Below are 103,653 nucleotides of genomic sequence, written 5' to 3' on the forward strand. Positions count from 1 at the left end.
AACATTATATTTACAAAGTCACAAATTACAATATTTCACTTAGTTGTTCAGTTCAAATGGAGAAGATGGGATGCTGCGTCAGAGTAGTCTACAACGTTGATTAGTCCTTGTTGGTATCTGTCTTTCAGTAGTTGGCCTGGTGTCTATTACTCTGTATCTTCGTCTTTTTGGTGGGCGGGCTCCTCCTGCTACATACTGTATAATATTACATTCTGTTAGTGCCTGGGTCTTCTTCAGTAACTCAATGATCTCGTAGATGTTGGGGTGGGCATGTTGGAGGCTCTTCTTAAGTTTGTTGTGCCATCCTTCCAGGTGATTGGTGGTGCATGGTCCTTCTGTGTAGTAGTGGTTCCATAGAAAGCGGTATCCTTCAACCCAGAACTCTGTCACGGAATCAGTAAATGATGTTGTAGTGGGTATGTTGTCAGCTTCACCAATGTCTTCTAAAGTTGTTAGCCTAACATCCTCAACAAGGTTGGATGGAACAAGAGGTAATACTGCGGCTCGTCGTATAAGTCGAGTGATGTCTTCATTTTCTTTATAATACGACTGTAGTCCACAACTCTATGCCTTTCGCCAAATACACTGGGTGAAGTGGAAGAAGCAGCCTTTCACTGTTACCCCTGGGAACACTGTCCGTGCTGCGTTGTTGGTTGCTGTCTCGTAATCAATAAATCCTGTTTCTGGTTGAAGTTGTAACTGGTGTTGTTGATCGATGTATCGTATGTGGCTGAAGAAGCGTGAATAGATGACCTGGTATTTTCCTGGTAGTAGAGCATACACTAGTGGGAACATAGAACCATCATTGCATGAACTGTGTACAGCTGGTGGAAGAGAGTTGGACATGAGTAGAATGTGCCGTCGCAGAAGATCGTGCTGGCAGCATCAAGGTGAGTCAAGTTGTTTGTTGTTGAGAAGATCAGCATTGGTGGGTAGATGTTGTCTGACGGTAAAGGGAACTGTTGTCTTGTAGTAGTAAGGCACCATTCATCCAGGTCGATGTCGATAGTTGTACATGTCTTGGGTAGGACGGTCTGTTGAGTGACCTTTGGTGGTAGAGTGATGTCTTGCAGGAGTAATAGGTTGGTAGTTGCTCAACAATCTGTTTAGTATCGTCTTTCCATTCTGGAGTGCGTAGCTTGACAAATTCATCCTCATAGATTGATTGTATAGGAGTAACTTCTTTCTTGACCCGTTGTTTCATAGTCTGCATTATTTTGATCACCTCTATCTTAGATTGGTTGGCTTGATGGTTGTGTGGTGGACCTAATTTGACTTAATGAATGTAAACTGTTGAAGGACAGGCTGGAATTTTTGGATTAAATTTTTGTTGGAAATTCTTTCATTAAACACTTCAGTAAAATATATGTCAAAGTTAGCAGTAAAACGCGATAATATTTACTGATAAAAACTTTTCCGTTTACTTTACATGAGAATTTTATGATTTTCAAGCCTAACTTGTATATAACAGTTACGCGTGTTTAGCCAACGGCACTCTCATGAATAAATCTTACTATTTTAAAATTGATTGTAACTTAAACTGAAATGTTTATAACTTGTGAGTATTTTTACTCTTCAGTTTTTTTTTTTTTTTTGTCTTTTTAATCGGTGAAAACAGTCGCGGGGATTTCGTTTCGTTTCTTTTCTTTTTATTTGTTTTTAAGCAGCAAAACCCGTAAAAACTGACATTATATTTGTCATTCACATGGTCGGTAAATGTCATTTCCTTGACAATTAAGTACACATCTGGTTATTTCGGTATGTTCCGAAATTACGATCATTCACGAGGTTCCAAAAATTTTATCGGAACCCATGCATCCATAAGACAGTCGAGTTAATTAACAGATACTTAACGATTTTGCGGCATCGCACTATAAACGTTTGAAGTCCGCTTGTTGGAGTTCCTGTCAATATAATACTTCCATGGTTTGAATGATTCGAATGTAAGACAATTTCATATTTATGATACAATAATTTGTGACAACCGCCCACAAAAGTGTCAGAAATTATTAACAGTTTGGGTGTTTTTTTTTTTAAGAAGAAAATGCTAGCATGGATGCAGATTACTGTTCAAATTGTGTCATATTTAAAGCTTGGCTACCGAACAGTTGCATCTATATTCTATTTGTTAGATTTCAGAACACTGTATTTATTAAAAATTTGAAAAAAATAAGTTGAATAAATAAAAAGAAATTCAAATGATATTTATTCTAATCTTTAGTTTCATTATTTTACTTTTTACTTTTTTTTTTAAATGTACCAATAATTAAAACTATTTGTTGATAAATTGTAAAAATAATAAACATTTTTGTACACATTTTTTCCTATTTTTTTTTCTATTTGTCAAATTCAATACATTTCCTGCTAAAAACTATATCAAATATAGAATATTTTTGCACATTTTCCTTGATTTAATAGCAGAATATAATATCTTTTATAAAATTTTACAGGTAAAATAAAAGGTAAAAAATATGACTATAATTCAGAAATAAACTATAATTGTTAAAACAACAATTCCCCCTATGTTTACATATGCATGTAATTAAAAGTGGGCAAACCAGGATGACACCCTTTGGTCATATATCTCCAAACGTTTCTACGTATTTATACATCCCTGGGCCCGTATGCATAAAGCTTCTTAAGTTAAGATATCCAATCGTAATACTAATTTATCGTAGGACATGTAGAAAAATCCGTCCGTTCGGAACAAATCTTAACTTAAGTAGCTTTATGCATACGGGCCCAGACTTTCAAATGTTCGAGTTTGAGTGTTCCTGAGGAAGGTAAATCCAGAAAAGTGCTTCGGACGTACCCAATTTATAAAGTGTTATTTTTAAAGTCATACCGTTATGTAAGAACAGGATCCTTGGTAGATGTTACCTACGACGACTGATAGGCCAACAGCTGTTGTGAAAAACGTATCAGCAATGTCCGTTCGTATGACATGTGCATCTGCAAATTTTTCGTAGGTTATTGGCTTATCTAGAGTAGTTTTGTTACACACACAAATAACGCTAATCATCATGAAAATATAGTATTGTTGTTTATCATATTACGAATATTAGTCTGTCCTTCAAAGGGCACCTTGATTGTTCAATAAAATTATCTGTATCTGTCCAGAGAGTGGTATTAAATTCCATAATACAAGCCTTGTAGGAAAAAGCAAAATAGAACAGAAATTTATATATGTAAGAAGAATTACGCTTTTTCTCTTCTTTTTCTTGTTATTTGATTAATTATTACTAGAAGTTTTATGGACATTATATCGACGTCAGAAAGTATTTAAATTCTTCTGCATAATCCCCTCAGATGACCATAAGCTTACCTCCAAATTGAACATTAATACAATCAGGCAAAAGATATTGGTTCTATGTTTGAGCTTTTGTTTTTTCCATTTGATAAGGGACTTTCCGTTTAGACTTTTTCAGTTCGATATTTTTTTTATTTTACTTTTTTTCTATCTTTGCATGTCCTGTTAGTGTATTGTTATACTTCCCGCTACTTATAGTTTTTGATTCGTCCGTGATTTGCTTATGGCTTTTGTTCGATATGCGCGTGTTTGCATTAATGTAGCTAATTTCAGTGCATGTTCTTGTACGTATCTTTTGTTAGTCTTCTGGTCGAGATTTAAATGAGGAGGGCTGAGATAACAAACAAAAAAAAACAGTTAAACCACGTCATCTATTTTCCTTTACAGAGTTCTCGAAATAAATACACATGAAATTTAATGACACGTTGATTATGTACTCGTATGCTAAAGGCAAAGGAGAGGCGAAGGATACCAAAGGACATTTAAACTCATAAGTCAAAAATATAGTGGCAACGCCATGTCTAAAAAAGAAAAAGACAAACAGTACACAAAAGACAACATGGAAAACCAAAGACAAAGACTTAACATAAAAAAAAAGAATGTGGTTAATAAGACTTAGCATTCTGTCTTCTTCTGCAATGGAATAAAACATATAATTATTCTTCTATGAATAGTTGGATTATTTTAGTAAGAATGATTAAAATAACGATAATAAAAATAAAACTATACAAATAAGAGGAAAACTAATGAAAAGTTATTCATCATGAAAATGTCGTTTAAAAGACATTTGTGTAGTTGTATATGTATATGATTCGATGTTTGAAGTCTTTTGTTGCAGTTTTGTGCAACATTGAAGAGTTATTTTTATACTGATATCGAGGCTTGATTGAGGTGTTGCCTCCTGTGTTTGTTTTGCCCACAGCGTCAAAATCTAAAAGTTGTCAAGTCCTACTGGAAATTGGATATTAGAAGGAATTTTTCAACCAATGGTATTGCTACATGTTGCTGTATGTGGTAGTTTGATACAAAATTGCCAATTTTACATGTTTTTTTCTTCAAAATTTCAACGAAGGACGTCGCTGACCAGAATAAATTGTTTGTATTCGAAAGACAATTTATAGCTTTTCTTCCAACATAATCTTGGTTTTTGTTAAGGAAGGGTCCTTCTTATACAATTTTTGGGTAAATATGCTAAATTTTACAAAATCTGTTAAAATTTACCTTTTGGTGTATATTTAAGTATTTTTGATTTGTGATGTGTTTAGACAGCAGCCATAACATTGCTAGAACATGAAAATGAAGCTATGGTACGTACTATGAATGAAAGTAAAGATTAAAAAATGGCTCTGCTTAGAAATAAATTCAGGGGAAATTAGCCATATCTCTATAAGGACGACCGATTTGTACTTTGTATATGTGAAAGCAAAAAATCCTTCCACTTGTTGTTTTCGTGGCAATCAATAGTAACATTCTATGCTGGTTTTTTTTACATGCATTTAACATTTATCATGAACCATTAAATCAATTCAGTTGGACATGTTTTTACATATACGCCTTACAGGATACTCTCATGGGAATACATTTAACGGACAATACATATTTCATAAGTTGTCGTTGACAGGTCTAAAGGTCTTATTTTTTATAACAATATCTAGAGTAATAACACCTTAAAAGCATGGAAAAGTTAAGTGGTTCAAACTAAATGTTTTATGTATATGATTGTTATTGGAAATAATTTGTAATGGTCGATTATTGTCTAGGGCGTAGATTTTTTTTTCATTAAACAAAGACCTCTCTGTTTAAGAGCTTTTGAACTCAATTCAATTTGGAAATTTTACATAATTTACGCACTGGATCTCTATTTTTTAGCAAAAGTGTTCATGTTTCAGCCAATCAAAATTAATCTCTGATCAAATAACCTTCAAGTTTTTTTCATAAAATACTACTAGACAATCGTGAAATCTTAAAGTACACATATTGACCTATGCTACTATGAATTAAAGTTGATATTGGAAGAAGTTTTTAAAAATGGCTCTGGTGTTAAATATATTCAGGGGAAATTGGCCATATTTCTATAAGAACAACCTGTTCGTGCCTTGTACATAAGACGGCCTATGTGTCCGTTGTACATGTGAAAGTACAAGTTATTCCACCTGCTGCTTTCATGGGAATCAATACTATAACATGTAATTCAGTCGTGCATGTTTTATATATACACCTTACACAATGTTTCATGGGATACATTTAACGGGCAATACATATTTTATAAGTTATCGTTCACAGGTTTAAAAGTCATTTTTTCATTACAATATCTTGTGTAAAAAGTAAAATTACAAAATACCGAACTCCAAGGAAAATTCAAAACGGAAAGTCATTCATCAAATGGCAAACTCAAAAGCTCAAACACATCAAACGAATGGAAAACAACTGTCATATAACACCTTAAATGCACAAAAATCTAAGTGGTTCAAAATAAATGTTTTATATATATAAATGTAAAGGAAATAATTTGTAATGGTCAAATTATTATCTTGCAAGACAATAATATATCAACTATGTTTAGGCGTATTTTTACAAAACGAAGCTAACTGACTGCTAATGGTCAATTATTACTTCAATTATCTGCTTTTATCAATGTTTGATTTAACTTTATTTTTTGTTTTAATAGTAGATAATTCCCCTTTAATCCACTCTTAAAAGCCATTGGGACTCAAATATATCCTAAGACCATCTAAGGACATGTCTTAGACTTATGATACATACAAAGATTCATAGCCTCGGTTGTTATTTCACAAATCATGGGCGAAGAAATATTGCTACATCAATATTATAGCTTACATTTGTACTAGTCATTGATAATCTATAAATTTACGACGGAGGATGTTCCATATTTGATAACTATCAAAATTGTTCCAATCCATTCGTCAACATTTACAAAACAATGCTCAAAGATCTTGATTAGTGTTGATTTTGTGTTCACTTAAATTAGACACCGTCAATAGGACACGCTCAATGATATTGTATTGTTATATGGTTATAAAAGCTTATGGACTTACATACTGTCGTGTCGTTATTATGTGGGTATCTTTTGGCATTGCATAAGGCCATACTTTTTTCGGACTGTTTTTACCGAAGTGGGTTTCCAAGATTTTTCGAAAATAAATTGTAATAAAAAGACCTTTAAATAAAACTGAAAACAATGGTACAAGAATAAAAGCATGGATGAATACAACGAATTTCCAATTAAAATAAATTATACAAGTTATATATGTTACAAGCTTTTTCTAAATTTAGGCAGTTTGTAAAATGTCTGAAAACTTATGTCAGTTTCAGGAAATTCTATATTGACTAAAATTGAGAATGGAAATGGGGAATATGTCAAAGAGACAACAACCCGACCAAAGAGCAGACAACAACCGAAGGCCACCAATGGGTCTTCAATGCAGCGAGAAAATCCCGCACCCGGAGATGGTCCTCAGCTGGCCCCTAAAATAAAATTGTGTGCTAGTTCAGTAAAAATGGACGTCACACTAAACTCCAAAACATATAAATGAACTAAAATTAAAAAAACATACTAGACTAACAAAGGCCAGAGGCTCCTGACTTGGGACAGGCGCAAAAATGAGGCGGGGTTAAACATGTTTTGTGAGATCTCAACCCTCCCCCTATATCTCTAGCCAATGTAGAATAAAGAAACACATAGCAATACTAATCTTATTTTTCATTTTTCTTAGAAAATGCCTTGAAAAATTGAAAAACCTTCTACAAAATGCCTGAAATTATTTTATACAATGAATTAAAAAAAAAAAATGAGCCACTGCAAGCATTAAACAATAAAGCATGTTTATCTATGATAAGCACTGAATTTTAACGCTTGCATTTAACGAGTCTAAATAATTGAAAATACATTCTTCTGAATTATTTAGAATTCCAAGCACTGAACTCTACAATTATTTGCTATTTCATATAATGTTTGAATGGCAGGATCTGTTGTGAAATCTGTCTTGATTTTTTTGCAAATAGTTTACATTGTTTGGTTTCAGCACTACAATCATATTTGGTGATACCCGGACCATGACACATTAAGCTCTGTCAATATTTTGTTTACAATAAAACACGGAATGTTCAAAATATCTTCTTTCTCATGTGTTCCCAAAAGATTCAAAGACACATTGTTCACATTAGGTTGACTTGATCAGAGCATTTAAGAGACAGAAGCAGATCTTCGCATGGCTTGTGATGCATGCATAGCATGAGACGTTTATCCTGTCGACGCACCGGGTCTCGCTTCTTATGGAGTTCATGCAATTTCCTCAGTTTTAAAAAAAAAATTTTTACCTATATTTATCTCTTCTTGGTTGATTAACGAGATTATGACACCGGTGAACTACTGTCGCCTTAATTCATCAGATTGTATAAAGATCCAAGAATCACCTTGAGGCAGTCAAGATGAAAATACTCATAACATTGCATCGCAACCAAACACGGCCATTCGTGGTGAAACCCGTGCTATAAAGGGGAATCCCTATACACGGCCTTTCATGGTGAAACCCATGCTATAAAGGGGAATCCCTATACACGGCCTTTCATGGTGAAACCCATGCTATAAAAGGGAATCCCTTTGGCTGAGCAGGATATATTAATTCGCATTCTTTCTGAATATGGACATTAACTCTGATGCCTCGTGGAACACCCTTTTTTTCTTTGCTTCATATAACAAACTTCGGTTTGAATTTAGATTTTCTAAAATTCGTTTTTAAATTTTGTACTATTGTAAGATCAATTTTTCCAAAAATGTTTCACCAAAAAAATGATTATAGATCTGCAATCCTTCCCAGCTTTATTTGAAGAATAAACTTAATTTTAATGAACCATTTGTTATTTTCTTTACAAAATTATGTTGTGGTCATATGTATCTTAATGATATCCTTCTTCTTCAAATAACCTGAAACTTAACAGGCGATTTGTTTTAAAAAATGTCTTGTTATTTTGAGTCATTTTATATAATGCCTGTCAAGTTTAAGCATTTTACGAATTGTCTGAAAATTCAGTCATTTTTCAACATGACTTTAGAAAATGCCTGTAACATATATAAACCTTTTCTCTACTTTTTATTCTAACAAAAATTTTCTAATGTTATCTAACTTTCCCTAACTTGCAATATCTGACTTGGTCTATTGGAGATTCCATCTTGCAGAAAATGTCCGGAAGTACTGAGTTCCAGTCCCTTATGGTATTGGCACTGGCTACGATTACCCAGTAACAATAAGAAATAATTATTATTACTTCCGAGACTAATTGCCGAAAATTATTTCCGGACAGGGACCAGATTTCATACGGAAATTGCAGGTAACAATAATATCTTTTTTATTGTTACCTGCACTTATTGTTATCCGCAAAATATATTCAGGCGGGCACTGATCTAAAAATGTTTGATTTAATTGGCTATTTGCGAACAATCCGTGAAATTAATTTAAACACATGGTTAAACTTCCAGATGTATTGATCAATATGACGCTCACTATTCTTAAGTATATATATTTATATACGAATGAACAAGATGTCCAATTTGTTGTCAATGAAAAGTTTATATCCTTTCAGGATTTAATGATAAAATTCAACGGTTCCAAGATGCAAATTTTGTGCAGTTATATAGAAGAAGTATTTGTAAAACCAAGATATCGCTGAAGAAGGCATACAGCAGAATGGAGCTGTTTCGTGTGCGTTATAGACGTGCATATTTGTGGGATAATATAGTTTTCGACAGGTGTCTGGAGTGGTTCCACATCACCTGAAATGTGTTGGACTCAAAATGCTACCTAAGGTTACACATTGAATTAGCAGAAAGTGCCTCCAAATTAAATAGCTAGAAATTCTAAATAATTATGCATAAATGTGCTTTCAATTTATGATTGCTATGTTCAATAAATAATTTTCTGTTCATATGTTCAAATACGCGAAGACAGTACAAAATATCGAGATGCTATACACAAAAAAAGACATAATTTGCTAATAATGTAAAATTTATAATTATTTCTTATTGTAACTTTTTGCGGGATATCGTAGCCAGTGCCAATGGTATTCGGGTTATCGTAGCCAGTGCCAATGGTATTCGGGACATCGTAGCCAGTGCCAATGGTATTCGGGATACAGCTGTATTTGAGTGAGTCTGTTGAGTGAGGAAATGATGTTTATAAATGCATTTGGTAATTCTTCCGGTTGTTTTCAATTGCTTTGTTGGTATATGGGCTTTATTGTTTATTCCTTTGTGCATGAGTACTATAATTATAAAAAGAAGATGTGGTATGATTGCCAATGAGACAACTCTCCACAATAGACCAACTGACACATAAATTAACAACTATAGGTCACCGTACGGCCTTCAACAATAAGCAAAGACCATACCGCATATTCAGCTATAAAAGGCCCTGAAACGACAAATGTAAAAAAATTCAAACGAGAAAACTAAAGGCCTAATTTATGTAGAAATAGAAATACATCCAACAGAAACAGAAAGTGGACGTGGACGGGTACTTGTACATCCCAACAACAAAAAGACACTTAACACAGATCTGAGAGTACTCGCAGTTACTGACAGCTAGTTCAAAGCCAATAGCAACTAATAAAAAAAATCATGCATCTAAGACTAAATTATCAATCAGTACACATCCAACATCCAATGGATTTAGTTGTTAGTACTAGCCTACTCTTTGTTCTTCTATCTTTTAATGATGGTAAATTGAGCTGTTTCAGAATCGCTGTCATTGATCCGGGTTCATAATCTCTGTAATTTGATGAAATAAAGCGGGTCGCTCTTTTTTTTTGGCGTTCTCTAACCTCTCCTGGAGAAACGTTTGATGAGGATCCTAGGCAGCACTTGAATATTCAAAGGCGGTACAGTGGCGGATTCAGAGGGGGCGTAGAGGGCGGGAGCGTAGAGGGCATATGGCCCCGCTTTGACCGCCATCACTAAATTATATCATGTTTTTCACGAGTTATATGATTTTTAGCATAAAAGTCGGCAAACATTTTTTTTATAAATCCGTTTTATGGAACTACGCCTTCTTTCAAAACTCCTTGGACCGGTCGCATAAGTCCTTTGTTCACTTGTAAATTTACTTCCCGGGGATGTGGGGGGTGGGGGTGATAAGTTGCGCTTTAATAATCCCAGTGTTCTGTGTGATGTATTACAGATTTCTTCAATGTGTTTTCCCTCGTGTAGGTTACTTGTGATATTTACGCCAAGATATTTGATTGATTGGAGAAATACCTTTGAAGTTTGGTGTTTTTCAAGGTATAATCAGATTTTCCATTATTTTTGCTCCTGCTAAGTGTCATCATAATATTACATTTAAACGGTTGAAATCTCATACCCCATGTTAATTGTTGCCCAATTTCCTAGTCGGTCTATGTCTTCATATTCTGATACTATAAGTACGTTTTGCGCACACTCGCTCAATTAATCAAAAGGGAAATCTTAAATTTCAGGTGATACGAATTTGCAGCCTTATTTTTGGTGCATGTCGGTTCGGAAGTTGAGACGGTTGAGTGTGTGAAAAATGGGAAAAACGAATATTAAAGACTCGTATTCCTGGTAGGCAAGTCATGATTTACTAAACTAGTTTTTATCATCGGTGGTACAAGTTATTTTTCAGTGGAATTGAATGTTTGCATACTCATACGGCATATTGTATATCATGTCATAGGTTGGACGATCCGTTCGTTGGTCTAGTTACAACGAGAATGAACTTCTTTTTCATTAGTCGTGCGAGAGGTCGCAAGTCATTTCGACAGTTGGGGCGAGTGGGGGGGATAGGGCGAGTTGTCTTACGTTTGTCTTGATTCCCGCCATAATTACTTCCCCTACAGGAAATCGGTTTTCCTTCCCAACCATGTCAACAACGTCAAAGTGCAGGTGCTTTATGTGTGTCTGACGAACCGACTGAAAATAACTCCCCACATGTTTTAACTTTATAAGCAATAAAAATATCAGAAAAGATGACATCCAAAGAAACCAAAGAGAACGTTAAGGTAACAATAAGTCAACAGTATTGCTGGTATAATTTATACATGAAAAGAATACCTTTTCCACATATATTTTGTTTTGAATATGGTCAACTGACCAATCTGTTCATCTGAGAGATACATTATAAATGGGTTAACAATACCCCAAACAGCTCATGCCAATTATTCTCTAAGAATTTCAAATACTAGTCTTGGTTCTTGGGAAATTGTTGCAACGGTGATTATACAACAGAATCCAGAATAACATGTTTTATACCAGCCTCCACCATATATATCAATTGCACAAATAAAAATACAAGAATGCACATACAGCAAATGTATATATGTACATGTAATCCTCACAGTATTTCTAAATTTATGTTTGTATTATTCAAAGCAAACATAAGCTTAATTGATATATGATTTCTTCTTTCTGTAATTTTATAGGGGGTGTAAAAGCATTGTCCAAGCACATTTTGTATGAAGAAGAGCGTGTCATTTTTGCTTATAAATAAATTGATGACAATAGGCACAGGTGTCTCCCTTGGAACACTCAACAACTTTTGTTCCATTAGTTTTAATACAAATTAATATTTACATTGTTCTGTGTATGAAAGGAGATGTCAAACACACATCAATAAGATAACCACCTTACAACCCAAGAAACTAAAACACAAAAAGATGTCAACAAAATGGTTTTCAATACTGCTGTAGAGTTATACTCCTTGATTATGTGAAAAAGCCTACACTGGATAATTTCTATATGGTTTATAATACATGTACATGTTGTATTTACTGTTCAAACTGTTCTTAAGAGTTTTTTAAAACTCTCACATACATCTATTTCTGGCCTCCCAACGGTAATAACAATAAGGAGATGTGGTATTGTTGCCAAGAAGACAAATATCCATTAGAGTACAAATGATGAGGATTATAAACAGCTTTAGGTCATATAACACCTTTAAAAGGCCATAACATGAACAATTGAGAAACAGTTAAAGAAGAATACCAACAGCTTAAATTACCTTAAGTGTGGGGTAAATTAGAATCATTTTTCAGATTTTTCATAAAGAAAAAAGGAAGAAAAATTTGATCTACCAAATCCTTGTTTTAGGGCAAGAAGTAAGAAAAAGAAAGAAAATTTTGTTTGCCTAAATGTAAAAAGTCCGTGTCCACACTTTTATAAAGAAGCAACAGATTTACTCAAGTCTACATTATCATAAAGTATGGATACATTCTGTTTTTTTTTTTTTATATAAGTAGATACTTATGTATATATCCAGTCATATAAACAAGACTTACATATTTTTATGAGATTTTCCAAGGAAAACATTAAGCTACATGTACATTTTTTGTTGTACATGTACTAGAAAATTAAAACAAGAATTTCATCTGTCTTTTCTAAGGTTATTCAAAATTATTTATATGACGCAACACAAAAGTGCTAATTCTAATACCATGGGAATTTCAATAATTAGAAAAATGTTTTGTATCAACACATCTTTTATGTGACTAATAAACTACTTAAAATTCTAGTATTCTTTAGTTGATGGTATTGCAGTGCAATAAACAATGTAGCTGAAAAATGGTGATGTTATTTTTAGGTTAACATGATTTTATTGAAATTTTGTAAGTTTTATCATGCAATGTTAAAGTGAGCATAGATCGTGACATGAGAGAATTATTTCTTAAATGTTGTTGATAAAACTAGTATATTTTATCATGATTATAGCAAGGTTATACATGTATTATCAAGGAACATCTATGTAAAGCAGTATGAATGAGAAAAAATATGAAACCAATATTATAATGATCCTAATTCAAAATGTCATTTGAAGTATAAAAAAAGAAGGAAATCTGGCATTGGTACATTGTAGGTATATATAAGGGGGAGGAAAAATTGGAGAGAAAAGAAAGACCTGGGGAAAAGTTTGTAAGAACATATAAAATACAAATTGGGAAAGTAGTGGCCAAAAGGTTTGAAATACAAATGTAGGAAACAAACAGAAAATAATAAGCTTGAAAAGTAGTCAGAGAAAAATTAAAAAGAGGAAATTGGAGGGAAAGAATTCTAAAGAAAAACAGAGAAAGTGTGAGAGAGCGTCTCTTAAAGAATATAGAAACTATGTTTAACTGAATTTACTGTAGTAAGAGAATATAAGAAAGGGAGAATATAAGGTATTAGGGTGAAAAACTGACAGATTGAAAAGTCAAAGAACTACAAGCTCTAAGAGTGAGCAAATGGTCAAATGAGGAGACAGTAGTGGTATAGTGAGTTGAGAAAATGAGTTAAACCAAAAATCAAGAGAAAATTGATTATTAATTACTAATTTTTTATACATATCATATAATTCTTTCATTATTTCTTGAACTTTTGTTTAAAGTTTCTTTTTAAATCATTTTGCCAACAAGGATGATGTTGAAGTTGATGTAAGTATGAAGTATGGTGCTTGTACATTTGTTGACAATCTCATTGTACAGTGGGCTTTGTATCATTCATACCAATCAAGAATGTACTCAATGTAGTGGATTTATTTAAAACTGTCTTTATATAAAAAAAATATCACATTGCACAGTCATACCATAAACCTGTTATCACATTGCACAGTCATACCATAAACTTGTTATCACATTACACAGTCATACCACTAACTTGTTATTACATTACACAGTCATATCATAAACTTGTTATCATATTACACAGTCATACCATAAACTTGTTATCATGTTACACAGTCATACCATATACTTGTTATCACATAACACAGTCATACATTGTACCATGTACTTGTTATCACACCACACAGTCATACCATTTACCTGTTATCACATCACACAGTCAGACCATAAACTTGTTATCACATTACACAGTCATACCATTTAATTTTGATTACAATACACATTCACACCATATACTTGTTATCACATCACACAGTCATACCATAAATGTTTTCACATTACACAATATAACATTACAGTCATACCATATATATAAATAAGAAGATGTGGTATGAGTGCCAATGAGACAACTATCCATCCAAGTCACAATGTGTAAAAAGTAAACAATTATAGGTACAGCCTTCAACACGGAGCCTTGGCTCAAACCAAATAGCAAGCTATAAAGGGCCCCAAAATGACTAGTGTAAAACAATTCAAACAGGAAAACCAACGGTCTAATCTATATAAAAAACGAGAAACACTTTTATCCACATCAACAAACGACAACCACTGAACAACAGGCTCCTGACTTAGGACAGGTACATATAAATGCAGCGGGTTTAAACGTTTTAACCGGCCAACTTTCACCCTAACCTGAAACAGTAGTGTAACATTACATCATAAAAAGACATATACATGTTATCACATTACACAATTATACCATAAACTTGTTATTGCATCACACAGTCATATACTTGTTATCACATGGCACTGTCTTACCATAAACTTGTTATCACATCACACAGTCATAAACTTGTTATCACATGGCACCGTCATACACTAAACCTGTGATCACACCACACAGCTTATATCTGATGGAATGGTATCACATCACAGTATATACTTGAAAAATATGTGTTATAATATAAAGTCTATACATGATGGAATTGTTATCACATCATTCAATATAGTATCTCATCACAATATCACAATACCATCAACTTGAAACATCACAAAATTCATTATACTGTAAATCAAGTGCAAGTTCACTTAATGTGATATGAATATAAATGGAAAGAAAGGGGTTTATTGTATGGGTATGGCATTTTATGCCTGAAAATATTTGAGATTACACTTTGACAACAAGTTTGAATTGATATACAACATGGGTACTTATTAATCAGTGAAGGAACTATGTAGCTTGAAATTTATAAAACTATCACCTTTTATATATAATACTGATGGATGTTGAGTATGCATCAATAAGACAGCAATCCACTGACACAAGTAGAAAAAAAGACATTGAGAATTGTATGTTAAAAATCATATTTGACCTGCTTGATCTTGAAATTTTTTGTTCAATATAATTTTCTTTATTCAGTATTATAATAAATACGAAATGTCTGCATGAAGGAATCATTTACAAAAAAAGTTTGCCTTCAAAACACATTTTTTCTCTCTTGAAAACACATATGTACAGGTGTTTCTAATAGAGCAGAAACTTTGTGGAGTTAATATGGCCCAGTCTTTAGTTTTCTGTGTTGTGGAGTTAATATGGCCCAGTCTTTAGTTTTCCGTGTTGTGGAGTTAATATGGCCCAGTCTTAAGTTTTCTGTGTTGAGTATTGTGGAGTTAATATGGCCCAGTCTTTAGTTTTCTGTGTCGAGTATTGTGGAGTTAATATGGCCCAGTCTTTTTGGTTTTTCTGTGTTGTGGAGTTAATATGGCCCAGTCTTTAGTTTTCTCTGTTGAGTATTGTGGACTCTTATTTGTCTTTTCATCTTTTTTTCCCCCCATTGTTTAGTTTGTTTTTGTCGAGCCTGCGACTTTTGTCGCAAAAGCGAGACATAGCGATCCTGCATTCTGTCGGCAGCAGCGTCCACAAATATTCACTCTACGGTTAAATTAAGTTTTTGAAATTTTAATAACTTTCTTAAACTATCCTGGATTTCTACCAAACTTGGACAGAAGCTTGTTTATGATCATAAGATAGTATCCAGAAGTAAATTTTGTAAAAAAAAAATCCTGTTTATCCGTATTTTACTTATAAATAGACTTAGTTTTTCTGCCAGTTAACATTACATTCACTCTGTGGTTTTATATATAAAGCTTTTTAAATTTTAATAACTTTATTAAACTATCCTGGATTTCTACCAAACTTGGACAGAAGCTTGTTTATGATCATAAGATAGTATCCAGAAGTAAATTTTGTAAAAAAAAAAAAAATCCTGTTTTTCCGTATTTTACTTATAAATGGACTTAGTTTTTCTGCCAGTTAACATTACATTCACTCTGTGGTTAAAGTTTTAAAAATTTTAATAACTTTCTTAAACTATCCTGGATTTCTACCATTTTTGGACAGAAGCTTGTTTATGATCATAAGATAATATCCAGAAGTAAATTTTGTAAAAAAAAATCCTTTTTATCCGTATTTTACTTATAAATGGACTTAGTTTTTCTGCCAGTTAACATTACATTCACTCTAGATCTGTGGTTAAAATTTTTTTTTAAATTTAAAAACTTTCTTAAACTATCCTGGATTTGTACCAAACTTGGACAGAAGCTTGTTTATGATCAAAAGCTAGTATCTAGAAGGAAATTTTGTAAAAATTTATTTCCTGTTTTTCCATATATTACTTATAAATGGACTTAGTTTTTCTTCCAGTTAACATTACATACAGTCGACTGCAGTTAAAGTTTTTAAAACATTTATTAGTTTCATAAACCATCCTGGATTTTTACCAAACTTGGACAGAAGCTTCTTACAATCAAAAGATATTATCTAGAGGAAAATTTTTAATAATTTTTTCCCCATTTTTGTTGAGCCTGCGAATTTTGTCTTCCAGACAATCTATAGATTTGATTGCATACAGTATTCATTTTTTTACAAGCATAACTTTTTTCATACATTTCAAACGTTTTATTTCATTAACTGTAAATCTATTATGTGCATTCCCCTATCACACTGAAAACATAGACAACAGCAAAAGTAAGCAAGACACTGTGTTCCGCGGAACCCTTTCAAATTTTTTTACTTATTATTCCAATTGTACCAAATAAATGCTCAAGTGGTTCATTTTCAGAGATAATAATTCAATCTTTTTTATAATTTTTTGAGAGAAATTAGATGCTGAACGTTAGTAACTGATATAATACTTCAAGTTCAAGTACAGACAAGTATTTTCTTTTAAAATATTCAAGACAAAGTTTTAATGAGGTTTTTGCAAAAAATTCCAGACCAACCTTTTTATGAGGTTTTCTGCTATGCGACTTACATAATTTACAGATTTATTGTTAAGGCTTGCCAATGTTCCCATTTAACCAAAGTTTTTATAGCTTTCTTTGCGCCATAAGTCCACCTATAAAAGCTGTTATTGGTAAAAAAAAAAATCATTTTTAAAATTTGGACCATGATTTAACAAATTGTGTCATTGGCTGATAATATTTAAAAAACAACTGTTTCTTTCCTTCAAGGAGTCTTTCACTGAAGTAAGTATAAATGTGCATGTTTTAAAGTTGATTCACAATATATTTGTTGTACAATTTTAAGCACATCTGAAAAATATTGAGATTTGTTTAAAGAAGCATCTTTTTTTCATGACACATATTGTGTGATGTACAGTTTTAAACACTTAGTTATCAGTTGAAATGATGCATTTATGTTTGTTGTGTTTGGCAATGAATCGTACTTACTTTACCATTTGTTATGCACTACATGTATTACTATAGTAAATGTTTTAAGTTTGTGTCTCAGACAGGGTTTATCTCAGTTATGTTATATAGTGTTATGAAGTTTGTTTCTTAGCTACACACTTGTCTCAAGGTCAATAACATTTAGGAACTAGAAATAATGTAACAAGTACATGTCTGTCTGACAGGGTCAACCTCACCTTGACATTATTTTTATGGTTCATTCAACAACATTAAGTTTTCATGATGACATGATCTTTTTAATTACTATCAGTAAAAGATCAACTATTATATATCTTTAGGATGAATATATGTTATCTTGTACATGTTAATCTGATCATGACCTTGGCTTTGCCCTTTCTAAAATACTTTAAACCCACTTAATTTCCCAGATACCTTATTACGCGTTTAACCCTTTCTAGCCCATTTTGCGTTGATTAAATTTCGCGATTTTCAAATTTATTTGATGTATTTAAATAAGGATGATGATAAAAGTTTTACATATTTGCAAAGATTTATATTCGTGTTATTTTTCTACTCACAAAAGTCACGAAAAAAAAACGCTCGCAAAACATGAGTTGGTTTACAGTAGTAGAGGGGCATTATGTTTTTCCTATGTTCATGTGTCTGTCCGTCTGTCTGTATCAGGTCAAAGTTTGGGTTTAAGTTGTTTACTATGAAGTCATGGTCATATCAACTTGAAACTTTGTACATCTGTTCATTATTACGTGTACTTTTAAACAGTTATGCCAAATAAGGATTCTAACTCAGATTTTTTAGTTCTCTGAATATGAAAATGGGATAATGTGAATTGGGCTTGTTGTTCTATGGACACATGTTCTGGTTTGGATCCATGATAAGATTTACAAGTATGTCACAGTCTATATGAATGTGTTTCCCTGAACACCATTCTCATGTTTCATTGATTCACATTAAGTTTAATGATTAGGTCAGTTTCTGAAGTACTTTCTTCTACTATTTACTAGCATTTACAAAGCCCACTTGGTATATTTATACATACAGTTAGACTTTAATTGGTCTTAAAGATATAGACTTCCAATGTAATATTCAGTCATAATCATTACTCACTCAGGCATTTCAACATGTTTCACCCTTGTTTTTTTATAATGTTTAATAATGGAACTACAAATAATTTAGATGTTGTTAAATTATTTACAAGATGCATGGATGAAATAACAAGTCAATTATAATTTTACAAAAATGTTTGGTTTTATATGTCTACTATGCTACTGTTTTAAAATACAACATTTAATAGTATATTGTTTTCTCATGGATAAATGATCTTAAACCCCTTTATAAACACCTAGATGTATTGTTAAAATAAATGTGTAGACATCAAATCAGAAAGCATTAACATTTTTAAATAGTTTATTGTTGAAAGTCAGAATAGTAAATCCAGGTATTTAATTAAGAAAGGGTAGGTGAGGTAAAGAATAATACAATAGTGTCATTGTACTGTACAAAGTACTGTTGTTTATATGTAAAAATGTCTTCATCATTTCACTAACTCGAGGGTAGATGAAGGTTATTTATGACAACTTTTTCTTGTTTTTATTTAAAAAGTGTACATTTATGCAAATATGAATATCATTTTTGTAAAAATAGATAAATATAGATGGGAGGTTCCATCTTTTGGACAAATACAAGTGTATAATAATTAATTATATAATTGATACATCCCTCTTTATCCTTTCATTACTCCATCATTTTGATGTTAATCTATTGAATTTTGTATACTGTTGTTGATAGGGACATATTAAACACCTCGCCAACATCATCTTAAGTTAAGGCATTTTGCTTCAGAGGTAGGTCCAACAGTAGCTTTTATATTTAGTGCCTATCAAGATACTACTTTGTAAATAGAATTAATTTTTCAAAGGTTTCCTGAAGTCATATTTTCTTCAGTCACCAAAGAAGAATGGGAACAATTTTTTGCGAGCTACTTCAAATTTACTCATAATATTGGATCATGCATAAAATCAAGTAATATAAATGAATAAGACAAGATTTAGAAAGTTATGATATCATTATTATATTGTAATATTCAGATATTTCATGAACATGAAGTAAAATGTTGATTTTATGTATTTTTTCATCAAAGTATCTTTGTAAAAACATTGTCTACAGCCAAGTTACATCATTTTTTTTAGAGAATCTATTACAGCTATTTACATTATTCAGCTATATATAAAGTTGTTATTTTGGAGGTCACATACTTTTTGTCTTGACTGCGACTTTTGTCGCAAAAGTGAGACATAGCGATCCTACATTCCTTTGGCAGCGGCGGCCACAAATATTCACTCTGTAGTTAAAGTTTTTGAAATTTTAAAAAATTTCTTAAACTATCCTGCATTTCAACTAAATTTGGACAGAAGCTTGTTTATGATCATAAGATAGTATCCAGAAATAAATTTTGTAAAAAAAAAAAATCCTGTTTATCCGTATTTTACTCATAAATGGACATAGTTTTTCTGCCAGTTAACATTACATTCACTCTGTGGTTAAAGTTTTTCAAATTTTAATAACTTTCTTAAACTATCCTAGATTTGTACCAAACTTGGACAGAAGCTTGTTTATAATCATAAGATAGTATCCAGAAGAAAATTTTGTAAAAAAAAAATCCTGTTTATACGTATTTTACTCATATATGGACTTAGTTTTTCTGCCAGTTAACACAACATTCACTCTGTGGTTAAAGTTTTTCAAATTTTAATAACTTTCTTAAACTATCCTGGATTTGTACCACACTTGGACAGAAGTTTGTTTATGATCAAAAGCTAGTATCTAGAACGAAATTTTGTAAAAATTTATTTCCTGTTTTTCCGTATATTACTTATAAATGGACTTAGTTTTATTCCAGTTAACATTACGTACAGTCTGCAGTTAAAGTTTTTAAAACATTTATTAGGTTCATAAACCTTCTTGGATTTTTACCAAACTTGAACAGAACTTCCTACAATCATAAGATAGTATCTAGAGGAAAATTTTTAATAATTTTTTCCCCATTTTTGTTGAGCCTGCGACTAACAGCAAAAGTAGGCGAGACACTGGGTTCCGCAGAACCCTTACAAATTTTTTCAATCCATAATATACCAAAAAAAAGATTCAAAGGTAAAATAAAGAAATTTTATAAAATATACTGATATTTCATCATGGTTTGATGCTATGGTAACTCATGGTTTGATGCTATGGTAACTCATCAGAGAAGCATCTATAGCTTATGTCATGTAAGGGCAAATCTATGTTCATGTAATTATTAGTAAATTTAAATTATCATAGTTTTGTGCAAAATATTGGCCTTATTGCCCACAGGCACTTGTTTCTATCCATAGGAAGGTCCACTATCCCTTCTTTTATAAAAATAAGAAGATATGGTATGAGTGCCAATGAGACAACCCTCCATCCAAGTCACAATGTGTAAAAAGTAAACAATTATAGGTCAAAGACTGGCCTTCAACATGGAGCCTTGGCTCACACTGAACAGAAAGCTTATAATAAAGGGCCCCATAATGACTAGTTTAAAACAATTCAAACAGGAAAACCAACGGTCTAATCTATATAAAAAAGAGGAACACTTAAGAACCACATCAACAAAGGACAACCATAGAACAGGATATATGAATAGTCGACCTTTCCATGGATAGAAACAAGTGCCTGTGTTATTGCCCCTACTCTTTAAAGTGAAAAGCTGTTTTTGAATCCAACATCATTACATTATATGTACTCTGAAATTGACTGACATATGTTTATGTTATTTTATCGGACCAAAAATTCACATCTGAGTCATCACAATAAATATATTTATACATTAAGTAAAAAAAATAATGTGTTTTTAGTTGTAATTTTGTTGTATAGATTTATCGGTACTTGTATTTTTTTTATTTTTAGCAGCACCTAGTCTACAAAGTCAGAATGACTTGTTAACCCTTTTTTGCCTCTGACAAGGCAACAGAGATATATAGATTCCACCACTGCATCAAGTGTGTTATGATATTTCTCCACTTTCAACAGTTAAATTTTAATGTTTAAAGCGTGAGGCTTGCCAAGCTTTTTTAAATAACTAGAATTTAACTGTTGAGAGTGGAGAAATATCGTAATACACAAGTTATAGTGGTGGAATCTCTAATGATTTTTAGAACAAACTTTATCTTTCCTTTTCAAAGATTTCCAGAAAGTTGTCTTCTTTATATGTGACGTCATCAGGCATGGTCGCCTTTTGTCATGACATCACAATAGGAAATTCAGAAGAAACCAAGAAAATTTTATGCAGAATTTTTGACCAATTATTTGCTGAGAACAAACTTTTCTCTAGAAATGAGAAACACTTTTCTCACACCGATCAACAAATGTGAAAAAAGCATGAAAATAAGAGAAATCAGCTACCATTGTCCCTTATTTCTGTCCTTTCCATTCAGTTATTAGAGTTAGCCATAACCAAATGATTTTAATTTTAAAATGTTGATAGCATGGCCAGACCCACAGTTTGGGGAAATGGGGGGGGTGTAATTATCCATAATGATAAAAATATTGCTAAATGTATCGAGGTGAAAAACAATTTCTACAACTTTATGAGAAAAAAATTACAACAATGGGGTGTGGGGATGTACATCCTTTAATCGCCCTGAATCTGGTTAGATACCACAGATTTAATTTCAAATATCACAGCTGAAAGGCTATCCTTTGTAGTGTTTCATGCATATACCAATAATTCACTATTCTTTCCTTAAATCTAGTACTACAGGAGCACCTTAGATCACTCCCGGTATTGGTTGGTTACGTGTTGCTCAGTCTTAAGTTTTTTGTGAAACATATATTGAAAATTTATTTTTTTTATAGTATAGATATGGGTAACTATTTATTTGTTATTAGTACCCAGAATTTAAAGCCAAATATATCGGCATAATATATATATATGAAAGCAAGAAAAATTGTTGGGATCTTTTTGTCGAGCCTGCAACTTTTGTCGCAAAAGCGAAACATAGCGATCCTACATTCCATCGGCAACGGCAGCATCCACAAATATTCACTCTGTGGTTAAAGTTTTTGAAATTTTAATAACTTTCTTAAACTATCCTGGATTTCTACCAAACTTGGACAGAAGCTTGTTTATGATCATAAGATAGTATCCAGAAGTAAATTTTGTAAAAAAAAAAAATCCTGTTTATCGGTATTTTACTTATAAATGGACTTAGTTTTTCTGCCAGTTAACATTACATTCACTCTGTGGTTAAAGTTTTTAAAATTTTAATAACTTTCTTAAACTATCCTGGATTTCTACCAAACTTGGACAGAAGCTTGTTTATGATCATAAGATAGTATCCAGAAGTAAATTTAAAAAAAAATATCTTGTTTATCCGTATTTTACTTATAAATGGACTTAGTTTTTCTGCCAGTTAACATTACATTCACTCTGTGGTTAAAGTTTTTGAAATTTTAATAACTTTCTTAAACTATCCTGGATTTCTACCAAACTTGAACAGAAGCTTGTTTATGATCATAAGATAGTATCCAGAAGTAAATTTTGTAAAAACTTATTTCCTGTTTTTCCGTATATTACTTACAAATTGACTCAGTTTTTCTTCCAGTTAACATTACATACAGTCTGAGGTTAAAGTTTTAAAAACATTTATTAGATTCATAAACCATCCTGGATTTTTACCAAACTTATTTAAAAATTATCTTCTTTATCATTTGTTCATTCAATAAATTTATGTTTCAACTCTTTTATAAATCTATAGATTTGATTGCATACTGTATTCATTATTTACAAGCATAATTTTTTTCATACATTTCAAATGTTTAATTTCATTAACTGTAAATCTATTATGTGCATTCCCCTATCACACTGAAAACATAACAGCAAAAGTAGGCGAGACACTGTGTTCCGCGGAACCCTTACAAATTTTTTCTAACAATGAAGTGAAGTATGAAGGCTTACTGAACTATAAGTGATAACAAATATTACTTTCATTTAGTCTTTCTTAGACAGTGTTTGTTCTAGAGGTTTTCTACATTGGGATGCCCCCATGCATTAATTTGGTCCCCATCCTTTAAAATTTGAAATTATCTATTAATTTATATAAGTCCCCATCAAAAATTTCTAGAGAAAACATTGTTAGATGTATAAAAAATGTTATTATTTTATTTTTGTATGAAGATCGGATAACAAAACCTACCTGTGTTCATCTTCTCATTTTCTATATTCCTCACATTAATATAGCACTCACAAATAGGAATTAGGATTATACCCGTAGAAAGTGTAAAGGTGTTTAACCCTATAATTATATACATATAATAATATCGTTAACGTCTTAATTTTGTTGATCCAATATATATTAGTTTGTGCCAAAACAATAGATCCCTTCAGTAAACCAGATTAATATTTCATATTAATATTTCATTCAAATGTATAATATTTTCGCTACATCACGGGGTTTCTATTGAATTTCGCTGAAATTTTCGTAAATTGAAGAAGTGGTTACAAAGCTACAAAAAGATACAGCACAATGTCTAGAAAAGGTAAGATGTATTAACTATTACATCAAGTTTTTAGATGTTTTTGTCTTTATTAAGTACAATGTACACTGGTAATAATGATATTTAAATTTAAATGGATGTAACAATAATAAAAATTAAAAAAAAACACCATTTTTACAGCAAAAAGTTGACATTTTCACTTTGATAAACATTTGATTTCACTCATTATCTGAACTAACGTGTTGCTATATATAGTTACCATTCTGTTTGTTGTTCTGTCCAGAAGTCTATTTCTGAAAACCTATGATAGCTTATCAATGTTATTTCATGACTACAATTCTCTTTTATACTACAAACAATTTAATCACCTGTTGGTACATATCAATGTGACTGAAATTGTTCTGTTTTAATCACCTGTTGGTACATATCAATGTGACTGAAATTGTTGTGCTTGAAGTATTATCCTCAAGATCAATGTTTTTTATTAAACATAACAACATTACTGAAAAATGTGGTCACATTGACCTACATTCACACTAAATGTGATTTTGATAGAATCCATTTCTTTGGCCTGTCTGCAGTATATCAATGATTAAAACTGCCTCTTAACTCTTAAGAACAGCACAGTCCAAAACACTTGGATCACATAACCTATTTGGGAATTAGCTAAGTGACTGATAAAGTATAATTAGATGTCAGAATATCTTTAGAATCAAACAATGGCATATTTTTGTCATTTAAGTACTTCAATTCTTCTACTTTTCACCCTAATACCAACCTTCAAATATTGCATTAGTGTTTTCTTGACCAATCTAGTGCAGTATATGGTAAAATGAAATTTTCCAATATGTTTAGCCACCTTAAGCTTGGCAGGTTTCCTTTATGATTCACATTTTTGTCCTAGTCGATGAATTGTAAAATATATTTTTAGAAGTAGGGATCAGTATTTCTCCGACATACACCAGCTACTTGTACTTTTTAATTAGTTTTATTTACAACTCAAATATTTTTTCTTCATATTTTGATCCCTAGGTAAATGATATTTCATTCAAAACTCATTTGCTTTATTTGGTACTTAATTTACTTTTTTCTAATGGTATTATCCTCTTTTGAAAAGCCCAAATTTATAATAAGAAACACAGATTCAGGGTTTGTGACAATTTTCTAAAAAATATATTTGGGCAAACATAAAATATGTAGTGTTTCTGGCTCAATAAGTTTGTAAAAATAGTTTGCATTGCAGATTATCCATGGTTTATGTGTTTTCTTTCTCAATTTTCTTCCTGAATTGGATAATCAAGATCAGCAAGCGTTATTATTAATTATACAGATTTATTTAAAATGTGTAAGATGACGTAAAATAAGTAATTAAAATAAAATCCTTTTTATTACCGTTACATGAATCGAGGGACAGGTTCATTTCTATAATCTAAAGTTTTATTTTCTAATAAGCTGTTTTAAATCATTAAATATGGAAAGATTTCAAATTTCCTAAGCTTTACAGTTAATATTTTATTTGTAGGTTGTTTTCCATGCATATTTAAAATCACTTATAAATGACAGATTAAAATTTTTAAAATTGTAAAACATGCCAAATGATCTTTTTCTAATCCACAGTTATGATAGTAAAACAATGAAAATGACAAAATGGAAAATTATATCACCTCATGAAATTATTACTTCGTAATCCTTTCCTCCTTATTTTATGAAGTATATAACTCTTGTTGTCCAGCCTGCGACTTTTGTCGCAGAAAGCTCAACATAGGGATAGTGATCACTGATCCGGCGGCGGCGGCGTTAACTTACTTCTTAAAAGCTTTATATTTTAGAAGCTAAAAGACCTGGATGCTTCATAATTTGTATATAGATGCCTTGTGTTACAAAGTTTCCGTCTGTCAAATGTCCATTGTCCTTGACCTCATTTTCATGGTTCAGTGACTACTTGAAAAAAAGTCAACATTTTTTGTAATGTTAATTTCTTTCTTGTTATGAGTAATAGGATAACTATATTTGATATGTGCGTACCTTGCAAGGTCCTCATGCCCGTCAGACAATTTTCATTTGACCTCGACCTCATTTCATGGATCAGTGAACTTTGTTAAGTTTTCGTGGTCAAGTCCATATATCAGATACTATAAGCAGTAGGTCTACTATATTTGGTATTTGGAATGATTGTAAGGTGTACATGTCCATCTGGTAGGTGTCATCTGACCTTGACCTCATTTTCATGGTTCAGTGGTCAAAGTTAAGTTTTTGAGTTTTGGTCTTTTTTTCTAATATTATATGCAATAGGTCAACTATATTTGGTGTATAGAAATATTTTATGATGTACATGTCAGTCTGGCAGGTTTTATTTGACCTTGACCTCATTTTCACAGTTCATTTCTCAGTGTTAAGTTTTTGTGTTTTGGTGTGTTTTTTTTCAACTATAAGCAATAGATCAACTATATTTGTTGTATGAAAGAATTGTAAGGTGTATATGTCTGTTTGGCAGGTATCATCTGACCTTGACCTCATTTTCATGGTTCATTGGTCAATGTAAAGTTTTCATGGTTAAGTTTGTTTCTTAGATACTATAAGCAATAGGTCAACTATATTTAATCCATAAATTGATTGTAAGGTGTACATGTCTGTCTGGCATGGTTCATCTGACCTTGACCTCATTTTCATGGTTCATTGGTCAATGTAAAGTTTTCTTGGTTAAGACTGTTTCTTAGAAACTATAAGCAATAGGTCAATTATGTTTTGTTTATTGAATGATTGTAAGGTGTACATGTATTTCTCGTTTGGTTTATCTGACCTTGACCTCATTTTCTTTGATCATGTTAAGTTTATGTGTTACTTGTAGTAAAGCTTTATATTTAGGACTATCAACATGAAATCAATGGTTAGCAAAGAAGGCGAGACATACAGCGTGTGCATCCTTGTTTTAAAGAAACACGCTTTTTTATCAAGGACATTGAAAACATTATTGTTTTATATATGTAGGACTCTAAAGTGCGATGGGGACGCTAAAGTACGATGGTCACGCTAAAGTGCGATGGTCTGCGCTAAAGTGCGATGCCTCCATACGCTTAAGTCCAATGGTCCGCGAAAGCATAGACGTAAGAAACGTAGTTGGATTATGACGTTAACAGTCGTTTATACAAACCAAAAATGTACATGCTGGAAGATAAATTAAAATATTTGATTATCTTCTTTTAAACCAAATGTCCATGACTTTATTTCAAACCTAACTTTGTCCGCTGAAACAAATGTGGTTTTTTTTTTGGGTGCTGGAAGAAGGACTTGACAATGTGTCCTGCAGTCGACCATTTTACTATATAGATACAAAATAGTATACGCATAGGTATCCTGTATCCTGCTTCTATTGGAAGCGAACGGATACATTTGATTAAATCATTGTTTAAGTTAGTGTTTACTTTGCGGTCCCCGTTACAATATTGTCGATTTTATAGGTAACATCGGTAAAATAAAGGTACACGTAAATTATAACATAGTTTGTACATTGTAGGAAAATATAACATTTATTTGTACTCGCTACGAAAAAGGAGGAAGCTCGGCAAACTTCGCCCTTGCATTTACATTAAAGCTTGTACAAAAAAATGTTACTTATATTCCGACAATGAACGAATTTTGCATTTGTAATTTACAATGACGACTGTAAGGGAAGGTGTTCAGATTATTGATAGACTGTGTGAACGGCAAGCTACACCCATTATCCAAATATTTAATACGCCCGAATTGTTAAAAAAAACATTTACAGGAAATATAGTATTTTGTGACATCTTAATGACTTTTTTGCAATTATTACCTGGTAGGTCTTCTAAATTTAGAAACAATCATGTAAGCCTATCGGTAAATTATAAAGCCTGTCACATATATATGTTATACCTGAGCATACTAGCTTTTGAAAAAAATACTATTTATTAACATCCATGTACTCAAATGTTTTAATCCCTCGAACCTTACCCTATTGGTCCATTGCACTTTAGCGTGATATACCATCGTACTTCAGCAAACAAACAACCATCGCACTTTAGCGTGAGACACCATCGTACTTCAGCGTAGACCATCGCACTTTAGCGTGACCATCGCACTTTAGAGTACCATCGCACTTTAGAGTCCTACATATATAACAAATACTATTGACTATTTGATGAGTTGTCCTTCTTACAAATAGGGAATACATTTGTTCCTACTCCTAGATTGTAACAGATACTATTGGCTCAACAAATTCTCATGTGACTTTTTTCTAAAATTGACATTAAGATAAGGTAAGATACTGTAGTCTATAAAATAAAAATGGATTAGAAGATTGAGTGGTTTACACAATATTTTGATTGATTGATTGATCAATTGTTGGTGTTCAATGCTATTTTAAGCACTCTTGTTTTAGACCAGTTTTAATTTGTGGAGGATGCCATAGTAACCAATGTGAACCACATGACAATCATAGGCAGTTTCATATGATTTATGAATGCATCAAAAAAATTGTTTCTTTTTAAGATGTCAAAACAAAAGTGTGGTTCCATTGTGTTTTAACTTCTACCTAAAATTTTCTATTACCAAAATTAAAGATGGCACGACAGAAAATCAGATACCAGGAGACTTTTATATAGATTAACACAAAGAAATAAGACTTCCATTTCTGTAACATGTTATAGAAATAAGTATGCTTGCAAAGTTTCCTCCATTGTTGAAGCATTAATTTTTATGTAGGCATCAATATTTTCTAAATTAATGTAAATAAGTCTTTCTAATAATTTTTAAAAGTATTTTTTTCTGTTTTTTTATGACAGGACATAATAGAAATGGGAGTGAGACCCCCAGTCTTCCACATGTCCATCAGCCTAAATATAAATGTCACCATTGCAATAAATCTCTTGATGGCTTGTCCATATACGGTGTGGAGAATTCTGAAACAGTCAGCATGCAATCTTCAGCATCCAAACCAAAAAAGTCGATCGATATCAAGATGCCACCAGTGAAAAAGATGAATGAAGATCCGGAGGCATTGCCACATGCACATACCACTTCTGGTCCTTGTTATTTCTGTAGTGAGCATAAAGAAGATTATGAAAAGTTAGAGAGGTACCAGCCAACTTGGAGGGCAAAGGTCAGCTTTATTAAGTCTCCCAAATGAAGTTTGGGAAGACTTATTGGTTTTGCTCAGTTCTTATTATTATTATGGCACCCTCAACGGAGTTGGGGTGACATACTGTTACTGTAAATTCAGAAATTATTGCGTGCATTTATTATTGCGATTTTGTCATTTTAGACTTAAATGCGATTTTAATTTTTACGATTTTCAGAAAAATCCTGTTTAGTTCATATAAAATATTTCAAAATGCGAGTTTAAATTATTGCGTTTACAACTCTGTCGCATTTGTTGCAATAATAAAAACCTCGCAATAATTTCTGAATTTACAGTATTCTACGTTTCTTTTTTTTCTTATTTTTCTTCCACACATTTTGTCCGCGCGAGTTCTTGGAATCCAATGGACCAATGTTGATGGAACTCTACTATAATGAGGACCCCATGTAAAGTTGTGCACCTTGCTATGGAATGGTAAAAAATGGCCGCCTTTTCCATGGAAACATCAAAAATGCGAAAAAAATCAAAGTGTTCCAAACTGGAAGAAACTCCACAGGAATGGTAACTGGCATGTGCTGATTTGCAGTTTGATTTCGGAATTTTCAAAATGGCTGCCGTGACCATGGAAACAGCTAAAATATAAAAAATTCCAACTCTTTCGTTATAAGACCCAACTAGATGAAACTTTATGAAAATGTTATCCGTTATGCTAAGATGTCAAGACAATATTTGGACAGTCTTAAATGGCCACCGTTGTCATGGAAACTGGGGGCAAGTTTTACATTGACCCTATGGGAATATGCATAAAATCTGAATTTCTTAAAGAGTATTTCACCAAAGTAAATGAAACTTTATTGATATATAACATGACATGTGGCAATGAGATGTCTGCTTTTAGAATTTTGGAATTATCCACTGTAACCATGGAAACATTAAAAATGTCAAAAATTTCAAAATAATCAAAATGCTGCAAACTGGATGAAACTTTACAGAAATGGTAACTGACATGGGCAGAGTTGCATTTTGAAGTTGGAATTTTCAAAACGGCAGCCGTTACCATGGAAACTGCAAAAATGTCAAAATTTCAAAATGCTCCAAAATTTATTGAAACTTTACAAAAATATTAATCAGCATGTGTAGATGCACTCTTTGACTTTGGAATTTTCAAAATGGCTGCCGTTACCCTGGCAATGGGGGAAGGGTGCCATCCGTTATTGCTAGTAATTACAAATCTAGTTATTATTCTTGCTCTTCCGCCACTTTTTTTAATGAACTTGTCGCTGCATTTCTCCAAAACCGCTTGTCAGATTTACTTAAGGTTTCACAATATGTTAGATTAACATGTCTAGTGGTGCAATCAGGGTTTCCTTTGTGCATTGGGGTCTAAAAAGGGGTACTTTGAGAGGCCAAAAGAAGGGAGGGGTTTACTATAGAACCCTATGGGATTTTTTTTTCTTTTTTTTTTCAAATGATTATAACTTGAAAACCGTTAGTGATAGACACAATCTTTATAACTGAAAATGTTCTACATGATAAAGCACATCTAATGAAACAAAGGGTTTCGTCCCCAGGAGTCACCCCCACCCCCTGCCATTTGACAAAGTTGTAATATCTTGTAAGTGGTCAAGATCCCCACCCCTAAACCATATATATTCTAGTTTGTCATGATAAAGCACATCAAATGAAATAAAGGGTAAGTCCCCAGGGGTCACCCCCAACCCCTGCCATTTGAGAAAGTTCTAATATCTTGTAAGTTGTCGAGATCCCCACCCTTAAACCATATAAATTCTTGTTTGTCATGATACAGTCCATCAAATGAAAAAAAGGATTAGTCCCCAGGGTTCACCCCAACCCCCTGCCATTTGAGAAAGTTGTAATATCTTTTAAATGGTCGAGATCCCCACCCCTAAACCTTATATATTCCGGTTAGTCATGATACTGCACATTAAATGAAGTAAAGTATTAGTCCCCAGGGGTCACCCCCACCCCCTGCCATTTGAGAAAGTTCTTATATCTTGTAAATAGTTGAGATCCCCTCCCCTAAACCATATATATTCCTGTTCGTCATGATAAAGCACATCAAATGAAATAAAGGGTAAGTCCCCAGGGGTCACCCCCACCCCCTGCCATTTGAGAAAGTTCTAATATCTTGTAAATGGTTGAGATCCCCTCCCCTAAACCATATATATTCCTGTTCGTCATGTCACAAAGATTCGAATGATATATAGGGTCAGTCCCCAGGGGTCCCCCCACCCCCAATGACCTAATATCTTGTAAATGGTAGAGATCCCCGCCCCTAAACCATATATATTCTTATTCGTCATGCCAAGAAGATTTGAATGATATATAGGATCAGTCCCTAGGGATCACCCCCATCCCCTGCCATTTGATAAAGTTCTAATATCTTGCAAATGGTTGAGATCCCCACTCCTAAACCATATATATTCCTGTTCGTTATGTCACAAAGATTCGAATGATATATAGGGTCAGTCCCCAGGGGTCCCCCCATCCCCAATGATCTAATATCTTGTAAATGGTCGAGATCCCCACCCGTAAACCATATATATTCTGGTTTGTCATGCCAAGATGATTTGAATGATATACAGGGTCAGTCCCCAGGCATTACTAATGCATACAACTTTACTGGACTTTGCCCAATGTCAGGCGAACCTGGGAATGACGAATTATGGGAGCTTCGTTTGGGAGACTTCGTAACAGCATCCTGTTACAATCATTTCTTGTTTTGTTCATGTTTGATTGCTCATACTCTGTATTGATATATTATAATGACAATAAAATATTGGACTTATTTATTTTTTTCATATATAGAAAAATGTCAATGATTCAATTATTTCATGACAGCATTGTTGATTTGGAAAAATAATTGAATTTAGAAGATCCGTCAGTCCTTTTCAGCAGATTTTTTTCAGATTCCATGATTATCGTATGTTCATTTCTCAATACTATAATTAAGCAAAAGGTCAATTACAAGTATATTTTGTGTATGGAATGATCTTTAGGTGTACATATGTTCTTTCCCACAAAAACATTAGATATTGTTATTTGTATGGACATTTGTAGTTTTATCTGTAAGAATTATATAACCACTTCTGTAAACATATCATGTGTGTCATCATACAAAGTTTGACAGATTGCCAATTTTATTCATTTCAGCTGATTTTTAAATGTTCCCCATATTTTAGTTTTACACTTAGCTCTCAGAGTGATGATTTTAGTGTCTTGAATTCAGTGCAGATTGACAGGATGTGACAAACAATTAATTATTACTTAGTTTTCCAAGTCTTAACAGTTCCTTACATAGATAAATTCTAATCGCTATCTGTATACAATGCAGCTGATACGGAATGAATGTTTTTCCGTTGTTTCCTTGTTTTTGTTAATGATGAGCAGATTGTGAAGCAGAAACATTATGAAGAACATTACATATTTCTTATACATAGTATATAATTTAGAATGTTCATTATGGGTGTTTTGTGAATTGATACTACAATCTTTACCAAAGATAATTATTACAGAACTTAACAGTTAAACTGCATTTTTGTAAGATAATTATGTATAGATAGATCTCTCAACAAGTCTTTTCCATCCCACAGATGAAAAACAGTATAAATTCTTTTTTAAATAGACTGTGATCTTAACAAAAGATAAGTACAAAAAAATGTCTTTTAGATTTTTAAAATAAATGGCATTTTTATAAGAGAATATATATATATTACAGTAACAGGTCTTTCCCTCATCCCACAGTTTATTTATAGTACAAACTCTTTATTGTGATCATAACTCAAGATAGTATTACTGCAAGAAATAGGCAAACACTATATTTTTTTTTGGGTATTTATATTGAACATTTTTTTTCAATCTAACATTTGAATTAACAGTAAGATTAATTTTGTATTTCACCTAAATGTAGTACACATGTTTTAAGGATATATGAAATACTTGATGTATCTACTATAAACAATATGTTTGTGATGTAGTACACATGTTTTAAGGATATATGAAATACTTGATGTACCTACTATAAACAATATGTTTTATATTTGCTAAGAGTGATCAAAGTGATGAAAGTCATCAGAGTAATGATAGTGACGAAGAATTTGACAGAGCTGATACGTTGGTATGGTGTGACACCTAGTTGTTTTAAATGCTATTATGATTATTTATTTTGGCTTGGTTATTATAGGAGTCACTAGTAGTACATGTATATTAGTTGTACAAGTTGCAGTGAAGAATATATATACATTTCATTTTATAGCAGTAGTATCATATCATACCAACCTCATAGCAAAACTTTTGATATATACATTTTATAAGTAAAAAATTTATTCACAACTCATCATGCACCACATAGCAAAACATACCAGTATTTATTACTTTGTTAACATATCCCTATTCTAAACCCTCTTAGATTTGGATTTACAAAGAAATTCTTACAACTTGTTTGTTCAGTTTGATATTTATGTAAAGTTGTTGAAGCAGTAGTTAGATATTGAAATCAATAATGTTCTTTTTAAATAGCTTTCTTCGGGTGATATTACTTTTTTATTTTCAGGTGATCCATCTGATTTCAATGCCTCAAGTTTTTAGGAACAACAAAATTAAATAAAACAATAAAATTAGAGCTATTTTCCTAATGCTTGTAGTTTAAAGGTTTGGTGGGCTTGCTTGCTTTGTTTGCATACATGATTGCTCAAGCATTGTAATTAAGATTGACATCTGCAATCAATAGATAAGCGGGGCTTCAGCTTGTATACATTATACTTATAAATGTTATTGGATGTTAAGTATAACACAGAGTATAATGTGTACAAGCTGAAGCCCCGCCTAACTATTGATTGCAGATGTCAATCTTAATTACAATGTTTGAGCAAACATGTATACAAACAAAGCAAGCAAGCCAATCAAACCTTTAAACTACAAGCATTAGGAAAATAGCTCTAAAATAAAATTAAAATTACATGAATCAGGCAGTTAGTTTTCTCGTTTGGATTGTTTTACATTTGTTATTTCGGGGCCTTTTATAGCTGACTATGTGGTATGGGTTTTACCTGTTGTTGAAGTCTGTACGGTGACCTATGGTTGTTAATTTCTGTGTCTTTTTGGTCTGGTGGAGAGTTGTCTCATTGGCAATTATACCATATCTTCTTATTTCTAAATAAAATTCAAATTTAATGGGACATGTGCATCAAATCAAATTTATACTATACCAGGACTAAAAATATTTTCCAAAAAAAATATCTATGGGGCCTCAGATATTTAAGTTTCACCTCATCAATTTTATTTAAATATTTGCACTATATGATGAAAACTTGCTTGTGATTAGTACAGTATTCATTATATTTTTGTTTCATTTAATCTTTCATCTTCCATAATTGTATGGCACAAGGGGAGTGGATTCCTCCAAAGTACTTTTTGTATCATGTGTATTAGAAGGTTTTTTTTCAAATACTTAATTGTTATCAAGAGTTTAATTTTCTGCTAGTGTGGTTTTTATGTGAGAGATTTTATTATGAAACAGAATACTCAACAAGTTTTCAAAATAGATGAAAATTCTAAATTTACAAATTAAAATTAAATGCAGCAGAGTGTTTTTCAAAAACAAAGGTGTTTACATCATTTTGATAAATAATTAAAAAGTTTTCTTTGTGATCAATAAACCTTAGCCCATTATCTAAAAGAACATTTTCCCCAGTAGACATGGACTCAATGACATTACTTGATAACAGTTTGATACTATTCTTTCTTAACAATCTACTGGGATTATAAAATTAGCTGTATTTGAAACTTGAGCTTTAATATTTATGATGTTACTTTGTTTATCATAATTTCTTATTCAGAAATATCCAATTTTAGATCAACTGGCCCAAAGTATGATCTTTTTCAATCACTTAGCATTAAAGTTCTGTCTTTCAACTTTTCATTTTTGTTTCGCCAGTCACAAATGTTGCAAATATTAGTCTCAGGGTGCAGACATATAGATATGTTACCAACTTTACTTGTTAACTGCTAAATAATTTAAATACTTTAGCTAGTAACAAGTGGAGTTGGTATCCTTTACTATATAAAGCTTAATATTTTAGAAGTGATATGAGTGAAACATATCCTATTCCAGATGCCTTTTGGTTGGAAGTTTCACTCTGACACATGAGCTTTCTTGACTTCATTTTCATTGATAATTGACTGTATAAAAAGACTAATGCTTTTTATCATTCCAAGATCTGGTATCAATAATAGGTCAACTATGTTCCTATTAGTCTGAAATTGGCTTAATTTTTTGGACCATTTATCAATATTGAGTTTTCATGATTAGGTGAGTTTCTCAGTTACTTAGTAGTAGTTGTTCTCAGGAACTTAATAGGAGTTGTTCTCAGTTACTTAGTAGGAGTTGTTCTCAGTTACTTAGTAGGAATTGTTCTCGGTTATTTAGTAGGAGTTGTTCTCAGTTACTTAGTAGGAGTTGTTCTCAGTTACTTAGTAGGAGTTGTTCTCAGTTACTTACTAGTTGTTCTCAGTTATTTAGTAGGAGTTGTTCTCAGTTACTTACTAGTTGTTCTCAGTTATTTAGTAGGACTTGTTCTCAGTTATTTAGTAGGAGTTGTTCTCAGTTACTTAGTAGTTGTTCTCAGTTATTTAGAAGGAGTTGTTCTCTAGGAGTTGTTCTCAGTTACTTAGTAGGAGTTGTTCTCAGTTATTTAGTAGGACTTGTTCTCAGTTACTTAGTAGGAGTTGTTCTCAGTTACTTACTAGTTGTTCTCAGTTATTTAGTAGGAGTTGTTCTCAGTTACTTAGTAGGAATTGTTCTCAGTTATTTAGTAGGAGTTGTTCTCAGTTACTTAGTAGGACTTGTTCTCAGTTATTTAGTAGGAGTTGTTCTCATTTACTTAGTAGGAGTTGTTTTTTTTTCATTCCAAGATCTGGTATCAATAATAGGTCAACTATGTTCCTATTAGTCTGAAATTGGCTTAATTTTTTGGACCATTTATCAATATTGAGTTTTCATGATTAGGTGAGTTTCTCAGTTACTTAGTAGTAGTTGTTCTCAGGAACTTAATAGGAGTTGTTCTCAGTTACTTAGTAGGAGTTGTTCTCAGTTACTTACTAGTTGTTCTCAGTTACTTAGTAGGAGTTGTTCTCAGTTACTTACTAGTTGTTCTCAGTTACTTAGTAGGAGTTGTTCTCAGGAACTTAATAGGAGTTGTTCTCAGTTACTTAGTAGGAGTTGTTCTCAGTTACTTACTAGTTGTTCTCAGTTACTTAGTAGGAGTTGTTCTCAGTTACTTACTAGTTGTTCTCAGTTATTTAGTAGGAGTTGTTCTCAGTTACTTAGTAGGAGTTCTCAGTTACTTACTAGTTGTTCTCAGTTACTTAGTAGGAGTTGTTCTCAGTTACTTACTAGTTGTTCTCAGTTATTTAGTAGGAGTTGTTCTCAGTTACTTAGTAGGAGTTGTTCTCAGTTACTTACTAGTTGTTCTCAGTTATTTAGTAGTAGTTGTTCTCAGTTACTTACTAAGTTAGTAGGAAATGTTCTCAGTTTCTAAGTAGGAGTTGTTCTCAGTTACTTAGTAGGAGTTGTTCTCAGTTATTTAGTAGGACTTGTTCTCAGTTACTTAGTAGGAGTTGTTCTCAGTTACTTACTAGTTGTTCTCAGTTATTTAGTAGGAGTTGTTCTCAGTTACTTAGTAGGAATTGTTCTCAGTTATTTAGTAGGAGTTGTTCTCAGTTACTTAGTAGGACTTGTTCTCAGTTATTTAGTAGGAGTTGTTCTCAGTTACTTAGTAGGAGTTGTTCTCAGTTACTTACTAGTTGTTCTCAGTTATTTAGTAGTAGTTGTTCTCAGTTACTTAGTAGGAGTTGTTCTTAGTTATTTAGTAGGAGTTGTTCTTAGTTATTTAGTAGGAGTTGTTCTCAGTTACTTAGTAGGAGTATTTTCAGTTACTTAGTAAGAGTTGTTCTCAGTAACTTAGTAAGAGTTGAACTATCTTTGGTCTGTAGAGTTATTGTAAGGGGTGTTCATTACTGCCTGTTTTAGTTTTTGTAAATGGTGTTCATTTCTGCCGGTTATAGTTATTGTAAAGGGTGGTCATTTCTGCCCGTTAGGGTTGACCTGACCTTGAACTCAATAAAAACCAAATTGAAACTAGAAGACTTATTCATTTCTAAGTTATAAGATTGGTGATTTTGCATTTTTTATTATAATTTGTCATTTTTGTCGAGCCTGCGAATTCTGTTGCAGAAAGCGAGACATAGGGATAGTGATCCAGCGGCAGCGTTAACCAACTACTTAAAAGCTTAATATTTCAGAGGGTAGAAGACTTGGATCCTTCATACTTTGTATATAGATGCTTTATGTTCTGAAGTTTCCGTCTGTCATATGTCCATTGTCCTCGTCCCCATTTTCATGGTTCAGTGACTACTTGAAAAAAAAATAAGATTTTTAGTATTCTTAATTTCTCTCTTATTATGAGTAATAGGATAACTATATTTGGTATGTACATACCTAGCAAGGTCCTCATGTCTGTCAGACAGTTTTCACTTGACCTTGACCTCATATCATGGATCAGTGAACAAGGTCAAGTCCATATCTCAGATACTTTAAGCCATAGGTCTACTATATTTGGTGTATGGTATGATTGTAAGGTATACATGTCCAACTGGCAGGTGTCATCTGACCATGACCTCATTTTCATGGTTTAGTGGTTAAAGTTAAGTTTTTGTGTTTTTGGTCTGTTCTAATACTGTATGCAATAAGTCAACTATATTTGGTGTATGAAAATATTTTACGATGTACATGTCAGTTTTGTGTTTTGGTCTGTTTTTCTTAAACTATGAGCAATAGCTCAACTATATTTGGTGTATGGAATGGATGTAAGGTGTATTATACTATATGTCTGTCTGGCAGTTATCATCTGACCTTGACCTCATTTTCATGGTTCATTGGTCAATGTTAAGTTTTCCTGGTTAAGTTTGTTTCTTAGATACTATTACAATAGGTCAACTATAATAAAAGCATGTAATGATTGTAAGGTGTACATGTCTGTCTGGCAGGGTTCATCTGACCTTGACCTCATTTTCATGGTTTATTGATCAATGTTAAGTTTTCCTGGTTAAGTTTGTTTCTTAGATACTATGTGCAATAGGTCAACTATATTTAAAGCATAGAATGATTGTTAGGTGTACTTGTCAGTCTGACAGAGTTCATCTGACCTTGACCGCATTTTCATTATTCTTTGCTCTATATAAAGTTTTCTTGGTTTGGTCTGTTTCTTGTATACTATAGCAATAGGTCAACTACATTTGGTGTATGGAATGATTTTAAGGTGTACATGTATTTCTGGCTTGATTTATCTAAACTTGACCTCGTTTTCTATGATCATGTTATGTGATACTTGTAGTAAAGCTTTATATTTAGGACTATCAGCATAAAATCAATGGTCAGTAAAGCAGGTGAGACATTTCAGCATGTGCACTCTTGTTTTGTCAAGCCTTCGAATTTTGTCGCAGAAAGCTCTACATAGGGATAGTGAACCTGCGGCGGCAGCAGCTGATTTAACTAACGTCTTAAAAGCTTAATATTTCAGAAGGTAGAAGACCTGGATGCTTCATACTTTGTATATAGATATCTTACGATATGAAGTTTCCGTTTGTCATATGTCCATTGTCCTTGACCTCATTTTTATGGTTCAGTGACTACTTGAAAAAAAAAGTTAAGATTTTTTGTAATGTTAATTTCTGTCTTATTATGAGTAAAAGGATAACTATATTTGGTATGTGCGTACCTTGCAGGGTCCTCATGCCAGTCAGACAGTTTTCACTTGACCTTGACCTCATTTCATGGATCAGTGAACAAGGTTAAGTTTTCGTGGTCAATATGAATAAGAAGATGTGGTATGAGTGCCAATGAGACAACTATCCATCCAAGTCACAATGTGTAAAAAGTAAACAATTATAGGTCAAAGTACGGCCTTCAAGTCCATATCTCATTAGCACTCTCACTGGTACAATTTTTTATAAAACTAATAGTATACTATAAGTAATGCCCTTGAAGGTCTGTTTGAAATATTTAGTATACAATAAAAAAAACTTTTTTGTCCCCCACGCAAGCTTTTTGACGAGACTTCAACTTTTGTCGAAAAATCAAGACATAGCGATCCTACATTCCGTCGGCGTAGTCGTCGGCGGCGTCCACAAATATTCACTCTGTGGTTAAAGTAATTGAAATTTTAATAACTTTCTTAAACTATCTTGGATTTCTACCAAACTAGGACAGAAGCTAGTTTATGATCATAAGATAGTATCCAGAAGTAAATTTTGTAAAAAAAAAATTCCATTTTTTCCGTAATTTACCTCTAAATGGACTTAGTTTTTCTGCCAGGAAACATTACATTCACTCTGTGGTTAAAGTTTTTAAAATTTTAATAACTTTCTTAAACTATCCTGGATTTCTACCAAACTAGGACAGAAGCTTGTTTATGATCATAAGATAGTATCCAGAAGTAAATTTTGTAAAAAAAAAAATCCATTTTTTCCGTATTTTACTTATAAATGGACTTAGTTTTTCTGCCTGAAAACATTACATTCACTCTGTGGTTAAAGTTTTAAAAATTTTAATAACTTTCTTAAACTATCCTGGATTTGTACCAAACTTGGACAGAAGCTTGTTTATGATCAAAAGTTAGTATCTAGAAGGAAATTTTGTTCCTGTTAATCCGTATTTTACTTATAAATGACTTAGTTTTTCTTCGTTAACATTACATACAGTCTGCAGTTAAAGTTATTTAAAAATATTTATAAGGTTCATAAACTATCCTGGATTTTTACTAAACTTGGACAGAAGCTTCTTACAATCAAAAGATAGTATCGAGAGGAATATTTTTATTTTTTTTTTTCCTCATTTTTGTTGAGCCTGCGATTAACAGCAAAAATAGGCGAGACACTGGGTTCCGCGGAACCCTTACGAATTTTTATTTATAAGTTGTTGTGAAGAACAACAAAAAAAGTGTTTTTTTAAGTTATTGACCCCGGATAGATAAAATGTATGCAAGGCGGTGGTTAACTTTGTTTCTTGTATACTATAAGCAATAGGTCAACAATATTTGATGCATGGAATGATTTTAAGGTGTACTTGTCTGTCTGCAGGGTTCATCTGACCTTGACCTCATTTTTATTAAGTCTCCCAAACGAAGTTTGGGAAGACTTATTGTTTTTGCTCAGTTCTTATTATTATTATTCTTCTTCTTCTTCCTCTTCCGCCGCTTTTAAATTTGAACTTGTCCGCACCCGTTCTCCAAAACCGCTTGTCAGATTAACTTAGGGTTTCACAATATGTTAGACTAACATGTCTAGTGGTGCAATCAGGGTTTTGTTTTTGCAATGGGGTTTATAAAGGGGTACTTTAAGGGGCAAAAAGAAAGGAGGGTTTTACTATAGAACCCTATGGGATTTTATTTTTTAAAATTTTCAAATGATTATTAATTGAAAACCGTTTGTGATAGACACAATCTTTTTAATTAAAAATGTTCTAAATGATAAAGCACATTAAATGAAATACAGGGTTGTCCCCAGGGGTCACCCCCACCCCCTGCAATTTAAGAAAGTTCTAATATCTTGTAAATGGTCGAGATCCCCACCCCTAAACCATATATATTCTGGTTTGTCATGCTAAGATGGTTTGAATGATATACAGGGTTAGTCCCCAGGGGTCATCCCGACCCCCTGCCATTTGAGAAAGTTCTAATATCTTGTAAATGGTCGAGATCCCCACCCCTAAACCATATATATTCTGGTTTGTCATGGTAAAGCACATCAAATAAAATACAGGGTTAGTCCCCAGGGGTCACCCCGACCCCTCCCATTTAAGAAAATTCTAATATCTTGTAAGTGGTCGAGATCCCCACCCCTAAACCATATATATTCAGGTTTTTCATGCTAAGATGGTTTGAATGATGTACAGGGTTAGTCCCCAGGGGTCATCCCGACCCCCTGCCATTTGAGAAAGTTCTAATATCTTGTAAATGGTCGAGATCCCCACCCCTAAACCATGTATATTTTGGTTTGTCATGATAAAGCACATCAAATGAAATACAGGGTTAGTCCCCAGGGGTCACCCCCACCCCCTCCCATTTAAGAAAGTTCTAATATCTTGTAAATGGTCGAGATCCCCACCCCTAAACCATACATATTCTAGTTTGTCATGCTAAGATGGTTTGAATGATATACAGGGTTAGTCCCCAGGGGTCTTCCCTACCCCCTGCCATTTGAGAAAGTTCTAATATCTTGTAAATGGTCGAGATCCCCACCCCTAAACCATATATATTCTGGTTTGTCATGATAAAGCACATCAAATGAAATACAGGGTTAGTCCCAAGAGGTCACCCCACCCCCTGCCATTTAAGAAAGTTCTAATATCTTGTAAGTGGTCAAAATCCCCACCCCTAAACCATATATATTCTGGTTTGTCATGCAAAGATGGTTTGAATGATATACAGGGTTAGTCCCCAAGGGTCACCCCCACCCCCTGCTATTTAAGAAAGTTCTAATATCTTGTAAATGGTCAAGATCCCCACCCCTAAACCATATATACTCTGGTTTGTCATGCCAAGATGGTTTGAATGATATACAGGGTTAGTCCCCAGGGGTCATCTCTACCCCCTGCCATTTGAGAAAGTTCTAATATCTTGTAAATGGTCGAGATCCCCACCCCTAAACCATATATATTCCTGTTCGTCATGTCTCAAACATTTGAATGACGTATAGGGTCAGTCCCCAGGGGTTCCCCCCACCCCCAATGTTCTAGTATCTTGTAAATGGTCGAGATCCCCACCCCTAAACCATATATATTCTGGTTTGTCATGCCAAGATGATTTGAATGATATACAGGGTTAGTCCCCAGGCATCACTAATGCATATAACTTTACTGGACCAAACCAATTTTCACTGGACTTTGTCCAATGTCAGGCGACCCTGGGAATTATGAATTATGGGAGCTTCGTTTGGGAGACTTCGTAACAGCATCCTGTTACAATCATTTCTTGTTGTTCATTGGTCAATATAGAATTTCCATCGTTTGGTCTGTTTCTTTTATACTATAAGCTATAAGTCATCTATATTAGGTGTATGGAATGATTGTATTAAAGGTGTACATGTATTTCCGGCTTGGTTTATCTGACCTTGACCTCATTTTCTTGGATCATAAATTTAAATGTGATACTTGTAGAACTTTATATTTAGGACTATCAACATCAAATCAATGGTCAGTATAGTAGGCAAGACATTTCAGCATGTGCACTCTTGTTTTTCATATTTCCCTGAAACCAAATATCTAAATCTTTTGAAAATAGACATGTCTTCTCTCTCCAGTATTTTTATTACTGATATGCTTTTATAAGGTGATTGATTGATTGATTTGTTGGTTGCTGAACATCCAGGGGCTAATATTTCAAGAACGAGAACAAATGAACAATAAAGACAATAGGTAGGTCCTGTAATAGAGGCAGTCCGGGTAGAAGGACTGGGAAATTTGGACTGCCATTGAAAAATGAAGTAATATTGGATAAGAACAGAAATTTTGCAACAGGCCACCTCAAAAAGAGTTATTGCAGGGGTTCTAAACATGCAGAGAGCGTGGCACTCTCTCTACAAGAGGCATCAAATTTAACGTCCCTATTTTGACAGGACATGGTTGGTTACTTGTACATCCTGAACTGCCAAATGGGTGCCCCACTTTGTCAATGGTTTTACTGCGGGTCAGTAGAAAACCCAAGTCACCATTGGGGGTTTTTATAGGGTTTAAGAGTAACTATTATTAGCATTAGACAAAGATACCAGGTGAGCAATACAGATTATTGGAGCCACTAGATTTATTTTGGTTTGAAAGTAAACAGGATTAAATTGTTTTGAATTTTTCTATAAAGACAGTAAATTAAATATTCCCAGAATGTCAGTTGTTTTGCAATTTTTCATGTAGAAATTTATGTAATGGTATAAAATGTTGTTTTTTATTCATCTTGTATTTTTAAACAAATAAACTCTTGGCATTTAGAGCATGTATGATTTCAGCTTAATTCTAGAAGTTTCTAGATTGAAAAGTCTCTCCTCTAGTCATAAGATTATCAATGATGACCTTGCGGAGTACTATAGCATCAATAATATTCACTTTTGACTTGACACTCTCATGCAAAGTTTCTCCAGAAATTAGGTTTAAATATAAACATTGAATTGAGTAGGTTTTTGTCTCATCTTGACGGAGTCAAAAAGCGAGACATAGGTATACTGTTTCCAGTGTCGTCGTCGGCAGCGGCAGCATCAATAATGTATTAGTTTGTGATTAGGTCTAGTTTATGGTGAACCACTGGTGATAGGTCAGTGATATTTGGTATGCAGTTGTATAAGCATTGGCACATCACATTTCCATAGAGACTATTTGGCCCCGCCCCCTCAGTCATGGTTCATTGACTTTGAATATTTTTCATAACTTACATGTTAAAGTACTGGTATTGCTATTTTAATTTCAACACTTTCATTTTATTATCAAAATAACAAAAAGGCGAGACATATCTCTGTGCTAACTGTTTATTATTTAAAAGAATTGGTATATAAATTTTATAGAAAAGAATTGGTACGTAAATGGCTATTGATAGTTGAGATGTATTTAAAAAAAAATTCTGAATACATATTGAATTCATGTAGTTTTTATAATTTTATATAAAAAAAGGACCTGTTTTTATTATTCATCCAAGTAATGGTCAAATGTGCCCTTAATGAACAGGAAGGTACCCTTTGTGCAAAATTCTTGATATATGTTTCATTTATGAAAGGTATATTTTTACAATGCCCTTTAAAGGCAAAGATTTTCTATATAGAAATGCCTTCTAAGGCAATATGACTTTAAAACATTGACACTCTTGTCTAAGATATATCTACTGTTGAATAATCCATTGTCTAGATACCTGAATAGTGAATTTGGGTTTTATTTAATGAAGTATTTTAATTAAAAAAAAAACCTACATTTGTTACTTTTTTTACCTTTTATTTTTCAAAATATTTTAAATTAGTTGATTTTGTTCTATTGTCATAGAATGTAGAGTCCCTGATTAAGTTTGAGTTTCATACCAATTTAATGGTTTGTAGCAGAGTTAACTCCCATGGACTTTCAAAATATAGATTATATATTTCTGCATGTTTAAAAAAATTACTGTTTTAGTATTTAATAATGAGAAGTTAATAGCTTGGTTTGAACTTTTTTTTCGATTCTATAACTCTATTTACCAAAAGTGATGTATTTTAAGTAACTTTCACTAACTTTCTAAGCATGAAAATTGTATGAGAATGGGATCTTCATCATAACTGTGTTTCTAGCACTTGAATTATAATTAATACACATTATAACTTTAAATTAACATTATAACTTTAAACTATAAAAATATTTAATTACAGAGATTGCAAGCTGTTATTGAGGAAACAGAGAAGAAAAACTTGGAAATAAAAGCAGACTTAAAAAAATTAGAGGGAACAAAGAAAGAAAAAGATGCCAAAGTTCTTATGGATACCATCTACAACCAGCTGGATGATCATTTAAAGATGCACCAACAGGTCAGTTTATACTCTATACCAGTAACAATTGACGGCTTCGGTGGCCCAGTGGTCTTAATAGATTATACTCTATACCAGTAACAATTGACGGCTTTGATGGCTGAGTGGTCTTAATAGTTTATACTCTATACCAGTAACAATTGATGGCTTTGGTGGCTGAGTGGTCTTAATAGATTATACTCTATACCAGTAGCAATTGACGGCTTCGGTGGCCGAGTGGTCTTAATAGATTATACTCTATACCAGTAACAATTGATGGTTTTGGTGGCCCAGTGGTCTTAATAGATTATACTCTATACCAGTAACAATTGATGGTTTCGGTGGCCCAGTGGTCTTAATAGATTATACTCTATACCAGTAACAATTGATGGTTTCGGTGGCCCAGTGGTCTTAATAGATTATACTCTATACCAGTAACAATTGATGGTTTCGGTGGCCCAGTGGTCTTAATAGATTATACTCTATACCAGTAACAATTGATGGTTTCGGTGGCCCAGTGGCCTTAATAGATTATACTCTATACCAGTAACAATTGATGGCGTGGTTGGCCGAGTGGTCTTAACAGTTTATACTCTATACCAGTAACAATTGACGGCTTTGGTGGCCGAGTAATCTTAATAGATTATTCTCTATACCAGTAACAATTGATGGCGTCGTTGGCCGAGTGGTCTTAATAGTTTATGTTCAGTCAACACTGATGTTGTGAGTTTGAACCCTGCTTGTGTCAAGGTGTGTTCAACTCCAATCTCAGTTGACTATAATTACCAGTTTTCCTGCCTAAGATTGTGAAACTTAAACCATAAGGATGTGCATGTAAAAATAGTAACATATATTTTGTGTACAATATTTAAAAGGAATGAAATGGGCTTCGGTTTACTGGGGATCGAGGACAGTTCCTTTACTTATTGAATAAGCAAATTTTGAAAATTGCATGCTGTCGAGTTATCTAGATTTTTTCAATTAATGATCCATTATATTTCATTACATACATTTCCAATCAGTCAGTAGATAAACTGATTTAAAGTTTTCAAAATTTTATAGACTGAAAAGGAGATAGATGACTTAAAAGATGAATTGAGGAAAAAACTAGGAAAACCTACACCAAAGAAAACTGGTGAGGACGACAAATCTATGTAAGTATATAACATAGAGATCTATGTAAGTTATAAAACATATCACTTTATAATGTTGTTGGCAAAATCTTCAATATTCAAGTAATCTTTCTACCCTTAAGTGTCCAGAGTATATTTTAAAGTTGTTCATTTAACATAATTTTGAAAAGCTTAAGAAATTTTACTATTTGAACTTTAATCTTAAATTTATTTATTTTTGTGGTTTGAGGGAAAATTGTGGTTCTTTTCATACCTTCTAGTACTGTCTCAACCATTTTAATATGTCAGAGAGAGTGAAATACTCATACTTTTTAAATTTATATACATGTGTACTGGTACATGTTGGGAGACATATTTGTCCTGTTTGTCATTATATATTTAACTACACTTTATGTCATAGACAGGTGGAAGGTGGAAGATTTGTGTTATTTGGGTCAAAGATATGTTAGTTCTATGTATTTACTCATTATTGATTTAAATTTGTTTTTGTTTCACCCATTTTTTTAAACCCTTAGTGACAAACATGACAGAAGAGCATTCAATTTACCTCCCATGTTTAGGTAGGATTGTCTCCCTTGTAATTGTATGGTGGTATTTACTGTTGCTTTATGAAGGGAAACTCATTGCTTGGTGATATGATTTGCCTTTTGTTTTCTGTATTCTTTACTTTAATTGCTGATTTTTTTCTCACTTTTGTTTGTGGCATCATATATACGTATGTACATGCAGCGTGATGATGCTGTATATATTTTTGTGCTGTTATACTTCAGGGTTTTGTGGTACGTTTTTTAAGGGACAGCTTTATTTTAAAACTCTTATTTTTAAATTGTTTAGATAAATCGCATTAAAGAGACAAAAAATTGCTACTTTTACAGTATTCTTTTTTTAGCTCACCTGGCCTTGTCCGTCGTCGTTAGCTTTTTACAAAAATCTTCTCCTCTGAAACCACTGGGCCAAATTTAACCAAACTTGGCCACAATCATCATTAGGGTATCTTGTTTAAAAAATGTGTCCGATGACCCCACCAACCAACCAAGATGGCTGCCATGGCTAAAAATAGAACATAGGGGTAAAATGTAGATTTTGGCTTATATCTCTGAAACCAAAGCATTTAGAGTAAATCTGACAGGGAGAAAACTGATTATCAGGTCAAGATCTATCTGCCCTGAAATTTTCAGACAAATCTGACAACCTGTTGTTGGGTTGCTGCCCCTGAATTGGTAATTTTAAGGAAATTTTGCAGTTTTTGGTTATTATCTTGAATATTATTATAGATAGAGATAAACTGTAAACAGCAATAATGTTCAGCAAAGTAAGATCTACAAATAAGTTGTCATGACCAAAATTGTCAGTCGACCCCTTTAGGAGTTATTGCCCTTAATAGTCAATTTTTAACAATTTTTTGTAAATTTTTGTAATCTTTTACAAAAATCTTCTTCTCTGAAATTACTGAGACAAATTTAACCATACTTGGCCATAATCATTATTAGTGTATCTAGTTTAAAAAATATGTACGATGACCCCGCCTTCCAACCATCATGGCCGACTTGGTTAAAAATAGAACATAGGGGTAAAATGCAGTTTTTGGTTTATATCTCTGAAACTAAAGCATTTAGAGCAAATCTGACAGGTGGCAAAAATGTTCATCAGATTTAGATTTATCTGCCCTGAAATTTTCAGACAAATACGACAACCCGTTGTTGGGTTGCTGCCCCTGAGTTAGTAATTTTACAAAAATTTTGCAGTTTTTTGTTATTATCTTAGATATCATTATAATATCTAATATCTAATACTATTAATTATGATTTTAACCTTATTTTACATGATTTCCAAAGCATCAGTAAATACAGGTGAGCGACACCGGCTCTTGAGAGCCTCTAGTTTAAATAATTTTATTCCTCACTTAACAGTAGAATTATTCTTTTTATAGGACAAAATATATGTAATTGGACAGTATTTCAGGTTTGAATAAAAATATATTTATACAAAAATGATGTATGTTGTATTTAAAATTCTAGAGATACAATAAGTGAAAAAATGTCAAATAAGTGTATAAAGTATATTAGCTAGCAAGAATGAATGTAGACCAGCAAAAACATATTGTTCGATTTCAATTAAAATTTCTTAACAAAAATATGTCCAAAGAATTTAGTTTTAAAATGTGTGTGACATAAAAAATAAAAGAGTTCAATAAAACCAGCAGTGAAAATGGGATAGAGCCATTACCATTACCAAAACAAATGCAGGAAAGCCAATTTTTATCTGCAAAGTATCCAAACGATAGTCTAAAGAATAAATTGTAGTTCAGTGATTTTACTCAAGCCTGTCTACTTAAAAGGATCAGCGACTCTTTTCACAAAAAATCTTACGATTAAAATTGATCGTAAGTTATACTGAAATGTGTATGACTTACGAGTATTTTTACTCTTAAGTTTTTTTGTGAAAAGAGCCGCTGTTGCATAAAAATGGTGTCATAAAATACATTTGAAAAATTATTTTGACTTTCTTTATTATATAAAAAAAATTCAAATGACTTTCATTATTTCATTAAAAGTATAACCATCATGAAAGAAAGAGCTCTTGTCCAAAATGTTCTCAGGTATAGGATGGTGATGTTATGTATTAAATGAGGATGATATGTACAAAAGATTAGAAAAGTTAGGTTAATTGTTTTAATATAATGTATATTGCATATAAAACAATATATTTCAGCAAAATATCTTTGAGTCAATCATTTTATTATGATAAAACCTATTTTCAGACAAAGTAGAAGGCCTATGGCATCACCAGAGGAACAAGTATTAACATATGAACTAAAATCACAGTTACTTAGGAATGTTGAAATGCAAAATCATCGACTGAAAACAGAGCTGACACTCCATGAGAAAATGACAGAAGCCAAACTGTTAAACCAGCAAAACAAACGACTAACAGACGACAACACAATGTCCAAAACAAACACACTCAGACTTATGAAAATGTTTGAAAAAAAAGCTAAAGATGGTAAGTGCTGAAAATTTTTTTTTATCAGTTCTTCAGAAAAAGCAAAGTGGCAAGTTTCTTTGTCTTACTTTTTTTACAGTTTTTCTTTGTTTGGAGTTCATGTGATTCCTGCAGTGTTTTTTACCTATGTGGCCAGAGGTCAGAGCAGGTCTTAAGAAACCTGGCCACTCCACCTGTCAGTCAACAGAAACACTGAGATGGTACCTAGTAGGTGTCATGTGTATCTCCAACACTTTTCCTTCAATGTTATTTAAAACTTTTCAAACATATTGAAATGTGCACCTCATATTAGGAGTGGAGGGGGTATTTTGCAATTACCTAGCTTGTTTGTCCATTTAGAGAGGAGAACAGCTGTTAAAATTATCTTTATTTTTATTATAGCTGATGCAAAATTAAAGGAAATGCAACTAGAATTGAATAAAGCACAACAACTTGCCAGGAAATACCATCAGATGTATGACATGGAACGACGTAGGAATGGGCTACCTGAGGGTACATACAGCACACCAGAACCTGAATCAGGTACACCAAGACAGAACAACAATTCATCAAGCTTCCTTGGACAGAATGTCAGAGTTAATGATGTTATTAGAAAAAATGAGGTATGAATTAGCAATAACCTTAATTTAAAAAAAAAATTGAGGGGATTTGTCAAACAAGTCATATATTTTGCTCATTTGGATTTAAATATATAAAAAAAATAATGTTACAAAAGCTTTAAGAAAACCTGCAGCTGTTGAAAATCATTATTGAATCTATTGAAAACTAAAGTAAAATCAGTCAAACTGTAATCTGAACAGATTTCAACAGTTAAGAGTATTTAATCTCATACTCCCATTTAGCTGTCAGAAATTTTAGTGCTTGTATAGCTGGTTTTATTGTTAAGAGTATTGGCTTTTGAAAAAATCTTTAATCATCAAAAATTTATGGGAAAGAGTCCTGATAGTTTTGCACATTTCGGGCAAAATTTATAGTATCTGTTTGTTCCTCATTTTTGTCTCGCCTGCGATGAAATTTGAAGAAAGCGAGACATGTATCGCTTTTCTGGCGGCGGCTCAGGTTGTGTCAACAATTGTTAAGTTTTCTGCTTAGTTTGATAGGAACTACTTGTGATAGATCAAAGATATATTCTATTAAGTTGCATTACTTTCAGTACATATCAGTTTGACGACTATTTCGAGGCCCTGCCCCCTATGTCATGGTCCAGTGACTTCGAGTAATTAGCCATTTTCAATGTTATCTTCTCTGCTTAAGTCAGTTTGATAGGAACTTCTTGTGATACATCAGTGATATTTGCTATAAAGATGCATAAGTATCAGTACAAATCAGTTTGATGACTATTTCGAGGCCCTGTTCCCTAGGTAATGGTCTTGTTGCAATGTTGCTGTCCATCAGATTGTCTTTTTTTTTAATTTTCTGTTGACATGCAAGATATATCTCTGTGTCAACAGTTTATGTTGTTAACAAAAGTTTCTATATTTGAGGAAATGGATAATAACAAAAATAAAAAGTTCAATTACCACATAAATAAACAGCTGCGCCACGAACGCATGATACGCCCGTCGTCTTGTGTGTGAGGTTTTATGCAATAATCATAAATCGTTTCTGAGATACGGAGCGACATGTGAAAACCCCCCTTTATGTCTCACCTTGACGGAGTCAAAAAGCAAGACATAGGTATGCTGTTTTTGGCGTCGGCAACGGCAGCGGCGTCAACAATGTATTAGTTTGTGATTTGGTCTAGTTAATGGTGAACCACTAGTGGTAGGTCAATGATATTTGGTATGCAGTTGTATTAGCATTGGCACATCTCATTACCATGGAGTATATTTTGCCCCACCCCCTCAGTCAAGGTCTATTGGCTTTGAAACTTTTCATAGTTTACATGTATTAGTTTGTGATTAGGTCAATTTATGGGGAACCACTAGTGGTAGGTCAATGATATTTGGTATGCAGTTGTATAAGCATTGGCATATCTCATTTCCATGGAGATTATTTGGCTCCGCCCCCTTAGTCATGGTCTATAGACTTTGAAAATTTTGCTAAGTTAACATGTATTAGTTTGTGATTAGGTCAGTTCAAGGGGAACCATAAGTGGTAGGCCAATGTTAATTGGTGTTCAGTTGTATAAGCATTAGCACATCTCATTTCCATGGAGAATATTTGGCCATGCCCCCTCAGTCATGGTCTATTTACTTTGAAACTTTTGCTTAGTTTACATGTATTAGTTTGTGATTAGATCAGTATAAGATGAACTGCTAATGTTAAGTCAATGATATTTGGTATGCAAATTTATTGGCATTTGCAAGTATCGTTTCCATGGAGATTATATAGCCCCACCCCTGATCATGGTTCATTGACTTTGAAACTTTTACATAGTTTACAAGTTAATGTTTGTGTTTAGGTTTGTTTAAAGGGAACGACTTAAAATAAGTCAATGGTATTTGGTATGCAGTTGTATTAGCATTGGCACATCTCATTCCATGGAGATTGTTTAGCCATGTACCTTCAGTCATGGTTCATCAACTTTGAATATTTGCATTACTTACATGTTAAAATATTGCTATTTTAATTTCAACATTTGCATTATCAAAATTACAAAAAGGCGAGACATATCTCTGTGATAACAGTTTATTTATAAAAAAATCAACAACTCTAAAATAAAATTTTGAATCATCACCAAAAAGTATACAGATCTTTAGATTAATATAACTTAGAAGTGTGTAAAGTTTTAAGCAATAATCATAAATCGTTTTTGAGATACGGCGCGACATGTGAAAAAAAACACACACCTGTTTTAGTTACAAAGTCCGGTAACTCAGAAAGTTTTAATCTTATTTTCACCAAAAAGTATACAGATCGTTTGACCATCATTCAAAACAACTATATTAAGTTTCAGACAGACGGATGCCGGACATTTGTATACCATAATACGTCCCGTCAAAATTTTGACGGGCCTATAAAAATTGAACAATAAAGAAAATAGTTTTCCAAATTTTATAAAGAATGTTATTATTGGATCATAATGGATTTACACACTATTTAGATTTATTGGATCACAAAGAAGATAATGTCAAAGATTTATATACTTATACTCAGAGTTTTATAACCAAGTTATTTACGTTTTAAAGCTGTATATATAATATACATGATAAACAAAATTAAGAAACAGGATTTGCCTTTGCAGCCCATCTGCCAATTGAGACCTTTATAAATAGTCAAGGTTGTTAAACATGCCCTAGTAGTTGTTTTATATAGCTCATATGACAAATATCTGAATAGATATGATGTGGGTTTATGGTATAAATGAACTGTTTAGCAATGTGGGTATCAGAAATAAATTATTTACTGGACTGTGGGAAAGGTTGATATATGTTGGTGGAAAAATGATACAAACATATAAATGAGAGATTAAAACATAAAAAACAAGTACTAAAAGTTCAATGATTACGCAAAGGTATTTCCCTTGTGAACAATTTTCATAAATTTAATGAGCAATACTATAAAACACCTTCACAGTTCTAACCATTAACCTGTCAGCTTGATGAATCTCTAAGAAATACTTTGAAACTCAGGGATTTTATTTTGTTTTTTACGCATTGACCATTTTTTATGTTATGTAGTGTAAGTTGAACTAAGTACATTACATGAACCAATTACAGAAGTATGTATTTGTTCTGCAAATGGAATTCTTTTATACCATTCTTCAAAGTATTCTTTACAGAACATCTTACATTTAAAATTTGATGCAATAATGTCAGAATGAAATATGAAAAACATATGTCTGTAAACATGAATGAGACGACAGACAATGGCAGGCAGAAATTTAAACCTGCCATCACTAATTTTTTTATTTGCTCAACCTTGTTACAAATATCAGATGTCTTCCAAAGATACAAATGATGTGGTATGAAATATGGAAATTTTCTGGGATTGGTATAGATTACTGGTACTTTTATAGCTTCTAGACTGGATTTTCAATAAAAAAACACAATTATAATTTGTTAAGTGCTTCCTAACTTGTACTTTATATATGAAAATTTATTGTTTAGAGCCTGAAGCTTAGGTTTCTGATTTTAATTTAGCAATATTTCAATTATTTTTTTTCTACTGTTGTTTGCTCCTACTATAACAGTATATAACTGCTTAATTCATTACTACTAAATTTGACTCAAACCCTCAAATTTGATTTATAACATACTATATCAGAATTACAAAAGTTCTATAGGAAACATCATCAATGCATGGAATTGGTATATAGTATCACATTTCATACATATTTTAGGACTAGACGCAATCTGAATAACCATTGTCATGACCTGCAAAGATTGCAAATAGTCATGTAGCCAATGTGTAAATATGATTATAAATAGTCAAACATAAGCATTTTGATGAAAGCACATGAAAAAGTATCCTTATGATTTTCCTAGGTCTGTCTGATTTCATGTCATAGGTGAACAATAATGTAAATCATTGTTTTACCTGTATACCTGTTACATTCTGTTCTTTCAATAACTAAACATGCCAAGAACATGCACAATGAATCTCCAATATGTCCAATGCATATACACCCAAATATATTTGTCTTGCAAGACAACAATGTATCAGCAATATTTTTTTAGGTCATTCCGTAAAAATTAACCATACTGACAGCTTATGGCGAATTATTGTTCATTATATTGTTCTTATAAATGTAGGTGAAGCTGTTCTAATCAGATGATTGGTTGGTTTGACCAATTTACCTTTAGACACTTCCAGGATTATGTGTTAATGTATTGCATTTTTTTGTCTTCTAAGAAAAATTCTGAAAAATAGTTTTTACACAATGATTAAATTAAATTTTGTAATGATTTAGACCACATCTTCCTCAATTAATAAACAGCTATTTAAAATTATATTTACATTATTTACATTTTGTTTGACAGGTGCTTGTGGAGGAAAATGAGAAATTGCACAGGGAAATAGCAAGGCTCAAACAGGACAATGCAGGACTGATAAAGAAATGTAAACATGCCATGTCTGATAAAGAAAGTGTTGTAGTAAGTTTATTAAAACGTTTAATCCTGCTGCAAATGTTTGCACCTGTCCTAAGTCAGGAATCTGATGTACAGTAGTTGTCGTCTGTTTATGTAGTTCATACATGTTTCTCGTTTCTCGTTTTTATATAGATTAGACCGTTGGTTTTCCTGTTTGAATGGTTTTACACTAGTAATTTTTTGGGGTCCTTTATAGCTTGCTGTTAGGTGTGAGCCAATGCTCCGTGTTGAAGGCCGTACCTTGACCTATAATGGTTTACTTTTATAAATTGTTACTTGGATGGAGAGTTGTCTCATTGGCACTCATACCACATCTTCTTATATCTATTATGTTATAGTTTTCATAATATATTCAGTAGACTGATGGTTAGATTGACTATTGTTTAATGTTACGTGTCATTGGATAGCTATCGCTCCAATATTCATTTGTTAAATACATGAGTGTTTCAGTGGCCTGTTTCCTTTAAATGTGCCAGTGTGGTAAATATTTATTCTGTAATGTTATGGGTGTAAATTTAAATGTGGTCAATTGATGATGGATATCAGTTGTTCCTTATAATGATAATGTTTGTATTGTAATACTTGATATCTCTGTTAACAGCATCGCCTAGATACAAGTGAAGCTAATAGGAGAGACCTAACAAAGAGATTAGACAGAGAAAAAACACAGGTATGTCAAGAGTATGAAAATAAATCTACAACCGAACTTCATAAAATTTGGCGGATACAAATTTTGGGAAATATTTTGCATGAATAAGCACAAAAAAGGTTAAGATTTGTATATACGCTATTTTTTCTAACTGTTATTAAAAAAATCATGGTAAAAATAAGTCTCAAAGTTCAAATTTGCTCTTAAAGTCCAGCTGAAAGTATTGGCTTTGGCATTATGACGTCGTAGATATAAAAAAGAAGATGTGGTATGATTGCCAATGAGACAACTCTCCACAAGAGACCAAATGACACAGAAATTAACAACTATGGGTCACCGTACGGCCTTCAACAATGAGCAAAGCCCATACCGCACAGTCAGCTATAAGAGGCCCCGAAATGACAATGTAAAACAATTCAAACGAGAAAACTAACGGCCTAATTTATGTACAAAAGATGAACGAAAAACAAATATGTAACACATAAACAACGCAACCACTGAATTATAGGCTCCTGACTTGGGACAGGCACATACATACAGAATGTGGCGGGATTAAACATGTTAGCGGGATCCTAACCCTCCCCCTAACCTGGGACAGTGGTGTAACGGAACAACATAAGAACAAACTATAAAAATCAGTTGAAAGAGGCTTAACTCATCAGATGGATAAAAATGCAAATAATACAAATACAAGTGGACGTGGCCGGGTACTTGTACATCCAAACAACAAAAAGACACTAAGTACAGATCCGAGAGTACTTAGTATTTTAGGAAGACATCACAGCAAAAAACAGATGGGATTGAGGGCATAAAAAAGAATGTGGTCAATTGTTTGAAGAGTATATGATTACCTCTTGATGTCTACTTTCTTATCTTGATATGTTGGGTAGCTGTCAAATTTATTTTTACAACTTTAGGTCATTGTTTGATTGTTTTTTAGTACTGTTAGGAGTTATTTGAATAGTTGACTAAGTTTTCTTGTAAACGATCTTGATTAATAAAGTGCCTCAGCTATAAAAGCTCTAATCAGTGCATTGTGTATAAAGTAAATACAGAATTTTTAAAAAGAGGCTTGAATTATGGAAAATGATGTTGAGTATAAATTCATGACACATGCAAAAACAAAAGCAATGGAATTGTGCTGTTATTGCTGTTCTTAATCTCAAAATAACAGGGAGGCCTTCCAGGCTGAGTGAAAATTATCACCTCACTGCAAGTTCGAGACACCCCTAGCACCAGTCTGAGCCGAATTCTTTACTAGATGTTAATCCCACTAAATCTGTGCATTTAAGTACACAGCTGCAGGGAAATATCAACATATTTTAATTAGTCTGGTAAAGAAATCTAACAAATACTGAATCTTGTCTCTCAGGAATAAGTAAATATGACCTTGATTTTACCTGATACTGCATGTAAAGTTTTTAATGTTTGTCAATGTCCATTTTAGCACAATAACTTATCTAGAAGTTTGACTAGACAAGCCTCAGACTGGATTCTTCTGAAGAAACAGTTAGCTCAATTTGATGAAGAATACAGATGGAGCCAGGTAGGTTACCATGACAACCATCTGTGTGTTTATTAACTCACAGGTGATCACAATATTTTCACTAAACACACTTTTCTTTTGCTGATGCAGTTGTTTTGAGAATGGTTGTTTGAGATGATTACTGTTTAATAAAAAGTAAAGATTTTGATGAAAGCTTTATTTGATATTTTTATGAATGGCAGCATTTCATTTTGACAGAATTTTACAAACGTCTTTATATTCATGTTTATATAACTTTCTTTCTGAAATGCATTGAGTCTAACATGACTTCTTGTTATACATACTCCACTATTGAATTAAAACACCATGATAGGCAAATGTTAGTAAGGTTGTTCTTATTGAGATAAACTTACTTAATTTGTATATTTTCAAAATGTATTCACATTTCCCAATTATCATTCCTGTCCATTCTGTAAATAGACTAAGTGAATTAGATAAAGTAGTCCTCTACTCAATGACAATGGGCAAAACACAATTTTCCATACTATACTATTGTTTTATTATAATCAGAAACATGAATTTTGAACAAATCCTTTTCATTCTAGGAAGTTTTAAACCACTAAGGAAATAATGTTTTTGTTTTCTTGGAGTTTCTTGATTACATCTGTAGAAAAAATATACTGTGTTTATCATTAAACTCAATGGTTTATATTGTATTATATTTATGGAGTGTAAAATCTACTTTATGCATTAAGAGCACATCTTTGCTCATAAACTTTTAAGAAATATCTATTATAAAAATATTTTAGGGTTAAAAACTATCAAGATGAAACCTTTTAGACTTTTTCATGTCAGTTTTTTTAATACAGAATATTACATCTTTTTGCATTTATATTTCTGTTTTTGAACATGAATGATGTGTTTTTCCAACAATCCAGAGCCTTTAAAAGCAAGCAATCAGCATTTAGAAGCCTTGTACAAATAAGCCTTGAGAAGTTAATTAAAGCTCACTGTTTCAGAGCTTTGAAAAGCTGTTTCAAGGCCTAAAAAAGCAATTTTAGTATTTCCATAAAAAGCAGGCTGAGTGTTTCCGGGCCTTAAAAAGTAGGCTCACTGTTTACAAGTCTGTAAGGTCAATATATAGTTAACATCTAGTAAATAATTTTGCTATAGACATCGCTTAGAAACACTAAATATATGACAGTATAACAAAAATAGGAAAACTTATATGGCTGCAACCTTGAGAACATTACATTTTAAAATATTTTGTAAATTGAATTTTTCTTTACTTCTCTATTAGACACTTCAGGGGTGGTAGGGGAAAGCTGCTGGAATGGGTCACTAATTCAAGTTTCATAATATAAGATATGAAACTACTGAATCCCATGTTAGTATTTTTAAAGATGTGATTAAAACCAGACATAATTACATAATACATATGCCATATCTATTTAACTTTCCATAAAAAAAGGTAATACAGCTAAGCTATAGGACTATTTTTTGTCAAAAAATATACGATTGGGTACATATTCTTTGATATTCAAAATATATGAAAATGATGGGGCATTGGTTGTTGTCAGCTGCTCACTCCTACCACAAAAGGATCAAAGTGGAACCTTGAGTTAGACATATGATTGCTGTATGTGCTTGTTTGATTTGTGAGTGATACCACATTCAATACTTGCTGCATTTGTTAATATTAAGCCAAATAAGTGAGAGTTTAAAGCATGCAGTATAAGATGAACTACTAACATCATCTAAACCAATAAAATACTTTGTATAAAATCAGTTTGTAATTTATTTCCCATATAAGATGAAACAACAGTGTGAAGAAGAAAAACAAAGATTTGGATTACTTCCACCGATATATTACTATATGCCTACGGGAAATACTGATTTCACATATAATGATGATAGTGAGGAATACTCTCTGCCACCAGAGGGCACCACAGAACCATGTCTTACCCCAATAACAGAGGTTGACTCATGCTTCAGCAATGACCTTGAATAGTGGTGGTATTGAAAATAAAATGTAAACTCACCGCTTTAAATAAGACATCACTTACCATACATAGGGGCATGAAAAATATAAAGAATCACAATTTGTCCTAACTCAACTGTAGTTATGTAAGGCAGCTTGCATGTTTCACAGCTTATATAATAGTATGGGTTATAAAGAAGATATTTTATATTAGGATTTTTTATTAGTAGATTTAAAATGAGCATGAAAATAAGATATCTGTAGCAATACACAATTATTGTTAAATAATAATCACTTCAAAGGTAGATAGGAATGGGAGCAATGGTGGTATACAGTGTCTAAAATATAAAGATTATTACCGGTAGATAATTTCTGTATTGAAAAAGTTTACCTTTATTTAGATAACAAGGAAAAGACCACAAACAAGACAGAGCATTGGTTTGTCTCGCAATACAACTTGCCTTTAGTACAGGTCATAATCAGTTAGATGTCCATGCACAGTTCAATGTATTTTCCATCAGCCAGATATGATAATATTTTTTACTGCTACTGTTATGTATTTTGCTTGTTCTTAATCTCAGAAGCATGATATGTACTGCTATACTTTATTACTGTTAGTATTTACCTATATCATTATGATATGAAGTAGGGGGGAATGTAGTAGATGTAATAGACTGATAATGTCCCTTTGCAAGTTACATGTTACAGCTTTCAGTTTTTGTATCTGTTCCCATGAATTAAAATGTCAATACATTATAACCATAAAAATAACTTTTCACTATCACACTACCCAATTATTAACCTTCCAGAACTTATGTTCTTTTACTGGGACATTTGAGGGAGAATTTTTCATTTTTTATATTAATTTTTTTTTACAATTTTGTTTCTATAATCTGATATGTTAGGTTGAGTGAAATTAAAATATCATTAATCAAATTTTTGTAGTGTATTTATTTATAAATGTAAAATGTATAAGCAAAAGTTATAAAAGGGGTTAATTTAGTTAATTATGCTTATTGTACTTGCTTTACTAAAAGATAAAGTTTTTCATGGGTCTTTAATTTGTGTTTGCACATTTGGAAGAATTCAACTCATTGGAAAAAATAATATTGTGTTCATATCATTTCATTATCAAGATCATATCAAGAGCAACACGACAAGGTACTCGAAAGGGTAAAAAGACTCCTGCAAACCATCCACCACCGACAGGGAGTCAAATGAAACGTGAAAAATCTATCCTCGGCTCAGAGTGGACATCCTTGTATAAACATAATAGAGCTGAATCAATAGCAAACTGGAGTCGAACCTCAAAACCAACCAGAGAGCATTCCCTTATTTCTGAATACATTGGGATCACTAAACCAAAACGAGAAAAATCCAAACTTTTCCCTCCAATTTAAACAGGTGACCTATATGTCAGCATGGAGTGAATTAATTCACCAATCACATATTTTTAACAAATAACTTACAAATATTGAGAGTCACGTATGAAGTTTAGTTTTGTCACATCCCAATAAAATCCTGTTACCTCCCTTGAAAACTTTTAATATCATGACTTGGATGCGTGTTTAAAAGATTATGCCTTAAAGGCTAGACTTTTGTAGATTTTGAAAACAGAGTGAATTATTATGAATTGGAAATCACTGCAACAGTGTGGCATTTTGAACTCATAGCAAAGACTGTCAAATAACAGGATGGGCGAAACATAAGTCTACATAAAATAAAATTCCAAGCATGCACTCGATCATTGCATAAATTTTATTTTGAATTCTTGTTGCACAATTTTCATCAAAATCCTGTTCTATTGTCACATCATTCTCACTTATTTGTCAGAAACACTGAGGCCTAACTTCAAGACCAGTTGAACACTGCACAGAATAAATAGTTCTTTATTTCAGATTATCAAATTATGAATCTTTGCTACTATCGTAGCATGTGAAAGAATGTTGCATACTTATATATATAGCTGCTTTGTATATTTCTATTATATTTGATATTAACATACAGACATCTTTATGCCATTGAAATTTTTGCAATATTTAAAGAAGTTTTATTGTAGATTTGCTGTTGCTTAGATATATATTTAAAATATTTTAGAGATGACCACCAGCTAAGTACTTTGATCAATTTTGTATAAAATAGAAGTATTTATGTTTTGATTGGTTCATTGTACAACAGGTATAGAAAGCTTATATGTATAGTAGAAAATTCACATACAGTAAAATCTGAAGTTCTGAAAGCTTTGCATGTTTGTGCATGGTGTGCATGAAAAATGTACAAGCTATTTTGCTTAATGAATAGTTATAATTACATATTGAGAACATTTTATTGAATTTTCAAATCCAAATGTTAATGGAGATCCATTTTTAAGTGTTTTCTATTTTAAAGAAAATATGTGAAATTTTAAAAGTAATATATATATATATATATTTAACAGGTTATTTTCAAGTTACCCTTTTTCAGCTATGGATTAAAATCATTATTTTGTTTAAAGTATTAGAAAACACCACAAATGGTAGAAAATGTAAAAGTTGTGTTGAAAAATTTCATACTCCACTGAAATTATTTTGAAATATTTTACGCACAATTGTCATTTGTACAGCATAAAAGTAAAGCATTTCTTTTAAACAAATATTGTATTGAATAAAGATTTATATTCTTATATATGTATAATTGTATTTTGACAGGTTGGTCCAGTAAATCCTCACGGCGCTGACCAAAGAACTTACTCTCATCCTGTACCTAGAAATGTTTACCAACCAAGAAGAATGTTTTCTCCAGAAAACTATGCCAACCAAAGCTCGACAGCATAAAAATTAATGTGTTCAAATAATTGTGTGATGTGAAAATCTGTTTAGTTTTTTTAAAGCATTAAACAATAGTATTATAAAAAAGTAATCATGTATTTCAAATTTTGAACATTATACTTAAACAAATAAGTAATTGTAAAACAAATCATGCTGTAACTATGTTTGACCCTACTATTTTTAATGGGAGATAACGGCGTTTTGCATTTGCACCTATCTGCATTTCATTTGCGCCAATTTTTTCTTTCACTTGCGCCAATTTTTTCTTTCATTTGCGCCGATTGTGTACAGGTAAATTACAGGTGAGTTTTATTTTCTATTTATTTTTATAAACCTCTTTCGTTAACCATTTGTACATATGTTATGAATTGTCAATTATAACATGTATATAACTGTTGTCCCCTGCACACCGTGATGAGGTGGAATTAGGATTTCGAGCAGGATAAGTCAATTCAAAAGACAAAAGCACTGTGTGGCTAACGGAAGAGGTTTTTAATGATAATGATAATGAAAAATAACATTCACCTGTACACAATCGGCGCAAATGAAAGATCGAAAATTTAAAAAATCGGCGCAAATGTCATGCGCACGGAGATAACTTAAAATTTTTATTTATTGCAGGAAATTTTGTTACTTACAATTAAGTGCTAGCATTTTTACTGTTAGTCTATTAGATTATGAAAATTAATTTTAAATATTGTTATTGTAAAGTGTGAGCAGTTTCAGAACTTAAATTAGCTATATTTTGGATATCTTTGTTAAAAAAAAATCATCATTCTTTTTTGAATGTTGACTACCTATAATGAGGAGTAAGAGGAGTAAAGATTGTGATAAATAGTTTTTGTAAAGGTTTAAAATCTGTCCATGTTTATGTGTTTTTTTTTTTATGTATACATGTATTCTTGCTAATTTATAATTATTACACAGGGTAGGTACTTGGTGATTTTAAGGCTACTAATTTAATTGCTCAACTTAAAGGTGAATATTGAATTGATTTTTCTTTGATTATAAATACCCACAGGATTTGTTACTTTTCTGCCACACAGTATTAGATGAAAGTTGTACTGTCTATTAACTCAAGTTATTTTTAATGTCTATTAGACATTCAACTTAACTTTACCACTGCAGTAATTTTTTTTAATTTTTGTAATGAACATTTTTTCACTCCATTATTTTTTATGTCTTGGGAGTTTGTAGAGACTGATAACAAAATGAAATGTCAAATTTTACATTACAGCTTGTCTTTAAAGTTTTTGTTTGATTGTGATCATAGTTTTGACATCATTAGTCAGTTAATTTAAATTAAAAAATGTTTTCAATGACAAATGTTGTGAAAAATTGAAAGCTAAAAACCCATGATTTTTTTTTTTTTAAGTTGCAATATCATTTTTGTTACAGTATATGATAAATGTCAATATACTCTGACCAATACAGCTGACAATAAATGACCTTTCATTAAATGTTTTTGTCCATATCTTTGCTTTGAGAATACTTGATGAAAACAAGTGATGTGGATCAATTCCATTGACATTTGCTAGATGGCATACTTTTTTTCCCCGCAGATATGACTAAAGATGTTCAGATAAACTGTGAATGTCAATGAAACAGCAAACCAACAACACAAGTACACAAAAAAACCCACATATTCAGAGGTTATGATATGGTTTTCAAAGATGGATAAGTGTCCATACTGTCTTACAAGGCCTAAATCTTCTTGATCTAAAGAATTATGAATGATTTCAATTGTCTACCTCTTTAGCGCCATTTAGATAAAGTTAACAAAAATACAACCTATTTGAAATAGGTAAGTGTAAATAGATAGTAGTATAACAAAACATTTGTTAGGATAGGAATTTGGTTTTCAGGTATTCATGTCAATATGTGTAGAATGTACAAGTTGCTTGAAATAAAGTTACTTTAGGATTACTCATAATTATGTTTTAACAATTTACTAATAAGACATTGACATGGTGTCACAGTGAATTTGTTAACAACTTTAATCCAAATAAGCTAATGAAGTTTTATCTAACTAACCTATTTTGTTCAGTTAAATGTGCAATTAGCATGTACAAATGTCATACTTACATCATAAAATTTCCACCCACCTAATTGTAATTCTGGGAAATTCAGGTTAGCTAGCTTTAAAAATGTAAAAAAAAGTTTGAAATTTAAAGAAATAGGAGTCAAGAGATGAATCACATTAAAGGAGTAATTGATATAGAATTTTAATGACTAATGTTCTACAGTTATAATATTGGATTTTTTTTTAAAAAATAAATATACATATACAATGTTATAAAAAACGAATGTTTGACAGAAAAGTTTATTTTCTTGTATCAAAATGTAATTTTGTGCCATTTAATCCAGCGGTTTTGAAGGAAAATTTTGGTGCGGACCATTTGTTTTAAGATGTAAAGTTCAGAACATTGTTTGAACACACCCTCTATTTTAATTACCCTTTCAGTTTTATAATGGTCACAGTTGTAATCTTCTTCAGATAATTTTGAAAATTTTTACTTTTATAAGTTGATTCACTATGATTGTTTATATGAAATAAAAACACTAAGTCAATGACTTTATAATCTGACTAGTTTTTTCGACAGTTTTGGATGCTATTTAGAATTGTTAAATATAGTTTTCTGTATAATCTTATATTCTTTTCAGTTTAATTTCCATATATATTCGTGATGATCAGGAGATTATCTTTATTTTCTCTATTTGCTTACAAAAACTGTTTTTATATTTCCCCAGTTACATATTTATTACTTGTTATACAATCTGGTCATAAGCACAGGTTGAGTTTTATAGCAATATTAACCAGCTTGGTTTTCTCTGATTTAACAAGTGTGTAAATAGTCATACTAGGCAATGTCTTTTTTTAAAGCCTTGGATGTGATTTTAGAATGTGTTGCATTCATGATGTGTTTTTTTTCGCTAAAGATTTGCTCATCTGGTGAATATTTAAAGTTGATTTATACTTAAAAATAACCTTTTAATTTTATAATACTGTTGATTCATTATATATGATGGGGTACCGATTTTCATGAATTTTGTGGGTTATGGTAAATCAGGAATTTAAAAGTTCAACGAAATATCAATTTTTATAGGCTTGTATGCAGACTTTAAAAAATCCATATATTCAAATACATTTATCCATGAATACTCAATTTACCTCAATCCACGAAAATGGGTAGCCACAAACAAAATAATCCACAATACATTAAAACATGCCTTTGAAATGTATTTACTGAATCAGAGACCAGCATGCAACATTTTTTTGCTATACATTCTGATGTTAGATTGAATAAGTTATGAGTGTCCCTAACTGTTTGACTTGGTTTTTTTTTTTATCAAGTTTGATTTCATAAGAAACAACATTTAGACAATAGTAACATTAAATCTAACCACAACAACAAGTGACTAAGAGTACATATTAAATAAGATAATGAACTTTTGAAGGTATATTTAAGTTTCTTGTATAATTATCCAAACCATACTGCTGCTGATGGAAATCTTGTGGTTAATTATAATCCACTCAAAAGGTGGGGGCTTTATTGCATTCACCTTGTCCTGCTGTCTGTTTTTCCAGCATAAATTTTCATCACTCTTTTCATAATAAACTCATCATAGATACCAGGATTGAAATTTTGTATTTGCGCCAGACGTGCGTTTCGTCTACAAAAGACTCATCAGTGATGCATACTACTGAACAGAATGACTATATTAAGTCAGCAGCTTGACAGTAATGAGTTGTGAACACTTACTTCCTGTTTTATACTTTGAATGACTAGTGGGGATATGGTTAGCACTACACCCTGAACTTTGTGGTTATGGTATACCTTGTTTTACATTGTTATAGGATAGACACAATTTTAATTGTCTCAAGGTCAAAGTATATTCTCCTGGACTGAAAACAAATATGGTAATTTAAATGAGTTTTATTATTTAGCCCTATAAAATCTAAGATTGACAATCTGAGACTGTTTCAACAGTATGTATTGTATAAGAGTACATTTCATATTGGTTATTTTTTATCTGGGCACATAATGTGTTATATTTTGGACCAAATAATTTATTAAATGGTCTGTACTATATTTGTTTGTTAATGATATTTTTTTACATATGTTAGTTAGTACGCGAGTCAACAATGATATTGTTTACATATGTTAGTGAGTACGCGAGTCAACTTTTGTTTTTAACAATTGATCTGTATTATTATTTATTTGTATGAGAACACTATAATAAAATATCTTCACTTAATTAGTATTGTTTGGCCTTCAAACATCTCATAACATGATACTATATAGAAAGGTCCAGCTGTTTCACCATCAGAAGCATGACGTTTGTTGTTTTGAATTATAAGGACAATGAGAAATGTTTAAAGTAGTAAGCTTTTTTGTTTTGTTTTACCAATATTATAAAATTTCCATATGAGGTTACTGAACTTAAAAAACATAATAAGTTTGTACTTAGTTTCATTCCAAACTAACAACTTTTTGTTGATATGGAAAAATAACGGCTAAATAAAAATGTTTTAAGCATTAATAAAGTGTTTGCACTTAACCCCTGAAATAGCCCCAAATCTCAACCTTTCTTTTTTTACCCTGTATCAATTGATTGAGTATTATATCCCCACTAGAGGAGTGGCGGCTATATTGCATTTACCTGGTCTGTCTGTCAACATGTTTGCCCACAAATATTTCTGTAGCACTTTTCTCAGGTACCACAGAGCAGAATAACTTCAAATTTGGACAGCAGCTTGATAGTGATGAGTTGTAAATTAGGGCAATGATATTTGATATGCAGTTGTATTAGCATTGGCACATCTCATTTCCATGGATATTATTTGGCCCCGCCCCTTCAGTCGTGGTCTATTGACTTTGAAACTTTTGCATAGTTTACATGTATTAGTTTGTGATTATGTCAATTTATGGGGAACCACTAGTGGTAGGTCAATGATATTTGGCATGCAGTTGTTTTAGCTTTGGCACATTTCATTTCCATGGATATTGTTTGGCCCCATCCCCTCAGTCATGGTCTATTGACTTTGAAACTTTTGCTGATTTACATGTATTAGTTTGTGATTAGGTCAGTTTATAGGGAAACACTAGTGGTAGGTCAATGATATTTGGTATGCATATGTATTAGCATTGGAACATCTCATTTCTATGGAAATTGTTTGGTCTTGTACCTTCGGTCATGGTTCATTGAATTTGAATATTTGGCATAACTTAAATTTTAAAGTATTCCTATTATAATTTCAACATTTGCATTTTACTATCAAAATAACAAAAAGGCACGACATATCTCTGTGTTAACAGTTTATTTTCTGATATTTTGAATTACAAGTTTGGGATAAGCTTAGCACTATGTCGAATGTAATCTTGTTTATATCTCCTAAGTCACTACATATACATCTAATTTTTTAAGATAGTCTAGGGATTACTAGTATGACATTCAAATCATCTCAGGTATTGGCTGGTTCATTAATACTCATAGAATCTGAAAGAAAATCTTAGTGACTGACTTGTACACTGAGATTCATATCATATGAGTCATTCACTTGTTTGGTGACACTAAAAGTCCAAGAAGTCGACTTGGTTAGTTATAAGCAAAGTCTGAGACATTGACTCATTCAGATAGTTAAAGGCACTGACTTGTTTACTGATGTTCAAATAGTTTGAGACAATGGCTTGTTCAGTGACGTTCAACTTGCTTGAGAAACTGACATCAAGGTCTTATGAGTCATTGACTCATTCAATGATATTCAAATCATTTGAGACACTGACGTTCAAGAAGTAAGCAACTTGTTTAATGACATCCAGACCACATGAGACTCTGACTTGCACACTGACATTAAGATTCTACGGTAATTTTTTTATACTGACATTCACATTGTCTCAAACACTGACTTGTATTTACTTCGTCTGAAAACTGACATTCACATCGTCTAAAACACTGACTTGTACACTGACATTCAGATCGTCTAAAACACTGACGTGTACATTGACATTCAGATAGTAAAAACACTGACTTGTACACTGACATTTTTTCATCGTCTTAAACACTGACTAGTACACTGACATTCAGATCTTATACTTTGACACTGACTTGACAACTAACATTCATATCATCTTAGGCATGCACAGACTTGTTTACTGACACTCAGATCGTCTAAAACACTGACTTGTACATTGACATTCACATCGTCTTATAAACACTTACTTTTACGCTGACATTCGTATTGTTTGAGGCACTTACTTGTTTACTGACATTCACATCGCCTAAAACGCTAACTTGCACACTGACATTCAAATCTTATAAGGCACTGACATGTACTGATATTCTTATTGTCAGACGCACTGACTTGTTCACTGACATTCACGTCGTCTAAAACACTGACTTGTACACATACATTCACATCGTCTGAAACACTTACTTATACACTGACATTCTGATCTTATAATGCACTAATTTGTACATTGACATTCTGATCTTATAAGGCACTAATTTAAATGTACACTTACATTCGTATCATCTGAGGCAATGATTCATTTACCGATATTTAATTCGTCTAAAACACTGACATGCACATCGTCTAAAAGACTGACTTGTACACTGACATTCATATCGTCTTAAACACTGACTTGTACATTGACATTCTGAAGCTACGAGGCACTTATTTGTACACTGACATTTGTATCATATGAGGCACTGACTTGTTTACTGACATTCACATCGTCTAAAACTCTGACTTGTTAATTGACATTCACATCGTCTCAAAACTCTGACTTGTTAATTGGCATTCACATCGTCTCAAAACTCTGCATTGTTAATTGACATTGAATTTCACATCGTCTCAAAACTGATTTGTATACTGACATTCACACCGTCTTAAACACTAACTCATACACTGACATTTAAATCTTATAAGGCACTGACTCTTACACTGACATTCGTTACGTCTGAGGCAATGACTCATTTACCGATATTCACATCGTCTAAAACAGTGACATGCACATCGTCTAAAACACGGACTTGTACACTCACATTTAGATCGTCTTAAACACTATTTTGTACATTGACATTCTGATCTTATAAGGCACTTATTAAGGTCTTTCCACTCCGTTGTTTTTCTAATGTTTTTTTTTCTTCTAGCATTTTTTTGACATGCCCTCTCAATATTTCTATTGGAGTTATCAAGACCAAATTTGTCCCACCGATAGACCTCATCAAGAAGTATTACCAGATGACCCTGTTAAGGATTTCATCATCCCCTTTAGAAGTTATCTCCCTTTTATTGGTTTTTTTTCGACATGCCCCCCTCGTTGGTTTTAAAGATATCACGGCCTTATTTGTACTATAGGTAGATCTCATCATGATGTATTACCATATAGGATTTCAACAACCTCTTTGAGAGTTATATATATATCCCCTTGAAGCAATTTCTTTTATTTGCATTTTTCTTTAAAATGGCAGCATGTACAAGAACAGATAGCAATGTTAATAAACAAAAACAATTAGTATGATATCAACCCTTATAAGGAGTTATTTCCCTTGAAAAATTATACACAATTTCTGAAAAATTATATTTCGAGAACCGGAAGTCGTAGAGACTTGGAACCTTCACCAATAATCTTTAATTCGTGTGAACTTTAATTTGCACCAAAGGTCAAAGGTCACTGAGAGCAAAAAAAATTTACGCTGCAATTTCAAGCTATCATATTAAGAAAACGATAAGAGTTTGATGCATACATACGACGAGCTCTACATTTTATTCATTAAGTTCAAAACTGTCCGACCGTCTGTTCAAAAGTTACGACGAGATAATTCTTAAAAGTATAGTATTGTGTGCAGATCTTTTTAAAGGTAACAGATATCAATCTACTATAAATTGGAAAAATGATCAGTATTTTAAGACCTTCAATTTGAGGTCAATGTCAGGTCATGATGAAATTTTACCTTGACCTTCAAAGTGTTTTATGACCTTAACCTTGTGATATTTGAAAGGTCAAGTTGTCCTGAGTTGAATGGTGGTAGTCCCATATCTCTACGACTTCCGGTTCTCAAGTTTGGTATTGCATCATATATTTGATTATTCATTGTGACCTTGATAAACCTTGGAATTGTCCATTTTTTTTTCTAAAATGTTGATCTTCAACTGCAGATCATTTATCATTTAACAGATTTGAGATATCTATTGTCGTTTTACAAATAATGCAGTTTGAAATTTTGCGAGCGGAGGCATGTATTTCTGAATCGACAACAGCTTTCCACCTGAAATTTTCAGAAATTGAAGAATTTAACATGGTTATATGTTTGACTAATTACCAAAAACTTTCAATGAAAAACTCAAAAAAAAAATCAATTTGAAATTTTCATCTTTTACATTGACTGTAAGTTTTATAAGTTCTATTTATATAATTGATATTGCATCATTTTTGGCACTTTGTCAAATGCGGTCATTTGATATATCAAATTGAAGGTCTAAATGAGCTCTACTCAAAAATGAAAATTTTAAACCCCTTTTTCATCCCAGTTGGAAGGGTGGGGTCATTTAGTGCAAAAAATTCAAACTTCTCAGATGGTTAGGTTGTCGCATATCAAATGAAAGTTCATAAAGCGTACATTTCAAATATCAAATTGAAGTCCCCCGAAAATGGGTTGGGTGGGGTCATTAAGTGCAAAAAATACAATGTCTCATAAGGTAAGGTTGTCATATATCAAATGAAAGGTCATAATGTGTACATTTAAAATATCAAATAACTCTCCTCCAAAAATGAGTTAGATGGGGTTATTAAGTGCAAAAATCAAACTTTCTAGAAAATGGTGTTGTCGCACAGCAAATAAAAGGTCATTTGGTCTACATTACAAATATCATACTTCCGATCTCAAAAATTTAGGCGGAATGGGTAATTAAGTGTAAAAAGTGAAAAGGTTCAAAAGGTATACTTCTCGTATATCAAATGAAAGGTCGTAAAGAGTACATTACAAAACATCACTTTTACAGGAATGACCTTTCAATTGTTTTACAAACAACTGAGAAACTAGTTTGTACACTGACATTTGTATCATCTGAGGCACTGACTTGTTTACTGACATTCACATCGTCTAAAACACTGACTTGTTAATTGACATTCACATCGTCTAAAACACTGACTTGTTAATTTACATTCACATCGTCTTAAACACTGACTTGTTAATTGACATTCATATCGTCTAAAACACTGACTTGTAAACCGACATTCACATCGTCTAGTAAAACACTGACTTGTTAACTGACTTTCACATCGTCTAAAACACTGACTTGTAAATTGACATTCACATCGTCTAAAACACTGACTTGTTAATTGACATTCACATCGTCTAAAACACTGACTTGTTAATTTACATTCATATCGTCTAAAACACTGACTTGTAAACCGACATTCACATCGTCTAGTAAAACACTGACTTGTTGACTGACTTTCACATCGTCTAAAACACTGACTTGTTAATTGACATTCACATCGTCTAAAACACTGACTTGTTAATTGACATTCGCATCGTCTAAAACACTGACTTGATAATTGACATTCACATCGTCTAAAACACTGACTTGTTAATTAACATTCACATCGTCTAAAACACTAACTTGTTAATTGACATTCGCATCGTCTAAAACACTGACTTGTTAATTGACATTCACATCGTCTAAAACACTGACTTGTTAATTGCTGTTCACATAGTTTAAAACACTGACTTGTTAATTGACATTCACATCGTCTAAAACACTGACTTGTACATTGATATTCACATCGTCTTAAACACTGACGTGTACACTGACATTCACATAGCCTTAAACACTGACTTATACACTGATTTATACACTGACATTCAGATCTTATAAGACACTGACTTATACACTGACATTCAGATCTTATAAGGCACTGACTCTTACACTGGCATTCGCATCGTTTGAGACACTGACTTATTTACCGATATTTACATCGCCTAAAACACTAACATGCACATCGTCTAAAACACTGACTTGTTAATTGACATTCACATCGTCTCAAAAAATGACTGTTACATTGATATTAACATCGTCTTAAACAATGACTTGTACACTGACATTCACATTGTCTAAAACACTGACTTGTACACTGACATTCAGGTCTTATAAGGCACTGACTTTTTTTACTGACATTCACATCGTCTAAAACACTGACTTGTACACTGACATTCAGATCTTATAAGGCACTGACTTGTTTACTGACATTTCCCATCGTCTTAATCACATACTTGTACACTGACATTCAGCCTCAGACGATACGAATGTCAGAGTACAAGTGTATTAGACTAGCATCATTCAGATGATATATATAGAGGCTGTAACAGTGTAATTTCCTTAATTCAATGGAGCCACTTTACTTTCTATAACATCATTTTCATATCTTACCTTACACATTAATGCTCCTTCCATTTGAAATCACTGAGTCAAACATAGGTTAATTGATGTCTACACCCTTTGAAGCCTAAACTCCACTGACATTTTTACTTTGACTGAGGTACCTATTGCGGTAATTATAGTCCAAATCTTTCAAGTATGGTTAACTCTGCTGACAATCAAACGATAAAGGGAGTTTACTGATCATTGATTTGTATACTTTTGACATTATGTCCCTTCAGGGGCCCTTAATTGGATATAAAGAACGTTATACTAAATGATTCATTGATAAGGCACTCTAATCATTACTGAGACAAATTTAGTGCTGGTACTGTCGACATTCTCATCCAAACAGGAACAATTGGTTGTAATTACGTTGAATCAGTGTTTAGCTACTTAACATTGTATTTTTGTGCTGAGACTACTATAACACTGTGTTATAGTAGTCTCGGGTTTGTGTCTGTGTACCATGATATATTATCATGTTTTAGTGCTTTTGTGTATGTGTGTGTGTGTGTGTGTGTGTGTGTGGTTTGTTTTGTCTGTGTTTATGTCATGGTGGTATTAAGTAAAGCTTAGGTACTAGAGCTTTGTTTTTTTATATGCTTTAACATGTGCCCAATTGAAATAAATGTATGTAAATATAATCTAACACTTATATAGTTCGTGCTTCCGTTTTTCTGGATAAACCCTCGTCAGGAACGCTCAAACACAACATTTAAAAGCCAGTGATATAAATATCTAAATATCTAAGGAGCTGAACAAAAGGGGCCTACACAGTATTGAGGGGGTGGACAGCTTTTGAGGGAGGTGGGAGGTGGGAGAAGGGGGCGGGGGGGGGGGGGGGGGGGGCGGGAGGTGGGAGAGAAAAAAAAGATTATAAAAGTGGGAGGTGGGAGATAAGGGCGGGAGGTGGGAGGTGGGAGAAAGGGGGCGGGAGGTGGGAGAAGGGTACCCCCCTGTTCACCCCTCAGTATGATCTAAGGTCAACTTTGCCTGAGAGAGTTGGAACCATGTTATTTTCTGAATAATTTCTTAATTTATCAACGCCGGGAGAATTTGAGGAAATACTTTTCTGGAATAAATTATAAATCATGCTTCGTACTGGCCTGACGATAGCTTCGGGGGTATCGACCCAGTGCTAGTTGATAAGAAATAACACTTAATAAATTGTATGCGTTCGAATAGCCGAAACCTGGTTTCTACACGTACATTTATATACGTAGTCAAATGAACCAATTTACCAACAATTTCATTGACTGGTCTTAAAAATAGTTGAACAATCGATACCGAGGACGTGGTTTGAATTTTATTGAGCAAGCATCAAGTTTTTTCCATGACATTGCGTTCACTACAAAAACCTTAGAAGTATATTCACGTTCTGTGTCACTGTACCAGGTGATACTATGATAAACAGTTTGGTCTGTAGATTTATATATGTCTTTTGAACATAAGAATAGAAGGATTTTCATTAGGCGACACGCACAACTATTTAGTAGTCCCAGCTACTATTTACAAAGCCCATCCCTGAAAAATTTTCAAATCTCGACTAGTATAACAATAAGGAGATGTGGTATGAATGCCAATGAAACAACTATTCATCATCTTTCTTAGTAGCCCTTTTAGCATCTTTGTAGCCCAAACCGAATTATACAAAAAGTCATATGCTATCATACATGTAATAATCATTAATAATTTGCCTTAATTGTCTCATGTTGTATAAGTCAACATTTATAAATTACAAATTATATGTCTCATGTTGTATAAGTCAACATTTATAAATTACAAATTATATGTCTCATGTTATACATATTCATATCTTTCAAATTAAAGGCAAACGATAAAAACATATTTATTCACACAATATAAATTATCTTTGTCCTCACTGTTTATTATATGCCTAAATTATTTTTTTGTTATAGGAATCTCAGATATATGGAAATACTTATTCTCCTCATTTAACTGGCTATTTATAAAAAAAATAATTTTATGTTAGATATGAGAATAAACCAGACATAAATTATACAAATCACATTAGTTTTTTTTTATCGAAACCAGGGACTAATTCATGAATACGTGATATAATCAGGATAATATATAGAATATGAAGTCCATTCCTAGGGTATGGACTTCTGAAAAAATAAGTATTTCTCCTTTATATTCTAGATCTTGATCGAAACATGCATTTTCTTGGTCTAAGGGCGACAACTTCGAAGATTTAGTGCGGGAAAACGTCAAGTTAGTTATGCGTTTTAAAAATTATGATTTTATACTGTTACATCTAAATCCAGTCAACGTTGATTTATCAAAACAAAAGTCATGGCCTACGTGTGACAAAGTGAGTGGAATAAGTTTCAAGATAAAGATACAACACAATTCATGAAATTCATATTCATTGAATGAACATAGAGTGCTAACAAAGGAATCATGGTTTACGTAGGACAGGGTAGGTCATACAAGATACAAAATACGTTAGGTTTTTCGTTCTGAATTTGTCCAAATAATTTATCTGATTCAGTGATAATGACGTCTTGAAACAAGTCAGGAATACCATTATTTGGTGGATTATACCTGAATTCAAGTATAATCCATCAATTATTAAATGATGGTTTAGACCAGTTAATGTATATTGACATTTTCTTCATTTTAAATCTTATAACTCGTGTCCGCCTCAACTGTGGGAGGCTGTGGCTTGTGTGGGTTTAAACCATGTCCAGGCAAAACCAAAGACTTATAAATATAAATTGATATTTGCTGCTTCTCCCCTAAGAATGCAGTATTATAAAGAGTAGGAAGCAAAGACTGATTGACTCAGAGTCAGAGTAACGTGTCCAGGTAGTGTTTCATGTCTTCCTGTATACTGTTGCATTTGTACCTTGTGAATTAACACGGTTAAAAAATCTGGCACAGAGTGTTGCTCTAGTACAAAGTAGGATTAATATTCATATTACATTTATTTGTTTTTGTTGTGAATATGCATTTATTTTGCCACTTAAAGTTATAATAAGCCATCCCTCATCATCATCATTAAATCTTTAAATAAAATTAGTGCATGGTTTTTGCATAAAACTAAAACTTTGATGAGATGTATACGTACAGTAATTGCTTCCAGAGTTCAAAAGATGAAGATAAATGCAATTATAGGTCACTGTATGGCGTTCAACAACGAGAAAAAACTCATACTGTATAGTCCGCTATAAATGGCCCTGTCATGAAAAACGTGAATCAATTTAGATGAGAAAACTAATGGCCTAGTTTATAACAATGCAATTTACGAAAAACATGATGGACATAAACCAAGAACTACTACTGAATTACAGGCTTCCGACCTGGGACACACGCACAATGATTTGACGGGGTCAAACATGTTTATGAGAGCTCAACCCTTCCCAAACCTGGGACGGTGCATGTGGTGTAACAATAAGTTCACCAAGTAAATAAACATGGCTTCATATGACTAAATACAAAAATATTTAAAAATCCATTCTGTTACAAACATAGGGTAACTTGCCCTTGAATTGTATTCCTTAATACATGTTATGACTGTTTAATATCAATCTTTGACACAGCAAATTTTCACAGGTTCTGAATCCTCCACAAACTTCCATCAGAAGCTAATAAACATCCAGTAATATATATTGGAAGTACACCAATGTACTCTAAACTAATCAGGGTTCACACTAAGACGAGTCCATGAGTCCTGGTCATGGACTCATGAAAATCTGTTGAGTCCAAGGATTCATCAAGATTGTAAAATGTTATATCAACTGAGCACACACATCATTTTATCATGTTTATAGCAAAAGTTTAAAAATAATCTATATATGATGTCTTTTCCTTGCTCTTTTTTGTCATGGAGACTGAAATGACAAATTTTAAGCAATAAAATTTCTTCTTCTCACCGTTGGACTCACCATGACCTAAAATGACGAGTCCTTGGCCTCGACTTCAAAAACCTAAAGTGAGAACCCTGCTAACCATTATATGTAATTAAGTTGCTGTACTGGTTAAGCCCTTAAGATGGACAGGTTTGCCCTTAATGGACATGATGGAGCCTACACCACAAATAATATGCCTAAAAGATGGAACTTGTAAGATGTTACATCCATTCAGGGGTAATACTTATGCAAGTGCTTTTTATTTACTCATACAGGTAAATCATTTTGGTGGTAGAGTTATATCCCTTAGACATTCAGATTTTTTATGGCCCCGCAACAAAGTTGTCGGGGCCATATAGTTTTACCCTTGTCCGTCATTCCGCAACAAACCATTAAACGCCTTCAGATATTGGGCTGATTTTTGGTATGTGAGTTAACCATGATGAGTTACAGATCAAGTTTAAGTTTCGTTCCGCTCTGCTAATTTTTGCCGAAATTACGGGCTTTGGACTTTGATATAGTTCAAAATCACTGTTATACACACTTTTTTTCTAAACACCTTCAGATATTGGGCTGATTTTTGGTATGTGAGTTTACCATGATAAGTTACAGATCAAGTTAAAGTTTCGTTCCGTTCTGCTAATTTTTGCCGAAATTACGGGCTTTGGACTTTGATAAATTGTTGAAAATCACAGTTATACAGACTTTTTTTCTAAACACCTTTATATATTGGGTTGATTTTTGGTATGTGAGTTAACCATGATGTGTTACAGGTCAAGTTAAAGTTTCATTGTGCTCTGCTAATTTTTGCCGTAATTATGGGTTTTGGACTTTGAAAATTGTTGAAAATCACAGTTATACGGACATTTTGTTGAAAATCACAGTTATACGGACATTTTTTCTATACGCCTTCAGATTTTGCGCTGATTTTTTATATGATGAGTTACAGATCAAGTTTGTTTCGTTCTGATATGCTGATTTTCATGTCGTTTCAACACATCTTCAGTACATCCACTACCTGTTTGCTGATAGTTTGAAATTTAACTTCTCATTGATCAAGGAAATTTTTCATCAAACTAGTATTGGTCTTGAGAGCTGGATACTATCCATGCATGTTTGTGTCCAAATGTGTTGTCGAAATTGCAGATTTAAAAACTTTTTGAGACAGGGCCATTCGTGTTGTTCCGACACATCTAGTTTACTAATACTACAAGTAAAAAAGTTATTTTCTTCTTATTATGAATTTCTCTTGACTGCATTGCTCTAATGGAGTGTTTTATTTTCTGTCATTTGTAATACATGTAGTTGTCTTTACTATTCATAACAGTATACTTTCATGGACAATGACAATGAATCTCTTTTGTCTGTTATCTTCAATATACTGCATGCTCATTTACAAGCCTCCAGGGAGAAATTTTCAAAGGCTTTGCGCAGATACTTAACATCTGTCCACAACAGATTTCTTTGTTTAGTTTTTGAGATAAAAGGTTGAACTCTTATTAAAAAATAAACCTGAAAAATTCTGTTTAAATATGTTTTGACCTCCCAAAACTTGAGAATTTAAGGCCAAGGGTTGTAAAAAAAAATAACTTGTATAAGTAAATTTTTGGAGAAGATTATGGGGAGATAATTCAAACCTTGAAAATAAAATAAAAATCTTGCAAAATTACTTATACATGTAAATATTACTTACATCTTCAAGTAAATAAATATGACATGTATAAGTATTAATACTGAAATAATAACTTTGAATGTATTGGTAAATATAATATACATGACTATTTCTTATATATGGCAAAGCAGAAGAAAATTGTTTTCATTACTTGTATATAAACGTATAACTTAGCTTTCACATCTTCAAAAAAAATTTCCAACAAAAAACATGATACATGTAGTATATAAACACAAGATGCATCTTAAGGACTGAGATGTTGAAGCATATTAAGGTAAAGTCGACTTAAAATTTCTACTTCTATTTTCCAGGAGGTCAAATGTTGGACTCCAGGTCACCATGGAGATTATCAGTCATTCCAGAATTATTTTGGTCCATAGTTAACTTCTTTGTTTTGTTGTAAGTATACAGAAATCTTGTTAACCATATTTTTTTTCATGTTTATTCATTCACCACAATAACAATAAATAGGAACAGAATTTATATTGGCGCAAATCTAACAAAAAAAGAACAGGTCAAGTAATAGTTCCTAAGTCACCTAACCTTCATTTCAATGAGTTTCTTACTTCTTTGTTTTGATTTTTTTTTCTAAATATTTATACAATTTAATTCTATTTCCAAAGATTTTAAATTTCCAGTCATTACCATGATGACAGCTCATCTGGTCCTTACAAAAAAAGTTTTGGTAATTTTCAAATATAGTAGTAAGTACAGTACACATAATGTTTTATACGTCTAAAGTCTAGAAAACCACAATCTTGTCACAAGAACTACAGAATTGACAGCAGGAGGAAATTACAGACAAGAAAAGCATGGCTTCTAAAATAAAATTTATTATACGATGCAGTCCAGTAAATCCGCCCATATAAGGCTTTGATCGTATGTATTTCTGCTTAATTATATACAAATTGTATCAAATTTATTATAAATCGATTCACTGACAAATCAACTTTGAGTAGTTGATCTCATTTCCCAAAAAATATCTGAAATAAATGTTAAAATTAACAAAACAAGTGGGTCATCCGTGTTTTTATTGGAAATGTGTTAGTCCGTTAAATCTGCCCATGCCCAGTAAATATGTATGAAGGGCCAGTTTATCACAAATTTATGAAAGGAAAAGGTGATCTATTTATTATTAGACCACTTATAAAGAGATTCCAAATAATAAAAAAAAAAATTTCAAGTCAGAAATGAGTTTTGTAAGCAATAATATGATTATCGTTAGCTTTAGGAACTGTATTATATATATCACTAGATATTTTTGTAATAAAGGATTTTTATGCCCCACCTAGGGGCATTAGGTTTTTTCGGTCTGTGCATCTGTTGGTCTATCCGTTTGTCCGTCCGTCCATCTGTCCTGCTTCATGTTAAAGTTTTTTGGTCAATGTAGTTTTTGATGAAGTTGAAGTCCAATCAACTTGAAACTTAGTACACATGTTCCCTATGATATGATCTTTCTAATTTTAATGCCAAATTAGAGTTTTGACCCCAATTTCACGGTCCATGAGAAAATGATAGTGCAAGTGGTGCATTAGTGTACTATGGACACATTCTTGTTCTTTAAAATTTGACATGCAGTGATAAGTACAGTTCCTATGAATAAAATAGCAGACGAAATATTCACAGAAGTGACAATTACAGAAGAAATTGGAGTGGGCAGGTTTACCGGACGGGCTGAATAGGTCACAGTAAGAACAAATTGATGAGGTCAACCGGTGCAACTCATTCATAAAAAAACTCGAGATTGGTGTATTACAATCACCTTGTTTTGTCTGTTTGTCCCAACAAACATTTTCATTACACTTTTCTCAGGTACTATTGAGCAGAATGACCTCATATTTGATCAGCATAAGCCAATGATGAGTTGTATTGTTTGAGCACTTTCTGTCAGTCACTGATTTCCTGTTTGCCAGTACTTGAATTTTTGTTCAATATCATTATATGATGAATGAACTTAATATTTTAGTCGCACATTTCTCCATTACTACTGAACATAGTTGGCCTCATATCTGGTCAAAAGCTTGACAGTGATCAAATGTAAGGCATAAATGCTTTTGCTGCTTTTTTCTGATCTTTCAGGCACTGTTTTCCTGTTTGTTTGTGGATAGTTTGAATTTTACTGTTTTCATCACATGTTTCTTGAGTACTACTGTACAGAGTGACTTCATATCTGGTCTGCAGCTTCTCAGTAATGAGTGGTAACTTTTAAGCTCTATTAGGAATGTGTCAGATGTTTTCTGATGCTTTGACTTACAATTGGGGGTAATCTTAGCAACACACTGCATGCAACTTCTTGTTAAAACTCTCTTTCAACAGGGATAAACAAAAATATAACTTGCAGGAAAAGTTGTGCTACTAACTTATAAGATTCCAAATTTTCATCAACTAGCTTGGCTGTCTATGGACTTGTTTGACATTGAATGAGTGTACTTAACATGCATATTATTAATCTTTATTTATTTTTATTTTTTCAGTTTTAGAACTCTCATAAATGTAAGTATAATATTTTCTATCATGAGACCTTAGTAAATGTGTTTTTATGTCTGTGTCCTACAACATATCACACTGAAATCATATTATGGAAATAACAACTCGGACCAAATTTTCAATATTATTTTTCTGTTTCAGAAACTTGTACATATGTACAATGTATAATATTTTCTATCATGAGACCTGAGTAATTATGTTTTTCCTGTCTGTTCTACAATGTATCTTATCGGGCACACTGAAGTTTGCTTGTTTTATTGAAAATGTAATGTTAAAGTACATTTTTGGATTTGCTGAATACTTCAAATTGACATGCAATAATAATCGTAGTCAGTTACTACCATTTTCATGTAGGGCGCAAATTACATTTGACAGAAAATATGGAGTTAAAGAAAAATATGATAGTATATGATGAAATTTTAAATATAAATTGGATATTTACAGCCAAGTCTTTCAAAGGAAGGAAGTACATATTCTAGAGACTACAGATCTGGGGGTGGTGGGTAAGTATATTATTATCATGTAACTCCATTGTTAAAACAGAGAAATTAAACAAAAAGTTGTCCTACTGTGTATACCAATAAGTCAGATCCAACCATGGATGGGTGATAAATTACAAAGAATAATTCATATTATTTCATGTCTTTCTGCAAAATATATTTTATATTAATCTCCACCATATAATGAGGAAACCGCTGTCATATTGTGTTTTATGTTTTGTTCAGAAAGTAAGCAACTTACGTAAAATTGAATTTTAATTGATTCAGAAATTACCAAAAAATAATACAGACTAGAAAAATCTATATTATTATACCCCCATTCTTAAAGTGGGGGCTATATTGCCATCACCTTGTTCTTCTGTCAGTTCGTCCATCAAATAATTTAGTAACACTTTTCTCACAAACTACTCAACAGAATGACTTCATATTTGGCTAGCAGCTTGCCAGTGATAAATTATAATGTGTGAGCACTTTTGGAATCTGTCTGGTAACTACTACTTGTTTGCTGATACTTTTGAGTTTTTCAATATGTTGAATATGTCATATCTCATATACTGCTTAAGAAAACAATTTCATCTTTGGTCAGCAGCACAACAGTGATGAGTTGTAATGTGTGTGTACTTTAAGGATCAGTTAGACACCGTCTTCCTTTGAATTTCGAGTGGTCATATGCTCAACCTAGCAAGCATGCATTTTGTTATACCTCAGTGATATTGGATAAATTTAAATATATTGTGATTGGTTGGGTCTATTAAATGACATGATTTTATTGCATTATTCTTCTTAAAATTGCTATACCAAGGGGAGAATTCAACCAGTCCCTTTGGAAGATAGCCTAGGATTGGTTCATCTTTTTAGGAAAATGACTCTCAAGTGATTCTTGATACTCACGTTTTTGTTGGGCCTATATATACTATTTACATACACCTCATAGTGAAAACAGTTTTTTTTTAAAGTTACATTTTCTAATTGTTTTATTGATTTATTTTTAGCGGTCCACCAGCACCACCTAGAAGAAGGATGGGAGGATTCAGAGGAGGTGGAGGTAAATTGTTTAACAAAATTATGTAAAATTAGTCATTTCCACTTTTTTCACAGAACATTCAAAAGCCCAAAAATAAGACTGAACTCAATTACTGGTATTTATATTATAAAATCAAACAATGAAAAAAATACATGCAAACAATTACAAAACTGTGATTTGGGTAATCCCATTGCTATTTAACTGGATTAACCCCTTCTGCATCTTAAGGTTTAAACTACCCTTGAAAGCATTAAAAGATATTAAATATTGAAAATACAAGGAAAGGTTAAGACAATCAAAATCAAAGACAGGTATAGAAACAAACAGAAATGAACATTGAAGTCCAAGTCTGGTTTTCATATAAATATGAAACATTGCCACCTAACAAATATAGAACAGGGACAGTGATTATTATTTTTGTTTACTATTTAAGAGTTTTGTTATCAGGCACTGCCATTGATCATTAACCTTTCAATGGATGCTCCTATGTATTGTATAAGATCCTGTATGAGGCCATTGATCATTATCCTTTCAAAGGATGCTCCTATGTATTGTATAAGATCGTATGTGAGGCCATTGCTCGTTAATCTTTCAATGAATGCTCCTATGTATTCTATGAATTGTATAAGATCGTGTGTGAGGCCATTGATCATTAACCTTTCAATGGATGCTCCTATGTATTGTATAAGATCGTGTGTGAGGCCATTGCTCATTAACCTTTCAATGGATGCTCCTATGTATTGTATTAGATCGTGTGTGAGGCCATTGATCATTAACCTTTCTATGAATGCTCCTTTGTATTGTATAAGATCGTGTGTGAGGCCATTGATCATTAACATTTCAATGGATGCTCCTATGTATTGTATAAGATCGTGTGTGAGGAAATCATTCAGAAATTTTCAACAAGTATGAAATAGACTGCTGCTGAGGAAAACAACTAAGATACAATTCTTATTTTTCAGACACAAACACTATATATTTTTGTGACGTTATTCTTTTATTATGACAAATCAATTCAAGCAGTTCATACGTTAAACAAGCAACAATCAATCAATCAGTTAATAAGTAAGCCAAGTTTTGTAAGGATTCAAGTTTGATATAACCTTATGCAGTTAACTTTGAAATAATATCTAATAAATTATATAATCAATGAGGTTTATTTTTTAGGTGCACCAAGTCCTCCACCAATGGGAGGTGGATGAGGTCGGTAAATGATCCAGATACTCTGAGGCCTCAGAAAGCCTTGTATACTGGATCCCTGTTCAGTGGTCTTTGAAGAAATAAACAAGGAATAAAGATGCCATTATGCCAACAGAACTCTTATTTATGAAGCCATTATGCCAAAATAGATCTTTTTCATGAACTTTGAAACATACATATATAAAGGGAGAATATTTGTTGCATGTTAGCAAGAATTTTTTAAAGTTTCAATGTATTTGTAATAGATATCTCCAAATTGAATTATTTATGCATGTATATATTTCAGAATTTACCATTTTTTAATTCTTAAAAAAACCTTAGGCAACAGTACCAATATATCTCAAACCCTTTGTTGTTTTTGTATTTTAACATCTCTAAATACTAAGTCTTTTTAGAAGGATGTACAAGAGACAGACATTTTTATTCTCTATGGCATCAATAAATAAACATGCACCGTGAGAAAATACTGGTTATGTGAACTTTGTAAAACGTTCTTCTGAATTTGGTATAAACATTTATATATATTTATTTTATAAATAACCATGTATTTCTAATAATAAAGGACAATTTATTACATTTATTTCACAAAGACCAGCACATTACTACTTGAATTGACTTTTGAAAAGTCGAATGACAAGTTTTCTATAAACTTCATCAGAAGTAAGGAAACTTTGAGGTATTCAGGTTTTAATGTGTTTCTGTTATAATTTGCCAAACGTTGTGATATATGTATATTGTTATGTTGAAATTTTTACATAAAATCTTTATTCTACAAAAAAAAAGTCCAGATAATCTCATATTTTTATCATCACTCTATACAGTGTAATAATTGTTTAGTTCATTTTGTATATATATCTTCATTTAAATATACAATTTGTGTAGGTGCATATTTGAACTGCATTGCCAAATGATCATGTAGAGATAAAAAAAGCTAGTCTATCAAATGTTTGCTTTCAAAAGGATTACCTGATTTGCCATTTTGTCTTTACTATGAGAATTTTAGTCAGTAAAGCCTGTTTGACTGATACAAAGTTTATTTTCTCTGCAGAAGTTTGAGGTTTACATGTTGCTAAAATTATCATTATTTATTAAGTAAAGATGCTTATCTCTTATGCATATTTAGTTAATATGTGCAATAGTTATCAGCAATTTTGCAGGTTTAATTTATGATACTGGTATTTTCTGACAGTATCATTATTCCTATTGCTGTTTTATTTCGGAGCTTGTAAAATGTATACATCTTTTTGGTTGTAATGAAATTAATTTCAAAAAACAGTTTTAGCAGTGCATTCATTATTTTGTGTCTAATATACTATTGCCAAGCAAACCACCCTTGAAAATTTTTATTTTTTAAAAGAATAACTAATTTTGTTAGAAGATCCTGAAAAAATGGATGGCATTAAAATTAAAGCTCTACAGTCATGTGACTGGTCAAATATGGAAAATTGATTGTTCTCAGTATCATGCAGTTTACATAGGATGTAGGAAAGTATTTGTATTTTTTCAAGTATAATAAATCAGGTAGGCTGTTTGCTAATCTCTATTGTATGTATTAATTATCAAAATTAAAATCTGTCATCTAGCCCAATCTTTTGATGTTTATTGTCTCATGTGCATTTAATCTAGTTTTTGTTGCTTGTATAACAACCATTAACTTTGTAATAATTTTGTGCAGACACCATTTTCTTGTTTCTTCTTCCTTGTATTTTATCATATGTAATATTGATATTTATGTAATCTTTGTCATGTGTTGAAAGTTCTGACAGTTAGGTATTATAATTGAAATGTAATTTTTTGGGATTAAGGTTTTGTATCTATGATGGTTGTCTGTACACAAAGTGTCTCATTCATGTATATTTAAATGTCTGGAATTAATTAGAATCAGACTTATGTGTATTGCAATCATACCATTATCACCTGATATATGTGGAAAAGAATGTTTTATAGCTGTAAATAAAGGGATTTTATCATGCTTTCTCTTTTAATAATATCACTCATATCCTGTGGTTGTAGATGGCATGTGATGGGAAATAGTCAATATGACAGTTTGCAAATGTGGTATTTTAAATACAGTTTCTGTGGGGTCTATGAAGGTGATAATATTTAACCTGGTGTTTAGAAACAGACCCACACAATTTTTTCTGGAACTACCTTGAATTATCATGTTATTGCAGTAAATAAACATGCTTTCAAAGTCTGCTGACTTGCTACATAACAAAACATCATCTTATGTTATCCTGTACATCACATATGAACAAACACAAAATCCTGATAAAATCAGACTACATAATTAACTGGCTGTTGATTTATATGAAAAATTTCCATTACACACTTGAAATAATCACCTTGAACTCATCTCAAATCTAATGTCTAGTTCCACTTGACAGTAATAACAGCTATCCTTGCTGATTGGAAAGAGTTTTCTAACCAAATTTCATAAGGGACCATCAAGTTATGTAATATATCACCCATACTATGGCCCTGAAGGTGCTCTCTATTCCAGTAAAAAAAAATTAAAAAGGTGATTTAAATTAACATTGGCAATGTCAATGTGAATGCTGGTTCTTCACAATTTTGAGAAAAGACTCCGCAGGAACACTTAGGATAAGTTGGATTTTATAAGTTGGAGAAAGACTTAAAATACTCTGCATTAAAAAATGATACACCTAAATTCATTGGACTATATAAATTGGTCGAAGATATTTTTTTAATAAAATCAGTGTACATTTTTATATGGATTCATGGAAGCATACTTGTAAGACAGAACTGAATAAGAGGAAGGACTACAACACAGTATAATATAACTGCCTTTGATGGTCATATCAACATATTTCTGTTAAAAAGACAGGATACTAGATCTGCATAATGGAGAAAGCCAAATAAAATTACAATGTCTTCTTCACTAGTCTATTTATGCCCCCGCCGTAGCGGTGGGGGCATTAAGTTTTACCCTTGTCTGTCTGTACGTATGAACGTACGTCCCAAAATTGGTTTCCGTTCTCTTAACTTGAGTTTGCCTCAACCAAATGTAATGAAACTTACACACAATGCTTATTACCACAAAACACAGATCAAGTTTGAATTTTGGTGGCGTCACTTTAACCGTTCTAGAGTTATGCCCCTTTATAAATGGAAAAATTGCAAAATATTTAGTTTCCGTTCTTAACTTAAGTTTGCTTCAACCAAATGTTATGAAACTTATACACAATGCTTATTACCACAAAACACAGATCAACTTAGAATTTTGGTGGCGTCACTTTAACTGTTCTAGAGTTATGTCCTTAATAAATGGAAAAATTGCAAAATTTTTATTTTCTTCTAAATATCAAGTAATTTTTAAAATTGGAGTTATCTTCCTTTGTCCATGATTATAGTTGAATCAACTACAATCAATGCTTTACACAATGCAATGTTTAATTTTGACTTCCACTGATAAAACACAGATCAAGTTGAATTTGGGCAGTGTCACTTTAACCATTATTGAGTTATGCCCTTAAAATAAATCGAAAGATTGCTAAATTTTTAGTTTCCATTCTGTAACTTAAGTTTGCCCCAACCAAACATTATGAAACCTAAACACAATATTCATTACCGAAAAACTAAGATCAAGTACAAATTTTTTGTTTCCGTTTTCTAACTTTAGTTTGCCTCAACCAAATGTTATGAAATTTATACACAATGCTTATTACTTCATAATACAGATAAAGTACGAAATTTGGTGCGACACTTTTACCATTCTTGAGATATGTCCCTTTATAAACATAAAAATTGCTGAATTTTTCGTTTCCGTTCTCTAACTTTAGTTTGTCTCAACCAAATGTTATAAAACTTATACACAAACGTTCTAGAGTTATGCGTGTTTACAAATAGAAAAATTGCTGAATTTTTAGTTTCTGTTCTCTACTTAAGTTAGCCTCAACCAAATGTTATGAGACTTACACACAATGCTTATTACCACAAAACTCAGATCAAGTTCAAATTTGGGTAGCATCACTTTTACCGTTCTTCAGTTATGTCCCTTTATAACTATATGATATGCAAGCGGGGGCATCATCTGTGTCCACATGTGGACATTATCCACATTTATTTTGACATAATTTTGTAATTATTATTTCTTGCTCAGACAATATGTGCCATTATTCATTAATAGTACATGTATATTCATCACTAGGAGTTAATTTTTTGTACAGCAATTCAATGAATGATTGGTTTTTCAATGAGAAATGAGTAGGCCCAGAAATACCCCTTTTTGGCCCCAAAATATAGCATTTTTACCAATTTGTTAAAATGTAAACTTTTAGCTATTTATTGGAAAGAAGAATACTTCTGTTCCATAAACAGGGGCTGTTTTTGACAATACAATGCACATGGATCCGGTAATAGCATCATAAATTCATGCAATATTACTGAAATCTTCACAATTTTAGCATTTGTGTTCAGTCTTAATATTTAAATATATGTTGTATTTCATGATAATACATAACATATATAAAGGTTGAGACTAAACACGAATGCGGCCACTTACATTTTAGACAAAAACTATCTGAAAAGTGACTTTTTATGGCATATTTGATAGATTTTTCATAATTAAGCTTGAATTTGAGCGTCTTTAATGACCAAATCAGTCCAAATCTTTTACATAAACTAATTGAATCGACTGAGGTAGACACTTAAGTGTTTAAAAAATGTCAAAAATCTTTCGTTAGATGTACTTCGAATAATAGGCCAAAACTAGCCCTTACCGGACCTTCTCCTTTAAATTACCTATTGAATGAACTCCACAGAAAACAATAGCTATTGTATTTATCCAACTGATTTTGGAAAAGGTTGAATGCCTTTTGCAATAATAAATATTACAAAAATGTACCTTGTACTTAGTTAAAACTTTTCATTGAAGCATATAAGGTGAGAAAACTCCATAAATTTCTTCTGATCATTTGATTTTTTGTGAAAAATTATTTTGTCTCAGATTAGCATGTAGAAATAAAATGTTTACCATTTCTGACTTAAAACAAGAGCACAATCAAATAAGTATGCCTTGTCTGAAAAATTTTAAGATATGAGATAGAAAATTGCTGTCTGCTAAAAAGTCAAGAGAAAAGATGGAAGGAATTAGACTTTATTTATTTTTAGATTGTTGATCACATGTAAGATCAAATTTCAATTCGATCCATGATATTGAGCAGTATAACATATAAATTTTCATTCATACACATGTTTTATTACAGTCACTACCATTCATTAGATCACAAAGTATGTATTCACTATGTCCTCATCTAGGAATTCTTCAGTTACCATGGTTATAAATCTGAATTTTATAATTCCTGATTGATTACAAGCTGCCTCTATTGAAATATAAATTTAACATCAATCTATTATTTCATCAGCTAAGTCTAATCTTCTGAACTTATCTAAATTATAAAAACAAGCTTTCACAGTCCTTCCTCCAAAAAATCGTCCATTTAAATCAATAACAGCTGAAAATATAAATAGTATGTGATATTAGAATACATGGACTTCATACAAAATATATAACTTGTGGTTATTAAAGTCATATGATACTTCAATTTAATAAAAAAGTGAATATGTTTTATATACTTGAATGGCTACGTTTTACTGTAAAACACATGTAGATTAACTTTCTTTTAAAACAAAATCCTTTATTTTATCAAAATCGTCAGAAAATGTACTAATATTAAATATTGTCTTCTCATCATCTAATTTGGCAACAGCTTTTCTGTATTCAGAGACAAAACCATGAAATCTCACAGGGCAAGTGTGAAGGGAAAACCAATGATTAAGAAAAAGTAAACAACTGTGGAAGTAAAATAGTATTAACAGATTCTGGAAGAAAGTTTGATACACTACATTAATTTTAAACTGTTATGTCAAAGATTAATTAACGAATGGGAACATGTGGAAACGCATGGACAATATTTAAAAAAAAACAGGAAACATCTCTTTCTCCTCATTAGCTAACTTAATATACACGTACTCCATGATTTTGTGTTGATTGTTTACCAAGATTACGATCAATAAACTTCAGCAACAAAACCCGAAAGTTAATTAGCAGCAAAAGTTTTCAATCAACAATCAAGGAATGAAATATTTTTTAGTCTATTATAAGTTATAAATTTGTTGTAAATGTAAAAAAAACGTGCATCTTGGACTAAGTTTTGTATAATTATATGCATGCATTGCTTCAATAATTTCCTGAATATTACTTTTTTTGGTTGCAGAAATAAAAAACCTTACCTTTAATTGCAGCATCAACTTTATCAAATTCTATAAATATCCTGACAGATTCCTCTTCTATAACACCTGGTATCTAAAAATACATTAAATGGTTTATCAGACATTTATAATAGTATTTCAGTGTTTACATTGAATAAAATATCTATGTGCAACAATTGAACTTAACTTTCATGAACATGTCACCAGATGCTTCAGTGGTTATGTATCCCCAATCTAATACTTACAGATTATCTATGGTTCTGAAAACAAGAGGAAATTCCTTGGCTACAATCTCATAGAAGGGTGAAAGATCATAGAAATTTTAAGAAAATAGCAATAACTGTTAATAGAACTGACTAAATAAGACCAGTCTATACACTTTAGGTCTCAATTTGCTGTGTCTTTTCAGGAAAAAAAATTCATTGGTATTCACAATACAGTGAGAACTCAAATATTGTTGGCTAGACTGGTAGATCAGCTGTCATTTAGATATGATTCTGATAGTATGCATCTGTCTGTCTGTACAACATAAGTGCTTTTAAATGAATGTAAGCATGTGTAATGTGACAACAGAAATAAAATATCTAATTCCAATGGTGCAGAATGTTCATATGAAGAATGTAAAATAAAACTATATCAAGTGTAACAGATAGAGAATCGTAACAAATTTATCAAGTGAAACTTCAATTACCTCAAATATAACACATTTAATAACTTTTCCATATTTCCCACATTCTTCTGCTGTTTCTGGTTCTAAATCCTCATCAACCTCACCAGGACCGACCATGTTCTGTAAAATAAAGAAAGATCAAAATGACAAGAGTGCACACCCTGAATGTCTGATTATGATTAAATCGTAAGAATAAAATTTTACTACAGGTAACAAAATAAACTTAACATCATCAAATGAACCATAAAAATGAGGTCAAGGTCAGTTGATCCCTGCCAGGCTGACATGTACACCTTACAATCAATCTATTCACCAAATATAGTTGACTTATTCCTTATAGTATATGAGATAAAACAGATCATGCAAACTTAACCTTGATCACTGATCAATGACATGAGGTCAAGGTCAGATGCACCCTGCCTGACAGACATGTATTGTAGTCCCTACAAAGATCCAATATATAAAACATAGTCATCCTATTACTCATAATATAAATATGAAAATCAACGTGGTATATTAATCTCTATAATTAGAATTGAGAACACTGCTTCTTACCCGTAGTAAAATAACTTTTGCTGGGTTTCTCAACAAATTTGTATTTGGTTGTAATTCTTTTGGAGGTTCTAAAAGTATAAAATATGTACATACAATAAATCATATTAAAAGACATAACTATTTTTTAATATTCAAATGACATTAAAACAAAAATATATGATTTGAGGCTATGATAGGCTATACAGTATCTGATATTTACCTTTAGGGATATATATGATTTGAGGCTATGATAGGCTATACATTATCTGATATTACCTTTAGGGATATATATGATCTGAGGCTATGATAGGCTATATATTATCTGATATTACCTTTAGGGATATATATGATCTGAGGCTATGATAGGCTACATATTATCTGATATTACCTTTAGGGATATATATGATCTGAGGCTATGATAGGCTATATATTATCTGATATTTACCTTTAGGGATATATATGATTTGAGGCTATGATAGGCTATACAGTATCTGATATTTACCTTTAGGGATATATATATGATCTGAGGCTATGATAGGCTATATATTATCTGATATTTACCTTTAGGGATATATATGATCTGAGGCTATAACAGGCTATATATTATCTGATATTTACCTTTAGGGATATATATGATTTGAGGCTATGATAGGCTATACAGTATCTGATATTTACCTTTAGGGATATATATATGATCTGAGGCTATGATAGGCTATATATTATCTGATATTTACCTTTAGGGATATCTTTTTCATGTATAATTTTTCCACCTCTTTTACTTGTCTTCTCCACAAACAGAGCTGTACTCATTCCCTGTTCAGATTTACCTAATCCTTGACCTTCTCGATAACCATATTTGGCCATAATTTTAGATGCCACTGAACCTCTGAAAAATAAACAAAAGTACATTTACGCTACATTCAATAGCAAATAGCATAATTCACTGGAAGGCCAACTAATAACAAACAGCTCAGTTTACTTCAATTAGGAAAGAGCAACTGACAGAAGTAAAATCAAGCTTAAAACTGTGCAAATGGTGGGGGAAAATGAATGTTTTCCGATGATTTTGTTGTGTATAGAAAACATAAAACAGTTGAATTTTCACAAATTTCACAAATTGTACACTTTATTTTATCATTTTTAGTTGCTCTTGAGTACCAGAATGTCCTACCACAGAGTAGATAACCTGTCCAAAAGTTATATACTTCAGAGTAATAAGTCAGTAATATGAAAATAGTCCATTAAAGCAATGAATAGAACTTTCTCTGTGGAATAATAAAGATCTAAATGTCAAGATTTAATGATAGAACCATTTTAGTTCACCATATTAAAACAAAATACAAACAGAAGTTTATGGTGATTGATACAAAGATGATGATAGTAATTGATTTAAAAAGTTTCAAGGACGGTGAAATCTATTAATTACTGCTCCTATGCATACATATTAAAAACATATCTATGATTAAGAACACCTGAATCATATTTTGATCATTTTTTCCCTGTTTTTCAATATCAAATAGTAGATGTTATTTTTTTTTTGTTTATACATGAAACATATTTGTATAAAAGTTTATCAGAGAACTTGCAATGTTCATGTCAAATTGAGTGTGAATTCATCAAATACAAGTGAGTTTTGACACAGGTATCTTTCTGTATGTTCCATTTCAATCAACATGCAGGTATAATTTGAAACTGGCAAATTAAGTTAGTAATAATTTCCTCTAAACCCATACTCTATTGAAGACAGGTTTGTGACTTGTTCTGGAGCTTAACACTTACCCTAAGCCCATACTCTGACCAAGAAGTGTTGGGGACTGAGGCCTGCCTGGTGCTAAAATGAAAATAAATTATGTACTTAACCCATTTCTTCCAGTTATATTCCATAAAACGAGAGAAATTAATGATGAACATTTCCAAGACTTTTTAACTAAAAGTATGCAGTTTCATATTCTATCACATTTACTTCAGGAAAAATAAATAAAATTTGACTTTTTCTGCTAGAATTCTTTCGATATTGCTTTTTATACATTTTAAATTCTACGAAGTAATAGAAAAAGAATTTTTACGAGGCTTGAGGAAATTAAGAAGCTTACAATCAATAGGGATGTCTTCGATCAGTGAGGATGGCGGTGCTATAGCTGCTCCCATACCTCCTGTAAATAAACAATTCTAAATTATATTGTCCATGCAGAATAACAATATCAAAAGGCTGTAATATATTATCAACATACAAGTGCATTAACTGAATTATAAATGACATTTACAATGGTAAAATACATTTTTAATACTATCATGACTGTCACCGATTTCTCATTATCTCCAGTCATATCATTTTCAGTGTTTTTAAAACTATTACATGAATGTTGATTGCAAAGCAAACTATCAAACATCTCTTTAAGTTATTGTTTAAATTTGTGAAACAATGGTTTTAGTCCTTAAAATTAGATTTTCTTTGTTTTTCAGTAGAAGTAGTATAGTAACAGCTTTCGACAACAATTGTGGGAGTGCATAAAATTTACATGCATGCATTTTTATTTGGCCAAATATTCCTCAACAATGATTTATTTACCAGAAGGTCTCTTTGGTTTCTCATAATCTTCCTCCTCTTCTTCATGTCTGCGTCTTAATCTGTCCATCTCTCCACCTCCTCTATCATCACTACGATCTCGATCTCTGTTTCTGTCACGATTGTGGTCTCTCCTTCTCCTACTAAATAAACATGTAAATTAGGAGCTATATAATTGTTCTTGAAATATTGCAATAGAACATGGCCAGCACGTGATTGACGTCACAATTGAAATTGCAACATCAGTTGAATTTTGATCAATGCCAGAGAACAAAATGGACATTTGTGTTGGTGTTGCTAAATAGGAAATTAAATAATATCATTACAAAAGTAAGTTTGAATGTATCTGTTCATTTTTTATCGTGAACGGTTGATTTTCTATATCATTTTTGCCTTCACAAAATCAAAATTGCTGCGTTTAGAACGTGTATTGTAGGCCCGCTTCGAAGTACAAAAGTTCAAAATTTCCCTATTAGAATCGAAATAATTCTATCATGCCATGCTCTATGCTTATTTTAACATGGGTAGGCATTATATTTGTCAACATTTTACACCTCGCTTTTGCTCGGTATAAAGATATTGACAAATAGAATGCCTACCCATGTTAAAATGAGCACAGAGCATCGCATGAAAGAATTATTTCTTAATTTTACACTTGAGACATGACAATTAATTAGTATATTTTTATTACTTTTGTCTGGGATCATGGCCTGGACTTTCTTCTCCATGATTCCAGCTTTTGTTGTATCTATGTCTTTGAGGAGTGTCATCATCATTTCCAGACCTTTATAATAATTAGTATATATTCAATTCAATGGCAATGCATATTATTTTCATAAAAATGTTTAATTTCTGCACTCCCAACATTATATATGTGTAAAATGTGTACAATTGCCTATTAAAGATTTCAGTGTGATTTCTACAGGGAAAGTGTCAAAAATTGTTAGAGCCTTAATTATCTTATTGACTTAAGTGGGGAAATTATATTTGATTATATACCAGGCCTAAATCTATGTTAATTTCTTTTGATCCAGGTCTAAAATTTATTTTAATTTCTTTTGATCCAGGCCTAGAATCTTTTTTAATTTCTTTTGATCCAGGCCTAGAATCTAGTTATTTTCCACATAACACTTCTTTAATTAGTATATATATTACTTTTGTCTGGGATCATGGCCTGGACTTTCTTCTCCATGATTCCAGCTTTTGTTGTATCTATGTCTTTGAGGAGTGTCATCATCATTTCCAGACCTTTATGATAATTAGTATATATTGAAGACAAACAAAATGCATATTATTTTCTTAACCAGAATTGTGTAATGTTCTGAATTCTGATTAACATCATCCCCTTCATGTGAATGATAAGCCTTATCTTGAATTTACTTGATGATATGAGTGATGCACTCACAAATAAAGACCTTTCATTGATTTCCAAGCTAAGGGTCAGCAAAAAAGCCCTACATTTGTTTATTTTCTAAGCAATGCTTGATATCTTGTGAGCTGTCATTTTTAATACATTGTAATAACCAAACACCTGTTAATTAAAATTTGACGCTTAAAAAATTCTATGGCGTTCAGTAAAGAAATTGACATTGCTTTAATAGAATAGACGCAGATTGCAAAGACAATATCAGTATGAGCTATGACATAAACAGTAATGTGAATTTAACCGGTCGCTCACAACAGAAGCAGAATACTACGAGACTATACAGAAGTATATCACTTTGGTTAATCTGTATACCTGTATTTGAATAGTTTAATTTTAAAACGGATTGGTGGTTCTTCAAATGGCAACTTTTATCATATAAAGGTAGTGACAGTTGAATGAGTGATTTATCTTGTCTAAGCACGGCTCTCATAACATTAGTTTGGCCTTATTGTCAGTCTTGTTCTTTGTGATAACAGGACTTATTGAAAATGTTTTATATAAACTAAGAAAATTTAAATCATCTTTTAAAAATTGATGACTTTTGCCACACAGCACTTCTAAGAAATTGATATCCACTCCCACTAGGAGACTGACATCATTAAATTATATATTACTTCTGTCTCGGATCATAAACTGAATTATCTTCCCCATTTTTCCAGTTTTTGTTGTGTCTCGGTCGCTGAGTAGGTTCATCATCCTTTCCAAGCCTTCATTATTACAAGCATAAATTTATTCATTCCATTTTATTAAACATTCAAGTCATAAAATAAAAAATTTCAATTTCAATTTAATGAGATCTTTCTGTAATAAGCAATTTGTGTGTTTTTGTATTTTTTTTTTTTTATAAATTTATTAATTTTTTAAATTTTCATTGTGACTGTTAACAATGTCCTGAAAAGATAATTTCTGATTTATGGAAAATATATGCGGTCTTGGTCACACGCTCCTTAGATCATTGATGAAGACCTTGAGCAACTATTCAGGATGAAGGACTGCAATAAAAGTTGTTCCTTTAATGTATGATTATTTTCAAAAACTAGAACTTTGTATCCTTCATACATCCATCCCATATTCCTCCACAACAAATAATACTTTTATTCAATCAGAGACTGAAACAATTCTCCTATTAATAAATTTGTTTACTTTTGTCTTTGGTCTGGACTATCTCTATGGTTACGATTCCAGTTGTCTTCTGATCTTCGTCTAGGTTCTGGTTCATCTGAATCACCATACCTTCTATCATCATCAAAGTTTTTATGCTTTTCTTCTTCTCTCTCCTTTAGTCTTTGTTCCTTTCGTTTCTTTGTGAAGTCCTCATAATCATTAGGACGTAAAGGGTCATATTCATCGATGACACCTGTTAATGAAGACTGAGGATCAGATGGAAGAAACGGAGAGCCACCTGTTGTACTTTCTGACAATCTTTCTAACTGAAAAATACAAATTATGATGGGTTTACATACACTTATATTGAAAGACAAATATAATCTTGGTAGACTGAACATTTACTTTAATACAATGTATAGGTATATTCCAAACTTAAGAGACACTTTTCTGTTCATATAAAACGATCAACCAAGGTTTTTTTTGTCTTACAAAGACATTTAGAAGAATATCAATGATATAGACTTTTATGCCATGGAATAAAAATTTTAAACAGGAAATCTCAAAAATATAACAGATGATGTAAAAATATATATTTGCATTAAATTTTAAGACATTTGATCCTGGGGTAAAATGTGGTTCAAATATTCACACATTTATTTTGGTATTCATAATTTGGGTAAAACAATACACTTGTGGGGTCAATTTTTCAGAAATAGGGAACAGCTGATCTTAAAATGACTGCTAATAATTCAAAATTTCAAATAAGTTTTGAACTATTTGAGCATTCCAACTAAAGTTGCAATAGAGAATAAATAGATGTGTTGTATTATTGAGGTCTTGCAGAATATAAAGTGCTTCAATTTTTGTTTTAATTCATGACTTAAGCATTAACAAATTACAAATGTAGTGTTAATATATTAATAATATAATGCAACAAACAAAATCATGTTGTACCTTTAGCAATAATAAAACATTTTGACCTTTTCATGTATTAATTCATTTCATATCAGAGCAATTCAAATAAAATAATAATACATGTCTAGTGAGAAAAAAAATCTGTAAATCCAAAACAAAGAAAAATAATTTCAAAATGTTTTACATAGATATAGGAAGATGTGGTATGAGTGCCAATGAGACAACTCTCCATCCAAGCTACAACTTATAAAAGTAAACCATTATAGGTCAAGGTACGGCCTTCAACACGGAGCATTGGCTCACACTGAACAGCAAGCTATAAAGGGCCCCAAAAAATTACTAGTGTAAAACCATTCAAACGGAAAAACCAACGGTCTTATCTATATAAAAACGAGAAACGAGAAACACGTATGAACTACATAAACAGACTTCTAAAACAAACAACCCAATATCTTATCTCCACCTTACTGACATTTTAATCAATCAGTTTATTAACTGAATAGAGGCAAAACATATTCCTTTTAAGTGTCTTGTTCTATCATTTTTCTATTCAACTATGCAACTTCAATCGAAGTTTAAACATATTGAATTTTTAGGGAAAAAAGATCAGCAGGGGCCCAAAAGCCCAGGCTACTAAATTTTTGGCTGGACCCCTAAAATTTTGGCTGCAGTGATTATATTAATCTTAGATATGAAGCAGGTTGGACCCTAGATGGAAAGTCTTATCCCTATTATTCGGTCCATTAACATTTTTAAAAGTGAAATGTTTTAACTTGGAAATTAAAAATTCACAAAGGACTGAAAAGTCTTAGTCCTTTGCGACTTTAACAATATATAAATGTAAATTTAAGTTTACAATATGGCACTTTTAAGGGATGAGTTAATTTTTACCAGGTATGTGCCTTCAACCCTGAGCTAACTTTTACTAGGTTTGTACCTTAAACCCAAACTAAGTCTTATTAGGTTTATGCCTTAAACCCTTAGCTAACTTTTACTAGGTTTGTGCCTTTAACCCTAAGCTATTAAACTTTTAATAGGTTTGTGCCTTCAACCCTAAATTATTAAACTTTTAATAGGTTTGTGCCTTCAACCCTAAGCTATTAAACTTTTAATAGGTTTGTGCCTTCAACCCTAAGCTAACTTTTACTACATTTGTACCTAAAACCCTAAGCTAACTTTTACTAGGTTTGTGCCTTAAACATGTTAAACTTACTCTGCCTGTTAACATATTGAAATGCAGATCACTGTATAAGTCATTCTTCTTCAAATCTATCACAGGTGCCATTGTATTGCTGCTCGGTTTCTGTTTCTGAAATCATATTTCATTTCAATACTTTTAAATGAATTCTCAAGTTTCAATTTTGTACCTGCTTGGTAATTTTCAAGTCATAATTGATTACTTGCAGTATTTGACAGTATTTCCATGGGAAAGATCACTTAGCTTTGTTTTAGTCCTTATTTCAAAAATAAGTTGATAAATTGTTAGCTTCCAAAAGAAGCTTATTCTAAGGTATGGGTTCCTCGTTGTTGAAAGCCATAAGAGGTACCTACAGTTGCATAAATCTACGACAATCTACATGATTTGGTCTCTGGTGGATAGCTCTCATTGGCAATCATATCACATCTTCTTATTTTCATATAAATGGTAGAAAGGACAATTTTGGTCTATGAACTATGGCCCTGATTGGTGGTTTTCTGTGGCTTCCTTCGCCAATAAAAACTGGCTATCATGATATAGCAAAGGTAAACACCAACAAACAAACCTGGCATGTCATTGAGATATGTTTAAATAAACAATCTGATTAGTCTCAAAAATTTCACAAAAAACAAGGAAAACACTTTTTTTATATTGCAATACCTTTGATTCTCATAATAAATGTTAATGCTTTATACACATACATGCACATTTGTAGTTCACAATATTTTTGTATTGTAAGTCAATGAAGACTTCAATAATTTTCCTTGTCAGCAGTAACACAAGTAAATGTCAAGTAAGTGTATTGTACATGTTGTAAGAGGTCTATCTACTAATGACTATTGCCACATTTGTTTATGTACATACCTTAACCTGCATTAAATTAGCTTTCTTTGCCTGTAACTGCGACTGCATTAACTTTAAACTTGATGACCATCCAGCTAAAATGGAAATCAAATCAAAGTTGTTCATTTTTCAGTATTTACATAATATTCAATTCAGAATTACATATACACATCTAATTTCCATGCAGTTAGGAAAAAGACATATAACAAAAATCCATGAATACGTATTTAAAGTGCTGATCTTTCTTGTGAGTCAACTGTCAAACTTCTTGGCATTGACATTGATTACCAGCTAAATTTTGATACTCATATTAGTAAAATATGCAGGAAGGCATCTCAGCAACTTAATATTTTGAAACGTTTGGGAACTTATTTGAACAAGCTAAGTAAGCTAACTATATTCCATACATATATATTTTTTGAGCAATTTCATGGCATTTTTGTACTGAGAAAAATTCAAAAAAATTAGAAAAAGTGCAAGAAAGAGCACTAAGGTAACTTAGGTTTGTTTATGAAGATCATTCAAGCTCATACCAACTGTTCTTGGAAAGATGCCTTCACTGCATATTAAAAGACAAAGATCCATGGTAATTGAAACTTTTAATTTAGTTAATAAATTAGCACATGTCTGTTTACATGATCTATTAAAAGTTATTTTTTAGTTCTAGCTCTAAATGTTTGCATTATGCCTTAAATTTTGCTGGTGTGCTATATTTTTTATTTGTGCTTAAAATAATGTTTGCTTCATTTTTAGTTGTGCTTCAATTTTAGTTATGCTTCAGTTTTGGCATGTTTAGATGTGTAGTTTAGTAGTGCCTTGCATGTATTTTAATATGCCTGTGCTGTATCTATGCATTGAAATATATGCTGCTTAAATATCTTATCTGCATGTTCTGTGTTTCAATGTTATGTATATGTTATTTATATTTCGGTAAAAAGCTCTCAAGAGCTTACGTTTGTATTGCTATATGTGAACGGAATCAAAATTAAACTTTCGTATTCATATTTGAATTGGTTGCTTTATCTTTTCAAATGTGAATTTGACTGATTTATCCTAAAATGTATACAACAATCAAGAATATCTTCTCAAATTCCACCCCTTTCTACTAATTACAGGCAGACATTACATATATGGATTCTTACAGTAAATGTCTTTTCAATGTATGTACATACCCACATCTGTTTTAGATGTTCCATCATCTTTGTCATCCAAACCATCGTACAACGACATATTTACCTGAAAAAACACCAGAACTTCTTGTATTAAACTCACGTTTAACAATTGTATTTCATTTTCAACATGTTCAATATTGTTAATATAAGAATTGAATACTACTTTTTTTTAATTTATTGGAAATAAAAGCAAGTGACTAATATTGTTTTGAGCTAGAAGCCCTTCATGCAAAATGTGATCATCACTTGTTTTCTTTTTCAAATAAATAATAAAAAAAACAGTATGCAATTCAATAATAGATTGATTGATGGCTGCTTTATGTCCAGCGTCAAATATCATATGCATATTCTGGACATTAACTTGTAATTAATATGGTCATAAGATTGTACCCGGGTATGAACTAGATCATTATGCTGAGTCTTCTTCTACTTCAAAGTAAGAAACCAAATCAAAAACTTTAATGCATGTTGTCCCATGAAAGTTTAGTGTAGTATTGGGCAAGCCTCAACATAGCAATTCTCTTTAAATACAAGCTAAAAACAATCTCCAATTTACAATCAAATTATGTGCAAGCTGTGTTATCTTCTTCCTTTCAGAGCATGCCTTCAAAGCAGGTGCTGGTTTGAATAAATTCCAATGTCTAACATGTATTTCTTTTGCTGACAAAGTTGTCAATATGTCTATTCCAGGATAAGTTGTTGCTGATGGTTACACCTAGGAATTTGCTGGCTTCAACAGTGTCTAGTGTATGTCCATAAAGTTTGTAATACTAATAAAATAAGGAGATGTGGTATAATTTCCAATGAGACAACTATCCATCATAGTCCAAATGAAGAGGATTTAAGCAGACTTCTCAGTTTTCTGTACTATATATTCATACATTGTATTACTACACATTTTTTGGCATTGAGGAGCATTTGCCATGTGTATTTCCAATCTACCAGTGATGTTAGTTCTCTAAGTAATAGGTTACCGTCTGACAGATGGATGAAAATAATTTGGTCTCTGATGAAGTTGCAGTTTATGGGATGTCGTAAATGTAGGACGAAATTAAGCCATAGAACTCTGCCTTAGATTACACCAGACCGTATAAAAAAACTTGAGTAGAGACAACTCAATTTTTTAATGTGCTTTCTTAAAGGTAATGTTCTGCACGAAGATCTGTTACCTTTACCTATTCAGATGAACTGGCACTGTTGTCTTTTGTCAGTGTAGAGATTCTAGTTGAATCCTTAAGAATCTTCACAATATGTTTATCCTCAGAAACAATTAAAAACAGTGCACTTATAAAATCAGTTATAGATAAAACTATCAATCAAATACTCTGTACACTGTATATAACCCACCAACACTATATCTACAAAATTACAGTTTCCATTTTTGATGGGACTGCAAATAAATGTCATCACATGTTACCATACCGACACATTAGTCTGATTATGAGCCAACCAGTCTGTGTATCTACTACCAATTTTACAGTCATTGATTTGACTGATTCAGGATTAGAACAAATCTGGATCCATTCGCCCCAATACATTTTAACAATTTCTTGTGTTTTTCTCATTTATATCACCCCGATATATATAAATTCAATTTTGTCATTACGGATTGGTTGTGATTCCTCAATAATTCTAAACAGTTAATTTCGACAGTATAGTGATAATGATAAATAAATTCATAATTACCACAAATTTTCCCTTTCATGTTTTACAATTCGTTCATCATTGCACGAAGGAGAAAATCTGCACATTTGAGACAATTTGTGCCAACACTGGGCAACAGGCCTTATGGCTTAAGATTGAAGATTTTATGCGCTTAAAGATCATCATTATACACCGATTTGAAGTTTAGATTATTGGAGGAGTATGTATTACAAATGCATATGGAATAGGAGTGTGAAGTGTATTTGTATTTTAATAAATAAGGCATGTGTGCCTTTCCGCAAACAACCCCCCTATTTTTAAAATTACCTTGATATTTTTGCCAATTTATTTCACATTTGGCTTAAAGTTTACCATACGCATCAAATTATAAACCTTATAATAGTTTATGCAATTATCTTTCCATCAAAGGCTATCGTCTTAAATAATTGTTTAAAAAATGAAAACACACAAATTAATTTAGGACTCACAGACAGAGAATACTTTGTAAAAATATACCACAAACGGATCACCCATGAGCAAATTCCGGATGAAATAAACGAGTTTATAATAATTATTGTCATTTTATGTACACACCAAAGTTTGTCTTTACTTTTCATATTTTAAAGCTTTTGCACGTTCTATGGCAATTCAATCTTTATTTGAAAGCGTACAACAGAGGCATGATCCACTATTACATTACACAAATAAACTGACATAAATTGTATACATGTACTGTTTACTGAAATATATATATGGTATCAGTATGAAATAACAATTTTAACTGGTATATCTTTCAGACACACCGCGTACATTAGCATAGAATCTATGGAGAATACAGGCGCTTAGGGGTGGAGGGAGGGGGTTGAGGTGACATGGACCCTTTTTAAGTTTTAAGTTATATATATTTAACGTTTTTTTCTATGATGCCATTGCACTAGCAGCCAACTTATTTTCACTCTTTTCACGTTTTCTTGTTCTAATCCATACGATTTGAAATAACAGTATTTTTCAAGTGATATCCTCTACTGTAATATTTAACTCACTTAAAAAAGAAGAAAAAAGGGGGGGGGGGGGTCCATGCCCCAAGCAACTGCATGTGATCAAGAATTTATTTTTGGTAAAACAGTATGGTTGTCCAATAATTCAAGAGCTTCCTTTATATAAACAATGTATACACATTGATTTTAGATATTTTTCAGATCTTGGGTTTGTCATTTTGAAAACTAGTAGTGACAAGAATAATCAGAACCAAACCATGTCCGAGAGACAACAAAATAACATATATACTAACAACAAATACTAATCTTCCGCAATACAACCTTCAAATAAGTTGCCTTGGAGTGCTATGTATCAACAGATTTGATTGATTGATTTTTGGTGTTTTAACGCCACTTTAAGTTAAGCACCGCTTTTGGGCTATTTCGTGGCGGCCAGTTTTTATTGGTGGAGGAAGCCGGAGTGCCCGGAGAAAACCACCGACCTTCGATAGGAAAACTGACAATCCTAGTCAATTAAGATTGGAGTCGAGTGCACCCGCACGAGCGGGGTTCGAACTCACAACCTCAGTGTTGACTGGCTAGTGATTACAGTAGTAACTACTTAGACCACTCGGCCACCGAGGCCCCTGTATCAACAGAAACAATATAACAATTTACAATGAAATCGTGTGAAATGCGGATGTGTATACTAATTTAATATATGTGTGTAAATGACGTGAATTTAAGTAACTATACCGTATATAGTCGGAAATAAAGGGCCACGACATGACAAAATGTGAAACAATTAGTGCATCCTTAATGAAGAATTTCCGTTCATGATTGATTTCCAAGGCTTTCATCTAAACATATATTGAAAAAACCTTCCAGTTCCGAAGAGATGATACATCTGTCTCACTGAAAATTTAAATTAGTCACTATGACTATTCAGTTAGTCAAATATTAGCCGAAAGGTAGTCAACAGCATATGTGACTACTAATCTAGTCATTGTGACTACCTGCACGGTCAATTTGACTATGTTAGTGGTCACAGCACCACGTGGTGTAGAGTATCGGTTTTCACGCGCACTCTTTCGCGTTCCCTTTGTTCCCTAGATCGTGTAGATGTAAACAAACCAGGAGGCACGAAACTGTTATTTTGTCAATTAAACCAATTGTTTAAAGTAAGTATCATGTATATATGTTTTAATTCTAACTTACAAAAATTAAATTTAAGAAAAAGAAGTGGAACGAATGTAATATCGGCACATGTTGACATAATGACAATAAAAAAGGGGGAGATATGTATACGGGACTCAATTTTGATACACATTCAACGTATTGTCGATTGAAAAGGGTATTTAGCGATATCTTTTTTTCATCTGACCAAAAACTGTTAAAAATAAACACTGCAATCGATATTCACAACAATAAATTAAAAAAAAAAACCTATGGGGGGCTGTCAAGATCCTGGTGCTTACATTACAATGATGTGATATAGGATGGGTGGCTGTCAAGATCCTGGTGCTTACATTACAATGTTGTGTAATAAGATGGGTGGCTGTCAAGATCCTGGTGCTTACATCACAATGTTGTGGTATAAGATGGGTGGCTGTCAAGATCCCGGTGCTTACATTACAATGTTGTGGTATAAGATGGGTGGCTGTCAAGATCCTGGTGCTTACATTACAATGTTGTGGTATAAGATGGGTGGCTGTCAAGATCCTGGTGCTTACATTACAATGTTGTGATATAGGATGGGTGGCTGTCAAGATCCCGGTGCTTACATTACAAAATAATGGTATAAGATGAGTGACTACATCACTAGATAAAAGATTTTAAAATTTGTATTTTTCTTTTAACTTTTAACATGACTGATATACTTGTTTATTGTTATATTTTAGCTTCTAAAATGATATAATTATATTTTTCAGCAAATGAAGACATTGCTATTTGTATGAGCACAGCTGAGAGATTTATGACCAGAGAGAATATTACACTGACACATGCAGAGTTGATACCGACAAAATATCTTAAATAAACACTTCAAATTTTGACATACTGAAAATGTATAAAATATATATTTAAGTTGGGATATCATAATGTATGTAACAATGAGTTTATAATAAATACATTTTCTTTATTTGATTTTTAGACTTTTAATATATGTCACTGAGTAATGGTAACACATGGAAACTTAAGATATAGGAAGGTTTTGAACATTGAGCACTTTGTGGTC

At 32.2% G+C, this 103,653-nt stretch overlaps 3 protein-coding genes across 22 annotated transcripts; 2 read left to right on the top strand and 1 right to left on the bottom strand.

Moving 5' to 3' along the window:
• Positions 1-11,195: 11,195 nt before the first annotated feature.
• LOC127727202 (coiled-coil domain-containing protein 186-like) lies at positions 11,196-65,201 on the top strand. Of its 10 annotated transcripts, XM_052234658.1 has the most exons (13): positions 11,196-11,341; positions 13,727-13,744; positions 17,447-17,461; positions 33,328-33,396; positions 44,712-44,867; positions 45,909-46,000; positions 48,741-48,982; positions 49,364-49,584; positions 53,908-54,021; positions 54,620-54,688; positions 56,115-56,213; positions 57,967-58,169; positions 60,822-65,201. In XM_052234658.1, the coding sequence occupies exons 1-12, from the start codon at positions 11,309-11,311 to the stop codon at positions 58,162-58,164; spliced, it is 1,326 nt and encodes a 441-aa protein (XP_052090618.1). In that variant the 5' UTR covers positions 11,196-11,308; the 3' UTR covers positions 58,165-58,169; positions 60,822-65,201. The 10 variants fall into 10 exon arrangements, with proteins under 10 accessions (XP_052090618.1, XP_052090621.1, XP_052090619.1 ...); XM_052234661.1 differs by lacking the exon at positions 33,328-33,396; XM_052234659.1 differs by lacking the exon at positions 13,727-13,744.
• An 8,455-nt stretch (positions 65,202-73,656) lies between these two features.
• On the top strand, positions 73,657-84,103 carry LOC127727204 (selenoprotein K-like). The gene is made up of 6 exons (XM_052234666.1): positions 73,657-73,816; positions 77,232-77,319; positions 79,395-79,413; positions 79,852-79,910; positions 80,900-80,952; positions 82,099-84,103. Exons 1-6 carry the CDS (start codon positions 73,798-73,800, stop codon positions 82,131-82,133), a joined length of 273 nt encoding a protein of 90 aa, XP_052090626.1. The 5' UTR covers positions 73,657-73,797; the 3' UTR covers positions 82,134-84,103.
• Positions 84,104-87,234: 3,131 nt separating this feature from the next.
• Positions 87,235-100,950, bottom strand: LOC127727206 (splicing factor 45-like). Of its 11 annotated transcripts, none has more exons than XM_052234669.1 (16): positions 100,929-100,950; positions 98,797-98,860; positions 97,646-97,719; positions 96,797-96,892; positions 94,705-94,991; positions 94,176-94,268; positions 93,291-93,383; positions 92,827-92,919; positions 92,139-92,278; positions 91,663-91,722; positions 91,349-91,400; positions 90,304-90,455; positions 89,591-89,658; positions 89,057-89,155; positions 88,387-88,459; positions 87,235-87,608 (listed from the first exon to the last, which is right to left on the bottom strand). In XM_052234669.1, the coding sequence occupies exons 2-16, from the start codon at positions 98,852-98,854 to the stop codon at positions 87,499-87,501; spliced, it is 1,548 nt and encodes a 515-aa protein (XP_052090629.1). In that variant the 5' UTR covers positions 98,855-98,860; positions 100,929-100,950; the 3' UTR covers positions 87,235-87,498. The 11 variants fall into 11 exon arrangements, with proteins under 11 accessions (XP_052090629.1, XP_052090630.1, XP_052090628.1 ...); XM_052234670.1 differs by having other exon boundaries at positions 92,139-92,275; positions 100,768-100,944; XM_052234668.1 differs by having other exon boundaries at positions 100,768-100,943.
• Positions 100,951-103,653: the final 2,703 nt, after the last annotated feature.

The sequence above is a fragment of the Mytilus californianus genome, unplaced genomic scaffold (genome assembly GCF_021869535.1).
Source record: "Mytilus californianus isolate M0D057914Y unplaced genomic scaffold, xbMytCali1.0.p SCAF_19, whole genome shotgun sequence".
Classification (NCBI taxonomy): Eukaryota; Metazoa; Mollusca; class Bivalvia; order Mytilida; family Mytilidae; genus Mytilus; species Mytilus californianus.

Bases quoted from the DNA above. Each gene is read 5' to 3' on its own strand.
- LOC127727206 (XM_052234669.1), bottom strand. From the start codon at position 98,854: ATGTCGTTGTACGATGGTTTGGATGACAAAGATGATGGAACATCTAAA. The intron at 94,269-94,704 runs GTAAACAAATTT...GTAATAATGAAG, and splicing joins AGTCCAGACCAAAGACAAAA to GCTTGGAAAGGATGATGAAC. The intron at 88,460-89,056 runs GTAATTGAAGTT...ATGTATTTTTAG, and splicing joins TTAAATGTGTTATATTTGAG to ATACCAGGTGTTATAGAAGA.
- LOC127727202 (XM_052234655.1), top strand. From the start codon at position 29,094: ATGCAATCTTCAGCATCCAAACCAAAAAAGTCGATCGATATCAAGATG. The intron at 48,983-49,363 runs GTAAGTGCTGAA...TTTTTATTATAG, and splicing joins TGAAAAAAAAGCTAAAGATG to CTGATGCAAAATTAAAGGAA. The intron at 56,214-57,966 runs GTAGGTTACCAT...TTCCCATATAAG, and splicing joins AAGAATACAGATGGAGCCAG to ATGAAACAACAGTGTGAAGA.
- LOC127727204 (XM_052234666.1), top strand. The intron at 79,911-80,899 runs GTAAGTATATTA...ATTTATTTTTAG, and splicing joins TACAGATCTGGGGGTGGTGG to CGGTCCACCAGCACCACCTA. The intron at 80,953-82,098 runs GTAAATTGTTTA...TTTATTTTTTAG, and splicing joins AGGATTCAGAGGAGGTGGAG to GTGCACCAAGTCCTCCACCA.